At 37.9% G+C, this 140,716-nt stretch overlaps 1 protein-coding gene across 1 annotated transcript; it reads left to right on the top strand.

The window, feature by feature from the left end:
• The first annotated feature begins 51,223 nt into the window (after window positions 1-51,223).
• Window positions 51,224-139,600, top strand: HAPLN1 (hyaluronan and proteoglycan link protein 1). Its single transcript, XM_003408127.4, has 5 exons — window positions 51,224-51,757; window positions 106,911-107,036; window positions 128,304-128,675; window positions 135,432-135,734; window positions 138,322-139,600. The coding sequence occupies exons 2-5, from the start codon at window positions 106,937-106,939 to the stop codon at window positions 138,609-138,611; spliced, it is 1,065 nt and encodes a 354-aa protein (XP_003408175.1). The 5' UTR covers window positions 51,224-51,757; window positions 106,911-106,936; the 3' UTR covers window positions 138,612-139,600.
• The last annotated feature ends 1,116 nt before the right edge of the window (window positions 139,601-140,716 follow it).

Genomic DNA, 140,716 nt, shown 5'->3' with positions numbered 1-140,716 from the left:
GCCTATGTGTTTCAATGGAGACTGGTCATTCTTTGAAGATTCTTCCTGGGGGTTCCTTGTCTTCTCTCTTATGTTGGATGTCTTTCTTGGGTCCTGTGTCTTTCTCATTCTTGGTTTATTTCCTCATTTTAACCATAAACTTCAATGACATCCTTAGAAAGAGAAGGAAAATATGAGTAGTAAAATTTTTATGATCTTACCTTTTTGAAAATGTGTTTATTCCAAACTTGAGTGATAGTTTGGCTGGATACAGGTTTTTTGGTTTGAAACTATTTTCCCTCGAATCTCTTTGAAATTTGTGTTTGTATGTTTTCTTTTTCTGGTCTTCCTGTTATTAAGAAGTCCAAAGCTTTTTTATTCATAAGTCTTTGTATGAATTTTATTGTATGACACTCATTTTTTTTTTCTCTGCAAGTTTCTAACTTATTCTCTTTGTACCTAATGTTCTGAAATTACAAAATAATGTGCCTGGGTATGAGTCCTGTTTCTTCCCCCCATTCCTTATGTCAGGAACACCATTCACCAGTTGTCATCCAGTCCAGCTCATGTGTGTCAGAGTAGAACTGGGCTCCACAGGGTTTTCAATGGCTGACTTTTTTGGAAGTAGGTCTCCAGGCCTTTCTTCTAAGGTACCACTGGGTGAACTCAAACCATCAACCTTTCAGGTAGCAGACAAGCACATTAGCCATTTATGCTACCCAGGAACTCCAGTGGAATATTACTCAGCCATAGACAGAAATGAAGTCCTGCCATATGCTACAACATGGATGAGTACACAAATCTTCACTTCATTCCCTGTTTACAGTGGGACATTCTGCTCTTGATGTTTTTCATGCATCTCAGGACAGAGACTGTATTCAGACAAAAGCCTAGAGGAGGAATAGTTCCTAATTGCACAGAGAAGAGGTAAGAACTACTCATGTTTTCTTTCTCTTTCTAAGGATGTCATTGAAGTATATGATTAAAATCAGGAAATAAACCAAGAATGAGAAAGATACGGGATCCAAGAAAGACATCCAATATAAGAGAGAAGATAAGGAGCCCCCAGGAAGAATCTCCAAAGAATGACCAGTCTTCATTGAAACACATCGACAGGCTTCAAGAGAAGTGTTTTTCTGGAGGATGAATTTGAACACTTAACATGTTTGAATTAATTTAGAGGAGACTTATGTAATGAGTGGAGGGATGGTTTAGGAATAAACAAATAATAAGTGATTAGGAAATGAATCATGTAAAAACAGGATGTTTATTAACAACACAGACAACAAAATATTGTGGAGAAAAGGAAAAAGAGTCATGGTATATTACATAGTGTTCTACAGGTGAAACATGAACACTGATCTAACAAATATGACTCGATTGTATGGAGCAGGTGGGAGATGGGAAGGAAGTGTGAAGGTATGTGAGTCTTGTGTTCAGAGTGGAAAGTCAATACAGCTCAAAACTGACAAGTCAAGAAGATGTAATTTAAGTAAATTATCCAGGTTAATGGAAATTAATAGAAAAAAGTTTTGAAAGTGGTTGCCTTTGGAAACAGGAAGTGGTGGCATATGGCAAGGTCAGAGGCATGCTGTCTTTTAAAACAAGAACTAGTGTCAGCAATTCCCGAGCCTTTCAGAGATCCAATTGTGTAAATCCGTTTGCTTCTTTGCTTTCCCCATTGTCTGATTAGGACTCAGCTTTCTAGGATCTGCTACTTAGCCAGTTTTCACTTTTCCATCTGTTCTCCACCTTCCAACATTTCCTTACCGATGCCTCCGTTTCTGCCCTCTCTGTCCTTGTTATTTATAACTTTAAAAAAGGCCCTCACCGTCATTTTAGTGGAGTTTCAGGATGGAACAGATTGAGTCTAATGCATTTTTGACCTGCTAGGTTAATTTTCCAATTTGTATTTTATAATATGCTTTTAGTTTTTTTTTTTCAATCCTTTAGAAATTGATGTAAGCTAGCCATGGCTTCTTATTTATTGTCATTCTGAAACACTAGATTTCCTAATGACGGAGAGAGCATTCATAAAAAGAAAGAAGGAAAGAAAGAAAATCAGATAGAAGGCAGTACAAATCCACTTTAAAATAATTCTGATAAGCAATTTATCTTGACCCCTGCCCTGAAACTTGGGTAAACTGAGTTTAAAATGTCTTCTCCAGTAGATACTGAATAATTGTTGTTGTTGTTAATTGTTGTTGAGTTGATTTTAGGCTCATAGTGACCACATGTAACAGAATAGAACTGCCTCATAGGGTTTTCTAGGCTGTAATCTTTAAGGGAGAGGATGTCAGGTTCTTTATTCTATGGAGCTGTTGAGTAGGTTTGAGACGCCAACCTTTTGTTAGCAGTCAAGCGTTTAACTGTTGTACCACCAGGGCTCCTTATTGAATCATTGGATCCTGATTTTTGGAATCAATGTACTGAAAGGTTTTCTTTCTGCTTTGAAGTAAACAAAATAAAAGAGTACATAGTTCAGTTGTGAATCTACCATTCACAAGTTCACTAAGTGAGACATTGATAAAATTATTGAATAGCTGCAATCCTACCCCTACAAATTATTATTAAGAGACTTAAATTTCAGGAAAAAATAAAATGATTCTGCTTACAACGAAGAACTGCATCATATATCTCAACACTGTAACTTCTTTTCAACATATTAGTTTGAGAACATTTTTAGAACATGTTTTGGAATCTCCTTGCTTGAAAAGAATTCATATAATCATTTTTATCTCACCCAAAAACAATATATTTAAAGATCCATAAATATTTACCAAACTACAAGTCTTCACTAAACGTTTCAGACATCAAAGAAGCAGCTTTCCAATGCTACAGTTCTCTATGCCATCCAACTGGGACCTCTTACCAATTGGGTCATCAAAACACAGTGGGGGCTAGAGAGGGAAGACAACCCCCTACTTAGCCAGGGAAAATGCATGTATGCCAGGAAGGTCCATCTCAGTAGAGAAAGCTACTCAAAATCCAGGGACTTTCATAGATGTTCTCGTCGATTGGTATTAGGCGATACTGACTATACAACAGTAAACATCAGGATTTACAACCAGTGCAAGCCAAAGCTGATAGAGGTAAAAAAAAAAAAAAAAGGCAATTTCTACAAAACATTCTCACTCATCAAGTTAAGATAGCAAACACTCTTTAAGATGTCTTAACAAAAACTGATGAAATATGCTAGAACTTGCCAGGTTACATCCTGCCTTCAAAAAATATTACATTTCAGAGACACGCAAAAGCCTCTTAGGAGGAAAATGGTTTATACAGTTGCGAATTAGAGTGCAAACCATCTTGATATTTAGATAACTAACGGTCACAAGATTTTTCAAGTTACTCTAAGAGACATTGTACGACTGTGGCTCTGGAATCAGAGAGATCTGTGTTCAAATTCTGGGCCTACTACCTACTAGCTATGTTTATCTGGGGAAGTCTGGTAGCCTCTTGTGTGTAAAATGGAAAAGGAATATTAGTTGAAATTATTTTCATTGTAAATATCAGAATCCCTACTACAAATGGCTTAAGCAAAAAAGAATAATTTAGTGTCTAACATAATTTATAGACTCTGCTTTCCTCTGAATCAGCTTCATTTGCAGGGAGATTATTCTCATGTAGTACCAAAGCTGATCCTTTGCAGGGATTTAAAAACAACTACAACAAAAAACAGTTAACATCCAGTCAAATCCAACTCATGGAGACCTCATACTCCTCAAAGTGAACTGTACTCCATAGAATTTTCAATGACTCATTTTTCTGAAGTAGTTGACCTGACCTTTCTTCTAAGGCATATCTACGTGGACAAAAAGCTCCAACCTTTCTGTTAGCAGCCAAGCCAGTTAACCATTTACAGGTATACATCTTCTCCGTATTAGCAAGTCCAAATAAAGTGCCATGGGGTCTCTCCCCCAAGAGCCTATCACATACCCAAATAATACAAACCTGTTGCTGTCAAATCAATTCAACTCATAACAACACTGTAGGACAGAGTATAACTGCCCCATTGGGTCTCCACGTAGCAGCTGGAGAATTCGAGCTACCAACTTTTGGTTAGCAACCCAGCTCTTAACCACTGCGCCACCAGGGCTCTAAGAGCCACATTAAAAGAAGAAAAAAGTTGCCGTTGAGTTGATTCCGAGTCATAGCAACCTACGTAAACAGTAGAGCTGCCCCATAGGGCTACCAAGGAGCATCTGGTGTACTCAAACTGCTAACCTTTTGGGTAGTGGCCATAGCTCTTAAGCACTGTGCTACCAGGGCTTCAAGAGCCACATAAACCAAAAAACAAACTCTGTTGCTGTCAAGTCGATTCCAGCTCATAATGACCCTATAGGACAGAGTTGAACTGCCCCATAGAGTTTCCAAGGAGCGCCTGGTGGATTCAAACTGCTGGCTTTTGTTTAACAGCTGTGGCACTTAACCACTATACCAGCAGGGTTTCCAAGAACCATATAGCGAGTATAAAAAGTGGGTGTAAAAACTACCCTTATAATTCTAATTATGACCTTAGGAAAAATACCACTTTCTCTGATTTTTGGATCCTAAGGTATTTGTTGAAAAAACAAGAATGTATAGTTTTTGACATTTAGATTTCATTTTCAGAGGTCTTCCTATGGCATTTTTATAATGCGCCAAATCTGAAATCATTTCTATGGCAGTTTATGACCACTATCTCAGCCAGTTCAAGGGGAGGTTAAAGTTGACTGTGTCTATGTACCTCCCAGTCTGAAGTGGGCAATTTTCAAAACACAAAACCATTTGTATGCAGATATTTCATCGATTTACTAGAGAGTTACATTTTTACCTTTTGCTTAGCAATATCTCCCTTCTGAATGGCTTTGCTTGAGTCCTGATCCCACTCTTGGAACAATAAAATCGGCCCCGTGGAATAGGGACAGCTTGGCAGATCTGTGTCATATGGAAGTGAAGGCCCAATAACAGAAGGCATCACCAGAATTATATGGAATGGTTGTTTTAGAAAGAAAAAGATGAAGGCAAATCAAAAAGTCACAGACACCCATGCCTTGATTTATTCATACCTATTTTAAAGAGTCACTGTGACAAATATGGAAACCCTGGTGGAGCAGTGGTTAAGAGCTACGGCTGCTAAACAAAAGGTCAGCAGCTTAAATCCACAAGCTGCTCCTTGAAAACCCTATGGGGCAGGTCTACTCTGGTCTATAGGGTCACTATGAGTCAGAATCGACTTGATGGAAACAAGTTTTTGGGGTTTTTTTGTGTGTGACAAATACACAATATAACTTCAGTAAAGTCTACCACCCATCTGTCAGTTTGCCGTACTGTGGTCACTTGCATGTTGCTATGATGCTAGAAGCTATGCCACCAATACTTCAAATATCAGCAGGATCATCCAGGTTTCAGCAGAGCTTCCAGAAGGAGACAGGCTAGGAAGAAAGGTCTGGTGACCTACTTCCAAAAATTAGCCAATACAAACCTTATGGATCACAACAAAGCAGTGTCCCACTCGCTTGCTTTGGACATGTCGTCAGAAGGAATCAATTGCTGGAGGAGGACATCATGATTGATGAAGTAGAGGGCCAGTGAGAGCGAGAAAGGCTATCGGTGAGAAGATCGACTCAATGGCCAAAACAATGGACTTGAACATGCCAGAGATCCTGAGGATGAAGCAGGACTGGGCACCACTTTGTTGTGTTGTACATAAAGTCACCAGGAGACGGAGCGGACTCCATGGCAGTTATCTATCTATCTCTCAGTAAGGCATCTGACACAAAGACTCTCCAATTATTTTTCTCGGATGCTTTAAGTAAGCCATTTGTATACAGACATTTCATCTACTTATTTGAAAGTTACATTTTTGCCTTTTGCTCAGCAATATCTCAAGCGTTTCATCAAGCGCTGTTTCTTTAATTTCTAGGCACATGATAAACATGATTGGTTAAAGCTAGAACTTTCAAAGAAATAATCAAAAGTTTTTACCTCACAAACAAAGTCTGAAAATCTTAGCAATCAAAACACAGATTGCAGGCAATACACTGAAGTGCTTACAAAGTTGAACACTGCTGAAGAAGAGAAAATTGCCCCACTTCAGACCGGGAGCTACTTTCGCCTTCACTTGAACTGGCTGAGGCAGCGGTCATAAACAGCCACAGAAATTATTTCAGATTTGGTGTGTTAGAAAAACACCATAGGGAGATCTGAAAATGAAATCTAGATGTTAAAAACTATATGCTCTTGCTCTTTTAGCAAATATCTTAAAATCCACAAATTCAAGAAAGTGATATTTTTCCTAAGGTCACTGAGAATTGTAAGGGTAGTTTTTACACTCACTATTGTAACCCAAGGAGCCCTGGTGGCACAGTGGTTAAGTGCTCAGCTGCTAAGCAAAAGGATGGTGGTTAGAACCCACCAGCTGTTCCACAGGAGAAAGATGTGGCAGTCAGCTTCCATAAAGACGACAGCCTTGGAAACCCTGCGGCGCAGTCCTGTTCTGCCCTATAGGCTTGCTATGAGTCAGAATTGGCAACAGGTTTGTTTTTGTTTGTTTTAAACCAAATACTTTAAGGGGTCCTTTAGAGAGCGCCCTTTTGCTATTTATAACATGATGTTTATCAAGTAGCCAAAATTAAGTATGTGCTAGAAGACTGTGATATATTTTAAGGCCTAACGTGAATCCCTATTTGTCTGCTACAGGCAGAGTGTGGTTCCTTGTGTCTTATGTCTCTGTACTGAAATCCCCTGGGAAGAGATAGGGAAGAAGAGCATTTCTGACAGAAAGACAATGGGAGCAGAGGTTCAGTTGTGGGGAATTGTACAAAGTGAACACTCAGTAGCTCTGTTTAGCTGGAAAGGAGAATGCAAAAAAAGGATATGGGAAATATGCATGGAGTATTTTCATGAATACCTGATGAAAGCCGTTTATAGAAAATTAGATTCTAATATTTCTGTTTATGGATTAATCAATAGAAATTATTTTAAAGGGAAGATTCTAGAGATCTTTACAACTCCACTGTGACTGTAACTCAATGCTGCTTTCAATATATGAAAAGATGAAAATTACTTTGTGTTTGAGAATAAAGGGCTTTCTCTGTCAGCAACTGCATCATTTGCTGGTCACGCTCTCCTGTACGTCTGCAGAACAATAGAGTAGGTACTGCAAATTATGTGGGCTGCTTTTTAGAACATGGATTTCATGTATTTTAAAAGAAAAATTGATTTCACACTGAAATGTAAGCAATGTGATTTTTAATTTCTTTTTTTTTTTTTTAATTAAGTAGTTGCTTTCATTGGCCTTTTTCTTTTTTTTTTACTGCTTGTTTCCAGTACTTACCTTTGAAATGAATCTGCTGTTAGCTTAGTTGTCAACACACATCATTTCCTAGGCCAAAGGCGACTATACTTTCTTTCAGTGAAAAGTCTTTTCCTTAGTTTGACTGGAAATTGACTTGACTATGTGTTACTTTTAGCCTTGGAAACTTCTTTAAAATTTTATCAGTTATAACAGAATAACCTTCATATGGGGCAGATCCTGTCCTCAGATATAGTTTAAATCTGGCAGTTTCTAATGTGTTTATACAATGAGGAGATTTGTTTGGCTGATTTCCTGAGACTGACTTTTTTGTATATGATGATATCATTTACCAAAGGTAAATACAGCCCTAGAACTACAGAGATCTCCAGACCCCCAGAGAGAATAAAAGTAATAGACTAAACCCCACATTGACATCTCAAGTGGGGAAAAAACTAAGTACGTATATCATTAAGAAAAATTCAGTCCCTACTATTACTTTGAATAACTTCCAGAATCACTCATCGCTCATGGAGAGAAGGGAGGTAAAAAGCTTCATAAGACATGACAGACTCTCCAGGTAACAGTCAGTCAAATGATATGTTGAATCTTCCCATTAACTGTGAAAAATACAATTTAACTCCTTGCTTTCAAGTAGCTTATAATACAGGGACAAAACATATTAAAGATATAAACCATAAAATTAATAAATATCAGAGTTATTAAAACTCATTGTTGAGTTTAAAAGGTAGAATATGTATCATTTCAAGTTGAGAGAAGCTTATGAAAGGGGGTGAAATTTAATTTGGACATTAAAGACGGGTTAAGATTTTGATAATGTGTGAAGCACCCTTTGGTAGGAGGAACCTAGTAAGGTAGACATGGAGGAAAAACAACGTTAAAGAACATTGATTTGTTAAGTTGGAATGGAATGGAAGGTTTGTAGGAGAAAAGTAGTTTAGCTCCAAAGGCATATATAAGAAAAATTGTGTGAGGCCTCAAGTACGGTACAAAGGGATTTAATCCTAAAGGCGAGGGAGATTAACCTTAAAGAGGATTGGTATATGCAGGGTGAACGGAAGAGGCAGAGGCTGAAAGCAAGGCGTCCATAAACTAATCTTTGTGTGGCCCTTTCATACTCAGTGCAATAGATCTCACAGTGGATGGAGCTGGCATGCTATCTGTGGGAAAGGAAAAGAAAGGGGGATGCAGGAGACATGGCAAAGGAATGTCTGATTAGAGGAGAGGGTATCAGACTTTCTGCGTCTGGGTGACTGGAAAAGTGGTGATACAGTAACAAAAATATGGACTTCAAAGACTTGCTTTGTTTAAGGGGAAAGAGCACAAGTTTGGTTTTTAAAATGAGTTTTAGTACTGATGTCCAGCCAGTAGCCTAGGAGCCAGAAGTGGAGAAATCTATCTGGTGTCTGCCTTCATAGAGTTAATCAGTGAAACCATGAGAGAAAGTGAGGCCCCTGAGGGAGTGGGGTAAAGAAGAAACTGACCCTCAGGAAAACGTACATCTCAGGATGGTATGCTAGAGGAAGACCCAAACCACTGCCATTGAGTCAATTCCTACTCATAGCGACCCTATAGGATGGAGTAGAACTGTCCCACAGAGTTTCCAAGGAGCACCCGGCGGATTCAAACTGCCAAACTCTTGGTTAGCAGCAGTAGCACTTAACCACTACACCACCAGGGTTTCTACTAGAGGAAGAGGAAGCAGCAACTCAGAGAAGAGTCTGATGGGGAAGAGGTGTAGGGAGTGGGGAAAGGAACTGGAGAGTGAGCTGTCACAGAAATCAAGGACCCAGGGAGTTTTCAGGAGGGCAAAGCTCTCTTTTGTAGCCACCATGTCTTAACACTTAGGCACTTTCTGCTCCTCGCCTCCTGGTAACTTTACAGGTACAGACTCTGCTCTGCAGGTCCATCTCTGCCAGCATCTAGGTGGCTACATTCATCCTGGGAGAGTATTTTAGATCCATTCAGCTGCTGAAATACAGCCACGATATACAAGTGTATTTATCTATATTAATACTAGCATTTTGATCTTCATAACTAAGAGGGAAACCAGAGAAAGATGAAAAGAAGGGAAAGAAAGAGGGAGAGAGGGACGAAGGCAGACAAGGGAGGGAGGAAAGGAAGAAGGGAGAATGAGAAAAGGAGAGGAAAGGAGGAAGAAGGGAAGGAAAAGTATTAATAATATAAGATCCTATATAAAGAGCCAACATGAGGATTATCACTTGCAAGACAAAAAACAAAGTGTTCTAAGAGGGGAACTGAGGAAGAAGAGAAACACTGTATCCTTCAGTTACAGTTATTTTAATAATTAAGAGGTCAGCCTCCCTCCTATAATAACATCAAAAAGGGAAGAAATTTTAAGATTTCCTACAGTCCAACTGGCTGAATTTAACTTGACTTTGCAGATTTTAATAACTGGTATGGAGGCATTTTGTTTATATCACAAAATATGCGACCATAGTAGACTAGCTAAAAATGTTACATCTTTTTTTATAGCATCCTTTTTGTTTGAGTGAAAACTAAGGGAATAGTAACCACTATTTAAAAGAAAATTTTGTCTTTTTTTAATTTGGAAGTACTATAATGACTTGAGTGGGCAAATTTTGCTCAGTGAAAACAAAGAAGGAAACCAACAAACAAACACAAAACAAACAAACTTGTTGCAAGAGAGTCAATTCCGATTCATAGCAACACTAAAGGGCAGAGTAGCACTGCTCCACAGTTTCCAGGGAGTGACTGGTGGACTTGAACTCCTGACCTTGTGGTTTACAGCGGAGCTATTAACCACAGCACCACCAGGGCTGCAACAAACATTAAGAGTTTCCTAATTGCATAGGCACACTGTTGTATTTTTAAATGTTCACCGAAAATTACATGGGCTTGAAATAGAGCTATTCAGTGCCTCTTTCCCCCGTATGTCCTGTTATAATTAAAATCTCAATTCCTCTTTGAGGAACAGTTAACACCATCTTTCTCTCTTTCTTCAAATAATAAATGTAGCTGCTAAATCAACCATAGGCTCATAAAGCAAAAAGAAATCTCAGGATTATCAAGTCTTACCATCAGAATAAGAGATCTTACCTCAGCCTGTTTAGTCAGAGACATACACCTCAGTACGTTTTCAATGTGTGTTGGTTTTGTGACGGCCTACCACGTCAGTCATTACCTTGTAGACTGATTTCTACTATTCCCATAACAATAGTGTTTGTTTGCTTACAATAAAGGACTGAGAAGTTTCCTAAAACATCATTTCTAAATAGCAAGAAAGCCTACCTGTGAGATATGGCTGTACCAACAGAGTCCCCAAAGAATAGTGCCTTATGCAAGCATTTTATTTAAATATTCATGGAAATTTTTAGGAGAGTGTAAAACTTAAAAAAAAAAAAAAAACAGTAGCTGAGGAGTCAACTCCCCAGGACGTGGTGGCCTATGTGTCAGAGTAGAGCTGTATTGCACGAGGTTTTCGATGACTGATTTTTCAAGTAGATTGCCAGGTCTTTCTTCCGAGTTGTCTCTGAGTGGGCTTAACCTGCAATCTTTCAGTTAGCAGCCTAGCACATTAGCCTTTTTTATCACCCAGGGACACCCAGACAATTAGGGCAGTTCTGCTTTCAGGCTTTTTCCATCTTGTTTCATCTGTGGGATCTCCATTTCTAAGGCCTCCTCATGTTCCAAGGTTGTTGTTGTGTTGTTACTTGCTATGGAGCCCATTCTAACTCATGGCGACCACATGTGTGAGGGGTAGAACTGCTCCATAGGGTTTTCACCTTCAATATTTCACATGTAATATTTCACTTGATGTGAACAATAATCCTGAAAGTAGAAAGGGAAGACATTCTTATTAACAAGGCATTAATGGCCTCTCATATTTATTGAACATCTTAGAATATGCAAAGTATTTTCACATAATTTTCCATCCTCAAACAAAATATCAAAGCATCAGGACAATTTGCAGGGGAAGAAATACGAATAGTCAGTATTCACAAATTTGTTCAAGGTCACTTATGACCCAAGAAGTACAAATTAAAATTATGAGAAAACATTTTCACCTATAGGATAATTTAGAGAAGGATGGACTCCATTTTGTCAAGGGCATGTGATGGTGAGAGGGTACAACTGTATGTAACCTTTTGGAAGCAGATCATCAGGCCTGTCTTCCGAGGCACCTCTGGATGGGTTCCAGCTGCCAAACCTTTGGCTAGTAGTTGATCACGTAACGGTTTGTACAGCACAAGAAGCCCATGTTCTAAGATGACTGCCTGAAATTACATTTGCCCAAATAGATGTTGTATCTAATATTCCATATTACAAAGAATTCTGAGTTCATTTACATATACACCTTCGTTTATATCTCCCACCTTTCCTCAGAATAAATTCCTAGTGCCAAAATGTCATTCGGACATAATGAATTAAACCTTCACCAACCGCATGCAGTTGTACCCTCTCACCAACACATGCCCTTGACAAAATGGAGTATGTCATTCTCTAAATTATCTTATAGGTGAAAATGTCTTCTCATAATTTTAATTTGTACTTCTTGGGTCATAAGTGACCTTGAACAACTTTTGTGAATACTGACTACTCATATTTCTTCCCCTGCAAATTGTTCTGATGCTTTGATATTTTGTTTGAGGATGGAAAATTATGTGAAAACACTTTGCATATTCTAAGATGTTCAATAAATATGAGAGGCCATTAATGCCTTATTAATAAGAATGTCTTCCCTTTCTACTTTCAGGATTATTGCTCATGTCAAGTGAAATATTATATGTGAAAGCACTCTAAACACTAAGGATACTTTATGTCTAGAATGCAGTATTATTTTTGGAGATATCTAAAAGTTGCTTAATTTGTTGGTTAATTGACACAGATGGAAAATGAGGAAAAAGGGAGGTGTGAAATCAGTTATTCCTACTGTCATCACTTCACTCATGTCCCTTCACATTGACACAGGCATATGGCAAAATTAAGGTTTTCTACGAAGGTCAAAAAAATCACCATTAATAGGAAAAAAAACAGATTTGAAAAAACTAAGATTTAAGGAAGAAATGGAACTTATTTTCTAGACTTCAAAGAAAACACTATCATTATGAATTTTGAAACTGACCTCATCTTTCTCATAAAAGAAAACAGAAGCTATGAACAAGAGTTCTTTGAATTTCTTTCCCCTCCCTTCAAGTTATCCAAATCTAAACACATCACTATCTGCTTTCTCTTCGCTTAAGCTATGAAATGTTCTATACGTTCATAGCCACCACTGCAACTAATCCACGTGCTGTTGTCGCTCCAATAGATACCTGCAGCTAAATCTCTCTACGAGAAGCTCTGGGGGTGTAACGACTCAACTGCTAACTGCTGCTACCCAGTGGCTCTGCAGGAAAAAGGCCTGGCAATCTGCTCCTGTAAAGATGACAGCCTAGGAAACCCTATAGGGAAGTTCTACTCTGTCACATGGTGCCACAATGAGTCAAAAACTGACTCAAAAACCACGAACCTCAATACAGACTAGATAATGAATATTCACCTCAAATTCACTAATATTTTTCTGCAGTTCAGTGTCCCTTAAGCAAAAACATATACTAACCCTTTACCAAAAACAAAACACTTTTTTTGTCTTTTTCTTTGTCAATAACCATTTCAAGTGCATAAAATCTATATTAACAGAACATGCAGATTTGGAATACAAAGAAGAGGCAATAGTAACATTATCTTACTCTGTCTTATTTAGAAATTTTAATATATTCTGATTATACTGGTTATTTCAAAGTAGTATAAAGTATGTTCATTCTAATTATATGTGATTCTATCAGAATTTGAATTAATCTATTGGTCTTATGCTATTATTTTTATACATGGCTTATTTTTTTGTATTACTTGATTTGACTTGGTTACTACTGGTATCTTTTGGGCTTGTTGACCTTAACACAAAAGAAATTAGAGGGAAAAAAAGAAGACGTTTACTAAGCAATCCCAATATTAAATATCTTTACAGGAATTTAAATGAATAAATGTTTCCAAAGTGAATATTCTTAAATAAATCATAATTATTTTCCTAGAGAAGAGTCCAATATAATTAATTTAGCCCTTGGCTCCTGAAAGTTATGTATTCTTGTCCAGGAACAATGAAATGTTTCCTAAATAGCTTTAATACCACAGACTGCAGAGCATTATCTGCAGGGAAGGGTGATTCTTTTATGCAATTGGGAAAAACAAGCATCATGATTCAAGTGCCATCTATAGGAATTGTTAAAGCATGGTAAGAAACTCTGCAGAATTGATTGATAAGCAACCTTTAGCTAATATATTTCCAATGCAAAATCAGTTTCGCCTTTGGGGTTTAATTCTGAAATGATTGAAAACTCCTCGTGCAAAGCCAGCCATGGACCTTTATTTCTGACCTCTTCTTCTGTCAGTGTTGTTTCCACCTGTAGACTGTCTCCAAATCTGGGTTCATCACAGTGACTGAGCGTGGCTGAACATGTTACGCATTAGTTGCCATCTTCTCATGCTGAGGGTGTGTTTTGAGTGCTGCCGCTAACAGCTGTGATTGTTGTTTGTAATTATCTCTATTTTCCTCGTAGGTGGTCTCTTTGCTTCTACAGCTTCTAAACAATCATCTGCAATGTTGCTTTCTCTTAAAGCTTGATACTCAGGGCTGAACTTCTTCCCACGTTACTCTTTTCCTTTAGAAAAAATTAATAAATTATATATGTTTTATGTATATAATATAAAAACCAAAACCAAACCATTGCCATGAGTCAATTCCAACTCATAGCAACCCTATAGGACAGGGTAGAGCTGCCCCATAGAGTTTACAAGGAGCACCTGGTGGACTGGAACTGCCAATCTTTTGATTAGCAATCGTAGCTCTTAACCACTACTCCACTATATATATATTTTACTAACCACTGGTGGCACAGTGGTTAAGAGCTATGGCGTGCTATGGCTGCTAGCCAAAAGGTCGGCAGTTCAAATCTACCAACTGCTCCTTGGAAACCCTATGGGGCAATTCTACTCTGTCCTATAGGGTCACTATGAGTTGGAATCCACTTGACAGCAATGGGTTTGTTTACAAATATATATATATATATATATATATATATATATATATATGCTTAATGACTGCAAATGTCAAATGCATATGTGCCTGAGGCTGCTGCCATACAACACATGAAATGGAGAATGATGGTTATTATCTAGCTGTTAAAATAAATGTTTTCATATTAAACTGAGAAAGGACTCAGGCTGGAATGACAAGCTCAGTCTTCACCGAAAATTGTAATTGGTAGGTGCTGCCTATAAGTCAGAATCGACTTGACAGCAATGGGTTTCAATTTAGCCTTTACTGCTGAAGATTATGAATCGATATCTAATCCTAGCAGAAACCAAAAAACCAAACCCACTGCCGGCGAGTCGATTCCGACTCATAGCGAGCCTATAGGACAGAGTAGAACTGCCCCGTAGAGTTTCCAAGGAGTGCCTGGCAGATTCGAACTGCTGACCTTTTGTTTAGCAGCCGTAGCACTTAACCACTACACCACCAGGGTTTTTTTTTTTTTAATCCTAGCAGAGATGCAGCTAATTACCCATTAGCAATGTCAAGAGTCACTAGGTGGCACAGTCAATGTGCTTAGTTGCTAACCTAAATGTTGGCAGTTCGAATCCAGCCAGAGGCTCCTAAGAAGAGAGACTTGGTGATCTACTTCCAAAAAATCAGCCATTGAAAACCCTATGAAGCACAATTCCACTCTGACACACGTGGGGTCGCCATGAGTTGGAATTTGCTCAATGCCACTGGCAACTTGTTTCTCTTTTGGCTCTCAGTGCTTGGGTTGGTGATAGTGAAAAACCACTCATCTGGGCCAAGGGATTCTAAATAAATCTGATGTGATTGTATTATATCGTGTAATTTTTTTTTTAATGCATCAGTATGCAAAGTAATGTAAACAGGTATAGTTTAACCTTAACCTGCACTGCAAAGTATTTAGTTAATATTTGAAGTAGATTAAAGAAGAATCCACACTCCTGAAGTATGTTTCTTATTGTTGCCGTTGGGTGCCATTGAGGTGATTCTCACTTATATCCACCCCATGTGACAGAATAGAACTGCCTCATAGGGCTTTCTCCTGGTGGCGTAGTGGTTAAGAGCTACCACTGCTAACCAAAAGGTCGGCAGTTCGAATCCACCTTGGAAACTCTATGGGGCAGTTCTACTCTGCCCTTATAGGGTCCCTGTGAATTGGAATCAACTCAACGGCAACATGTTTGTTTTTATTTTGTTTTGTTTGAATAGGGCTTCCTAGGCTGTAATCTTTATGGGAACAGATAGCCAGGTCTTTCTGCCAAAGAACTGCTAGGTTTGAAAGGCCAGGCTTTCAGTTAGCAGCCAAACACTTAAGCATTGCACAACCAGTGCTCACTGAAATATGCTTAAGCATGCCTATAGAGCGTCATTATCAAAATCTTTACAAGAAGTTTTGTTAATCACATAGGAAATGTTAATATTTTTTTTTTATTATTATTACTGAAATGAATGACTTTTGAGATATATGAGTGGCTGGAAAGAATATGTGAGCATAAAAATTCAATAAATCCAAACTGGAGATCACTCAAGATTTAAGCTCCCAAAGGTCCTTGGCTACTCCATTTCAAGGATGACTCTGTCATCTGACCCACCTAAATGTTGACTGATCCTCCATCAAATTATTGTTGTATTGGCCTCAGGGTAAATATTTCATGTAAGGTGCCACCAAAGGGGCTTAGGACAGAGAGATGGATGCCTCAGAGGTTACAAGAACAGATTCGATGACTTCATTTGTGATGTTTGTACCTTAGGCAGAGCTGGGGCCTAGATAGAGACTTGCTTTCATAATAAAATATTATCTGACAGCACAAAGGTAGAAAGGGACATACAGCTCCTCACCTATCTCTATTCACCTGAACAGTTCATTAAAGGAGTTACTATTGCATCTCTCTATTTTTCCTTTTGCCTTTTCTCAGACACATTTTGTGTTTAGTGTTTTGTTGAAAGTTACCATCTCCTCCACCATCCTTCTGTGCCCTTGTTCCTCCCTACTTTTACCTAAAGCATTTAATGAGGCATTTTAATGTAATATACGCTTCAAATGAAGTAATAACAAATTCTGCTATAGGCTTAAATAATAGAATTTATAGTTAGTTAAAGTCTGCGTATGAAGCAAGTGAAAATACCAAGGCTTGGATTAGGCATACTTAGTCCTCAAGGTGACATATTTGCTTTTTAACCATTTTAAAGAGGTCTCTTGCAGCAGATTTGCCCAATGCCGTATATTGTTTGATTTCTTGACTGCTGCTTCCATGGGCGTTGACTGTGGATCCAAGTAAAATGAAATCCTTGAAAAATTCCATATTTTCTCCATTTATCATGATGTTGCTTATTGGCCCAGTTGTGAGGTTTTTGTTTTCTTTATGTTGAGGTGTAATCCATACTGAAGTCTGTAGTCTTTGATCTTCTTCAATAAGTGCTTCAAGTCCTCTTCACTTTCAGCAAGCAAGGCTGTGTCATCAGCATACCGCAGGTTGTTAATGAGCCTTCCAATCTTGATGCCTTGTTTTTCTTGATGCCATGTAGTCTAGCTTCTTGGATTATTTGCTCAACATACAGAATGGAATAAGCATACAGATTGAATAAGGTACATACAGATTGATTAAGGTACACCTGACCCAAGCCATGGTATTTTCAATTGCCTCATATGTATGTGAAAGCTGAACAATGAATAATTAAGACCGAAGAAGAAATGATGCCTTTAAATTATGGTGTCGGCAAAGAATATTGAGTATACCATGGAATGCCAGAAGAACAACCAAAACTATCTTGGGAGAAGTACAGCCAAAATGCTCCTTTGGGAAGAAAGAATGGCAAGACTTTGTCATATGTACTTGGACATGTTATCAGGAAGGACCAGTCCCTAGAGAAGGACATCACACTTGATAAAGTAGAGGGCCAGACACTCAATGAAACTGATTGACACAGGGGTTGGAACAGTGGGTCCACACTTTGTAATGATAGCGCAGGAGTGAGCACTGCTTCTTTCTGTTGTTCAAAGGGTTGATATGAATCAGAACCAGCTCTATATTACCTGTTATGGATTGAATTATGTCCCTCAAAAATGTGTGTCAACTTGGCTAGGCCATTGTCTTATTTATCTAGTGCTGCTATAATAGAAATATCACAAGTCTTTCTTTGGCTTTGACAAACAGAAATTTATTCTCTCACAGTCTAGGGGGCTAGAAGTCAGAATTCAGAGCACAAATTCCCAGAGAAGGCTTTCCTTCTCTATTGGCTCAGGGGGAAGACCCTTGTCATCCATCTTTCCCTGGTCTAGGAGCTTCTCAGCACAGGGACCCCAGTGTCCAAAGGATGCACTCTGCTCCCAGTGCATCTTTGTTGGTGGCATGAGGTCTCTCTCCTCTTTGCTCAATTCTCTCTTTTATATCTCAAAAGAGATTGACTCAAGATACAACCTAAATGAATAATTTCTTTTACAAGGATCAGCACAAATACGGTTCCTATGAGACATAGGTTAAAGATGTTCCAGGTGTCCAACTTTTCCGAACTCGTGCACCACTCGGTCAACTCTAACATCCTCCTCTCAGTACTCTCCTGCCCATCTTTGGGTTCCCTAATTCACTGGAACTTCTTGCAGAGCTCACGAACTGTATCAAGGAAATAGCTCACGTGGGGGTGGAGGCCAGCAATTCCCAAATCCGTGGGTCATGTGTAGGTTTCTCTGACTCACATGGCTACAGGGACTGACAAACCCAAACTGGCAGTTCAGACCAAAGACTGCTGGCTCACAAGGCTGCAGAAGCTGGAGAATCAGGTCAGATGATAGGCCACTGGCCCACGGGCCTGCAAGGCCAGCAAATCCCAGGATCAGCAGGTCAGACAGCAGGCTCCTGGCTCAAGTCCCAAGAAATGGAGGTTAGATAATCATGAACCATTTGTGGGATCCAGAGGCAGAGAGCAACAGCCCTCCCAGGGCATCTACACATATACCTTAGATGCAGGCCACACCCCAGGAAAGGGTGTAACTTGAGTAAGGGTGGGACTTCAATCATGCCCTCCTGCATGGCAGCAACACAAGACACACCCCACACCAATCCTGCCTCATCAATATGTAGAGCTCAGGATCCACAACACATAAAATGGAGGACAATCACACAATACTGGGCATCATAGCCTACCCAAGTTGTCCCACAACCCCAACCCTCACAGCTGCCATATACCTTATTTATTTGCGTAATTCCACTCAATCATTGTGTGCTATGCTATGGCTAGAAGGACCACATTAAGTAATTCATTGCACCATACAACCTAATACTGTAGAATGAGTCCTGCCTCATTAACATAACTGTCTCTAATCCTGCCTCATTAACATCATAGAGGTTAGGATTTACAAAATATAGGATTATCACTTCAGCTTTCACAATGGTGGACAGCACCACAATACTGGAGATCATGGCCCAGCCAAGTTGACACAATTTTGGGAGACACAATTCAATCCATAATAGCCAGGATTCCCAGTATTGTGTTATTGTCCACCATTGTGTGATCTGAAGTGATTATCCTATGTTTTGTAAATCCTAACCTCTATGATGTTAATGAGGCAGGATTAGAGACAGTTATGTTAATGAGACAAGACATGATCTACAGAATTAGATTGTATTTTGAGGCAGTTTCTTTTGAAACATAAAAGAGAGAAGTGAGCAGAGAGAAGAGGGACCTCCTACCATCAAGAAAGAAGAGCTGAGAGTGGAGCGCATCCTTTGACCTGGGGTTCTTGTGCTGAGAAACTCCTAGACCCAGGGAATGATTGATAATAAGGACCTCCCTCAGAGCCAACAGGGAGACAAAGCCTTCCCCTAGAGCCGGCACCCTGAATTTGGACTTCTAGCCTTCCAAACTATGAGACAGTAAATTTCTGTTTATTAAAGACTTCCACTTGTGCTATTTCTATTATAGCAGCACTAGATAATTAAGACAGCACCTAACAACAAAGTTTGCATAAGTATTCCAATATCTTAAAGGCATATCCATTTTTCCCCCCAGGCTAAAAGTCAAGTACTCTGTCATTTGTTAAGTATCAGGGCCATTAGAGAAAGAATAAAACTAAATATCTGTCCTAGGGCACAGTTTTGAAAAATTAACTTCTGGCATCTGCCAGCTCAAAGAGCTCTGCTGGCCACACAAATAAAAAAACATCCTCTCTTTTGGTGCCAACGTTGCCTTGCTAGTAGCCCGCTAGCTTTGCTGCTAACAAAATAGTGTTTCGAACATTTTATTGGTATAATACAAGTATTGATTCTGCATTTCAATTTTCCACCTTTGGTTCTGAAAGAAAGTATTATTCGTTATAAGGGCATTGTCTGTGAAATCTTTATTTTCCCAGTCTTCACTGTATACTCATTGAACAGGTTAACACATTAAGTGCCTCTGGCTCAAGAGGTCCAGTTTCAGTAAGGACAACATAGCTGATAGTAGAGTAACCCTCCCACAGAAAACAGTTAAAAAATTTGGACAAATTATAAAAAAACCAACCATCCGGAAGTACTGGGGAGGAACCAAAAGCAGGCAGAAAATGAAAAAGAGAACTGCAGTGGGTGACATCCCTATTATATGGCTGTTCCCTAAGAGACCATCTCAAGTAACACAGGGACCACTGGATTGAACACAACCAGAAAGTTGCAGTTTTTTGGAATGAGTTATCAGAGGAGAGAGTTTGATTGAAGTTATACTATTTTATGTAAATATTAAGAATATTTAAAGAAAAAAGTTTATCATATTAATTGGAACTATTTAGTACTCAGGAAGATGATCTTTTTATTTTGGACATTTTTTTCCTTTAAAAATATTTAGGGAGAATATTGAACATATTTAATTAATAAAAACAGTTAAAAATATTCAAGGGGGCTTACTAATTAACTACATTTGAAATGCAACCAAATATTATTCCAAAGGCACTTAAATGTGATGGTGAAACAATGCTAGACTAAAAGAATACAACAGTAAGATTTGTAAGCTAAAAGTAAGTGCTTAAGGAAGAACTAAGTGTGAACTTATTGTTAGGTGACATCGAATTGGTTCTGAATCACAGTGACCCTATGTATAACAGAACAAAACATTGCCCTGCCCTGCACCATCCTTACAATCATTGTTATGTTTCAGCTCATTGTTGCAGCCACTGTGTCAACCCATCTCGTTGAGGGTCTTCCTCTTTTTCACTGACCCTCTACTTTACCAAGCATGATGTCCTTCTCCAGGGACAGGTCCTCCTGATAACATGTCCAAAGTACATGAGATGAGGTTTTGCCATCCTTGCTTATAAGGGGCATTCTGAAGAATCCTCAAAGACACTAAAGATCTTGCACTGTCAGAGACAAGAGCACGAGTACTACAAGGTGGGTACAGTATGAGAGGTTCAAAGTTCAAGCAAGGGGCAAGTCAGGGGATTTGAAGGAGCTGAGGAGCCAGAGGAAAGAATGCAGGAAGAGACTCAACATAGCAACAACAGGAAGGATCTTGATAACCACCAAAGTAATCATTTGTTTTAGCCAGAAAATTAAAAAAAAAAAAAAAATTACATGTACATACACACACACAAACACACACATATTTTTTTTTTTAATGTGGGGGATATCGCAACCACCTAATTGCAGGGAAAAGTGAGGGACCTCAGGAAAAACATCACAGGATTAAATTGATGAAATTCTACAGATACATCATCACTCATTCTTAGAAATCAACAGTATCTGCTTCACAGTAGAATGTTAACCAGAGTTTGGACAGTGAGACGTACTACAAAGTGATAAAGTGCATAATACCAACAAGGATATCCATGCCCGCTACTAGATTACTCTTTGCTTGAAACACCAGGGCTCCCAGGGCCAATGTGTACTTCTGTGAACCATCTCACCACTGGTGAGCAGTACAACTACTTTCCCGTTACCGTGTGATTTCTGACTTCACCTTTTTATCTCTAATGCTCTTGCACATAGAAATACACACAAGAACCTATTGCAATTATGCATACGTTTGTTTTAAAAGCCCACTTAAATTGTTTTGGAAGAGTAAAATTTATATTTAAAATAAAATAATGCAGATAGTTGTACAGTAGGGTTCTGCATTAAATTATTTCCATTTCAATCCCGAAATATATTTTCTTTAATTTTGAATTTAAATGTTCTCACTAACTATGAAGGAAAATCAGCGAAGACAGATTTTTATTTACTTTTTTGAATTCACTCACACCACCTGGTGATGTTGGGCACTGAAGAAACATTGGCTTGTTAAATAATAATGTTTCTGCTGATTCTCAAACCCTTGCCATCATGCAAGCAGAACTTCTGGGCTAGAGTTTCATTAAGGTCTCTCATTATTGATAAAAATCTAATGATATTAACTAATGGTTCTCAAACATTTCTCTTTCCCTGCACCCTTGGGATATGTAGCACATTCTATCAGTAGTAGGGGCTCATATGGAGGAGTTGGTGATGGGGTTGAAGAGGGATGGATTTCGAAGAAGTCTAGGTGTGTTTCTAATATCCCCCTTTACCTCCACCCTTTTGGATAGCAAATAAAATGATAACTTAATGAAAAAGGATGGTTTTATAGAGTGAATTTTGCCCAAAAAAATATGTGTTGTAAATCCTAGCTTCTATACCTGTGGTTATAATCTCATTTGGGAATGGGTTGTCTTTGTTGTAGTAATAAAACAGGATTAGTGTAGGGTGTATTTTGACTCAATCTCTTTTGAGATATAAGAGATTAAACAAGCAAGTGTGTTGCTCTAACAGATGCCTAAAATGTGGAAGTGGTTTTGGAATTGATAGGGGCTGGAAAAGTATTAAGTTGCCTAATAGTAAAAGCCTAGATTGCCTTGAAGAGACTGTTGGTAGAATTACGGACATCAAAGGCAATTCTGGTTAGGGCTTAGAAGGAAGTGAGGAGAGCTATAGAGAAAATCTCTATCATCTCAGAGAATACATATGGCCTGAGCAATAGAATTTTGCTAGAAATGTGGACATTAAATGTGCTTCTAGTGAGGCTTTAAAAGAAAATGATGGACACATGATTAGACAATGGAGGAATGGCAGTATTTTCACACAGTGGCAAAGAACTTGTCTGCATTATGTTCAGATGTTTGGTGGAAGGTAGAACTTGTAAGTGATGAACTTGGATATCTGGCTGAGGAGTTTTCTAAGCAAGATCTTAAAAGGGCCGTGTGGTTTCCCCTTGCTACTTATAGTAAAATGCAAGAGGAAAGAGATTCACTTAAAAATGAACTGTGCAAAATGAAAACAGAACTTAAATATTTGGAAAATTCTGTTGTACAAACTAAGGACAAACTAGAATGCTCACCAAGGACTTGGCCACACAGTCTTTTGATAAAGAGATTAAACCTGTGACTGATGCATCAGCAGGAAACCTGTCAGTTTAGACTGAAAGAGACAGAGAGAGAACAAAAAGAGATATTGCTGTCTGCCTCTTGGAATTCTAGAGGCAGGAAACAGGCCAAAAGAACTATATCTGTTGTTCTTCAAAAAAAGAAAAGAACCAACCCTGGAGCACCTCAGAGATCAACAGAACTTAGTTGAAGGAATAAGGGAAGCAGGCCTTCTTGGTTTCAAGGAGTGGGGCCACAGTCTCCTGGAACTCAAAAGGTGAGGCCACAGCCTCCTAGATTTCAAAGAGCCAGGTCTTCACCAACTCGGTTCCAGTGTGTGGGGCTGCAATTAAAGTGTGTCAGGGGTATGAGGCCACCACTCAGAGATGAGGGAACAGGGCTGCTATGTCCAAGGGGAAGAAGAATGGGGCTTGCTGGGGCCTGGAGGGTGGGGTCACCACTCAGATAGACTAGGAGAATGGGGTCAGCCAAGCCAAGGGAGTAGACTTGCATGCTGAGGGTCTGGAAGGCAGGGCTGAAGCCCAGGACCAAGGGTCCTTCACCCAGAAGCAAAGGGCATGGCCAACACCCAGAGTCTGGAGGTAGGGCCATTGCCCAGATGGTCTCAGAGAAGAGAGGATTATTTTCAAACCTTGGGAGCTAATGTGCTTTGCTGTGTTGGATTTTGGACTTGTTTGGTGCCTGTCATCCCTTTCTTCCCTCCAGTTTCTACCGTTTGTAATGGAAGTGTTTACCTTGTATCTGTTCCATCACTGTATTTCGGAAACAGATCACTTGTAGTCTAGATTTCACAGCTTCACAGATAAAGAGGAACTTTGCCCCAGGATGGAATATGCCTAAAGTCTCACCCATAATGATTTAGATGATTCAGAAGATGAGATTTTGGCCTTGGAGGTGATTTTAGACTTTTGCAATGATGTGATGCAATGAATGTGTTTTGCAGGTGGGAAGTACATGAATTTTGGGCGGCCAAAGGGTGGAATGTTACGGATTGAGTTGTGTCCCCCCAAAATACATGTTGTAAATCCTAACCTCTATGCCTGTGTTTATAATCCCATTTTGGAATGTGTTGTCTTTGTTATGTTAATCAGACAGGATTAGTGTAGGGTGTATCTTTTGAGTTATAAAAGAGGTTAAACAAGTAAGAGAAGCAGAGATGAGGTACGAGAAATGCCAAGCCATATGAAGATCATACAGGAGTATAAGAAGAGACAAGGACTTTCCTCCAGAGCTGAAAGAAAGAGAAAGCCTTCCCTAGAGTCTGCACTCTGAATTCAGACATCCAGCCTCCTAAACTGTGAGAAAATAAACTTCTGTTTGTTAAACCATCCACTTGTGGTATTTCTGTTATAGCAGCACTAGATAGCTAAGACAGATGGCATAACAATTTAGGAGAGTGATTTTCTTTCAGGCAGAAAAAAAAAACTCCTATAGAAACGCACAGTATTTTTCACTTACGAATTATTATTACAGCATTGTAAGAGGCTTGGGCTCTTGAGTCAATAACAGATTCAAAATCCAGGTGCAACTAATTACTTGGTGTATGACACTGGTCAAATTCCTGAACTTCTTCTGCCTCCATTTCCTCTCCACAGGAAAAACATCAATGGTATCAATTTAATAGCCTTGCATGGGTTATATGGGTCAATAAGAGCAGAATAAGTTGAGACCATGTCTGAAAACCAAATAAATATAAAGAATAATTCAGTAAGTGTAATTTATTATTGTTATAGTGGTAGTTAAAATAGTACTGGGCCTATTTTTAATTATTGTATATGCTAGAAAGTGATAAAAATGTATACTTAGCATTTATTCTATAACCTAAATGTTTAGCATTTTCAACCAATTTCACCACATAATCTCTCCCCACCACAATATCTCTTAGCCCACATTAGTTGAGTTGAATTACTGACTAGAAGAACAATTGAACAGCAGTTTGAAAAAATTAAATTCCTAATTCTGAACTTCCTCTAAAAATAGCATTTTCAGGTGGACTCAAATTAACCATAACTCTAATAAGTGTCCTGCCTAATTCTTACCAGAGTGCTTCTCAGGGGAGCGTGAGATGGGCAGAGACAGTGGCAGAGGTCAGGGAAGGGCAGTCCAGAGATAGTTAGACGATAATTAAATCAGAATTGTCGTGATGAGTTTTCAAACAATATGCCTATCTCTCCCTCTAAACTCTTCAACTCAGAAAAAGCGTATGGGGTAACTTTGGGTACTATTGAAAAATAATCTCAGATGATTCTGAAATATGATTTCTCCTATGTCCTTCTGTTCTTTTCAGGAAATCATACAACATATATTTCCCTTCCAGGTCTATTGGCTGACAGAGAGCCTTCTTTTCCTGATAACTATCAATCACACTTATTTAGAGTTTGCTAGCAGTTGAGCTGGATACCTTATTTCCAAGTCTATGAACCAAGTTATTTTGCAAAAGCAAAATTATTTTATAAACAAGTCAGATATTTCCTTTTGTAGTGATGGTTGCACAACATGAGAAAAGTACCTAATATCGCTCAATTATACATGTAGAAATGTTGAAATGGCAAGCTTTTTTATTATATATTTATAATAACTGTAATAAAGATAACGAATAAGTTTTTTTAAAAAATCAATGTTATATTATCACCATTTTGTTTTAGAAATAATTCCTAAAAATAACTTATTCCACCTTGTTGATGCAGCCAGTGTTCCACTAGTATTGTAAGGTTTCTTTGTTGGTTTTAAAAAAATTACAGCACTTTAAGAATGTGTAATTCTGGAAAAAAAAAATTCAGCAAAAAGCATACCAGCCATATTAACATATTAGAAATTATAATGATTCAGAAAGGAGTAGCAAAGGGCAAAAAAAAAAAAAAGCATGAATATATGATTGCTGGCTGGGACAAAGAGGGGAAACTGTATACTGGTCAATAACAAAGTTAATTTTAAGAAAATAAATATCAATATCATAGTTTATACATAGAATCAGTGGAGCTGAATGGTACCAGTTCACAAGAACTGATTTATTAAATTTTTAGAAAATTTGCTACTGTGTTGTTAAATCATTGGTAGCCTGAAATTGACACTGTGGAAGTATTTACACCAAAGAACTCAGTAAACTCTACAAATCACAACTTTTTCCCAGAGAAAAAAAGAGAGATAGTTATTAAACACTTACCGGCACAATGAAATTTACTTATTCACATTTATGGCTTTAATTATAAACAAGCAACTATGTGAACACTCTTTTCTTCCCTTCCCACTCACCTTTCTACTCCAAGTTCATCCCAGTTCAAACATATAGAATGTTTTGTCTAAAAAAAAGGTGAAAAAAGGAGGTTATGGCAACCTAAATGAAAAGCATATTAACCTACTAGGTATACTCTTATTCTGAAGTAGCAATATATCACCGTAATTCTCCCAAGAAGAGATACACACATACCATGAGATCTCTGTATCTTACCGTCTACACCTGTAGCTTCTTTACATAAAGTCCTGTGTGTTTGCATGCCAGCAAAGGATATAATACAATATTGTTCTATAAATCAATGATTCTTAATGGTAACAGACCTAGAAATTACTCAGATGGATTATAAAAACAGTTAGATCATCGAGTCTCACTCTCAGAGATTTTGAGAGTGAAACCCGGGAATCTGACACATTATAATACTGCAGGTGATTCAGATACAAGTGGTCCTCATCCTACGTCTTTGAAGCATTGCACTAAGGTGATGTACAGGGTGGTGACTGAGTGTCTATAGGCATTTGGCTACTTTGCGAAAAATTACTTTGAACCTTCCTCTCCTAGAGCAGCATTTGTTCAGTCTCTCTAGTTTAAGCTGGGTCTCAATACCCACCTCTTCCAGGAGCTCTGATCAAATTAACTCACCCTCCAATTTGTCCAGATAATTCTATCCCAGAACTCTTCCTCTCAACAACAAGTATATTAATTACCAGTTGATAGTGGGTGAACAACCACTGCTGGCTTTCTTGGCTAAAGATCAGAATTTTGTGTCCAACTTTTAAGTAAAATCAAGACTTTGTTGGACACTTCCCAAATATCACACAACTTCTGTTTAAAGTCGTGATTCCCAGTCCGCAAAATTTTCTAGGAACTTCTCTGAAATATCCAACCAGAAACTTAAATGCTTTTGAATATACTTAGGGACCTCCTCAAATATTCCCCAAGGAGGAGAGAAAGAATTTAAACTACTTAAATTAATCCTTTCTTACCTACTGGGTTAACATTTGCCTGGGCTCCTAAGAACTATTAGGATAATGGCTGACCGAGCTAATCTCTTTGCTTATTTGAGTTCTGATATTAGACTGGGACTCTGCCTATCATCAGTCCTAGATCAACATTTCTCAGATGCTTGTTGTTGTTGTTGTTAGGTGCCGTCAAATCGGTTCCTACTTATAGCGACCCTATGCACAACAGAACAAAACAATGCCCGGTCCTGCATCATCTTATAATCGTTGTTATGCTTCAGCCCATTGTTGCAGCCACTGTGTCAATCCACCTCGTCGAGGGTCTTCCTCTTATCCGCTGACCCTGTACTTTGCCAAGCACGATATCCTTCTCCAGAGACTGATCCCTCCTGACAACATGTCCAAAGTATGTAAGATGCAGTCTCGGCATCCTTGCTTCTAAGGGGCATTCTGGTTGTATTTTTTCCAAGACAGATTTGTTAGTTCTTCTGGCAGACCATGGTATATTCATTATTCTTCACCAATGCCACAATTCAAAGGCATCAACTCTTCTTTGGTCTTCCTTATTCACTGTCCAGCTTTCACATGCATATGATGCTATTGAAAATATCATGGCTTGGGTCAGGTGCACCTGAGTCTTCAGGGTGACATCTTTGCTCTTCAACACTTTGAAGAGGTCCTTTGCAGCAGATTTACCCAGTGCAGTGCATCTTATGATTTCTTGACTGCTGCTTTCATTGATTGTGGATCCAAGTAAAATGATATCCTTGACAGCATCAATCTTTTCTCTGTTTATCATGATGTTGCTCATTGGTCCAGTTGTGAGTATTTTTGTTTTCTTTATGTTGAGGTGCAATCCATACTGAAGGCTGTGGTCTTTGATCTTCATTAGTAAGTGCTTTAAGTCCTCTTCACTTTCAGCAAGCAAGGTTGTGTCATCTGCATAACGCAGGTTGTTAATGAGTCTTGCACCAACCTGATGCCCTGTTCGTCATATAGTCCAGCTTCTCGTATTATTTGCTCAGCATACAGATTGAATAGCAATGAAGAAAGAATACAACCCTGACACACACCTTTCCTGACTTTTAACCAATCAGTATCCCCTTGTTCTGTCTGAACAACTGCCTCTTGATCTATGTACGGGTTCCTCATGAGCACAATTAAGTGTTCTGGAATTTCCGTTCTTCCCATTCCAGGTTCCAAATATTAATGGATGTTTGCAGCTATTTATTCTCATTTTGAGTCGTGCCACATCACCAAATGAAGGTCCCAAAAGCTTTACTCCATCCACGTCATTAAGGTCGACTCTATTTGAAGGAGGCAGCTCTTCCCCAGTCATCTTTTGAGTGCCTTCCAACCTGGGGGGCTCATCTTCCAGCACTATATCAGACAGTGTTCCACTGCTATTCATAAGGTTTTCACTGGCTAATGCTTTTCAGAAGTAGACTGCCGGGTCTTTCTTCCTAGTCTGTCTTAGTCTGGAAGTTCAGCTGAAACCTGTCCTCCATGGGTGACCCTGCTGGTATCTGAATACTGGTGGCATAGCTCCCAGCATCACAGCAACATGCAAGCCCCCACAGTATGACAAACTGACAGACAAGTGGGGGCTCAGATGTTTTTTATATATGAATCCTTCATTCAATTAAAATGTGACTATATGTACTGGCCACTATCCTACATATTCCCAAAAATGTTCTTTTGCAAGTGATTTCCAGCATACATACAAGTGCCCCAGGGGATCTCTTCCCTCTCCCAAGCCTGCACAGGCACAAGTAGATGTGAATCACCTACTGCGGAAATGTAAAGCCTAACAACAATGCAAATAGAGTGGTAGGAGGCTTATGGCAGAGGAAATATTTTCACTGGCAGAGTCTAGAAGCAGCTGGCTGGGGAAATGTGTGAAAGAGATGGGAAGGGACCATGTGAAAGGAGAAGGTGGTGGAGAAACCACAAGCCGTTGAATGTTAATTGAGTGTGTGGTTGTTCACTTTTGAGGACCCCCCTTTTGAGTGATCAGCTGGTTGTCCATGTTTCTTTTGATTTGTATTGACTCTGATCTAGACCACAAAGAGACAGCCTAGTGGACACACCTAGCTCTCACCATTCACTTCTCAATCTGCTACCTGTTGACAATCCACAGACAGAATGTCCAGGATACTTGGAAACTTCCAGAATAAAGAGAAAGAGTCTTAGGAAACTTTTGTTAGATTATGTGAAGAGAAAGCTTCACTTGCTGACCAAAAGTACAAGGCAAAAAATACAGAAACTTTGCACAAATTCCAAAAAAGTACCCACTCTGAATGAACAAATATAAAAAGGGACCACTCTCAATGGAGAAATTAAAGAAAGGTGCCCCCTCTGGGTAGTTGAATTACAAAAAGGCATAAGAATGCAAAGCAAAATAGTATGGGTTGGATTTCAAAGGCCAACCTGCATGACCGCACTCAGCGCACTCGCATTCGGTGTACCTGCCAAGTGGGACTAGATAGAACCAGGCTGAGATTGCTCCCATCTTTCCAACTGCTTAGACTGCCCTGTGAATGGCTTTTATCTTTTAAGACTCAGTTCAGGCATTACCTTATCTTAAGAGGCTGGGCGAGTAACCTTCAGTGCTTCTGCCCTAACTCCAACTTAAAACTATTATATTGAAATGACCAGTTTTTGTGTCTATTTCTCTCTCTGAACCTTAAGTTCTTCAAGACAGAAACCACATCACGTTGATCTTGGGTCCCCTAGCACCTAACATGCAAAAGCTGAACAGTGAAAAAAGAAGACAGAAAAATCAGTGCTTTTGAATTGTGGTGTTAGCAAAGAATATTGAATATACATACCATGGACTGCCAGAAGATCAAACAAATCAGGTCTTAGAAGAAAGACAACTGGAATGCTCCTTTAGAAGCAAGGATGGCAAGGCTTTGTCTTGCTTCCTTTGGACATGTCATCAGGAAAGACCATACACTAGGAAATGACATCATGTTTTGTAAAGTAGATGGTCTGCAAAAATGAGGAAAGCTATCCTTGAGATGAATCGACACAATAGCCCCAACAATGGGCTCAGACATACCAAAGATTATGGAGATGGTACAGGACTGGGCAATTTTTCATTCTGTTATATGTAAGGTTTTCATGAGTTAGAGCCAACTTGACGGCAGCTAATAACAAGTACCTAGCACAGTGCCCACCGCATATTAGGATCTTAATAAATGTTTGTTTAACTGTTTATTCCTTGCAAAGTCATGGCATATTTACAATAACATTTGCTTCTCTGTTAAACACACTAAGTAGAAGAGGAAAGCTAATGGTGCGGAGACTTTAGTAGCACACAGACACTTCACTCGATAGATTCGGTGAAGAGCCTTTTTTAATTAGGCAAGTATAAACGGTAGCATTTGAATTATTAATGCACACTGCCTCTCCTTTAACTTATGCATATATTCAGGTAGATTCCTCAAAACAAATTCTTCCAACCTTAACTCAATTTGTGAAGTCATGTGTTTTAGCATATTATTTGGAAATATTATGAAAGGTGCTAGCTAACCAGCTAACAGTGATTATTTGAACATCTGTATATACAATGAACACACAGAGTCTCTGACAATTTTCTTTAGTACACAAAGTGCTATCAGTATAATTATTGGGTGATATCAGTGTTTTATCAGCAATGATAGCAAGTGTATCTGCATATTAAATTTTTAGATTTATAATTTAGGATACAATAGTCAGTAAGTGAAATACTTGAGAAAGTCCTTATCATTTGTTGTTCTGAAAAGATATGTGTTAAGAATTCCTAACGCTAACATGCTTTGAAACCTCAAGATCTGCTACAGTCTATAAAGCCAGGGATGTGTGGACCCTAGCACCATTCTGACATTTTCATAGTGTTTTCAGTTTTTGTAAGTAGTCATTTGCGTCAAAAGGTAATAAAGCATAAACGCTGTGCCGTGGTGGCCGTGGTTTCATAAAACTGCCTCAACAGTGAAATTAGGAATATACTATCCTGTTTGATAGCATGTCTTTTTCAGACGTTTTCTAAATGCAACTTTCAAAACCCTGGGGAAAAAGACATTACATTTTAATTCTATGGGTGAACTACAATAGGTTCAGTATATATTAATTGAAATTCCTGTGTGCTTGATCAACATGATAGCCAATGAAATGTTTTAAACTTGTTTTTTTTTCCCCCCCTTCATAAGCTTAGGGAAGAAAGAAAGAAAAAAATAAGTACGTGAGTAAAACCTGACCTGTAAGCTTGATCGTTGGGATATAGACTTACACAGGAAAAATCACAGGTCCTATAACAGGACGTAAACTAATTACCATCGAGTTGATTCCAACTCATGGCAACACGATATGTGTCAGAATAGAACTATGCCATAGGGTATTTGATTTTTCAGAATTAGATTGCCAGGCATTTCTTCTGAGTTCTCTAGGTGGTTAGCAGTGAGTGTGTTAACCATTTGCACCACCCAGGGACTCCACAATAGAACATAGGCTACATAAATCATGATACAACCATATGATAGGGTATACTATGCATACATAAAACAAATATTGCAAAATATATTTATCATCTTAATGGGATACTGATATTTTATTGCCATTTTAAAAAGCCAGTTTAAGAATTTATACTTTATAAACCTTGAAAATGTAAAAAACAGTAATAAATCTAACAAAACAGGGAGACATTGATCTATAAGAAGTGGAAGAATGTGTATGGATCGATTTCCTAACCTTCATAGCAGGTGATCAGTAGATACTGTCTGAAGTGAACATTTTCCGAATGGCATTGTCTAAAAGCTAATTCACTTTTATTTTAGAAGCTGTGGGCAAGATTATGCAGAGAAGAAACTTCATAAAAACTTCTTTTATTAATCCTGCTTTGAAATATTGCTTTTCAAACTTTTTAAAATTGTATTTTCTTCTGATGTTTGTGATTCAACACAAGGTAACATTGTAGTGATATGCTGCTCTGTAAGCCTTGCTAAAGCATTGGGCATAAAGCAGTTAAACAGACCAAGAGAGAAAACAATTATATACATTTACCGTAATTTCATGTAGAAATAAACAGAGGTTCAAACTGGGTATGACTGAAGAGTTTCAGGAGGAGGTGGGACTTGAGGTACCGAAAGAAGGGTAGTATGAAGGCAGAGAGAAGTTTGAAGGCTATTTAAATAAGGATATGGGGGAGCCAGAAATAGCTCTGCTAACAGAAGTCAAATGTTTCTGCCTTTCATTAAAGTAGAAGTGCTTCAATTCATTGATTCTCCTCTGGTTTGGTGCTGTGGAGAAAAAAAAGCCCACAGAGTACCCATGAGAAAGCAAAGATGAAGGGAAGGAAAATTCAAAAAATAAGTAGATAAATATGTGGAAACAAAACCTTACTCCATTTCTAATCCAAGGAAAAGTGAGTGAAACAGCTTCGCTGAAGCTAAGAATTAACGCCAGATAGTAAGGAGGGCTATAAATGGAAAGGTAAATTGGGGTTAGATTATGGAGGCCACTGAAACTAAGTAGAATGATACCAAAAAAAAATCAAACCAAACCAAACCTGTTGCGATCAAGCCAATACTGACTCATAGTGACCCTATAGGACAGAGTAGAACTTCCTCTTAGGATTTTCAAGGAGTAGCTGGTGGATTCCAACTGCCAACATTTTTTGTGAGTAGCCAAGCTCTTAACCACTGCACTACCACAGCTCCAAGTAGAATAATAGACTTGACTAAGTATGAATGATTACTGATGGTTTCTAAACTAAGTTTTGGAAAGATTTAAATGACATAAAATGAACTAGAAATACAAAAGAAGGAAGGAGAGTGCAACCTCTTTAAACATCCTACTAAAGTTGTAGCATAGTACTCAGTAATTTTTCGTCTAATATTCAAAACAATCCAATGAGGCATGTATTATACTTTAAATTTTACAAATGAGAAAACTAGGGCTCATAGATGTGAAGTAATATATCTACAGAAGGTCTGGAAGAAAGGAAATCGTTAAAAGACTCTTCAAGAGCCAAAATTCCAGAATGGTGAAGTTGGAACCTCTAAAAACCTACACCACTATAAAAGCAATAAGAATACTGGCAAAAACTGTTAAAATCAAGTTTTCAAGAAAGCTCTCAATATTAACTAATGGGTTATAACAACCCAAGAAACATTTGTTCAAGGAAAATGGCTAAATCTTGGTAAGAATAGCTTTGTGATGTTTTAACTTGCTGTCTTCCCAGACCCCTGCCCCCAGTTCTACAGAAGCCTTGAAAAAAATAGCAGCCTTGCAACCACAGTAACTGTGAAAACCAGCAGACTACCAGCCACTGGAGGGGACAAACTGGGTTTGGAGCTCCTCAAAAAAACACAGCCCTAGAGAATTGTCACTATTTGTCCTGTCTGTCACCTCCCTAGAAAATCCCCATTCACAGGGCTTGTCATTACTAGACCTAACCCAAAGTTCACTCAGTGAGCAAACCCTATCCTCAGAACATTTGTCATAAAAAATTAGTCAGGATTGTTTAGCATTGCAATGCCTGAAGTGGCAATATCAGTTGGGACAAACAAGAGGCAGGCCAAGAAACTCAAAAGGAAGATCTTGGAAATGAATTGTTCACAAGGGGCTTTGAAACCCCCCAACATATTCCTGAGAATTTAAAGGGCCATGTGTATGTGCACAGCTACGTAAATGCCAAAAAAAGACCTGGAAAGGCCCTTATTTTTCATCTCTGGCAGACTTTGAGATCCTAAAGAAGTAGGAAGTAAAGACTAAGGCAAGGTCATCAATGTTACAGGATTCAAGATTAATATGCAAAAATCAATTCTATTTCTATGCGCTAGCAATAAACCATCCAAAAGTGAAATTAATAAAGTAATTCAAATTGTAATAGCACCAATAAGAGTAAAATACTTAGGAAAGAGAGAAAGAAGGATTTATCTCAAGGAAATGGTTCATGGGGTTGTGGATGCTGGTAAGTTCCAAAGCCTGTGGGTCAGGCCTAAGCTGGAGGCTTCTCCTGACTCACGTGGTTGCAGGGGCTGATGAACCCAGAATCAACAGGCCACGTGGCAGACTGCTGACTCACAGGGCTGCAGAGCTAGTGAATCCTGATGTCAGCAGGTCAGACAACAAGCTGCTGTCTCAAGTCCCAAGAACCGGAGGTCAGGTGATGGCGAGCTGGAAACAGGATCCAGAGCAAGCGAGTTTTGCCAGAACTCCGTATACATATTGGGTGCAGGCCACACCTCTGAGGAAACTCCCCTTACAACTGATTGGCTGATCACATCACATCAGATCACATCATGGAGATGATTACATTATATTAATTATGGAAGATCACAAAATAAAGGATAATTACATAATACTGAGAATCATGGTCTAGCCAAGTTGATAAAAAAAAGTTGATACATAACATTAATCATAACAGGTATATACCCAAAACATACGCTTATCCAAAAACTTGTACAGAGATGTTCATAGCAGCATTATTAATGGTAGCCCAAACGTGAAAACAACCCAAATGTCCAACATCTAGTGAACTGATAAATAAAATGTGGTATATCCATAAAATTGAATATTATTCAGCATTAAAAAAAAATGAAGTTCTGGTACATGCTACAACATGGATGAATCATGAATACCTTATGCTAAATGAAAGAAGCCAGACAAAAAGACCACGTATTGTATGAGCTTATTTCTATGAAAGACCCAGAATAGGCAAATCCATAGAGACAGAAAGTCAATTAGTGGTTGTCGAGAGCTGGGGGGACAAAAAGGCAAATGACTGCTAATGAGCATAGAGTGTTTTCATGTGATGAAAATGTTCTAAAATAGATAGTGACAGTGGTTGAGCAATTCTGTGAATATACTAAAAACTACTGCACTGGACACTTTAAAAGAGTGAATTTTATGTTCTGTGATTTATATCTAAATAAGTCTCTTAGAAAGAAAAAAAGAATGGCCACTCACAGTAACCTGGCAAGGCCTGGATTGCATAAATTTGGTAGTAGCAGAAATGGAAAGGAAAGGAGACTGAAGAACTTGCACTTGCTGGATGACTAAATATGGATGTAGAATTAAGAATTGCTCGGAAAAGGAAAATCTGAGTTAATTGCAAAATTAAGAAAATTCATATAGTCTGTTGGAGAGTGAATCTAGAGAAAAGTTTAATGATGTTTTTCAAACATTGAGTATTCATTTTACTGCATTTGTACAGCACTAACCACTAGGGTCTAAATAACACTGAAAACACGTAAGGGAAAAGAAGGGATGTTAAAGAAGGAGTGGCATAAGACGAAGAAGAACATGAGCCTATGTTCTTTCAACAAATACCTATTACCCCAACTACTATATATTAAGCATGGTGTTGGAGACACAGGAGTGAAAAAGAGAAACAGATACCAGGCTTTCAGGGAGCTTAAATGCTAGCAGGGGGCAAAGATGATAAAACAAATAAATATGCAAAATTACTTAATTACAGGTATGAAGAGAATCTTTTTTAATGTTATTGTGTCTTAGGTGCAAAATTTATAGTGCAAATTAGTTTTTCATTCAAAAAAAATTTATACACAAATTGTTTTGTGACATTGGTTCCAATACCTGCAAAACGTATCAGCACTCTCCACCTTTCCCTTTCCACCCTGGGTTCTCCGTGCTCATTCTTCCAGTTTTCCTGTCTCTTCCTTCCTTCTCATCTTTGCTTTTGGGTGGGTGTAGCCCATTTGGTCTCACATACTTGATTGAACTGAAAATCAATTTCCTCACATGTGTTATTTATAGGCCTGTCTAATTTTTGGCTGAAAGGTGGACTTCAGGAGTGGCTTCATTTCTGAGTTAGCACAGTGTCCAGGGGCTGTAGTCTCAGGGGTTCCTCCAGTTTCTGTCAGACCAGTAAGTCTGGTCTTTTTTTCATGAATTTTAATTTTGTTCTACATTTTTCTCCCACGCTGTCCAGTACTCTCTGTTGTGATCGCCATCAGAGCAGTAGGTGGTGGCAGCCAGGCACCATCTAGTTCTGGGCTCAGGCTGGTGGAGGTTATGGTTCATGTGGTCTATTAGTCTTTTGGACTAATATTTTCCTTGTGACTTTGGTTTTCTTCAAGCTTTTAAAACCCTAGATGCTACTTACCATATTAGGATATAGAACACTTTCTTTATGAACTACGTTATGCCAATTGACCTAGATGTCCCCTGAGACTATGGTCCCCAGCCCTTAGCCCCAGTAACTCGGTCCTTTAAGGTGTTCGAATGTGTCTAGGAAGCTTCTGTGACTTTGTCTTGATCAAGTTATGCTGCCTTCCCCTATATTGTGTGTTGTCTTTCTAGTCACCAAAGTTAACACTTGTCTACTATCTAGTGATCCCCCCTCCACCCACTCCATGTATGAAGGAAATTTGAAGAAAAATTTCAAGGAGAATTACAGGATATATGAGAAGATACAATGGAGTTAAGGTGGTAGGCTGCTAACTGAAAATTTGGAGGCTCAAGTCCACCTAGGGTTGCCTCAAAAGAAAGACCTAGTGATCTACTTCTGAAAAATCAGCCACTGAAAACCCTGTGGATCACAGTCTACTCTGACATACTTGGAATAACCATGAGGCAGAAGTGACTTGATGGCAAGTGGTTTGTTTGATTATTTTGAGAATACACAGTGAATCTGGCATTTTAAAACCTTTCTAGGCTCTAGCACTCTTATTTTGGAAGTCTCCTCCCTCATCATTATATCAAACATTTTTAACAACCCTCTTTAAATACGAGGAGACCCTTGTGGTGCAGTGGTTACTTAGTGCTACGGCTGCTAACCAAAAGATCGGCAGTTGAAATCCACCAGGCACTGCTTGGAAACACTATGGGGCAGTTCTACGCTGTCTTATAGGGTCACTATGAGTCAAAATCGACTCAATGGCAACAGGTTTGGTTTTGGCTTTTTAAATATGATGTGTACTTTTGCTGTGTGTAATTTTCATATTTGGAGACAATATATTTTTTCTAAGCCCCAAAACTTTCCTTGGCTCTTGAGAAGCCCAGAGGCCCTTGGGACTGTACAATATTGCTTATTAAACAGCCCAGATAACAGTGGAGGGACCTAACCTAACCTGGGGGATGATTTTGTCTTTTTTTTTTTTTTAAGTAACACTTAAACTGAGACTTGTAGAATGAAGGGATTTTGCCAGGCGAGCAACAGGTGGAGTGGAGGTGGAGAGTGGAAGACGAGTATTCTACGCTGAGGAGGAGATGACATGGATAAAGGCCTGAGGCATGAAGTACATAGTAAAGGGAAGGCAGGAAAGGAGAAGCCTGCAAAACAGACAAAGAAGTGGCCGGGGATTCACGAGAACAAGGAGAGAATGTTATCACAAAAACCAAGGGAGCAGGTAATTTTATGTAATGTGAGAAACAATATCAAAAATAGCAAATAAGAACTAAATGGTATCAACTGGTTTTAGAGCTGATGCTATTGATGTCATTAGTATCCCCAATGAAAACAATAAATTGCATGAGGGAGAGGCAGATCACAGTGGTTGAGCAGTGAAGTGGGACTGCCAAGTAAAGAAGCTACTGTCAGAAGAGTCCAGAACAAAATTTTGAAACAGTGAAAGTTTAGGCAAAAAAAAAAAAGCATTCTGTCTTAAAATAATGTGCAAGACAAAAGTTCAAAAGGTCAGTATTTAATTAATCTGCCTCGCATGACTTGTTAAGTAAATTTTTCAGCATGTGGTACTTAAAATTTTTTCTCTATAGTTACAACTCAAAGCATTTTTGCAATAACTCAGTTAGCATTAACTTCTAACTTTTGAAGATTTCTAACTTTAAGACATAAATCACACACAATCAAATCTTCTAGGAGGAAAACAAGCTCCATGAAATATTACTTCTGTCAGAGATCAAAGGTTTCCTTTTCCACCATATTTGTGGAATATCTCCTAACACAACCCAGAACCCTTCAGGAGTTTTCTTTATGTAATTACTCATATTTTAATACTTAGAAAGGTGTCAGGACTGTTATCACCAAGTACATACATTTCAAGAATTTCTGGTCATCTTTAACTACAAAGTTTTTCCAGTCTGATCAAGCTTAGATGCCTGTTCCCCTGAGGAATAAAAGCTGACATTTATTGAGCACACTTTGTGAGCATGGTACCAGGCGAGGCTTTCTTTGAGCATTAGCTTATTTAACCCTCACATATCCTGACAGTCAGGAAGTATTATTACCCTCACTTTGAAGCAGATAAAATTGAGATATAAAAAACCTATTGCTGCCATGTCAGTTGCAACCAGTAGTGATCCTAGAGGACAGAATAGAACTGCTCCAGAGGGTTTCTAAGGAGCAGCTGTGGAACTGAACTGCCAACATTTTGGTTAGCAGCTGTGTCACTTAACCACTGTGCCACCTTAAATAACCTGCCCAAGGACACAACTAGGAAGGGGTAGTGCCTAGACCTGAATATAAATAGTCACAATCTATACACCACTGCTGTTTGACTCTGGATTCTCCACCACATGCATACATACCATTTATGCAGTAGAGGAAACATTTTGGTTAACAAGTAGACGTTGACTTAAATTTTTGATAATGCAGGATCCTAAATATCCTCATCTATTATTTTCCTTTCTTCTTTCCTGTTTCTTGCTTTCTAGCCATTGCAGAACATGCTATCACCTTTTTCAAAGAGAAGTCAGGAAACAGAAAAGGTGAACTTAAAACAAGAAAGCTGGCATTAAGTAAAATTATGAAACAAGTGAAATCTGTGTCCACCTCCTTCCCCCACCTCTCCTGTGTCGTATTTCTCTGACAAGCTCATATTGCTTCGATGGCCTTTAGGTTGCCCAGCAACTCCTCTTCCTTACCCTGTGTCTGTCCTGCCCATCACTGAGACCAAACCTACCCTGCCATCCTACTCATTCCATGATCAAGATGCATCTGTTGGATTCCTTGTTCCCAAAGATTCTTCTATGCTTTAGGAATATTTCAGTTTTCTCTGTTCTCAAAAAAAAAAAAAAACTTTGCACAAATATTCTAATAAATGGTATAGTTTAATTTCTTATTCCCTGCAAAGTGAGGGGAGTGCCTTCTAACCCTTACCTGAAGACCTTTTTGGAGACTTTTCTCTTGCAAATTTTCAGGTTGGAAATCTCTTCCGTTGAACAAGAGGATAGTATACCATGTGTTGTTTACTGATTAGAAGGTTATCTTTCTTTCATATGTTGTTGTTATTAGTTGCCATCAGATCAATTCCCACTGATGGTGACCCCACGTCTGCAGAGTAGAACTGTTCCATAGGGTTTTCAAGGCTGTGATCTTTCAAAAGCAGATGGCCAGGCCTGTCTTTCGAGGTACCTCTGGGTAGGTTCGAACCACCAACGTTTTGGCTAGTAGTCAAGGGCATAAAAAAAAAAATATATAGCAACCTCTAATTATAAATATTGCCCCACTATGGGAGGTAGGAAATGAGCCTTGATGGCACAGTGGTTAAGCACTTGGCTGCTAACAAAAAGATTGTCAGTTCAAACCCAGGGAAACCCTATGGGGCAGTTCTACTCTGTCCTATAGCGTTGCTATGAGTAGAAATCGACTTGATGGCAACGGGTTTATGGAAGGTAGTATGTCGTTTTGCTTCTACAACTACCAGCATAAATAAGTTTAAAAATGGCTTCTAAGAGTCACTTTCAACTGCAACAGAAACAACAACAAAAAACTCCAATCGAAGGGATGCCAAATACTGTGGCAGGCAGGTGGGAGCTATTCTGGAACACTCAGTCTTCTCTCAGTCCCTCAAATTACAGCACTGATGTTTCCTCCCACTCTGTTTATATGCTGGATTGTCCCAACTCAAACTAATTCAATACCATTTCTCACTAATAGGCTGGGGTGAAGATTTGTGAGGAGGAATGTGTAAATTAGGGTGGGAAAACATTTTTCTCTCAAATTTCAATGGCATCCAAAGAGTCAATTAAAGACACATGGACATAAAATCCAACTTTAATTACAAGTTTTTAGTCATGTAGTTATATATATTTTTTTAATTTTTACTTTAGAAGAATATTTTGGTGAAAGTAAACACCATTTTTACTTTTAAGATGTCTTTTTTTTTTTTTTTTTTGTCAAATACTTGTCAAGCATTACTACATGCCAAGCTCTGAGGATAAAGCGGTAAATAAAGTAGAATTAGTTCCTGCCTTAAAAAAACCTTAAGATAGGTTAAACTCTACCAAGAAAACAAATATCAAATGACTAATAAAAACATGATATAAAACCGTGCAGGGTGCTTAAAAAAACCCTTTGCCATTGAGTGGATTCCAACTCATAGGACCCTATAGGACAGAGTAGATGACCCTATAGGACAGAGTAGAACTGTCCCATAGGGTTTCCTAGGAGAGGCTGGTGGATTGCTACTGCTGACCTCTTTGGTTAACAGCCCAGCTGACTATAGCTCTTAACCACTGCTCCACAAGGGGTCCACAGGATGCTTAGGGGTCATAAAAGAGGGAAATTAAAGCTATAATCCCTTAGAGGAAAAATTTAGATCTCATATACTTTCAAGTCTGTTAGAGTCTCTGTGTATCTCTCTCCTCCAATGACAAATGCTCTAAGAAAATGAGTGGGAAATAAAGAGGACTTAATTGAGAACCTTTACTTATTCTTGTTTATACATACCTATGGAGCCCTGGTGGCGCAGTGATTAAGAGCTTGGCTGCTAACCAAAAAGTCAGCAGTTCTAATCCACTAGCTACTCCTTGGAAACCCTCTGGGGAAGTTCTTCTCTGTCCTATAGGGCCACTATGAGTCAGAATTGACTTGATGGCAACAGGTTTATGTTACTATTCGGAATCCTGGTTGTGCAGTGGTTAAGAACTACAGCTGCTAACCAATAGGTCAGCAGGTCGAATCCACCAGGCACTCCTTAGAAACTCTATGGGGCAGCTGTACTCCATCCTATAGGGTCACTATGAGTCAGGATCCACTTGATGGCAAGGGGTTTGGTTTGGTTTTATACCTTCAATTACTTAAAATTGTTAGAACTTGATTGGTAGCAATTTTATAAATATGAAAGCTTAGTCTAGATTAAAAAATATATATTTTTTGAGAATGGAAATTTAAATACAGCATAAACAAAAGTCTTTCAACATCTTGACAGATCAAGTAGATAGTTTTTCTCAAAAGCTATTCCGAGCACAAATAGAAACAGAAATGATTATAGCTTCTTTACCAATGTGCTAGCAAACCCTTCCTGGAAGGAGAGGAACAGCTGATGTCTCTGAGAAAAGCCAATAATACTTTATCTGGCAAGGCTATGAACATTCTAAAATTATTACCCTATTGTAACTTTTCCAAGAATCAAAGATTCACAGGTATAAGCCTTTTGCTTCAAAGAACATGCATTAAATATTGAACACCAGGTCACAAAGAGCTCTATAGAGAAGGATTTCATCAAAATATGAAAGTTCATCTAATTGCGTGGCTTTCAAACGGTATAGAAAACAAAACAACAACAACAACAAAAATCCAAATCCACTGCTGTTGTGTCAATTCTGCCTCATAACAACCCTACAGGACACAGTAGAACTGCCCCAAAGGGTTTCCAAGACTGAATCTTTATGGAAGCAGACTGCCACATCTTCCTCCTGCAGAGCAACTGGTGGGTTCTAACCATTGATCTCTCAGCTAGTAGCTGCACACTTAACCACTGCACCACCAGGGCTCCAAACAATGTAGAGATATTGTAATTCACTCTTTTGCAGTTCCTGTCGTGGAATAAAAGCATCTATATGTTTTCGATATAGTACCAATTATTTACATAGACTCCAAAGCATGGCAAGTGTAAATAGTCTCCCTAATTGCTGATAAATATTTTGATACAGAAGCACAAGCTAGGTTACTTGTTATAGCATTAAAATGATATTATTACTTCATGTTATTGACCATCCGGCTGTGGCTGCCCAATCCATGGTTTGGGATAAACTATTCTTTCCTTTTGGAATGAAACAACAAAAACCTTAACCAAGACAGCCATCTACATAAATCAATAAACATGGATTGTATCAAATCACTCTCTTTCCATTAAGAAAAAGAAGGAAAAGTGTATACGTGAGTCAACTATTTTTCTTATTCTTTGATAATATCAGCATGCAAAAAGACTTCAGATATGAAAATTATTTTATCATTTAAAAATCTCCTTTTTTTCTTTAAACCCTAGGCTAAAAAGATATCTTTTTACAGCCTTAACGTTGAAGAATCAGTGTGGCTAAATATGCTTCAAGTTTGATTGTTAAAAAAATGGTGGTGAAAAGAACTCATTATCATAGTTAACTTTTAAAAAGGATAATCACAATATGACATGTATTTTACATTGAAATGAATATTAATAATGGTATGAATCTTAAAATAACTTTAAATTATGATGCTTATTAAAAAACAGTTCATAAATTTAATAGCAAAATTATAAAATAGAACATAATACCACCACTGATAAATATGAGAGGAAGGTTAATTACTGAGTATCAGTACAACCACTCACTTTTCGACTTTCTCATTATCCGACATTTCACATTTATGACAATAGTAAAAAACTACTACCCAACTATTTTGTGCAGTAACAAGGTATGTCTAACATTAACTGTTTCATGACCAGTGGGACATATAGCACCCACCTACATTTTACGCCTCTAGGGCCCATAGGGACATAGCTGTCCCACATAATATTTTTGGATCTGATGCGGTCATCCTCCGTTATTGCATAATTCCTGTTTTCGAATAATGATTCAGTTTTTGGAACCTAGCTATGTCAATAAGTGAGGAGTGCACGTTGTAGTGAAGCAGCAGGCATTATTATTCGCTGAACAGAAATGAAACTTGCTCTTATCAAAGGACAGGAATATATTCCTAATACACTGAATTATTTTACCTTAAAACTTTTATTTATTGCCTTTCTCCTGAGCTATATATAAGCTAGGTAACAGATTAGGATATATTTGAACTAGACAATATGTATTAAATGCTCCCAGATTTTGGGTTTTTGTATGTTTTCTAAGTGGTTGCTAGGACAGTAAATGTTCATTCAGGGCCAGATCTCACAGAAACTAATGATTAAAAAAAAAAAAAAATTATCTAGTAGCATTAAAAATGGAAACTCAATAAGGCAATCCCCACATTCTGGGTTTTTCTCCAAGACGTTCCAGTTGTGATAAGGGGCTCTCAACTCTCTGCATGTCTCTCTAACAAAGGCATTTTGCCAGTTTTTTTCTTTAAATATCACTAAGCCTAATTTAAAAAAAATACATATATATATAAGAAAATCCACAAAGTGATCACATCATAATGCAAAATCAAGTCTATTTTTTGCACTACAAATATTCGTCTATATTTTATGAGCCCAGATGTACAAGAATGAAGCATAGTAACTATCTATGAAACTGGAGTACAAAATTTCTTTTTGCAGAGATCTATTTGTTTAAGAACTTTCCAAGAATACTAATTTAGGTAATAAAAAATACATTTTAGGAGTTTCCAGGTTGTGATGAACAACTGTATTCAATCAACTTGATCCAAAAGTAGTTTCTACTGTCTCCAAACAACATAATTAATTCAAAGAATAAAGAACATCACTCTAAGTCCAAGTATACTAAAGGTATGTCAATTTTAACAACTAGTTCACAAAAACAAATAGTGAACATCTCAGGTTTCTAGAGCTCAGCTATCCAGAAAGTATTGTCCAAAAAGTTTCTGATGAAGAAGATTGAAGGGTCAGGAAACCAATCAAGATAATACTGAAAAAGAGTGGGGTTCAAATAAGAAAGAGACATTCAAAACTAAAAAGAAGAGACAGGTATGAGAAGTATTTTGGGCCTTTTCTTAGAGTCAACAGAACTCTGACAGTAATTTCTAACCAGTAGGAAAGAGCAAAAGAGTCCTGGTGGCCCAATGGTAAGGGATTTGGCCACTAACTGAAAGTTGGCAGTTCGAACCCACCAGTGGCTCCATGAGAGAAAAACCTGGAGTTCTGCTTCCACAAAGATTACAGCCTAGAAAACAATTCTGCTCTGTCCTATAGGGTCGCTATGAGTTGAAATCAACTCAATGGCACCTAACAACAAGAGAGAGAGCAAGTATTTGTATGGTGAGGCATTAAGATGCTGAAAAGAGAAACTAAGAAGAAAGTTGAGGATACCTGAAGGATGAACAGCCATAAACATGAATCAAGACAGGTCTCAAATTAAAACATAATGTTATTTTTTATAGACGATAAGCCTGAAAAGTCTGACTAGAAGTCACTTTCCAATTCCTTCTTCCCTCTAACATACTTCTTTGGGATGAGGTGGTGACAAGGTTGAAATATTTAAGAATGAATTAGACATGAACCAGCAATGTACTCATAATATAATGAGAGAGGCAGGTATATACTAGCTAATGAGTTGAACTGTGCTAAGGTCTATAATGGAGATACATGGCAGTGAACACAGAAGAAAAAATAAATAATTCGTATTTCATTTCTAGAAAAATAAAATTACAACTGTATCCTAAGACTCCAAGACACAGCTGGAAAAATTCACAGATTTATGTTAGGATACCCTTAAACTCACTAAACAGCAGCCTTCTTAAACAGAAAATTAAGGATTAAATTAGGTCATTTTTAGCTTACTTTAAATTCTAAATATTTTTTACTTCTATTTAAGTGTTGTTGGAAGGGGAATAATGAGATCTGAGAGTAGAGGACATTCACAGAGATAGCCAAATTCCAAAGTTACTCATAATTCTTTTGATATACAAACTGAGAAATAGTCATGCCAACTTTGTAACATTTTGGAATTTTTCATATTCCCAATCACCTCCCCTTAAGTTTAAAAGAAATATAATAACAGGTATTTGTACCAGCAAGCATCTGCAGCTGAAATGCAGGGCAGTGTTAATGAACAATTAGTGTGTATTCAGCAATGAGGGTAGCAGCAATTAGACACAAAATGGAGAAATTCTTATTTTTCTTTTCTTTGTTTATTGATATGCTCTTCCTTACAGTTTAGTCTTTTGTGTCTTAATTTAGCCAGCCATATATTGGGACCACTGGATTGTGGTTAGGGAAGACCCTACAGACTTCCTATGTACAGTAGAAGCAATCGGTTGGACAAGTCAGTGAAAGGAAGTGTTCAGGATAAATGCATGTCAGGCTGCTTCCACATGCCACTGTTCAAAGTCTCCTTCCAAAATCCTTTTACTTCCTCAGTGCTTAAAATAAACCATAAGTGAGCTTTCTGACAACCTCAGTACCAAAAAAATAAACAAGCGTATATAAATATAGGCTTGGATGTAGGGAGAGATTTAATTATGTATTTCTGGAGATATTAGGAAAAACAGTTTTTACCTGTCAAGTTCAGCATAGTCTTATAAGCAAAATTTCAAGAATATCCAGACTTTTATTCCAAACCACTCAAATTATAATTTACTAAGAGGCATGCTTCTTCTAAGTATTTATGGTAATATTCTCTTCCAGTTTTCTGGTAGAACTGTCCAGAAGCTTGGCACTTGACTAATCTCTTCCTTTTGAACTTCTTCATTGGCTTATGATGCAGTAAATATCTGTCCTTCTCTCTGCCCTTCTGGCAACCTAGACTATTTTCTTTTGCCTCCAAATAATTAAAACCCTACTTTTCAGGATTTCCTGAGTAGCCTTGCCTTATGCCAACCGTGATACATTAGCTAATTCACCCATTTACCCTAGGAAGAATGATATATTAATCATTCCAGCCCAGTTAGTCTTGATATTTTTTCTTTTGAAGATAACAAGAATAAAGAGCAACAAGAAAATACAGTAAGAACTACGTTTACTGATAGTTATAATTTGGTTAAATTTAAAAGAACTATATAAATGCATACAAAAAATCAATATTCATATGGCCCATATTGTAATTCTACGACAACAACCCTATTTTGTCACTAACCTCAAGCTAGTTTCTTAAAAGAGTAAAACATTTTACTTTCTTCGATTATCATTTATCCAATTACACATCAGCCAAGCTTGGAAGAAAAATGTGTATTATGTTTCTTTTAATTCTATGAGATCAGTAACAATGATACAAATTACTAATCAACCTTTGATGATTTATTACCTATGTCATTGGCTATTATTACAAAATACTCAGAACTAGCTCATTCAGTAGCTAGCTTTTCTCATTTGTTTTTATTTTCTCTTCCCAATATAAAGAATCTCATCGTCACCTTCAACAATAGCAATAAACATTTTTGATCAGCTTCTAAAAGCAAGGCTGTGTGCTGGAAACTGAAGATGCAAAGATATAATATCTGGCCTCAGAGAGTTTCGTCCTTGTTTTTAAGTGCCATCAAGTCTGCTCCAATTTATAGCGATAACAGAACAAAACATTGCTTGGACCCGCATCATCCTCACAGTAGTTGCTATGTCTGAGCACATTGTTGCAGCCACTGTGTCAATCTGTTTCACTGAGAACTAAATACATGAAAATACAAATAAAAATACAAAGTGGTATAAAAGTGACAAATGAGTGCTTTTGACAGTAATAAGGAATTGTGAGGAAGAATTCCTAATACAGCATTAGGGCAATCAAAGACGGCATGACAAAGGAAATGGGACTGAATCTGAGCCCTATAGCAAGATGAGTAGAATCTAGTTAATGATGAAATACATATCGATTTACTGAAAAAGTGAAGGAAGAGATTGGCTATTCCAGACAAAAGAAAAGCACAGAGAGAACAATAGATGATAAGAAAAATAATGGATGATGCTGTGAAACCCAAACCAATCCAACAGAAAAGCAGGGGAACATGCAGGAACTTACTTATCAGGAGGTGAGGCTATTCATCACTCCGTGTGATATTCATATGGCCTCAATATTTTCTGGAACAGCTCTGCTCTTAACATTTGAACAATTTATTGCCTAATTATTTAATTTGCCCTTTTGAAGAGATTGTCTTCAGGACACTTTCTGAGAGTGACAGTACAAAAAGTGGGCTTTTGTGAAGTCACCTCCCCTCGATTGCATTAAAAGCAAAATAACCTTTTTAGCAAATGCTTTGTGACCATTTAGAATACTGAATTTGTATTTTAATCATCGAGTTCAACAGGAATATAGCCAGTGGCAAGGAATTAATCACAAATGATGTCTTCCTCCTGGTCATGCCCGAAATCCCAAGGGATGTTTTAATGAAGCTCTGTGCCCTCAGACAGGAAAGGTCAAATGACTTTCCTCCCCTCTGGTACCTCGAAGTGCATATAGCTGCTTCTCCTCCTAGCAGATGTTCAACCAGGTATAATACTAGCCTGAGGCAAAAATTCCAGGAAACAAGAGCTCCGAGAGCAATAGTTCTCTGGAATTCAGTGGATAACAGAGTAACCTCTTTCCGAGTTTGAAGAGGAGATGAGTTTTAGATAATCCTCAATTGAATATAAATGTATATTTCATTAGAGGTGTAATTCTTCCAGGAGGAATGCCATTCTACTGGGAATTTACTATGTATTAAAGATTCATGGTATTATAGATCCATATTTTTAAAATGTTGGAAATGTTCTTGCTATGTTTATACTATGCACACATTTAAGTTCATATTAGGTTACGCATTGCTGTCGAGTTGATTCCAACTCATAACAACCCTAAACGACAGAATAGAACTGCTCCACAGGGTTTCCAAGGAGCACCTGATGGATTTAAACTGCCGACCTTTTGGTTAGCAGCCATAGCTCTTAACACTGCACCACCAGGGTTTCCCATATTAGGTTAAACCTGATGAAATTGCCTCTTTTGTATGTCAGCAAAGGTTGAATATTAGCATTTTGTGTGATTCAACTTAATACTTAAATTGTCTCTTTACAATTAGTAAAAGAATGCAAAGTGACATTTTATAACACCATTTTGACCTATTTTTCCTTCTTAAAAAGTACTTTGGCATTACGCTAAATAAGGCCTTGTCAAAATGTGCTGCTTGCTAGGTGTATGTTTGTGTGAAACCATTAGCTCCAAGTCCGGGTCTGCTTTTCCAGAACTGGCCTTGGTTTTCAACCTTGATTTTGAGGGCTTTGCATTTCTACCACTAGCCAAGCAGTTTAAAGTAAAATCTGACACGAATTTTAAGCACATAAGAAATATAGAAAAAAATGTTTGGTTTTTCTTGAAGCTTCAAACAACTGACCTTCTGGCTTTCACCAAATTGAAAAAAAAAAAAAAACTGAAAAATATGCAATGGAAAATATGGGTTTCTGCATGAATGGCTAATATTAATAATTAGAAGAAATCTTTATGTACAGATTTCTTTTTTTGATATGGTTGCACACTATGTGTGTGATCCTTTCCTTGAAAAGATATTTGTCAATTTTATAAAAACCCATTGCTGTAATAGCAACCCCACAGGACAGAGTAGAACTGCCCTATAGGGTTTCCAAGGAGTGGCTGGTGGATATGAACTGCCCACCTTTTGGTTAGTGGCCGAGCTCTTAACCACTTCGGCTTCTTGTATATATCTATATTTTAACAATTTGCACCTTTGTGCCAGGTAACATTTTGTTCTGTTACAACATAAGGCTGCTAGGGGTTGGAGTTCAGTCTATGGCACCTAACAACAACTAATACCTTTGTTAAACATTTAAAGCCATGAAAATGGATCCATATTTTTAATTTGCTTACATGATTTGTTTATTTTTATCACAGTTTATTAGAACGCCTGTGCCCTGTTGCAAAATTTTAAATGACCAAAGTAATGCATACCTCTATAAAGCACCATTTAGCTGAACACTGATTAACTAAACAAGAAAATCTTTTTTAAAAGACTCTTAAAGCTAATTCCAATGTAAATTTAAGTAATTAGAAAACAACGGGAACCCACAAATGATGGATATGTATATAATGTCAATTATATTAAGTCCGAAAACACTTAGAGCTCACGCTATTGACAGGCCAAATTCCTGGGATTAAAAATCACAAGATTTTGTGGCTCTTTTAACAGAGACTAGTAACTTTTTTTTTTTTTTTTTTAGTAACTAGGCATCTGGGAAGAGGAGGTGGGAGGTGGGGGTGGGGAAGGACTGACAGGACAAGTCTTGTCAGGAGCAGCAGGGATAAGCAGCTGTCATTATTTTTGGAAGCCTATCTCAATTTCAGGGGGTTATACCCGAAAAAAAAAAAAAAACCTAATGTAACTCACTGTCATGTGACTACCTTGCAAAACAGATTCTCTTGGTTGGCTACTAAACAATTTCTGAAGAGAATGCATTAAAAATATGTTTCAAACTACAAAATAAGGGAACAAGTGCCTTCCAGAGGCCGGCTGCTATGATTTACTCCCCAGGCAGCCCCTAAAAATTCAGTTTTTAAGCTGCGGAAACAAAAATCAGCATTTAAAGAGTCTTTGTATAATTCGATAGCCACACATCAACAGCCTCACCATCTTTACGGCGCTTTAGTATAAAAATTGCACTATAAAAAAAAATTGCACTGTATTTAAGTTTAATTTCTTATATGTTCCTTGAAATGCATACCACTCAGAGCATTTACAAGAAATAGCATAAAAACTCTTTTCATAGTTGAAAAGCAGAGATGTATCTTATTTTCATTGGCAGTTAGTGTGCGGGCCTACGTAACAGCTGTCTCAATAGCCACTAAATTAACGACATAAAATTGCAAAACTTCGGCGACTGTTCCCTGTGTGGAGAAACAGAAAAAAAACATGAAGACAGGCGCCTTGTCTAGGAATTGGAATTCCAAAATAGGCGTTTGATTGCCTGTTGGAGAATTCGTTTTTAATTATTTCATTTCAAACGTAACTGTCTTCCTTGAATGAGCGGTTGTATTTGGTTTGTCTTTGGAATACAATTTTTCCTCAAGATTCACGTGATACTTTACAAAGGCGCGAATGGCAAGGGAGAGCCTTGTGGTAGGAAAGGGTGAAATAAATCAGGGTAAATCAGGAAGAAGCGGATTTTTTTTTTTTTTCCTTGAGATCTCTTTCCCGCCTCTCCTCAGAGCCAGAGGAAGCCGAGGTGGCAGCGGTTTAGGCTTTATATCTAAGACAATAGCGCCGCTCGCCGCCACCCGCGCGGCTCAGAGCGCGCGCTCCTTCCCCACCCGAGCCTCTGTCTCATCTACCTCCTGCCACACCAATTCTCCTGCTCCACACGTTCCCCTGCCTCATCCGACACCCTGCTTAACGGTCCCTTTACCCCACCTGTGCCCCGCCCTACGCCACGGATGCCCCTGTCACACGAGTCCCCTTCCCACCTGCGCCCCTTCCCCTTCAGTCCCCCTGTCTCACTAGCTTCTCTGTTCCACGAATTGCCCCTGCCCTATCAGTCCCCTGCCCCTCCGGTTCTCTGACCCTCCAGTCTCCCTACCCTGCGGGTTCCCCTGCCCTACTAGCGCCCCTGCGGGAGTCGCGGCGACGGCGGTGGTGAAGAGCCGGCAGTTCAGCCTGAGCCTCCCGGGGCCAGCGGGCGAAAGCCGGGAGCGCTGCTGCCAGCCTTTGGACGCATCCCAGTGCCCTGCGCCCACTGTGCCCTGCACCCCCGGCTCTCAGGCCGGCCTGCCCCGGTCTCGCCTTCTCCCTGGCTGCGGCCCCCTCAGGCCTGTTTGCTTGTCCTCAGTCCCTGAGCCAGCCCCGCTCCCTCCTCCCGGCTGCTTCAACTGCCGTTTGCTTCCTGCGGTGTGTTTCTTTTTTTCCCCTCCTAAGGCTCCATCAAAGGTGGCTCTGTTATTGAAATATGAAGCCATTTCCTCTCCAAAATCCTTGGTTACTCAAGGCGGGAATCAATGGACCTATATACTCTCCCCGGAGTTATAAATAAATGTCTATTTGTTCAGGAGGCGTTTTCCCGTGTGTCCCAGCATCTTCCTCAGTGGTTATTTTCGGGGGGGGGGGGGGGATGTGTGTGTGTGTGTCTGCGAGAGCGCGTGCGCGCACCCTTTGACCATCTGGTTCTAATCCCGGGTATGGATCCATAACCCAACCCCACCCATCTTCTCTCCCCCTCGCATTCCTCACTCTATAAATAAATCCAGGTTCTTTGAGGTCTGTCATACAATAGCAGTTGTTTCTTAAGGAAGATTTAAACCTAATACTGATACTGAATCCAGTAAGCGGGGAAAATAGGCTTCTGGCAGTTGGGGTGGTAGGGCATCTCCAATTTTGGAAACTTTATCTGTTGTCATAACTGTCTCTCTACCTTGTTATCTTCAATCATCTTAGAGGCTGGCGGAAAGGCGGGAAAGAGAGGACCTCTTCTACCCTTGAATTTTCCTTTTAAGCACAGGCTTAAAAAAAAAAAAAAAAAAAACTAGGCGAAAATTGTCCTGGAGAGTCTGCCTCACACCGCTGCCCCACAGATCATCTCACTGAACCCCTTTACCCACCCACTCTGGACAGACTTAAGAGTGGTGAGAGTGCAGGAGGTGTGGTGTGGGTGGAGGGCTTGTGGTTGCAGCTGCCGCTTTTCCTGAACCCCAGAGCGGGACAGTCGGGGATCTGAGCAGAAAGGAAAGTCATCTAAGAGGCTGCTGTTTTACAAGGTCTGGGCACAGCGCTGCCCCTCCCTTCCTCCCTGAAGTTTGCATGAAGTGCACGTTAGGCTGTAATTAGGGGATCTGGTAGGAGAACTTGCCTGGTGACGCTTTGCTTTTCTTCTGCTCTTGGTGAGAAAGTGCCTCCTTCTTCCCAGGATCAGGACCTCTGCCATCCAGAGCCACAAAGAGACATTCTGCACACACACACACTCACACACGCGCACACACACTCTCCCAGAGACAAACTTAAGGTGAGGGGAAAGAGCGCTAGCTTCACTTGATCTCCAGGTTCCAACATCAGCAGGACTTGAGAGCATCTGCGCTTTCTGGATTTCAGGAAAAGGTAAAACTTCCATAATTTTGTTTTCCTCTTTGGGTCAAACTTTGGTGCCATAAAGCTTTCAGAAAACAATACATATCATTGTATATGTATACATTAAACTTTTTTTTAATTTTGGGGGGGTTTAGCATGACATCACAACATTTTCTTTTTAATTTTTAAGGTTCATTTTGTCAGATAAAGTACTGCATTGCAATAAACAGGCTTAGTCTAAATTTATGAAAAACATTAGCTCTAGTATCCAGGCTTTTTGCTAGTGCTACTGTGAATATGGTTGGTTCCTGGTTTCCAAGTGGTGACTTTTCCATCTGTATTTCAGCATTTTTATAGCACCTGAGATCAAAAAGAATAGTATAGGCTAAAGGAAGAGATGAGGACTGAAAATGTCCCCAGTCCAGATTTATGAGTTTTGTTTTAGGGGCTGTATTAGTTTATATGGGAAAAAAAGTTACTGCCGTCATATGTAATACCTGTTAGATTAACAGTCTTTGAGATGTTACCATTTTTGGTCCAGGTTTCTCTAGCTAATTATGAAATTAAAACCATAGAGTTCTGATGCATTTCTATGTATAACGATGTTGATGGATAATCTTCACGTGCTGAAAATTTGTTCAAAATCATAGTTGTTAAGATTACTTTTAAACATGGCTTAAAGGAATTATTTATATGTTGAGGCCGTTCACCACCCAAAGGAGACCTGAACTCTTTTGAACTTAGATGGAAGTTGTTTTCTTTCATTGAATATGACTGCTGTGTTCAAAATAAGACATTTTATTATTTGGAAAATAAGTTGTTTTATTTTCATTTATCACTGGAAAAATACATGAAGTGGTCAGTACATTTGGGAATTTTTAGGATGGAAAGTGTTCCTGTACATGTTCCAGTGTGATGTCATAAAATCAAACATACCGGCTGCCTTCTTGGAAGCTAACGGTTCTTAAGAGATGAAGCCTGTGAATTAATTTCTAAGTGAAATATAATATTTATTCATTACAAATGCAGTTTCTGGTAACCATTTCTATTTGATTATTTCAGTGCACTAAATTCACAGCAATTTTATACACACTTCAGTGACTTTAATATTTTAATGGAATCATGAAATAAGAATATTGTTCTACCAAAAATATATCACAGTTGCTCTCTGGATAACTTTTAGTGTGATACTTCATAATCTTCGCATCAGTTCTTAACTTTAGTTCTGTTTATTCAAATAAAAGCCGTTTTTTCCTCCCATTTAGTGAAACAGAATGTATGCCAAAGAACCATTGAGCCTTAAGTCTCTAATTAGTTTCGTGGAAACCCTGGTGGCGTAGTGGTTAAGTGCTATGGCTGCTAACCAACAGGTCAGCAGTTCAAATCTGCCAGGCGCTCCTCAGAAACTCAATGGAGCAGCTCTACTTTGTCCTATAGGATTGCAATGAGTTGAAATCTACTCAATGGCAATGGGTAATCAGTTTTGTACTATCTGTTCTTAATAATTTAATTGTTTCAGCAAAGAGAATGAGTCTACATATTTGGGTAATCTCTTCACCAAATTGCAAACAGTTTAAACATAGGAAAACTAGGTAAAGAGAGCTAATATTGCTTAAAGCTTACTAAGTGAGCAAGAGAAAACCAACAACTTCCAGAGATCACTGGGCCACAGGGGAATGTACCCAGAGGCTGGTACTTCTCACAAGAGTGCCCAGTAAACCTGGGCTTTCTATAAGGGACAGGAGAGGAACACCATGTTCTTATAAAGTGAGCCATTTATTTTCAGGAAAGCCCTGTCTCTCAGAGGAATGACTGACACTGTAATTTAGAAGTACTGAAGAGACTTTCACACAGAAGAATCAATTCATTATATCCCTAGTGGTTTCACTTCCTTTCCTTCCTTTGGGAGCAAGTAACACATCCAGGATAAATAGGCTCAGAGCCTGAAGAAGATACTTTATGAGTAAATGGTCTACTAAACAGTCCTGTCTTTTAGATTCTTGGGGTGTGGAATACTGGTATTTTCTGAGCAGTTGAAGAGGTCTTTAGAATCTTCAGGTAGAACTACACTTCATCTTTATAAAAATGAACAAGAGTCATATTCAGAAAACTGCCTTCTTCAGAAAACACAAGTTTTCTTTTGCCCATGGGTGCTTTATTTTCCATATTACATTTTTAAGATAATGGTATTCCCATCCATTAAAATTTCAACCGGATGCAAAGCAAATTTGAAAATCACTTTTATATGATGATCTTCTGTTGCTTCTAATTAATTTATGGACACCTTGCCCCCATTATTGGTAACCAAAGTACTTGGTCTACGTCGTCCGATAGGCTTAGCCTGTCGTTTAAAGATAACAAAACGAACTTGGGGAAATGTGGGGAGGGGTGAGGACCTGAACATACTTAGGATTTTAATCAATAATGTTTAAGGAGGATTAGAGGAAACAGCTGGTTAAACAAATATTAGGTGTAGAGTGGACGACGCGATGGTGTAAATTAATAATGCAGCTCTTTATTTACTCTAAGAATAGGAGGGTCTGTGGGCGTTTAATGCGTGAAACATGGTCCCTGTGTGCCACCTAGTGGATGCTTCAAAGGGTTTCTCACCAGCCTCATATTAAAAAATTCTGAGCCTTTCATTCAATTGGCATTTTTTGAACACTAATTATATGCCAGACTTTGTGGTAGGTGCTCAGAGTAGAAAATGTAGCAAAAGACTTTTATATAATTTAAAAATCAAAGCACCACGTATAGGTTTATTAAATACTCAATGCATTTAAAATCAGTCTACTCTTGAATTGCGCAGTTTACGGTCAGCTTTCTGTTTCCATGAGGGTACAGTTTAATAACCACACCTCAGTGTTAATACAGTATTCATTTTTTTACAGCGATGTCTTGACATAGTTCAAGGAAGGGTGGGGAGAGTTTGGCCATCTTGAATCACTGTTTGTAAAACTGGGACAAATTTTCTTAGAGTTTATTGTTACTGATTTTAAATGGATAATTACTAGCTTTAGAGGTTAGCAAACAGATATTAGTACATATTCTTTAGATTTTTTTATTATTAAATGGAAAAGAATAGTAGTAAAGATTGCTTTTCACACTCGGCTGCTAATCAAAAGGTAGGTGATTTGAGTACACCCAGTGGCAATGCAGAAGAAAGGCCTGGTGATCTGCTTCCAAAAAATCAGCCACTGAAAATCCTATGGAGCGCAGTTCTACTCTGACACACATTGGGTTGCCATGAGTTGATGCTGACTTGATGAGCTGGTTTAGTGAGGTATATTTTACAAACTATTCTCTCCAACACTAATAATGAGCATTAGAACAACATCTTCTATACCTATGGTGCAGTTTTGAAGCAGGAATCTTGCTTCCATTAAATTGATGTAATAGAAAAAATCCTAGACCAGGGCAATTACAAGGAAGACCAGTGTATGAGAAAAGCATTAGGGTATCACAGAAGATTAATTTATTTGAATATTGTGCTGGGAGTTTTGAAGAGCTGTTCTCTAGGAGATATATGAATTGTTACTCCAACTGGCTCTTTGCAAGGTATATGACTTAGTGGCATCCGTGTTAGCAAACCTGTATTAATTAAGACAAGTTCTGAAGATTGGGTTGTAAGATAAAATGTCTCAGTAAAAGGAAGAAAAAAAAGTTTGTTACTTGCTGAGCTCTAGAGGTGCAATCCACACATGGAGTTAGGTCTGTTGGCTCCGGATGGACATTTCCTATTCAGGGGACATTGGTTTTCCATGTGGCAGTGAGATCTACACTGTGAAAGACCTACATTGTGAAAGCTGTCCGCTATGTCCGTTTTCATTAACGCCACAAAATTATACTGATCAGAATTAATGGCTGGCATCAACACCATCAATTGTGTAACATCAGCATCCTATCTTAATTCTTATTTGCAATAGGTCATTATCCACCAGAAACAAGCCATTCTGTTAACAATTTCTTCCGATTATTCGGTCACTTAATCATTCTAGTGAGGGATTACCTAAAAATCAGAGGTCCTAAATGTAGATAATTAGTCATGTATTGGAAAACTATGTTACAAGAAGCTTTGATGGTTTCCAGTGATTTAATGATACTAGAACTCCACAGAAAGAACTAGTTAAACTCTCTGAAATGGCCCGATGCTAGTGAGTTCTTGGTTTTACTGTCATAGTTCCAAATGACAGCATCTCCCGGTTATGGACACACGGAAGATTGCTGGTATTGAAGAGTTTTGGGTATGTTCCTCAGATAACCCCAGGATTTTTTATACATATCAAGTGTTGCTGGACTATATTTAGTTTCTGCTCATTATTTAGCTTAACAGAGGGACATCTGAGATGAAGGTATTGCTAGACAGCCAGGAGGATAACCCCCCCCAAAAAAATCTCACAAACTAAGGTAGAAGGTCAGCAAAAAAGAGGAAGACCCTCAACAAGATGGATTGACACAGTGGGTGCAACAATGGGCTCAAACATAGCAACGATTGTGAGGATGGTGCAGGACCAGTCAGTGTTTCATTCTCTTGTACATAGGGTCTCTGTAAGTCGGAATTGACTTGATGGAACCTAACAACAACATCAAAAATAACTTAGAACATTTATTCAAGTTCAAGGGCTGGTTTTCAGTCTTATCAAGGTAACAGAAATGTCCACTTCTGTTCAACCTAACTTCATTCAAAGAGGACACAATCTACTTGATTGGTTACTGAATTCTAACTGTAGTGAATAATACCCAATTAAATAATATTTCAAATTATTATTGTGGTAAATCAGGGTTTTCCTAAAATGTTCACAAAGTTTAATGGATAATTCCTTGGCTAAGTTTCAACCATACTAGGTGAATTTTTCTCTTGGACTCTCTTATTTTGAATTTTGGGGGGTCGCCTAATTTGCTCATCAGTAAAAATCTATTGGGCATCTGCTATTTGCCAGGCACCATGCTAGCACTGTGTGCTGGTCTCTTCACTGTATACCATGGAAATCCATTCTAAAAAAAATCAGAAAGTCAACCCAGTGAAAATGAACCTGAAATATTGCAAGATCCTGAAGTGCACTTGGAATGACAACCAAAAGGGGCTCATCTCATGGTTTAAATATTAAGTGTATTTTGAGCATGCATCTTTTAAAATCATTGCCCCATGTTTGCTGTCTCCCTAGCTAGACGGACAAGAGCTGGTTTCTTGGTTGTGTGGGCTCAGTTAGGCCTGGGAGGGCAGCCCTGATATCCCAAAACCCTAGGAGGGCAAGAGTTCCAAAAATCTATTTGGATGGATAAGAAAAGGAAAATTTTCTTTGCACACAGTTGTTTTCCGTCAGTTTGCAACTAAAATTCAGATTGAACAAGAATGATTTAGTGCTAACCATTTGCACCAGGCACCGTGCTAGGTGTCACAGAGTAATTGTACTCAAGCAGTTCACAAGCTAGTGGAGGAGACGGATGAACACACATCATGAATCACTAGCAGAATTTGCCAGGTAGGTGAAGTTTGCCTTTCTAGTGTCCTGGGTCTCCTTCCTTTGCCCTTACCCAGCTTTTCCACCCTTCTCTACTTAACAAACTGAGACCCCTCCTGCTCTCACCCCTCACCCCGGAGCATCTGATACTTCTCTGGTTTATCCATTGCTTGAATGACTGACTACACTTCAGTGTGAATGAGTTTCACTCAGTGCATTTATGTTCTCAGCCTTTTATTTCTTTAGAATAAATGTTTTGTTCTCTGCTAAAAGAATTTGAAACATCTGCAAGCCTTCCCATCCTTACACCAAGGGGCGTGATTAAACCTGACTTAGTCCTCTATGGTTTTCAGTCTTGCAGTTATCCCCACTGTGAGAAGAGGGGTTCCCTTAAGGCCTGTTTCCAGAGACTTACAGGACTTTGGGTCTTGTTAACCACTGGCTTACTTTAGCTGAGCTTAATCAACCTGTCTTTCCATTCTTTCCCCCTCAATTCCTCAGGGTTTTACCCAGGTCACTTTTCAATTCTCTTTGCCTCTGGGGAAATCAAACCTGATCATTTGGAAGACCCCTGTACTGGTCTGTATGTATGAGTCATGATCAACTCAACGGCAATAGGTTTGGTTTTTTTGGTTTTCTTCAGTTGCTCTAATCTATGCTTCAAGTTTCTCTCATTCCTTCATTACAGTGCTTAGACCCTTGCCCCTGGTCAGGGAGAGCATTCGTAACTTCTTATATTCTACTCTTTTGAGCCCTCATGCTATCCCAAAGGTCCAGGTCTAGAGGGAGGGAACAGTGAGAATCCACTTATTTAGTCCAAAAACTCCTCATAGTGAAGGGGCTGAAAGTAGAAGACTGGGATATGTATGGGGGAAGGACAGGAATTAAACATTATGTTGAAAGTATGAGACAAAGACAACACCTTTTAAAAATATATGTTCAGGTATTTATGCGCAATTGATTTCAAAGAAATTTGGACATGGATGCTGATTATAGATACTGGACAACTAACTTTGAAAAAAAATTTGCTTTGCCTTTATAAAAGTAACACTAATAAGTGTCATTTGGTTAAACCCCTTCCCATTTTACACTTAATTAACATGCAGCTTCATGACTTAAAAACCAAACCAGTTGCCCTGGAGTCAATTTCAACTCATGGCCACCCCTAGTGTTTCGGAGTAGAACTGCACACCATAGGGTTTTCATTGGCTGTAATCTTGTAATGCCGTGAAAACCGTTTGCACCACCCAGGGACCTTTAGCGTAACGACTGTCATGTTTTATCAGGTGTTTCAAATTAATTTATATATTAATTTGATTAAGCCAATATAGTTTGGTGCTCTTGTAGGATACCAATACGGTGTTATAAAGATGTGCTTACCACTTTTTAATTGCTAGGACTGATGACCCTGATTTAGAGAGTTGGTTTCCTTCCCTGCTACCCACTCCTCCCTGCAGCCTTAAAGAAAGAGATCATTAGCCTACATCATTCACTGAGCTGGGGAATACGAATGTCTGACACTCAATAGGTGCCCTATAAATGATTACATAAAGAGGGGACAACTGACTAAGACTGGAAATATAGGAAGAAAAAAAGGTTATGGGTGAAAATGATAAGCCTAATTTTGGAAGTACCCATGGGACAGCCAAGTACTCATGGGAGTTAAATGTACATATGTAGAATAAAAATTTTAACTTTACCCAATGTAATTTGATCTTTTCCCTTGTTTTTTTGAGAGATAACATAAAATCCTTGGAATTTCCTGAGTAATTGAATTACTTTTGTTATCTAGCCTCCAAACCAGACCTGAGGGTTTGTATTAGAGTGAAGGCTGGCCTGATCAGAAAGACCACAGCATGGCCTGATATCAGCTGGCCTCAGGAGGGGTGTGGGTGTGGTACAATTCAGCCAATCATGCCTAGGCAATGAGGCCCCAATCGTGGTTACATGATGAAGCCAGTATAAACTCTGGACACAGAAACTCCATAGGCTTCCTGGTTGGTAAAAGGCATAGGTGCTTGTAGGAGAGTGGGGCACCCTTTTTGTGACACAGAAGCACCATGCTGGGGCCTTCCCAGGCCTGATCCTATGAATATTTTCATTTATATGTTTTTAGCTGTAATAAAACTCTAATCGTAAGTATAGCACTTTCTGTGAGTTGTTCCAGTGAATTATCGAACCCGAGAGAATAGTGGGAGGAAACGAGTCAGAAGTCAGGGGGGCTGGGAACCCCTGAGCTTATAGCTGGTATCCTGAAGGAAGAGTGAGAAAATCTTGAATCTGTAGCCATCAGATCAGAAGTGTGGGTGTCAAATGGGCTCCCAAGCTTTGTGGCTGCCCTCTGGAGTCTTAGGTCTACTTGACATTTTGGAGGACTGTGTCCCTTAACTTGTGAGCCCTGACCTAGCTCCAGGTGGTTGGGGCCAGAGGAAGAAGTGCTGCATGCTGCAGCCAGTGTCAAAATTGAACAGAAAAATGAAAAGAGAGGAGTTTGATTTATGTTGATTTAATTTTGATCCTCTCAGCATATTTGAAGCATAAGAGAGGAGCCATACTTGGAGACATAGTCTATGGCATTAAAATGGTATTTGAAAACATATGGAATAGGGAAGGAGATCATCCCAGGGAAAAACAAAGAGCAAAATAGTTGACCAAGAACCAAGGGAACCCTGGGAAAAATAGGTAAGAATGAATTCTGGCATTATTTAGACATGATATTAACCTTTATTTTATCACCTATAAGTGTTCACTGAACTGAATAACAGCAATGTTTTATTAATCCTTACATTTCACAGTACTAATCAGCCCTCTGCATATAGAAGGTGCCGGGCATGTTTGTTGAACTAAATAAAATCAAAAATGGCATTTCCGATCCTTACTTCTCTAATGACAGATTTTCATAATGATAGCCCTGAGGTTGGGTAAGACCCCAATATGTCTGAATTGTAGTTATTCATTCAACTTTGTCCAATACTGAGCTAACTTTAAATATATGTTGCTGCATTTTGTTGTTTAAAACTCAGTAATCAATGTGTGGTATAGATGGTAATTCACCAGAGTACTTGATTAACCATAGTCCGTGTTGTTTAGCTTAGCACATAAATGAGTTTGCCACAGAATGCAGCCTAGTTATAGTCCATTTGTAATTAGTTCCTTGATCCTGAAGACTTCTAAATCTTAGGTCAGATTTGGAGTCCATAATCTTGGATTTCTCTGGTTTCCTCAGCAACTTACTTTTTTTTAGGGCCCCTTCCCCTGGCCGTCCCACTAGGGTTGCCAGATAAAATACAGGTCGCCCAGTTAAACCTGATTCAGATAAATATTAAATACTCGAATAATGTTTTGTACAAATATGCCTCAAATATTCCATGGGACATATTTATCCTAAAAAAAAAAAAAAAAAGAAAGAAACTACTTGTTGTTTATCAGAAATTCAAATTTAACTGGGTGTCCTGTGCTCTTTTTTTGCTAAATCTGGCAACTCTACTCTCCTCCTCAAAGTTACTGTACCTAGACAATGCCAAATAAAAATTTCTCCATGAGACTTCTCAACATTTCCCTTTTAAAATCCAACAAATGAAGTTACTGAATTTATTCTCGTGAGATAAATAAAATTGCCTAACTAAAATACATCAATCAAGATGCAAATTTATAGAACATTTTTAGCTGTGGTTTTGTATACCCGCAACAATGGACTCAAACACATCAAAGATCGTGGAGATGGCACAGGACAGGACAACAATTTTTAAGGTCGCCACGAGTAGGAGGCAACTGTACAGCAACTAACAACATAAAAAAAAAAAACATAATATACTGATAATTATCCTAAGACTGCCATAAAATGTGTATCCATTAGTGGCTATGGTTTTATTTTATCTAAGATATTTTTCAATAATTTACATGTCAAAAAATTAAACTTTTTAATTTTCAGTTTTTCATTTGGCCGTAATGGTAGGATAGAAATATTTTTTAAATGAAAGCATATACATATAGAAAAAAAGTATATATGTATTTATATATATATATACAAAAAAAATTTTTTTTTCTTTTTAATACACAGCAGGTATAAACTCATTCTAGCTGCAGAATACCTACAAGGGATCGTTTTTTTCCCTTGATAATTACATCTTATAATGTAGGTGTGCTGCCACCTTGTGACATTTTGAGATATTACTCCATTTAAGTCAGTTCATTAACATACTCTTCCAAATTCACCAGATTGACAGTTTGGCCAATGTTAAAATTATTTCTCATACGCTTAATATTTTGCATTTTACCCCCAAATTCCACATATTTTAATACTGAGAAAGTCTTGTCAATTATGAAAGTATTTAATGCAAATATTTTCTAAGAACCCAACAAGCCATTGCTGTTGAGTTGATTCCGACTCATAGCAACCCTATAGGACAGAATAGAACTGCCCCGTAGGGTTTCCAAAGAGTGGCTGGTGGATTCGAACTGCCTGCTTTTTGGTTAGCAGCTGAACGCTTAACCAGTTCACCACCAGGGGCCCATTTGCAGCCGTGGTGGCACAGTGGTTAAGAGCTTGTCTGCTAACCAAAAGGTCTGCAGTTTAAATCCAACAGCAGCTACTTGGAAACCCCATGAGGCAGTTGTACTCTGTCCTGTAGGGTCGCCGTGAGTTGGAATTGACTCGGCGGCATCGGGTTTATTTTCTAAGAAGCATGCCTATTAAAAAGATTTTCTAGATGCGTACTCAACAGTCGTTGCTTATGGTGAACAAGAACTAAATCACATTGTCAAGGAGTCTGGAGAGATGAATATTTTTAACTGGTGTTTTTGTACCTTGAGCAAATCACCATCTTTATGTTAAATTTTTCCCTTCCTTAGGAGACAGTATTACCTGTACCAGAATAAAACCCATTGCTTCCCAGTTGATTCCGACTCGTAACTATCCTATAGGACATTGTAGCATTGTCCCATAGGGTTTCAAATGCTGTAATCTTTATGGAAGCAGACTGCCACATATTTTGTCCGTGGAGCAGCTGGTGGGTTCCAAACTCTGACATTTTGGTTAGTACCTGAGCACTTAACCACTGCACCACTAGGGCTTCCTTATACTATAATAAAAAAACCCATGCTGTCGAGTCAGTTCTGACTCATAGTGACCCTATAGGACAAAGTAGAACTGCTCCATAGGATTTCCAAGGAGTGGCTGATGAATTCAAACTGTTGACCTTTTTTTGATTAACAGCTGTAGTTCTTAACCACTGATCTACCAGGGATCCTTGTACCATAATAAAAAAAAAAAAAAAAAATAGGTAATAAAAATACATATTCAATTAGCCAAACGAATGAATGACTAAATACAGTTTTTTAGCCAAATAGTCTTCAACCACAATAAGTTTATCTTTTTTGACTCTTTTATGACTGTTTCATTGCATTTTTTTTATATATATAATTTTGTTTTGGTAAAAGATTTTATATTAACACTAGTGTTTGTATAACAATCATCTGGAGTTCATGTAAAAACAACATTGAATGTTATTTTATGATAACAGCACAAACTATGACTATTGTTTGAAATTCAATGTTTTTGGATAAAGTTTCCAACTAGGTTTTTTCCCCTCCACAGAATTTCTCTCATAAAACGTTATGTCTATGTTGAAAGCAGCCATTCAAAAATAAAGTGGGGCCTAAAAATGAAGGCTTAAAAAGTAAAATTCACACTAAAATAAATCAACTTTAGAAATTAAAGATATAATGAAAATCTGTAAGTCTGTGCTTCCTTGAGGACAAGGGATATATCTTTACACAATTCTCTTTCAATCACTTAGCATAAAGCCAGGCTTGGAGATAAGGGAAAGAATGTCAGGGAGATTTGTCAGATGGCAAAAAGAAATGCACAAAAAAATGAGTGCATGGAGAGCTGAGAGTTAAAAAAAAAAAAAAAAAGCTCACCTCTGAGAAAAACTGATTTAAACATTGTATTTTATGGAATATGATCTTGAATACTCTCTTTCATTTCAAGTTCATGTCCATTATAGCTTCAATAAACACCAGTTTTTAATATGGTTGTAATTTCTTGTTGTAGTCAGAAAAATGTCAATAATTATTAATGGTCTTTGGACCACAGAAAAGTATAAGCATATCAGTAAGAATGCTTTAGGCTGCAAGTGAGAATATTAATTAAAAGTAGCTTTTAAAATAAAGGTTTTTTGACAACACATCTCGAGGAAGGTAGATTCAGTTTGATTATTTCAACAGCACAATTATGTCAAGGATCATGTTGTAAAATTCAACTCTCTTGGCCTTTCCCTTAAGACTTCAAGATGACTGTCATAACTTCAAAAATTATATTCTCCCTGACAAAGTCCAAAGGCATAAAGGAGTGGGAGAATTTTCTCCTCAAGCAGCTTTGTTTTGTATTCAATGAAGAAAGCCTTGCCAAAGCCCCTAATATACTTATTCATGTATCTTATTTGCCAGGTCACATATTCATATCTAAATCAATCACTGGCAAACTAAATGTGATACTGTAGCTTATATCAATTTTTTAGGCGCCCCATATCTGAATAAAATCAAGTTCTGTTAGCAAGGAAGAGATAGAAGTTGCTGCTAGATAGACAACCAACAATATTTGCCATGGGAGTTTCTGGTATGTGTAACAGCTTGCTGCAAATCTATCCTTCTGAAACAGGCAATTAGAAAAAACAGACAACTGTTAATTATGGAAAAGCACATTGAGGTGAGCCCAACCTTGAGTACAGATAGCTTTTTCCCCAAGGGCATGATTGATTCTGAAGTGTAGACTGAGGTCTAATATTACTGAAGGGACAAAAATCAGAGTTCAGGTTCTGCCAAGTAGGAAGGGCTCTGAAAAATACCCCCAGCCACATCATAAAAATAAGTGCACCAGAAAACACATATACACACACACACAGAGTCCTCAAAAGACAGATTACCAGCTTCCAATTAGCTTAATTATTGATTAGATTAAGGTTATTTCTTAAATGCCTTCCAGAAGTCAAATTAATCTTTTTTGGGAGACAATAACACTGTCTAGAACCTCAAAATGTCTCCTCTACACTTTTTTTTCATATACAATATCTGGCATTCTGTCTAAAATTATCCAGCATACCTAGAGACAGGAAGAAATGAACAAGAACAAACAAAACCCAAGAAAACAGAAACAGACCAATATAAGATCCAAATATTAGCATTATCGGATGCAGACTTTATGCTATTACTATGCCTAAGAAATTAGATGCTAAGATAATTTCAGTAGAGAACTGGAAACTACCAAAAAAAAAAAAAGAAAGAAAGAAAGAAAAGATCCAAGTGAAAATTCTAGATCTGAAAAAAAATAATAACTGAAATTAAGAAACTCTCAGTACTTGAGTTTAAGAAAACCGTAGACATACCAAGAAGATAACTGGAAGATAGTTTAAAAAGTAAAAACTGAGATAAAGGATGAAAAATAGTAAAAAAAAAAAAATTTCAAAGACATGCGGGATATATATATATTGGCATCCCAGAAGGAGAAAAAAGAGCAAATGGGGCAGAAATAATATTTGAAGAAATAATGGTCCATGACTTCCCATAATGTCATCAAGCCGCAGATTCAAGTAGCACAAAGTCCAAATAGGATAAATTAAAACACATGCACACAGGCACATCATAGTGAAACTGCTAACAAGAAAACAAAGAGAAATAATTAAAAGTATCCAAAATTAAAAGATTGCAGAACAACTAACAAGGAGCAAAACTTTCTAGTTGGAAAGTTTACTTTTCTCCCTACTTTAGAAAATGCCAAAAATCAGTAGGTGGGGTTGACTATGTTCTGGGTGGCTCTTAGCTGCTTGGCTTGCTTTCTCTGAGAGCCAAGTCTACAAGCCTAGAGGGATATGGTTGCACTCAGTTCCCTGAAGGGACTCAGCTGAGACAATCTTTACTGGTGATTCAGTTCCTGCAGTCTGTTTTCAGATGCTATATAGTCCTATTGCTATCTGGAAAAAAACCTGGAAACATTTTAAGATATTCAGACCCCTCATTAACATTTTCTAGTGTTATTTTAAATTACAAACAGGAAATAAACATAATGATTGGGAAGTTTCCGATTTCTACAGGATATTTTACAATGTTACAACTATTTATTAAAGGCACTGAAAGGCAGGCCTTGATAGCCAAAGTAAACACAAATTTATGACATGGCTTCAGATAATTAAAATCTCCAGAATATCTGTCTTCTCGTACCAAGCATACGTGCAGTTCTATGCCTTGAATTCTTTGCTCATGCATTACTCTCATTCGGAAATCCCTTTCCACTTTATGCCTGCCACCTGAAATATGGCTTATGCTAGCGTCACTAATATAACGTCTTGTCTAGGCAACCTCGAGTTGTACCCCTAGCTGGAATTAGTCACTTTTTTTCCAGTTTACTCTTACTTTTTATTTGCACCACCATTACTTATTATACTTTTCTATATGTTAAACCAAAAAATCAAACCCACTGCCGTCGAGTCGATTCCGACTCATAGCGACCCTATAGGACAGAGTAGAAAACTGCACCATAGAGTTCCCAAGGAGTGCCTGGCGGATTTGAACTGCTGCCCTCTTGATTAGCAGGCGTAGCACTTAACCACTACAGTACCATGGTTTCCTTCTATATGTTAGACTGTAATTAATTGTTAAATGTATTTATTTCACTAATTTATAGCCTCCCTGTTAGTAGATTTTTTGATCCATCGTTATGTCCCTTAGAGTTCTGAGCTGAATGGTTTGATTTGGAATCATAGAGTTCAAAGAAACCCAGCATGTTCCAACATCCCACCCACCATAGGAATCTCTTGTGAACCATAATTAGCTGATGTTTGTTGATCTGCTTCAACACCTGCGGTGGCAGAAAGCGCTGTGTATTTCACAGGGCAATTCATTTCACTTTTACATGACTTATCAGGAAGTTCTTCCTGATGTTGTGCAAAATAGCTTCCTATAACTTCTTTCCATTTGTCCTAGTTTTGCCCTGTGATGCTTTATGGAATAAATTGAAAATCTTCCCAAGGTCATATTTAGGCAATTTATTTCTAAATGCAAGACATTGTATTTTTTTTTTGTTTTGGATTGAATTGTGCCCCCAGAAAATACATGTTAAAGTCCTAACCCCTGGTACCTATCGTTGTCACCTTATTTGGAAATAAGGTCTTTGCAGATGTAATCAAGTTAAGATGAGGGCATACTGAACTAAGGTGGGCCCTCATCAAGTAGGAAAAAAAAAAAAACCTGTTGCCGTTAAGTCGATTCCGACTCATAGCAACCCAGTATGACTAGCGTCCTTGAAAGAAGAGAACAGACACAGATGGAAGATGACCCTGGGAAGCCGAAGGTAGAGATTGGAGTGATGCTGCCTCAAGCCAAGGAAACCAGGGGCTATCAGAGCTGAAAAAGGCAAGGAAGGACTCTCCTCTAGAGTCTTCAGAGAGAGCACGGTCCTGCCAACACATGATTTTGGACTTCTAGTCTTTAGACCTGTGAGAGAATAAATTTTTGCTATCTCAAGCCACCTAGTTTGTGGTATTTTGTTACAGCAGCCCTGAGAAACTAATACGATTTTGTTCTGTAAAATTTTATTTTGGACACATCGTTACAAATACTGCACAGCATTTTTATTTCTTTTAGCTTCTGAGCCACATTGCAATTACTCATAGGACTAACTTTATAGCCCATGTACAGACTTTGAGCCTTGAAGCTCTAAGACCAAAAGGAAAACCTCATTTGCATTAACATGACTTGAAAGTAAGCTTCCTGACTGATAGCGCTAACAGAATTATAGGAATGAATAAGATAATGTCCTTGTCACAGGGAAGGTCTTCTTTTATTAAACAAATAGCTAGTACACCAGAGAAATGGAAGATAAATGTCAACGCAGAGTTGGAAACTAATTCTGAAAACAGAAAGCATTGATCATCTTATAGTGACTTTATTTCATTATGTATTGTTGCAATTTCAAATCAATCTTCAGAGAGCAGAATGAGAAAAGTACTGTACCATCATTAAATATCTGTGTCTTAAAACTGTTAGATCATACCCAAATTTGAAACCTAGCTTTGTCTAATAGTTGTTATTAATGGTGATGCATTAGCTATACAAAAGGTAAAACAAAATCATTTAAAGATGTCAAGGTCTAAACGTTAAATGAAAATACCAGCTTACTGTAATTGGTAGAAACAAAATATAATCTTGATTTGCATTATTGTGGATTCTTTACAAAAATGTTTTTTCCCCTCTCTCTCCATCCCTGCATGCCCTGCACCAGGGTGACAATATCCCTACTAAAGATGACAGGTGAAAAATCTGTGACTCCTGCATAATCTAAATTCGGAATGGTGACGGATTTTAAATGTGCAATAGCTGTCACCTCAAACTGATGGATGGGAAGAGGTCATTGAGGGATGAGACATCTGCATTACCTGTGATGCTCTGTTCCCCATTTTGTAAAAAAACCTTTTGGTTTCTACACTGTACAGTAGTAGATAAGCGTAGTTTTAAATAAAGCATTTGTTTTGACCTATCATAAGGAGGGATTCCAATATTCTGCTCTGAAAGTAGAAGTGTAGCTTGATTTATGTTCTTGCTGTGGCTGATGTTTTTGCTGTTAGCAGCCATCGAACTGGCCCCCAACTCGTGGGGGCCCCATGTGTCACAGAGTACAACTATTCCATAGAATTTTCTTGTCTGTAATCTTTACAGAAGCAGATGACCAGGGCTTTTATTTCCCTGGAGCTGCTGGGTGGATTTGAACTGCTAACATTTTGGTTAGCAACCAATTGTAAACCGCTTATGCAACCCAGGCTCCATCTTAATTGGTTATTTATTGAACCTATTTTCCTAAATTATGGAGTGGGCTTGATTTAATATTAAGTATATCAGAAATTAGTTATTTGTTTTACACATTTCATTTATGTAACAGAATGTTCCCGTAACTCACAAATCTGAGTTTTTGTGTATAAGTAAACAGTACCGGAAGTTTAAGTTTGAATCTGATAAGACCATCTTCCTTCCTCTGTGTCCTGGTATACAGCTGAGAAATTTAAGCACATATAACATGATTAACAGTGTATTGACTGCCTGTGAAGTTTAGATATAGGCATAGTTGCATTAGAGTTCTTCCGAGTGCTTATCAATCTTTGGCTCTAAAAGATTGCCCATGAGCACAGTAACTCTCTACACAACCCATAGGATTTCTCCTGAGAGTAGAACAAAGCTTCCTGGGCCATGGTGGGAGTGAGAATTGAGGTGAACTTTCTGAAGAACAATTTAGCAATACGTATCAAATACATTTTTAATTTATGTATTTTTAACTCAGTAATCTCGCTTCGTAGAATTTAGACTAAGAGAAGAATTAGAGATTTTTACAGATTTGCCTACAGTGATATAAAAATGTTGTTTCATTATTGGTAAGACCGTATACTTATCCAAAAATAAGTCATTGTTTAAAACAATTTTGGTATACACATTCAATAGTGTAATGTGCAGGCATTAAAAATGATGTGGAAGAGGACTCAATGAAATAGAAGGATGCCCATCACATATTCAATTAAAAAAATCAGTTTTCAGAAGAGCATACAATTTTGTTCCATTTTGGTGAAAAGTATAAAACCATTTATATTTAACTGAAATGTTTGGAGTATATACAAAAAAATGCAAAAAAAAAAAAAGACAGTAATTTGATTGGAGGCCTTATAGATGGTTGTATTTTTTTAAATATTTTTATTGAAATATAATTGACATATAATAAACTGTGTATGTTCAAAGTATACAAATGATCAATTTTGTATATGTGGACACTTGTGAAATCACCACCACAGCCAAAAAGCGTCCTAGCATCCCTTTGTGATCCTTTCCACTGCCCCCTCTCTCTTCCCCAGGGTGACACTGATCTGCTTTTTCTATAGATTAGTTTGAACTTTCTAGAAATGTATGAATAAAATCATTAGTATGCATTTTTTAACCTGGTTTCTTTCACGCAGCATGGTTATTTTGAGATTCATCCATGTTGTTGTATGTATCAATAATGCGTTCTTTTAAATGCGAATAATACTCCGGTTTGTGGATATACCAAATTTGTTTATCATTCACCTGTCGATGGACATTTGGCCTATTTCCAGCTTGAGACAATTACAAATGAAGCTGCTATCAACATTCGTGTACAAGTCTTTATATGGCCGTAGACTTTCATTTCTCTTTAGTAAAAACATTAGAGTAGAATGGCTGAGTGATTCGGTAGGTGTTGTTTAATTTTTTATTTAACAGCCATACAGATTCCAAAGAGATTTTACCATGTTACAATCTCCCCAGCGGTAATGAGAGCTTCAGTTGCTCCGCATTCTCCCCAGCACCTGGTATGACTCACCTTTTTAGTTGTTGGCATTCTATTAGGCATGTAGTGATATCTCATTGTGCTTTAATGCTCATTTCTCTAATAACTAAGCATATTTAGCATTTTTTCATCTCCGTCTTTGTACCCTTCTTTGGTTACATGTCTATTCAAATATTTTGTGCACTTTTTAAGTAGCTTTTTTGTTCTCTTACTGCTTTTGAACTGTTCTCTATACATTCTGGATGCAAGTTCTTTGTCAGAGATGTGCTTTAGAAATTTTTTCTCCCAGTCTGCAGATTGTCTTTTCATGCTCTTCTTATCAGTGGACTTTTGAAGAGTACAAGCTGCTAATTACAATAAAATCTATTTCTCATTTTATGTATTTATTTTTTAATGGATCATGCTTTTGGTATTGTAACCTGGAAATCCTTCCATATCCCAAGGGGACAGAAATTTTCTCCTTTGATTTTTTTCTGGAAGTTTTAGATTTTAAATTTAGGTCAGTGATCCATTTTGGGTTAATTTGTTGTATATGGGTGCAAGGTATGGATTGAAGTTCATATTTTTGGATATGGATATTCCATTTTCCCAGTACCATTTGTGGAAAACTATCCTTTCTCCACTTAACTGCCTTTGCATCTTTGTTAAAAATCAACTGACCATGTATGTGTGATTTTATTTTTGGACTCTGTATTCTGTTCCAATGATCTATTTGTCTATCTCAACGCAAATACCACACTGTCTTGATTATCGTAACTTTATAGCGAGTCTTGAAGTCAAGTAGCATAAGTCTTCCAACTGTGTGTTCATTTTCTAAATTGTTTTGTCTATTCTTGGTTATTTACATTCCCATGTTAATTTTAGAATCACCTTGGCAATTTCTGCAAAAGGATTTGCCAAGATTTTGATTAGGAATACGTTGAATCCAGAGATCAAATCGGAGAGAATTGATGTCTTAACAATACTGGGGTTTCATCTATGAACACACCATGTTGTTGTTGTTGTTACGTATCAGCCAGTCAGTTCTGATTCATAGCAACCTGGTTAGAGGCCGAGTGCTTAACAGTTGTACCACCAGGGCTCAGAACACACCGTTTCTCTCCTTTTGTTTATGTGTCCTTTAATTTACGTTAGGAATATTTTGTAATTTTCAGTGTACAAATTTTCCATATCTTTTGTCTGATTTCTCCTTCAGTATTTCATAGTTGATGCTATTGTAAGTGGACTTGCTTAAATTTGAATTTCTGGTTATTCAATACCAGTGTATAGAAATGAAATTGATGTTTGCACATTGATCTTGTAACCAACAACCTTGCTAAACTCTGTTATTTGGTAAAACGGCTTTTTGTAAACTTCATATGATGTTCTGTGTAGACAATCATGTTGTCTGTGAATAGAGTTTTAAATCTTCCTTTGCAGTTTGGAAGCCTTCTATTTCTTTTTCTTGTCTCTAGGCACTATCTGGAAACCCCAGTATAATGTTGAATATAAGTGGTAAGAGCAGATATGCTTTCTATGTTTCCGATCTCAGAAGGAAAGAATCCAGTGTATTTACCATTAAATATGATGTTAGTTGTGCACTAGACATAAAAAAAATAGATGCCTTTTATTGGACTGAGTAAATTGTCTTCTATTCCTATTTCATTGTTAGTGTTTATTAGGAAAGGATATTGGATTTTGTCAAATGCTTTTCCTACATCTATTGAGATGGTTATATATCTACACACTTATATATCTGGATTTATATATGGAGTCCCTGAATGGTGTGAATGGTTAACGTGCTCAGCCGCCAACTGAAATATTAGAGATTCCAGTCCATCCAGAGGTGCCTCAGAAGAAAATCCTGGCCCCAGCAATTTGGTGACTCAGGGAGTTTGGATGTGTGCTGGGTGAGGGCTGTGGGGACCATGGTCTCAGGAAACATCTAGCTCAACTGGCATTTGTTTATGCAAATATAGTTAACTACAAATTCAATTTCTTTAATAGATATCAGGCTATTTGAGTTGCTTATTTTATGTGTGTGAGCTTGGGTAATTTGTGTCTTTTATAAAATTTGACCATTTCATTTAATTCATTGAATTTATTAACGTTTTCATATTATTTTCTTATTGTTTACATCTTTAGAATTCGTAGTGATCTTACCTTTTTCATTGATGGTATTGATAATTGGAGTCTTCTTTGGATATTTTTCTTCTTTTCTAATATGAGTGTTTAAACTGTAAATTTTCCCCTAAGTACTGCCTCAAAGCCATCCCAGAAATTTAATATGTTGTGTTTTCATTTTCATTTAGCTCAAAATAGCTTTTAATGTTCCTTTTGATTTCTTTTTTTGATCTTTGGCTTATTTAGAAGTTCATAGTTTAGTTTTCAAATATACAGAGATTTTCCATATATCTTTTTGGTTTTGATTTCTAATATAATTCTATCATGTTCAGACAATACCCTTTGCATGACTTAAATCCTTTTACATTTTTGAGACTTGTTTTTTGGCCTGGAATATAGTTTTTCTTGGTAAATGGTCAGTATACACTTGAAAAGAATGTGAACTCTGGTGTTGTTAAGTACAGTGTCCTATAAATATCAATTAGATTAGGTTGGTTTATTGTGTTCAAGTCTTCTATACACTTACCGATTTTGCTGTCTACTCATTCTGTCAATTATTCATAGAGGGTTCTTCGAATATTTCCTTACAGTTTTATCAGGTTTTACTTTGTGTATTTTAAAACTCTGTTACTATGAGCACAGAATTTTAAGATTGTAATGTTCCTCTTAATAATTTGTCCCTTTCTCATTGTGAAATGAACTTTTCTGTCAGTATTTTTTATTCCCAAATCTACTCTGTTTGATTTTAGTATAGCCTCTCCAGTTTCCTTTTGATTAGTCTTAGCATATCTTTTTCCATCCTTTTACCTTTAATCTAGTCATTTCTCTTTTATTTAAGCTCAGTGTCTTATAGGCACCATATAGTTGGATCTTTCTCTCTAATCTGTCAATCTCTACCTTTTAATTAGGAGTGGTGGACCATTTACACTTTTTTTTTCTTTTAATTGTGCTTTAAGTGAAAGCTTACAAATCAAGTTACTTTCTCATACAAAAACTTATATACACCTTGCCATATACTCCTAGTTGCTCTCTCCCTAATGAGACAGCACACTCCTTCTCTCCATCCTGTATTTCCGTGGCCATTCAGCTAGCTTCTGTGCCCTTGGCCTTCACATCTCCTGTCCAGACAGGAGCTGCCCACTTAGTCTCTACTTGATCAAAGAAGCACACTCCTCACCAGTATCATTTTCTATCTTATAGTCCTGTCCAAGCCCTGTCCGAAGAGTTGGCTTTGGGAATGGTTCCTGTCTTGGGCTAACAGAAGGTATGGAGACCATAACCTCTGGGGTCCTTCTAGTCTAGTCAGACCATTAAGTCTGGTCTTTTTATGAGAATTTGAGATCTGCATCCCACTGTTCTCCTGCCCCTTCAGGGATTCCCTGTTGTGTTCCGTCAGGGCAGTCGTCAGTTGTAGCCAGGCACCATCTAGTTCTTCTGGTCTCAGAATGATGTAGTCTCTGGTTTATGTGGCCCTTTCTGTTTCTTGGGTTCATAATTACCTTGTGTCTTTGGTCATCTTCATTCATCTTTGCTCCAGGTGGGTTGAGACCAATTGATGTATCTTAGATGGCCACTCTCCAAAATGGAATGCAGAATATTCTCTTTATAGATTTTATTATGCCAGTTGACCTAGATGTCCCCTGAAACTACTGTTGCCAAAACCCCACCCCTGCTATGCTGGCCTTTGAAGCATTTGGTTTATTCAGGAAACTGCTTTGCTTTGGTTTAGTCCAGTCGTGCTGGCCTCTCCTGTATTGTGAGTTGTGTTGCCCTTCACCTAAATTAGTTCTTGCCTACTATCTAATTAGTGAATCCCCCCGTCCCTCCTTCCCTCCCTCCCTCCCTACTTCCCCCTTCTTGTAACCATCGAAGAATATTTTCTTCTTTGTTTAATCTATTTCTTGAGTTCTTATAATAGTGGTCTCATACAATACTTGTCCTTTTGCAACTGACTAATTTCACTCAGCATATGTCTTCCAGACTCCTCCATGTTATGAAATGTTTCACAGGTACATCGATGCACAATTCCATTGTGTGAATCCGTTGATGTGCACCTTGATTGCTTCAATCTTTTTGCTGTTGTAAACAGTGCTGCAATGAACATGGGTGTGCATATATCTGTTCATGTGATGGCTCTTACTTCTCTAGGATATATGCCAAGGAGTGGGATTGCTGGATCATATGGTAGTTCTATTTCTAGCTTTTTAAGAAAGTGCCAAATTGATTTCCAAAGTGGTTGTACTATTTTACATTTGCACCAGCAGTGTATAAGTGTTCCAGTCTCTCCACAACCTCTCCAACATTTATTATTTTGTGTTTTTTGGATTAATGGGTGCCTTGTTGGAGTGAGATGGAGTCTTATTGTAGTTTTGATTTCCATTTCTCTAAGGCTAATGATTGTGAGCATTTCCTCATGTATCTGTTAGCTACCTGAAAGTCTTTTTTAGTGAAGTGCCTATTCATATCCTTTGCACATTTTTTAATTGAGTTATTTGTCTTTTTGTAGTTGAGTTCCATCATCTTTACCATTTTAGATTTTATATTTAGGTCTTTGATACATTTTGAGTTAGCTTTTGTGCATGGTGTGAGGTATGGGCCTTGTTTCATTTTTTTGCAAATGGGTATACAGTTACGCCAGCACCATTTCTGAAACAGACTGTCTTTTCCCCATTTAACAGCCTTGGGCCCTTTGTCAAATATCAGCTGCTCATATGTGGATGGATTTATGTCTGGATTGTCAATTCTGTTCCATTGGTCTATGAATCTGTTGTCATACCACTACCAGGCTGTTTTGACTGCTGTAGCGGTATAATATGTTCTAAAATCAGGCAGTATGAGGCCTCTCACTTTGTTCTTCTTTTTCAGTAATGCTTTACTTATCCAGGGCCTCTTTTCCTTCCATATGAAGTTGGTGATTTGTTTCTCCATCTCATTAAAAAATGTAGGTCTCTTTTGGTTTCTTGCAGTAGAGTCTTGTAGTTTTCTTTATATAGGTCTTCTACTTCTCTGGTTAGATTTATTCCTAAGTATTTTATCTTCTTAGGGACTATTGTAAATGCCATTGTTTTGGTGATTTCCTCTTTGATGCTCTCTTTGTTGGTGTAGAGGAATCCAACTGATTTATGTATGTTTATCTTGTATCTTGATACTCTGCTAAACTCTTCTATTAGTTTCAGTAGTTTTCTTGAGGATTCTTTAGGTTTTTTTGTATATAAGATCATGTCATCTGCAAACAGAGATGCCTTTACTTCTTCTTTACCAATTTGGATGCCCTTTATTTCTTTATCTAGCCTAATAGCTCTGGCTAGGACTTCCAGCACAATGTTGAATAAGAGTGGTGATAAAAGGGCATCCTTGTCTAGCTCCTGTTCTCAGGGGAATGCTTTCAGTCTCTCTCCACTTAGGATGATGTTGGCTGTTGGCTTTGTATAAATACCCTTTTTTATGCTGAGGAATTTTCCTTCTGTTCCTATTTTGCTGAGAGTTTTATCATGAATGAGTGTTGGACTTTGTCAAATGCCTTTTCTGCATCAATTGATGAGATCACGTGGTTCTTGTCCTTTGTTTTATTTATGTGATGGATTACATTGATTGTTTTTCTAATGCTGAACCATCCCTGCATACCTGGTTTGAATACCACTTGGTCGTAGTGCATTATTTTTTTGATATGTTGTTGAATTCTATTGGCTAGTATTTTGTTGAGGATTTTTGTGTCTAAGTTCCTGAGGGACATTGGTCTGTAATTTTCTTTTTTTGTGGAGTCTTTACCTGGTTTTGTCATCAGGGTTATGCTGCCTTCATAGAATGAGTTTGGAAGTATTCCATCCTTTTCTATGCTCTGAAATACCTTTAGCAGTAGTGGTGTTAACTCTTCTCTGAAAGTTTGGTAGAATTCTCCAGTGAAGCTGTCAGGGCCAGGGCTTTTCTTTGTTGGAAGTTTTTTAATTACTTTTTCTATCTCTTCTTTTGTTATGGGTTTATTTAGTTGTTCTGCCCCTGTTTATATTAGTTTAGGTAGGTAGTGTGTTTCTTGGAAATTTGTCCATTTCCTCTAGGTTTTCAAATTTGTTAGAATACAACTTTTCATAGTACTCTATTATGATTCTTTTAATTTTAGCTGGGTCTGTTATGATATCGCCCATCTCATTTCTTATTCGGGTTATTTGCTTTGTCTCCTGTTTTTCTTTTGTCAGCCTGGCCAATGGTTTATTGGTTTTGTTAATCTTTTCAAAGAACCAGCTTTTGTTCTCGTTAACTCTTTTAATTGTTTTTCTGTTTTCTGTTTCATTTAATTCTGCTCTAGTTTTTATTATTTGCTTTCTTCTGGTGCCTGAAGGTTTCTTTTGTTGCTCTCTTGCTATTTGTTCAAGTTGTAGGGATAATTCTTTGATTTTAGTCCTTTCTTTTTTTTGTATGTGTGCATTTATTGATATAAATTGACCTCTGAGCACTGCTTCCCCTGTGTCCCAAAGGTTCTGATAGGAAGTGCTTTCATTCTCTTTGGATTGTATGAATTTCTTTATCCCTTCCTTAATTTGTTCTATAATCCAATCATTTTTGAGCAAAGTGTTGTTCAATTTCCATGTGTTTGAGTTCTTTTCCCTGATTTTTCTGTTATTGACTTCTAGTTTTATGGGTTTATGGCCAGAGAAAATGATTTGTAATATTTCAATGTTTTGGATTATGTTAAGGCTTATTTATGACCTAATATGTGGTCTATTCTAGAGAATGCTCCATCTGTGTCAGAAAAGAAAGTATACTTGGATGCTGTTGGGTGGAGTGTTCTGTATATGTCTATGAGGTCAAGTTGGTTAATTGTGGCATTTAGCTCTTCCGTGTCTTTATTGAGCTTCTTTCTGGATGCTCTGTTCTTCACTGAAAGTGGTGTGTTGAACTCTCCTACTATTATTGTGGAGCTATCTATTTCACTTTTCAATGCTGCTAGAGTTTGTTTTATGTATCTTGAAGCATTTTCGTTGGGTGCATGAGTATTTAATATGGTAATATCCTCCTGGTATATTGTCCCTTTAATCAATGTATAGTGTCCTTCCTTATACTTTGTGGGAGATTTAAGTTTAAGTCTCTTTTGTCAGAAATTAGCATAGCCACTCCTGCTCTTTTTTGATTGTTGTTTGCTTAATATATTTTTTTCCAACCTTTGAGTTTTAGTTTGATTGTGTCTCTAAATCTAAGGTGTGTCTCTTGTAGGCAGCATATAGATGGGTCTTTTTTTTTTTTTTTTTTTTAATCCATTCTACGACTCCATCTCTTTATTGGTGCATTTAGTCCATTTACATTCAGTGGTGATTATAGACAGGTATGAGTTTTGTACTGTCATTTTGATACCTTTTTTTGTGTGTTGTTGACAGTTTCATTTTTCCACTTTTTTTATGCAGAGTAGTTTTTCCTTGTAAATTATGTGTTCCTCTTTTTCATTGTAGTTGATTTTGTTTTTGCTGAGTCTTTATGTTTTTCTTGTTTTTTATTTTGATATGTAGGGTTCTTAGTCTTCTTTGTGGTTTACCTTAATATTTATCCCTATTTTTCTAAGTTTTAACCTAACTTTTATCTCCCTATATTGCCTTGATTTCCTCTCCATATGGAAGATCCATGCCTGCTTTATTGAGTCCCGCTTTACTGATTTAATGTTTTTATCTTTTACATACTAACTTCACTGATTCTCTGTTCTGAGCATTTGTTTTTTTAATCTTGAGTCATTTTTGTGATTTCCCTATCTGGGTTGATATCTGGTTGCTCTCTTCTGTGTTCTAATGTTGGGTTGTTATCTGATATTATTGATTTTCTAACCAGAGGACTCCCTTTTGTAAGTCTTGTAGTTTTGGTATGGTTTTTGCAAATTCTCTAAGCTTCTGTTTATCTGGAAATGTCTTAATTTCACCTTTATATTTGAGAAACAGTTTTGCTGAATATATGATTCTTGGCTGGCAATTTTTATCCTTCAATGCTTTATATATGTCATCCCATTGCCTTCTTGCCTGTGTGGTTTCTGCTGAGTAGTCTGAACTTATTCTTATTGATTCTCCTTTGTAGGTGTTTTCCCTGCCCTCTCTTAAAATTTTCTGTTTATCTTTGGTTTTGGCAAGTTTGATTATAATATGCCTTGGTGACTTTCATTTGGAATCTACCTTGTATGGGGTTTGATGAGCATCTTGGATAGATATCCTTTCATCTTTCACGATGTCAAGGAAGCTTTCTGTCAACAAATCTTCAGCAATTCTCTCTCTATTTTCTGTTATCCCTCCCTGTTCTGGTATTCCAATCACTCATGAGTTATTCTTCTTGATAGAGTCCTACATGATTCTCAGGTTTTCTTCATTTTTTCTTTAATTCTTTTATCTGATTTTTCTTCAGATATATTGTTGCCAAGTGTTTTATCTTCGATCTCTCTAATTCTGCCTTCCATTTCCTCAGTTCTTCTTCTCTGACTTTTTACTGAGTTGTTTAATTCTGTAATTTTATTGTTAATCTTTGAATTTCTGATTGCTGTCTCTCTATGGATTCTTGCAGCTTATTAAATTTTTTATTAAGTTCTTGAATAACCTTTTTAATTTTTTCAGCTGCTTTATCTGTGCGTTTCTTGGCTTGATCTGTGTTTTGCATGATGTTGTTCCTGATGTCTTGAAGAGTTTTGTATATTAATCTTTTGTATTCTACATCTGGTAATTCCAGGAATACATCTTCATCTGGAAGAGTCCCTGATTCTTTGTTTTGGGAGTTTGTTGAAGCAATCTGCTTCTTTATGTGATTTGATATCGACTGTTGTCTCTTTTTTCGTTGTCTCTGAGCCATCTATTAGTTATTATATTAATTTTTTTTTAACTCACTGTGTCCTAGTTTCTTGGTTTATTTTGTTTTGATATACCCAAATAGGCTACTCGAGTGAGCTAACTTGATTATTGGAGCCTTTGAAACATTAATGTCCTGTTACCAGATGGCTAGAACTGTTACCAGGTATATGAGCCTAGGAGTCCATTCACTATTGTTGCATACATTCAGCTCAGGTGTCCTGATAGTTGGTCACCTAGTGTGTGGTGTAGGCCCTCACCTACTGTCTTAGAAGAGCAGTGGTGATTAGTACATGCACACGTTTCTGGTAGCAACGGGTGGGTCACACTCTGAGGAAGGCAGGGGCTGACAACCTTCCCCCAGGTGTCTGTGAGGAAGGTATGTCCCTGTTTTCTAGAGCACTCTGGTGGGTGGGCTCTGCAGCCATAACATAGGCACCAAATGCTTTTACCCATAAGGACTGGTAAGCACCACTTATTCTTGGAGCCCTTTCACGGATGGCTAGGTGGCATGGTTGGAGCCTCCAGTACTCAGGCCCCTGCTGTGGGTAGGCAAAGGCCCTGTTTAATAGGCAGAGTGTGGACCACTTATACTTAATATGAATTTTGATATGGTTGGTTCTAAATCTACCATCCTGCTGAATTTTTTTTTTTTTCTCTATTTGCCTTTGTGTCCTTCATTCCCCTTTTTCCCTCCTTTTCTCATCTTTTGGATTACTTTGAGCATTTTTTTTATTTCATTTTATCTCCATTGTTGGTTTATTACCTATAACCTTTTGTTTTGTAATTTTACTGATTGCTTATAGGGTTTCTATGAGTTGGAATTGCCTGAATGGCTATGGACTCGGTTTTGATTTTTAGGGCTTATAATATATATCTTTAATTTATTGCAGCCTACTTTCATTACTTCATGTAAAATAAAAGAACCTTATAATGGTATGTTTCCAGGTCCCCCATACCCAGTCTTTGTGCAGATGTCATATATTTTATTTTAAATGTGTTATAAACTCCATAATACATTGATATCATTTTTATTTAAGCTTTCAATTATCTTTTAAAGAGGTTTGAAAATATTTTTTTTTTAAAATCCTCTTTGTATTACCCATTAGTTAGCTTATTCAGTGCCCTTCATTATATGTGTAGATCTAGATTTTCATCTGATATCATTTTCCTGCTGCATAATGGACTTCCTTAAATATTTATTGTAGTGCAGGATGATGAGGAAGTTTTTTCAGCTTTTATATATCTGAGTCTTCATTTTGCCTCTGTTTTTGAAGATATAATTACTAGGTAAAATCTTGGTTAAATTTTTTTCTTTCAGTACTTTAAAAATGTTGTCCCATTATCTTCTTGCTTGCATTGTCTAAGCAGAAGTGAGAAATCTGCTTTCATCCTTACCTTTGTTTCTCTGTGCATAATGTGTCTCCCCCCACTCTGGCATACTTTAAGATTTTCTTGTTATCACTGGTTTATTCAACCTGATTATTATGTCACTGGCCTTAATTTTCTTCATGTCTGGTGCTTGGAGTTTGTTGAGATTCTTGCATCTATGGGTTTATAATTTTCATGAAATTAAAAAATTCCTGTCATTATTCTTTCTTTTTTTCTTCCCTCTCTCTTCTTTGGAGACAACAATTACATATTTATTTGGCCACTTAAAGTTGTTTTCCAGGTGGTTCATGGTGTTTTCCATTTTATTTTTATGTCCTTTTATCTCTCTGTATTTTATTTGGGGTAGTTTTATTGCAATGTCTTTAAATTCACTTATCTTTTATTCTGTACTATTTAACAGGACATTAATCCCATCTGGTGAATTTTTTCCTTCCAGACATTGTAATAGTCACCTGTAGATGTTTTATCCACCACTCATCTGTCACTTAGTCATACTGTGGTGGCTTGTGTGTTGCTGTGATGTTGGAAGCTATGCCACTGGTATTTCAAATACCAGCAGGGCCACCCATAGTGGGCAGGCTTTGGAGGAGCTTCTAGGCTAAGAGAGACTAAGAAGAAAGACCTGGTGATGTACTTCTGAAAAAATTGGCCAGTGAAAACCTTATGAATAGCAGCAGAACATTGTCTGATATAGTGCCAGAAGATGAGAGTCTCAGGTGGAAGGCACTATAAAAACAACTGAGGAAAAGATTCCTCCTCAAAGTAGAGTTGACCTTAAGGACGTGGATGGACTCAAGCTTTCGGGACTTTCATCTGCTGAGGTGGCATGACTCAAAATGAGAAGAAACAGCTGCAAACATCTATTAATAATCATAATGTAGAATCATGAAGCACAGATCAGGAATAATTGGAAGTTGTCAGAATGAAATGGAATACTTAAAGATTGATATTCTAGGTATCAGTGAGTCGAAATGGACTGATGTGTAGCCATTTTTAATTGGAAAATCTTAAGGTCTATTATGTTGGGAATGACAAAATGAAAAGGAACAGCATTGCACTCATCATCAAAAAGAACATTTCAAGATCAATCCTGAAAAAGAGTGCTGTCTATGATAGGATAATATCCATATGCCTACAAGGAAAACCAGTTTATACAACTGTATTCAAATTTATGCAACCACCGCTACTGCCAAAGATGAAGAAATTGAAGATTTTTACCAACTTCCACACTCTCAAATAATCAAATATGCAATCAAGATGCATTGACAATTACTGATGATTAGAATACAAAAGTTGGAAAAAAAGAAAAAGGATGAGTAATTGGAAAATATAGCCATATAAAGAATGCTGGAGATTGCATACATGATAGAATTAACAAATACCTTTTTTCTAACAACATAAATGATGACTATACAGTTGGACTTCACCGAGTGGAATACACAGGAAATAAATCAACTACATCTGCAGAAAGAGACAATGGAAAAGCTCAATATCATCAGTCAGAACAAGGGTAAGGGACAACTACAGAAGAGACCATCAATTGCTCACATGCAAGTTCAGGTTGAAGCTAAGAAAAAAATTAAAACAAGCCCACGAGAGCCAAAGTATGACTTTGTATGTATCCCACCTGAATTTAGAGACCATCTCAGGTATAGATTAGACGCATCAAAAGCTAATGACTGGAGACCAGAAGAGTTGTGGGATGACATCGAAGGCATCATATATAAAGGAAGCAAAAGGTCATTAAAAAGACAGAAAATAAAGACCAAAATGGATGTCAGAAGAGACTCTGAAACTTGCTCTTGAACATATAGAGTAGCTAAGGTAAAAGGAAGAAATGAAGTAAGAGAGCTGAATGGAAGATTTCAAAGCGTAGCTCAAGAAAACAAAATAAAATATTATAATGAAATGTGTAAAGACCTGAAGTTTGAAAACCAAAAGAGAAGAACTCAGAGTTTTTCAAGCAGAAAAAACTGAAGAAAAAATTCATACCAAGAGTTGCAATATTGAAGGACTCTATGGACAAAAATTGACTGACTCAGGAAACATCAAAAAAAGATGGGAAGAATACGCAGAGTCATTGTACCAAAAGTGATTGGTCAATGTTCAACCATTTCAGGAAGTAGCATATAATCAAGAACAGATGATACTGAAGGAAGGAGTCCAAGCTGCGCTGAAGGCATTGGCGAAAAATAAGTCTCCAGGATCTGATGAAATACCAGGTGAGATGTTTCAACAAATGGGTGCAATGTTAGAAAAGCTCACTTGTCTATGCCAAAAATTTGGAAGACAGCTAGCTGGCCAACTGTCATTCACAATAAAGATGATCCAATGGAATTTGGAAATTATCTAAAATATCATTAATACCACAAGCAAGTAAAATTATGCTGAAGATAATTCCAAAACGGTTGCAGCAGTACATGGACATGGAACTGCCAGAAATTCAAGCTCAATACAGAAGAGGACAAGGAACAAGAAATAGGATTGCTAATGTCAGATGGATCTTGGCTGAAAGCAGTGAATATCAGAAAGATGTTTACCTGTGTTTTATTGACTATGCAAAGGCATTTGACAGTGTGGATCATAATAAATTATGGATAACATTTCAAAGAATGTGAATTCCAGAACACTCAACTGTGCTCATGAGGAACCTGTACTTAGACGGAGAGGCAGCCATTTGAACACAATGAGGGGATACTACGTGGTTTTAAGTCAGAAAATGTGTGTGTCACCATACCTATTCAATCTGTATGCTGAGCATATAATCCGAGATGCTGGACTCTGTGAAGAAAAATGGGGCATCAGGATTGGAGGAAGACTTATTAACAACTGCATTATGCAGATGACACAACCTTGCTTGCTGAAAGTGAAGAGGACTTGAGGCACTTACTGATCAAGACCAAAGACCACAGCCTTCAGTATGGATTACACCTCAACATAAAGAAAACAAAAATACTCACAACTGGACCAGTAAGCAACATTATGATAAACTGAGAAAAGATTGAGGTCAAGGATTTCATTTTACTTGGATCCACAATCAACACCCATGGAAGCAACAGTCAAAAAATCAAAAGACGCATTGCATTGGGCAAATCTGCTGCAAAAGACCTCTTTAAAGTGTTGTAAAGCAAAAATGTCACCTTGAGGGCTAAAATGTGCCTGACCCAAGCCTTGGTGTTTGCAGTCACCTTATACAAAAGCTGGACAATGAGTAAGGAAGACCAAAGAAGAAATGACTCTTTTGAATTGTGGTGTTGGTGAAGAATATTGAATATACCATGGACTGCCAAAAGAACCAACAAATCAGTCTTGGAAGAAATACAATCAGAATGCTCCTTAGAAACAAGAATGGAGAGACTATGTGTCACGTACATTGGACATGTTATCAGGAGAGATCAGTCCCTGGAGAACGACATCATACTTGGTAAAGCAGAGGGTCAGTGAAAAAGAGGAAGACCCTTGATGAGATGGATTGCCACAGTGACTGCAATGCTGGGCTTAAACAACAATTGTGAGGATGGCACAGGACCAGGCAGTGTTTCGTTCTGTTGTACATAGAGTTGCTACAAGTCGGAACCAACTTAATGACATCTAACCACAACTGGTGTTTTATTTGTGCCTTTGTAAATGTCTTTTCTATGTTTCTATTTAAAATATTCAATAATTCTTCTAGCTTCTTGAACATTAGAAATATAGTTATAGTAGTGTTTTATTGTTTTTATCTACTAATTTTGTCATCTTTATCTACTAATTTATCATCTGTATCATTCCTGGGTCAGTAGCTGTGGGGTTTGCATTAACTGTACCCAAAGAATTTAGAATTTAGATGAACTCTAAAAATACCTTTGAAATTAAGTAACTGCAATAAGGACCCCAGACCACACCTAACTAATAGGTTATGTTGGTGAGGTTATAAAGCGACTGTGGGGTGGGGGCTGGCCAGACCAGAGAGACCCACCATAACACTTCATTACCACCTCATATTATTTGAAAACTCAGGGGCTAGAGTTTACCTTACATAACCCATTGCTGTCGAGTTGATTCCAACTCATAGCAGCCTTATAGGACAGAGTGCAACTGCCCCACAGGGCTTCCAAGGAGCTGCTGTTGGATTTGAACTGCTGACCTTTTGGTTAGCAGCCGAGCTCTTAATCACTGTCCCACCAGGGCTCCATTACATAATTAGGTCCCCAATAAAAACTCCAAACATGGAATCCCGACAGGCTTCCTGGTTGGTTGAAGACATCCATGCATGTGGGAGGGTAGTGTGCCCTTTGGGACATGAAATCTCCGTATTCGAAGCCCTTCCAGACTTCATTCTGTGCATCTCCTCTTTATGTTACTACTGCTTTGTATCGATCATAATATAGCTATATTTGTAAGTATAATGCTTTTTGTGAGTTCTGTGAGTCGTTCTAGGGAATTATTGAACCTGAGACTATAGTGAAAACCAGCAGATCAGAAGTGAGAGGCACTGGGACCCTATGAGTTTATGACTAAAAAAAAACCAGCAGATCAGAAGTGAGAGGCACTGGGACCCTATGAGTTTATGACTAGTATCATTAAAAAAAAACTAATTTTTTTTTTTTTTTTATCATTAGGGGGCAGAAAAAAACAAACCAAATCCATTGCTGTTGAGTCGATTCTGACTCATAGCGACCCCATAGGACAGAGTAGAACTGCCACATAGAGTTTCCAGTGAGCGACTGGTGGGTGGATTTGAACTGCTGACCTTTTGGTTAGCAGCCATAGCTCTTAGCCACCACACCACCAGGGTTTCCTAGAGGGTAGAGAGAACCCCCAAATTTGTAGGCAGCAGGTCAGAAGTAAGGGAGCCTTGGTGGGTGGCAGACTGAGCATGCAGCTGGCATCCTGAAGGGGTAGTGGGAAAACTCTGGATTTTTCACCAGCAGATCAGAAGCAAGAGGAGCCCTAGGTACTCCCAAGTTTGTAGATGGCACCTTGGCACCTGAAGTCTTGAGCTAACTTGGCAGTCTGAAAGACAGTGGCCTTTTAACTTGTGAGATCTAACTTAGTTCTGGTTGACTAGGTCAGAAAAAGAAGTGCTAATTGGCAGCTGGTGTCAAAATCGAACAGAGAGATGAAAAGATTTTTTATATCCTCATAATTGGTCTGAAGAAAAAGTGGATTTTGATTTGTGTTTATTTTATTTTGATTTTATCCACATAGTATTTACTGGTTAATATTTATCTTCATTGTTTATTATATTTCCCTGCTTCATTGCATACCTGGTAACTTTTTCCTGGATGCCGTAAAGCTTGAATTTTACCTTATTTAGTGCTGGATATTTTTTATTCCTATCGCTTTTTTTTTTTTTTTTATCGATATTGCTGTGCGTTGTTCAGGGATTTGGTCAAGAACTTAGAAATATTTTATTTTTTCAGGTCTTTTTTAAAACTTTGTTAGATGGTACCAAAGCTTCATTTAGTTTAGCATCACTTTTTCTCCCACTATTGAGTAAAGGTTCTTCTTTGGACGCTATCTTAGTTATCTAGTGTTGCTATAACAGAAATGCCACGAGTGGGTGGTTTAACAAACAGAAATGTATTTTCTACAGTTAGGAGGCTGGAAGTCTGAATTCAGGGTGCCAGCTCTAGGGGAAGGCTTTTTCTATTGGCTCTGGAGAAAGGTCCTTATCTTTTCAGCTTCTATTCCTTGGCTTCTTGGTGACCCTCATGTGGCATGACGTCTATCTTCCCCCAGCTCTACTCGCTTGTTTAATCTCTTTTATATCTGAAAAGAGGTTAATTTTAGACACACACTACACTAATATTGTCTCATAAATACAACAAAGAAATGGAATTATAAAAAAAAAATTAAGCACAGGTATATTTAAAAAAAAAAAACTCACTGCCATCAAGCCGATTCTGCCTCATAGCTACCCCTATAGGTTTTCAAAGGCTATAAATCTCTATGGAAGCAGACTGCCACATCTTTCTCCCACAGAACACTGGTGGTTTCCAATCACTGACCTTTTGGTTAGCAGTTGATCACTTTAACCACTGCATCACCAGGGCTCCTTCCACAGATTTGTTAGGTGCTGTCGAGTCAGTTCCAACTCACAGCGACTGTATGTACAACAGACCAAAACACTGCCTGGTCCTGCACCATCCTCACAATCATTGTTGTGCTTGAGTCCATTGTTGCAGCCACCGTGTCAGTCCATCTCATTGACGGTCTTCCTCTTTTTCACTGACCCTCTAGTTTACCAGGCATGATGTCCTTCTCCAGGGAATGATCTCTCTGGACAACAAGTCCAAAGTATGTGAGATGTAATCTTTCCATCCTTGCTTCTAAGGAGCATTCTAGTTGTGCTCCTTCTAAGACAGACTTGTTGTTCTATATAAATATATAATATAATGTATATATTATATTTTTATGTTTGTAAGTATGTATGTATTTTTAAGAATTAGCTCCCACGTATGTGGGGTCTGGCATGTCTAAAATCTGTAGGGCAGGCTAGCAGGCTGGAAACAGCAGGAGCTGATGCTGCAGACTTAAGGAGAGAATTTCTTCTTCTCAGTTAGTCCTCAGTTTTTGTTCTTAAGGCCTTCAACTGGCAGGATGAGGCCCATCCCCATTATGAGGGTTAATCTTCTTTTCTTCAAGTCAACTGATTGTAAATGTAAACCACATCTACAAATGTCTTCATAGCAGCACCTAGATTATTATTCGATTAAATAGTCTAGCCAAGATGGCACGTAAAATTTGCCATTACAGAATCAAAGGGCTATGTTTGATGATTAATCTAATAATATGTGGGTATCTAATATTTATATAAATAGTTTCAACTTCTTTATAGGCATCCAAACTATATCAGATATTTTTCCATATGAAAGAAAAAATCAGAGGCACACAAATACCTAATTTAGAAGAGAAAATTTGAATCACATATTTTGAAAAGATGAATGACTATTTAGATACATAAAAGCCAAAATAATAAATCCTAAATTGTTACAATAGCATCTATGCAAACTATCACTAATTTGACTCATAATATAGATTTTTTTCCTTATTCTTTTTGTATTTCAGTATATTCCTCAAAGATTTTTTAATAAAGGTCTTTAGTTTTCACTTACAGATGCTTCTCCCACAGTCAAACAGCTAATTAGAATTCCGTGGTTTAAATGCTCTACTTCGAATACCATGTTACACTTTCCCCAAACTCAGAAATTCATCACACCACTAAAAACCTGTTTCTACATCTGTAACTTTGGCTTTTATGATCTCCTTGGGTGGCTCATTTTTTTCCTGGAGTTTCCAAAGCTCATATTATGAAACAATCTTTCTGAAAAAAAGGTATCAGAGATTATTAACTATTCTTTCGCTTTGGTCCTTCTAGAGGCAAAAAAGAAAAGATGAGGGTAGTTTGAAAACTTAAAGCTTGTCCCTTGCGTTATATCCAGCACAAACACGTATAACAGAGTACCGATGCCAGGAATGTGTCCCATGCAGCTTTTCTTTTTAAATAAGTTGAAGATTGCTTCCTCAATTAGTTGAAACTTCTGGGTGGTCTTTTAAAAAATAGCTCTTTGAAGAAAGCAATGAACTAATAATACTGAAAATGTAAAAGAACATTAGGTCTTTAGCTTTGAAGCTACGAAGGAATGAAGAGCAATTCAGTTTTTTTTTCTTCCTTTGTTCATAGAGAATTTCCTATATCTCATTTTTAACATGGAAAAATTCTACATAAAGCCAATACAAAAAAAATCAAACTCATTGCCATCAAGTCGATTCTAACTCATAGTGACCCTATAGGACAGAGTAGAACTTCCCCATAGAGTTTCCAAGGCTGTAAATCTTTAGGGAAGCAGACTGCCACATCTTCTCCCATGGAGTGGCTGGTGGATTTGAACTGCCAATGTTTCAATTAGTAGCCAAGTGATTAACCACTATGCTGTCAAGGCCCCTTTTTATAAAGCCAATAGAAGAATTTAAATAAATAAATAAAATATTTGTATGGATTTGAGTTTAGAATTAATCAAGTTCAATTAACTGAGAGTGTGTATCTGTATGTGTTTGTGTAAATTTTCTGATTTATTTTTGTGTAAATAGATCCATATGCATACTACCTTCTATGCTGAAATCTGAATAATAAATTTAAAATATCTGGGGATGTGTAGTAAATAAAGAACTCTGTCTACTTCTGAGAAAATTGGCCATTACTTAGCCTTGGTTTTCACATTTGATTCCACTTTCAGGTCTGAAATTACCCCTACGTGTTACCAAAATTATATCCCCTCATCATAGCTAGCCCTAGGCTAAATAGCAAAATAGTTAAGGTTGGCTGTGTGAGCACATCACTCTCTTTCAGAACCAACATTTTCCCGTTCACTCTGTTTGACTGGACAGTGAGGAAAAATATCGACTGCAGTTCTGAGGCCTTCTGTTCCCCCGAACACTGGGCGTTTAGACAGCTACCCACTCTAGGAAAACAGGACAGGCTGGCAATATTAGTAACCTTCATCATACAAGTGTTCATAAGAGTTATTTTCATTACTGCACTGGCTATGTCTAAGTGATAGTTTGAAGGTGAAAGCAGTCACCATTTAGGTGCTTTTGTTATTGTTATTAGGTGCTGTCGAGTCAGTTGCAACTCATATTGACTGTATGCACAACAGAATGAAACACCACCCAATCCTGTGCCATCCTCACAGCTGCTGTTATATTTGAGTCCAGTGTTGAAGCCACTATGTCAATTCATCTTGTTAAGGGTCTTTCTCTTTTTCACTGACCTTCTATTTGATGTTCTTCTCCAGAGACTGATCCCTCCTGATAACATGCCCACCCTTGCTTCTAAGGAGCATTCTGGCTGTACTTCTTCCAAGACAGATTTGTTCATTCCTCTGGCAGTCCATGGTATATTTAATATTCTTTGCCAGCACTGTAATTCAAATGCATCAATTTTTCTTCAGTCTTCCTTATTCATTGTCAGCTTTTGTCTGCCTGCGAGGTGATTAAAAACACCATGGCTTGGGTGAGGCACACCAGTTCTCAAAATGACGTGTTTGCTTTTTAACACTTTAAAGAAGCTTTTTGCAGCAGATTTGCCCAATGCAGTATGTCATTTGATTTCTTGACTGCTGCTTCCAAGGGCTTTGATTTAGGCCCTTAGAATATTCAATTTTGATTTTGGCTAAATGCTCTGACCTCATTGACTGCCCTCCCTATAGAAAAAAAGGATAGTAAAATTAATTTTGTCATAAAAAAAAAATCTCCTACAAACAGGTACCTATTAATTGGGATTAATTGGCCAATGGACTGAGCAAATTTAAATAAGGTAGTCTTTTGCAGACTTTACAAAGCCTCCAGGCAAGCTCACCGTAAATATTTTTGGCTTGTACTCAGAACTTAAGCCTGAACACAGAACACTGAATTTAAGTTCCCCATGGTGCTTCTCAGCTTCATCAGATTTTGGCCAAATGGGTACTGGTTGGCAAATAAATATTGTCCATGGCCTTCAGTTTAGTTTTCTTGGATTACTGCTTTATTTGTGGAATTATTAGTAGCCATTTTTCACTGTGCATCCACAGAGGATGGGTGATGGAAGAACTTTCCTGCTTCAATCCGCCGTTGCATTGAATACGCCATTTTCTAGTGTTACAGTCTTCCTAGACTATATTAATGTTTCCCGTTTAATGTAAAGCTTTCCTCAAATGCCTATTCTTCAAACTAAAGAAAAAAATAATAGACTCAAAATTTGCATTTGGAAATATCAGCCCAAGAAACCATCCAAAACCATGGGTGCCCACAAAAGAGGTCAATATCCACTTGCTTTTCATGCACGTTTAATTATTGGAGAGAATTTGATTTGGCAGTCATGTTAGTATTTTGAAGCAACTTCATTTCAAAATTGAGAGTGAGGATTTCTTAAAGTGGGGACTGTGCCAGTGAGCTCATGCCAGATCCATTGTGGGTATTGAAAAGTTCAACTTGTGAAGGGAACTAAATAAAGAATGGTAGGAACCATGCTGCTGCATGGGACTAACCGTAGCCTGGTGCCTCAGAAGACGTAGCCAAAGAGGATGAAGTGATTTAAGGGTCACTAGGATGAATTTTTGGACAAATTATTTCTCCCGTTTCCTGCAATATTCACTATGAAAGGTAAATCTTTGAATTAAAGTGTTTTTAGAGAAGCAAGAGATTATCCAAAGACTAAAGGCAAAGAAAGTGTTAGTTTTAATGGGAGGCAGGATCAGAAAGGGGCTGACAGGTCTGAGGAGAGGGCCTGAAAGTATAGATCCATGGGTAGCTAGACTGTCTCAGACACTAGAGCGTTATAAAGAGCGGAAGAAAAGGAGAATGGAGAAAAAGGAAGGAATGAGGGTTATGAAAGCAAATTTACTTCATCCCGCTTAGTCTGCCTCGTGACTTAGAAATTATTTTCAATCCAATGTCTGTATCCTATGAAAAACAAGAGAAAAAAAAAAAAAGATGTTTAAGTAGAAAACCAATAGTTGGCAATGTTCTGGATAAATGTACTTTCAGAGTTTAGATATTATAACAAAAGAATGTAAGTGAAATTATCAATTCATCTTCTTAATGCTTTCTTTCTCTCTCTCCTCCCCTTTCTTTCTTCTTTCCTTCCTTCTTTTCTTTTTTCCATTATATAGTTTAATGAATATGTAAATAAAAAGTTTTTTTTTTTTTTTTAGAACATGCCAAAACATTAAAATTGACAGCTATAACTTGCAAAATACTCATGAAGACACTCTTCCAGCCCAGGTGCTAGAGATATAAGGATTAATAATACATTGCAAACATTACGCTGAGCAAGCCAGTTGCATTGTAGTTGTTAAAGTTGAATATCTAATCTCATTAGTATGACATAATTTGGGTTACATAATGGTGAGAGATATTTGGGGACATGGATTGCATTTTATATACTTACTCCTGAAATATTGTTGAATGATTTGAACATGATGTCAGCAAGTAGCTATTTATTCTGCCCATGCAAAGGGCTAAGCAGAAATTCACACTTCTGTTGAGAGGGTTATTTTGCAATGATCCTCCTAAACTAGGAAACGCAAATTGTAATAAGAGGTTCCTACCAAGGGCCATGTTATTCTTCTCAACGGGAGGATGGCAGATGCGTCTTTAGGCCATTCACTACATACTGATGTAATATTTCCCATTTGTGCAGTTTTTAAAAAAATAGATTTTGACTAGGCGAGATGATTGAAGTTAATGGTTGACAGGATATTATTTTCCTCTTTTCCTGTGTTTTTTGCTTTATAACCACAAGTTACCTTTTTTATACCAATTTTATTTTACACATTTCATTATGTTTTTAGTACATTTTCTGTTTTGCTTTATATTCCAAAACAACTGTCATCTTAATTTTCAAACATCCAAATTTTACCTGTTAACTTTCCTTTTTGTTTCTTTTTAGCAATGACATTTTTACAGAATGGAATTCCTCTATTCAGACTCAGGAACGAAAAACACAACACACCCTTCCAGATGTGGAGAAAATAAACATTTATCCTTCTCTTGAGCTCCTTGAAATTGAAATGACCTGCTTTTGTTTTCTGTCACTTTGTATCCCAGATGCTTTTTTATCTACTCCCACAACTTGGCGCAGCAGTGCAGATGGGGGAACTTTCCTAAATTCACTTTCTGATTGTCTCCAAAATGGCGGGAAGGGGCTGCTATAGGGGATGGAGCATATGCTTGTGTTTGAGTTGGATTTGATGCATTACATTTTCAATCAGCATTAGCAGAATGGAGAGGTCGCATGGTTGCCTCTGAATTAGTTTGTTGCTAGAAATTACCATCTAAAGGCCAACAGCATCCAGTCTTTCTACTTTGTTGCTGCTGTTGCTATTGCCAACTCAGATAAAAATTAAAGTAGGTAGGCTTCATTATCTTTACTCTCAACCAAGCCAAGGGAGGTTTCCACAAGCCTGGCAAGGAGGGAGAAGCAGAATTCAGTAAGGATCACTAAAGGTGACTATATTTTGACAGGCTGGTCTTGCTTCCTTGCTTACCTTTTCACTGCTAGCAACAGCTGCTTCTTTTTGTACTGTCATACCTTTCCCTACATAAGGCAGAGGCCAGAGAATCATGCAAGAAGTGGGCCAAAAGGCACAACCATTAAGCAAATGTTAAATTAATGAGTAGGAAGGGGTGAAACAATCTCCAGCAGGCCAGGGTAGAAAAAAGAAATAGCGAATACTGATAAAAAACCAATCCCACTCACACTAAGTCACCAATAGCTTATACTGTTTATTTTCCATCAGTGTGAAAATATTCCATCCAGATAAGCTGGAGATTGGAGGTAGAGATAGAGGTGATAGTTGGACGTTTATTAGAGACCAAAGCCCAAGTAAATATCTTAAAAGCTTACATGATTTATGTTCTCCTATAAGTGGACTTCAGGAACTTGTGTGGAATACTTGCAGGAAAATATAGATATTCATATGATCTTGGTCCTATAGATGGTCATATGCTCCAAAAATGGTCCTTTTCTATCAGGGTAGATTATATTCTTCAAATAAGCAAGAAGTCTTGGAAGATTTGCTCATAACAGGTTAAGGTTTAGGCACTGACAGGCCAGAAATGGTCATCCCAATCAGCATAAAAAACAGACTGAGTTAATCTGGTAACTATTTAATTCTAGTCAGCTCTAGTTCGCCCTCACATGCTACTGTGTTTAAAACTGCAGAAATACCAACTTTCTGTATGCATTCATTAAACACTCACTAAAAACTGACTAGCTGCGAGAAGTAGAAACCAAAACCAAGAAACTAAACCCGTTGCTATCAAGTTGATTCAGACTCATGGCAACACTATTGGACAGTAGAACTGCCCCATATCGTTTCCAAGGAGCAGGTGGTGGGTTAGAACTGCCTACTTTTTGGTTACCAGCTGGGTTCTTAACTACTGCACCACCAGGACTCCAGAAGTTAAAAAAAAAAAAAAAAACTAACGAAATATGGTCCTTGTCCTCAGAGGGTTTACGCTTTTGTAACAGTATGGAATCAAACCATTTTAGGTACTTCATTAGTAGTTTGATAATTATATGATTATTTTCTACATGTACTTGGATTGTGAACATTTTTCCTTAAATAAGTTGTGTGTGAGATATAACATCTAATATAATAATTAGATATTATATCTAATTGTTATAATTCCTAACATAATAGATATTGTAGATTAGATATTATAACTAATATTGATAGGGCCACAGCAAGCATATGGTTGTTCAGGTTGTGTACTATTCAATGCTGGGAGCACTATTCATCCTGCAGTGTGCAGTGTAAAACCAGCACAGCCACCTATGGCTCCCTGAGCTCCTACTGTGTGCCAGAGGATATCGTGGTGAACATAGCTTTTAACCTCTTGGAGCTTGCATTCTAGTAGTTATGCAACCAGGCAATAGGCTGGATTCTGTCCTCCAATCCCATAAAATATTTCTGTAACCACTTCAAAGTCAGCAGCTCAATAGTTTATTGATATAACCCAATATGAAAATTTTTAAATATTTGATGTATTCCATGTTTATACTGATCATTGGGTTTATAGCAATACTTACGTTAATCCAGCCTTACTGAAGAGTGAGTGAAAATCCAATAACTAAAGGATAACCCATTACATTTTGAAATCTTTACATGTTACTTCTGTAAAAAATTGGAAATCCTTTTAAAATGTGTTACACATGCATCTTCCTTAGGAACAATTTACACAGGGCGTGTGTCTTAGTTATCTACTGCTGCTATGACAGAAACACCACAGATGCGTGCCTTTAAAAAACAGAAATTTATACTCTTACAGTCTAGGAGGCTAGAAGTCCAAATTCAAGGTGCCAGCTCCAAGGGAAGGCTTTCTGTCTCTGTCAGCTCTGGGGAACGGTGCTTGTCATTAATCTTCCCCTGGGTCTAGGAGTTTCTCAGCACACACTGTGCTCCCAGCTCTTCATTCTTGGTGGTAGGAGATCCCTCTGCTTTCTGCTCGATTTTCTCTTTTATATCTCAAAAGAGATTAACTCAAGGTGCAACTTAATCCTGTAGATTGAGTCCTACCTCATTAACATAACAGCTTCTAATTCTGCCTCATTAAAATCATAGAGGTTAGAATTTACAACACATAGAATAATCACATCAGATCATGAAATGATGAAATGGTGGACAACCACACAATGCTAAGAATCATGGCCTAACCAAGTTGACACATATTGTTGGGGGACACAATTCAATCTGTAATATTGTGATTATGAAAATCTCTCTTTGTAATTTGCTATACTAACACAGTTATGTTTTTAGAGTCATATTATGATATATGTAAGGATGAGTAACCCACAGTGGTGGTGACACTTTGTTTAGAATATCCACTTAACATCAAGAGAAATTTAAGTTAGCATGGCATGCAAGATCTTGCTGTCCCTGCCCTTGACTGCCTGTTCAGCCTCAACTCTATCAAAAAAAAAAAAAAAAAAAAAAACTGGTTGCTATAGAGTTGATTTGAATTCATGGCAACCCCATTTCGACAGCTGATTTTTCAAAAGTAGATCACAAGACTTTTCTTCTGAGGCACCGCTGAGTGAACTAGAACTTCCAACCTTTTGGTTAGCAGCCAAGCATTTTAGCCGTTTGTACCATTCAGGGGCGATAGCCAGTCCATGGCCAGTCTATTGTGATTACCCTACTGTCCAGCCACTCAGCTACATGCAGTCACCCAGAAGGCTAAGCTCTCCAACAGCTCATTTCCTTTTCATATGATTTTCTAACAGACAGCAAGATCCATTCCCCTCTTCTCTAGCTCCTTCTTATCTTCTGGATAACCTACCCATCTTCTTGCTGAAAGCTTTCCTATCCCCTCTCATGCTGTGAATTAAATGTCATTTAAATGTCATTTTCCTGTGATCTTTATATTTCCTGTTGTTCTCACAGTATTTGCAGTATTGTGTGCACTAAAAATTGTTTTTAGGTGTGCAGTTATTACCAACACTTGAAGGTGGTGACTAATAACTGTATATGAAGTTTTTCTACAATTTTTGGATTGTTGCTTTTGTTAGTTGCCATCAAGTTGATTCTGACTCATGGTGACCCCATGTGTGCAGAGTAGAACTGCTCCATAGAGTTTTCAAGGCTGTGACCTCTTGAAAGTAGATCGCCAGGCCTGTCTTCTGAGGTCCCTCTGGGTGGATTCCAACTACCAACTATTTGGCTAGTAGTTGAGCACTTAACTATTTGCACCACCCAGGTACTTCTCAATTTTTGGACAGCAGTTCCTCACATACTTTGTACATGTTACTGTGGGGTCCAGTCCCTGGAGAAGGACATCATGTTTGGTAAAGTAGAGGGTTATTGAAAAAGAGGAAGACCCTGGATGAGATGTATTGACATAGTGGCTGCAACAGTGGGCTCCAGCATAACAATGATTGTGAGGATGGTGCAGGACCAGTGTTTCATTAGGTTGTGCATATGGTTGCTATGAGTCGGAACCAATTGACAGCATCTAACAACAACAACAGTTTCTTTTTAAAGAGTTGTTCAATGTTACTATTTCTCTTGTCTTTTGCTAGTACCCTTGCTTTCTAGTTACTATATTCTCAGGATTGTGTTGCATCATCTAGATAAAAAAATATTCATGCCTGTTAAAGTTAACAAGACACAAGAAATCATTCAACATTATTACACAAATAATCCTCAACTGTCATTTGTTCAGAATTGATGAGAACTTAGGTCTTGTATGTAATTGTTCATAGAATGAGCATTTCTTTCTATGAAAATATGGAAGACAGAAGCTTAGTTTTTTGAGGTTGCTCCTTTCCTCTTAACTTTGGTAGTACTCACCCAGGCACTCTGTCACCTCTGCATTACTCTCCTTAGCATATTTCACAAAACCATGATCCAGTTTGAAAGGAAAGAGAACTTGGAAAACTTCTTATTGGTGACTTTAATGGTGGAAACTTGAAGCCAGGTCAATGGGAATGGTCTACTGGGGAGATATTTTTGTGGTGTTTAGGACACTGAAAATTCTTTAATATTTAGGCATACCTACTTTTCCTTTTTCTTGGGACAGTACTTTATGAAAGAACATTATAAATCATGCAGAAAATTTTGCATGAATTCTAAAATAGTCGGCTCTAACTTATTGAGTAAACTCCAATGCCTGTAAAGAAGGTTGGTTAAATGATTCTAGTTCTGTTTTCAAAATGAATGAATTTCTCTAAGAAGATGTAAATGAGAATTATTTCATTTTAAAGGCTTATAAAACACTTTCAAAGATCACTATTACTTAAAAACCTATTAAGATGAATTTTTAGATTATATCTTGTGTCTTAGTCATCTAGTGCTGCTATAATAGAAATACCACAAGTGGATGGCTTTAACACGGAGAAATTTATTTCCTCACAATAAATAGGCTAAAAGTCCAAATTCAGGGTGTGAGTTCCAGGGGAAGACATAGTCTCTCTGTGGGCCTTCTCATCAATATTACCCTGGACTAGGGGATTTTCAATGTGGGGATCCTGGGACCAAAGGATTCACTCTGCTCCCGGTGCTTCTTTCTTGGTGGTATGAGATCCCCCTGTCTCTCTTCTCTCTTCTTTCTTTCATATCTCAAGAGAGTGCCTCAAGACACAATCCAGTCTTGTAGATTGAGTCCTGCCTTACTAACACAAGTGCCGCCCATCGTCCCTTATTTACATCATAAAGAGGCAGAATTTACAACATATAAGAAAATCACACAATACCAGGAATCATGCCCCAGCCAAGTTGATACACACATTTTTGGAGGGACATATTTCAATCCATGACATCTTGTATCACAAACCAATTTCGAAAATTAATTTAATGAGCTTAGTTGTGAATATTTGCCAGGTTAATTGGAGAATATTGTACTTACCTTTTTGTGCTCCGAATTTTTTTTTTTTTTTATAGACATAGCCTTTGTAACTGGAATAGGCTTTGTTACTCATAAGCCAATAAACTGAATTCTGATGAAATCATGTTTTGATGTAGAATGTGGACCAATGGCAAGTCTGCTACAGGGACTTGGAAGCTGTCTTAAAAGGGACAGCCAAAAGAGGTGGGACTATATAAAGAGGAGAAGTTTCTGCTGCTAAAGATCATTATTTTAACAGAGTGATTCTTGTTTTTATTATGACTTAGTGTAATCAATCAGTTAACTCAGTAAATCATTAATCAAAGCACTCCTAGTTGTATGTAGTCAAAAATCAGAACTGGCATATATTTTAAATTTTTCTACACCTTCTCAGACTCTTATCACCATTTAAAATATATGTGAGTTGCCTGATTCTTACTGTTTGTCAACTAATTTAGAATTACATGTGGGATGCATTGGTGAGTTTAGCCTTGGATTTTGCCTTACATAGAAAACTTGTTACTATTTGACCTGTGATGCCACCAAAGCTGTCTTGTAGATGATTTGCAGCTGTATTTTTAAATCCAGTGTTAATGTAGTGTTTAACTAACGTTTGCTGAAATTCCGAACTTTTCCAGAGATGTTATTGTTTTAAATTTAATATCCATCTATACCATCTTCTTATTCACTACTCCTTTCCTACCCACTTTTCACCCTTTGACAACAAGCCTATAAAGGCAACCACATGGCTTCGGAGAGGAACAATGAGGCCAGAAGTGATGCTTTGAGGGAATGTATCACCAGATGGGCTGAAAGTGCCAAAAGTCCAGAGTTAGTCTCAGAAAGTGCCAAAGACTATTTCAGTAAAATGACAGTCGTCTCAAACTTCCCAAAAATACAACATAGCAAATAATCCTTTTTAATGCCAAATATATTTTTAAGTTGTTAACCGTTTTTTGATGGGAATTCTTTCCAAACTGATGACATATTGTTCTGCCTTGTTAATTTTTATAAATATAGCACCATTACAAAAAAACAAAGAGTGCATAAATTAAGAGGAAAAAGCACATCTATCTGCCTACTGTTTTAACAAAATAACTAAGATGTTTACACACATTCTTTTCCAGTGTTTTTTTAAAATAACACTTTTCTTAAAAAAAGAAAAAAGTGCGCTGCAGAAAAATGAAAAAGAGTAGAAAGAAGAAAATGAATGTATTACAGCATTATTCCCAAGAGTTTGTCGACTCCAACCCCAATCTCAGACACAAGATAAAGAAGACCTGGAACACCTGATAATCTTAAAAGTGTAGAGGAGAGGTTTTCAAATTTGAGCTTCCATCAGAATCAAGGCAGGCAACAGGGAACTGTTAAAATACTGCTGGCTGGGCCCCATCCCCAGCCCCCAAGTTTTGAATTCAGTAGATCTGTGATGGGGCCAGAGAATTTGCATTTCTAACCAGTTCTCAGGGGGTGCTGATTCTGCTGCTCTGGAGATCACACTTTGGATTGACTCCTGAAGTCATTTGAAATAACAGACTTACAGAAGGGTTCACATTCCCTTTAGATGGAGATATCTTTGGTTTTGTCTTTTGTTTTAACATTTATCCATAAAATTGATCAAGTTTGAAGTGAGCCATAACAGCTTAGTAACAATACTTCAGGTTGTATAGTTAATACACTTTTTTAAAAACACTTCTCACCCTGGGAGAGGTTGTCATTTTTCCTATTTTGTAGGTAAAGTAATTGAGACCTGACCTATCAGTTATGATGCCCAGGGTAGAACTCATGGTTTCTTCCTTCTGTCCACAATTTTTTCAGGTTTATCAAGCTGCCAAAGTATTATGGCAAGGCCAAGGAAGCAACAGTGTGACTAGGGCCAGATTGGAGGGTCACCATGATGAGAAGGTCTATGGCCAACCCAATTCAGGGAATCAAAAAAGCTAATTAGCTGCTTCAGTAGCTTGTACTTTCAGAGAACAATGGAAGAAGACCTGGGAAAGGCTGTTTACCTTGAAGCTTATACAGACTTGCTCCCTGAGGGAACTTAGCATTGCAGAGTTGAACAGAGGTTTTTGTTTTGTTTTGTTTGTTAATCATGGCTTCTCTCTCAGCCTTGGATGTATTCCAGTCATTTTGCATTCTCTCCAGGTATTCAAAATAAATCCTATGGCTTCGATAGATCACCTTATACACTCCACGCAAGAGTGAACAATTCAAATGCATCTTTAGTCTGACTCTTTTAGTCATCATCTGGGCAAGTGGTCTGACTTCTGGCTTTCACATCCCTGCAAAGCCAACAGAAAACAAAACCAATCAGCCACCAAAACAAAACAGTTTAGGTTAGGAATCAGTATAAGGTTGCTTTTTTTTTTTTTTTTTTGCTAAGCAAGGATGAAAATTATAATTTTGAAAGTCTGTAATTTATAATTCCATGAAGTAAAGGCCATTTAGCAGCAAAAAAAGGTAAGAAAAATTACTTCAGAAAAAAATAGAAGTTCTTTAAAATGAATTAATTTAGCCTACTGAAAAATACACTTTCACAGTCCTTATGTATTTTTTTCCCCTGAATCACTGACCAACATTTGTGAAGCACTCATGGTGGCCACTCTTCTGCCTTTAACTAGTTAAACTTAAATGATATCAAGGAGGAGAAGATCCCATCTATTTTAAAATAATTCTATCAAACCAGACTCTGGTTTCTCTGCTCATTCAATTTCTAGTAGCCTTTGCATTGATTCCCATAATTTTTAAACCAAATTTGAAGTTCAAAATTGAAATCTGATTTCTTTCATTATGTCCTCAGTGGAGGAAAAGAATAACTCTTCATCATCCTCCTTATCATGACACATTTGTGCTTGAAAGCACTTTTAAACCTCCTCTCAGTCTTGGCTCCTACAGTGTTTTTACCTGTTTCTCGAAGGTCCAATTGTCTGTCCATTCATTCTTCCTTTCAGCACTCAGATGCAGTTCTGGGTGATGGGCACACAGAGAGGAAATCATCCAGTCTTTGGACTCAAACATCTCATGTGCTAACGCGTGTGGGGCAGTGCTATACCTGTAACCCAGCATGACATGGGTGAAGGGAGGCATTCCAGTTGGCAGGAAACCTTAAAGAGTTGTAAAAGCTGTCTAGGACAGAATGGTTTGCACTTCTCAGCACGTATAACCCGTTGCTGTCGAGTCAATTCCGACTCATAGCAACCCTACAGGACAGAGTAGAACTGCCCCGTAGAGTTTCCAAGGAGCACCTGGCGGATTCAAACTGCTGACCTCTTGGTTAACAGCCATAGCACCTAACCACTACACCACCAGGGTTTCCCTCAGCATGTATAGGACCTTAATAATGGTGGTTGAGAATGCAAGCTCTGGGGTCAGTCTGCCCGGACACCTCCCTTCTGGATTTACATGCTGAGAACCCTTGGGAAAGTTAGTTCACCACACTACGACTTCATTTCCTAAATCATAAAATCTGAATAGTAACATGCCATTGCTGTTGTTAGGTGCCATGGAGTCAGTTCTGCCTCATAGCACCCCTATGCACAACAGAACAAAACACTACCTGGTCCTGCGCCATCCTCACAATCGTTGTTATGCTTAAGCCCATTGTTGCAGCTGCTGTATCAATCCACTTCATTGAGGGTCTTCCTCTTTTTCACTGACCCTCTACTTTACCAAGCATGATGTCCTTCTCCAGGGACCGATCCCTCCTAACAACATGTCTGAAACATGTGAGATGTAGTCTCACCATCCTTACTTCTAAGGAGCATTCTGGTTGTAGTTCTTCCAAGACAGATTTGTTCATTCTTTTGGCAGTCCATGGTATCAGTATTCTTCTCCAACACCACAATTCAAAGGCATCAATTCTTCTTTAGTCCTTGTTCAACTTTCACATGCATAGGAGACAATTGAAAACACTATGGCTTGGGTCAGGTGCACCTTAGTCTTCAAGGTGACATATTTGCTCTTCAACACTTTAAAGAGGTCCTTTGCAGCAGATTTACCCAATGCAATGCGTCTTTTGATTTCATGACTGCTGCTTCCATGGCTGTTGATTGTGGCTCCAAGTAAAATGAAATTGTTTACAACCTCAATCTTTTCTCAGTTTATCATGTTGTTGCTTATTGGTCCAGCTGTGAAGATTTTTTCTTTCTTCATGGTGAGTTGTAATCCTTACTGAAGGCTGTGGTCTTTGATCTTCATCAGTAAGGTCTTCAAGTCCTCTTCACTTTCAGCAATCAAGGTTGTGTCATCTGCATAACGCAGGTTGTTAATGAGTCTTCCTCCAATCCCGATGTCCCATTCTTCTTAATATAGTTCACCTTCTCGGATTATTTGTTCAGCATACAGATTGAATAAGTATGGTGGAAAGATAGAACCCTTATGCACACTTTTCCTGACTTTAAACCAGTCAGTATCCCCTTGTTCTCTTCGAACAATTGCCTCTTGATCTATATACAGGTTCCTCATGAGCACAATTAAGTGTTCTGGAATTCCCATTCTTCGCAATGTTATCCATAATTTGTTTTTAATGACCTCTTGTTTTCTTCAGGAAACCCTGGTGGCGTAGTGGTTAAGTACTATGGCTGCTAACCAAGAGGTTAGCAGTTTGAATCTGCCAGGCAGTCTTTGGAAACTCTATGGGGCAGTTCTACTCTGTCCTATAGGATCACTATGAATCAGAATTGACTTGATAGTAGTGGGTTGGGTTTTTGTTTTCTTTATGTATGATATCCTTGATGTCATTCCACAACTCGTCTGGTCTTGGGTCATCAGTGTTCAACCCATCAAATCTATTCTTGACACAGTCTCTAAATCCGGGTGGGATATATTCAAGGTCGTACTTTGGCTCTTATTGACTTGTTCTAATTTTTCTTCAGTTTCAACTTGAACTTGCTATATGAGCAATTGATGGTCTGTTCTGCAGTTGGTCCCTGACCTTGTTCTGACTGATGATACTGAGTTTTTCCATCGCCTCTTTCCACAGATGTAGTAGATTTGATTCTTGTGTATTCTATCTGGTGAGGTCCACGTGTGTAGTCACCGTTTATGTTGGCAAAAAAAGGTGTTTGCCATGAAGAAGTCGTTGGTCGTGCAAAATTCTATCATGTGATCTCCGGTATCGTTTCTGTTACCAAGGCCATATTTTCCAACTACTGATCCTTCTTGTCTCCAAGTTTCCCGTTCCAATCTCCAGCAATCATCAATGCATCCTAATTGCGTGTTCAATCAATTTCAGACTGCAGAGGTTTGTAAAAATCTCCAATTTCTTCATCTTTGACCTTAGTGGTTGGTGTGTAAATTTGAATAATAGTCCTATTAACTGGCCTTCCTTGTGGGCATACGAATATTATCCTATCACTGACAGGTTGTACTTCAGGGTATATCTTGAAATATTCTTTTTGGTGATGAATGCAATGCCATTCCTCTTAATTTGTCATACCCGGCATAGTAGACCATATGATTGTCTAATTCAAAATGGCCAATACCAGTCCATTTCAGCTCATTAATGCCTAGGATATCAATGTTTATGCATCCCATTTCATGTTTGACGGCTTCCAATTTTCCTAGCTTCATACTTCATACATTCCACATTTCAATCATTAATGGATGTTTGCAGCTGTTTCTTCTCATTTTGAGTCATGCCACCTCAGCAAATGAAGGTCTTGAAAGCTTGACTCCATCCACGTCATTAAGGTTGACTCTACTTTTGAGTGCCTTCCAACCTGAGGGCTCATCTTCTGGCACTATACCAAACAATGTTTCACTGCTATTTGCAAGGTTTTCACTGGTTAAATCTTTTCAGAAGTAGACTGCTGAGTCCTTCTTCCTAGTCTGTCTTAGTCTGGAAGCTCAGCTGAAATCTGTCCACCATGGGTGACCCTGCTGGTATTTGAATACTGTTGGTATAGTTTCCAGCATCACAGCAACAGGCAAGCCCCCACAGTACAACAAACTGACAGACATGTGGGTAACATACGTAACCTCAATTGAATTGTTCTGAGAAATAACAATTAAATGGGTGAAGCTATAAGGACAGAACCTGGCATATAAGAGTAGTTCAGAAAATACATGGTGTTAGTTTCCAGGGCATGCATGTCTTCCACTTTCCCATTCAAACTCGTTGCCATCAAGTCGATTCCGACGCCTAGCAAACCTATGGGACAGAGTGCAACTTCCCTATAGGGTTTCCAGGGAGCAGCTGGTAGATTTGAACAGCTGACCTTTTGGTTAGCAGCCATAGCTCTTAACAACTTCTCCACAGGGTTCCATGTCCCCAGTACCCAATAAAATAATTTTAACGTAGTGGACATTTAAGGAATAGCAGTTGGTTAACTTGGTATTAAAAAAAAAAAATACAGTTGTTGTTGAGTCAGTTCAGACTCATGGCGTTGCCATGAGTGTCAGAGCAGAACTGTGCTCCATAGGGTTTTCAGTGGCTGATTTTTCAGAAGTAGATCACTAGTCATTTCTTCCAGGGCACCTCTGAGTGAACTTGAACCACCAACCTTTATTTTAGCAGCCAAGCGTGCTAGCCCTTTGTATCACCCAGAGACACTAAGTTAATGTCAGACTGTTGGTATTAGTATAGCTGTATTTCTATTATACTTTTACCTTGGATAGTGTCTTGCTTCCAAAGAGAGGTTCAATTGTCACCAGGGGAAAATTGTAAAATTACATTCCTATCATATGTCTTTGACTACTAACATAGAATTTTCAGTTTGGACTTGTCTTGAAGCTGGCTGCAGCTTAATGGCAGCAAGCCTGGGTAAGCTGTAGAATCAATGTGTAAGCTGCAAGTGAATTAAGAATGCCATTTCAGGAGCTGGCAATAGCTTGCTTTATAAAAGTCCCCCAAACTCCCAAACTTTTACTCATATCAAAAATTGAAATTTTTTACTAACATACCTAAACCCGTTGCCGTTGAGTCAATTCTAACTCATAGCAAACCTATATATACCTAGATATTCAAAAAACACACCATTACAAATGAAAATAACTCAGACTCGGATTTATTCACTCAACACATATTTGTTGACCATCTACTGCCATGTCTGAGGCACCCTTCTCTAGTGGAGATACTAAGGCACTGACACAGCCCTTGCCCTCAAGGAGCAGTCTGATGTGAGCATCTCAAGTTGTCCTTACAGTTTACTCAAATGCCTGAAGATTATGTTTCTTTAAAGATCACTGTTCTACTTTCATATCTGTTGGTGAGACAGCAAGGGTAGCAAAGATAATGTCCACTCTCTCCTACCTGGATTACATTCATGACAGTGTGGTGTGCCCAGGAAGTGTCCACTGATACATGCGTCTTTTCACATCACAAATTTCTGAAAATGTGTAATATCCTTGGCTTTTCTAAGTTAAAGATATATGTGTATGTGTGTACACTCATACAGACATGTACACATGTGTGTTACCAGGGCAGTGTTCACGACAAGGGTGGTATTATATGTAAGCTAGGGCACAACCATGCTAAAAAAAATTCTATCTGATTAATTTCTCATAAAAAAAAATTGTGTTTATATTTGCATATACCATGAGACAGGGTTTTAATCTCATTGGGTGTTCAGGTTAAAGATCCTACATAATGAAATATAACAAAACAACTAACAGGCTAAGTTTTTCATTCAGAAAAATAAGCCCAACTCAAATTAAGTGTTGCTTTTGGTTGACATCAAATTCGAATTTTACCACTTACTAAATGTGTGACCTTCAGCAAGGTAATGATTGGTGCCAGTAAAAAATGGAAATATTTGCCCCACAGTAGATTCATAAGACTGCATGAGCCATTGTATTATGCGAAATGCTTGGCATACTACTTGGCAAATACTAGAAACTCAGTTACAAGGAATGCCGTTGTTATTATCAATTCCTCCTCTCAGCGATGTTTACATTTTAAAATTGGGCCCATGGATGGTTTAATATCGTAACTCAACAGATTGAACTGATCTAATTTTGAATACTATGGTATGGACTTAAAGGAGACATAAAAATTTGTCAGGAGATATGCATATGTGTAATATGTTTTGAAGTTCCTGGATGGCAGACTGCTAAGCGCTCAGCGGCACCTCAGGAGGACGTCCTGGCGATTTGATTCTGAAAGGTCACAACCGTGACGAGCCTACGAAGCATAGTTCTACTCTGACACACTGGCACACATGGGGTCACCATGTGTCAGACTGGACTCGATGATTACTGGTTTGGTTTTTAGTATATTTTGGATAGAGATAAATGGAAATCAGACTGGCTACGGTGGTAAGATACACACCTGTAACCTAGCGTGTGTGTGTATAAATTACGTTTTAGACGACCACTTTAAAGTGAAAAATTAATCTGGCAAGTTCTCTGCTTTGCTCATCTTGATTCCTTACCTAAAATGTCTCCTTTCTTTCACATTTAAAATTGCATGCTTTCCTAATACTCTTTTTCCACAACTTCTCCCCCCCTCTGGCTCCTAGGGCACTCAGAGAACATGTTTGCCTCCTGCTGGTTTGCCTGTCACCTTCCGTTTCATGTTTGTCTCATGCCTGTTCATGCTTGTATATGTAATGGTCCCCATTATATTCCAAATTCCTTTTTATTTGATTTTTTTTCACCCACGGCACAGCACTGGGCCCAAAGTAGGTAATATTTGTTAATAGTAACCTGTATACACAGATCAGTGGCTACAAAAAGTAGTAATTTCAGAAAACTCCTCAGAGGAGTAAGCAAGTAAGCTTCTGAAAATAAGATTTAAAGAAATCAGGTAGAATTTTGAAGGTGGCACTCTTGGTTTCCTGGAAAAGTAAGTCTTACAATTTGCTCATGGGCAACCATCTTCTTCCCATGACATATGAAAGAAGAAAAAAAAAAAAATTAAAGCAAGCATAAAAGACCGAAAGGCAGTTTTTTATAGGGCAAATGCAGAGAGGTGTTCCTGTCCCATGAGACCTGGGGAATTTCTGTGAGTACACGCATTAGGCGCTGGAGTAGAGGCTCGCCGGGAAGGACCTCCAGGAACAGACTGAAAACTCCTTCATACGTATTCTTGGGAGATAGACTTTCTTAGAAAAAACAAATTAGTTCGAGGAGCCAGTATTGTGCAATTTTCAGTTTTAAAAATAGCCAAGTATTGTTAACACTGCTGTGTGCATGAGAGAAAAAGAAAGCCCTTGTTAACATGTGCCTCAACTTCCACATTAAAACAGAGGTGCTACACTGAAACTCTTGCCTGGCAAATATTGCAGAGGTCATAAGGTTTATATCACTTGGGATTGGTTTTTGGCTCATCCTAGATCTTACAGTGACAAACTTTAGGGGATGTATCTCCTTTTTTCAAGTTGATTTTGCAATAAAGGACAGTCAGTGATGACTCTGCCTCAGGACCAGGACTTGCCACTCTGTCTGTTTCAGCTCTTCATTTGCCTAATTGCCCTGCGAGGCTGCAGGGACCTTGCCTGCAGCCAGGGCTCTGCTGACTGCAGAGACCCTACCTGGCATTCCAAATTGGTGCGTCAGCATTTAGGTAGAGATGAATGAAAAATCAATCAGGGCAACTGCAGTGGTAGCATGCACAACTGGAACCTAGTTTGTGCATAATTTTCACCTCTTCACCACGGACCCAAGCAGTGTTTAAGATGGTAAGTGAACCTGTAACAAATGTGCTAATTCTGCTTCATCAGGATTTTTTTTTTTTTTTTTTTTTTTTTTGTCCTCTTTTCTATTTAGAACAAGGAAAACTAACCTGCTTAGGAAGCCACATGTAAAATGAATGATGATGTCAAGTTTCATGCCAATATTCTTTATTTGCTCTGGGTTGGAGATGCAGCTCCTAATTAGACCTGGTGATGAATATTCATCTATTGACACACTGGATTGTTGTTTAATATTCCGTATTCAGAAGGCTTAACTTTTTTTTTTAAGTCTATTTAATTCCTTCTCACGTATCTTTGTAATATACTCTATCTCCAAACTACAGTGCTTTAAATTTCTAAATTTCCAATTCTGCAAAGATAGAGTTAAACACTATTTGTCCTCTGGCTACTTCTACTACAGAAAGGGAACTGGAATTATTCAAAGCTGCAGTCTTCAGCTCTCAAAGACAGCTACAGTAACTTTCTGAACAGATTGGGTTAAACGTTTTTACAGACCCATTATCTGATGATAAGGCGGCAATAAGTTGTGCAGTGCCACATTCCAAAGGGTTCCAAATCTCACAAGCCTCTTTGTATGTGATGGTCTCGCAGTGAAGAAGATTCTTTGGGCTACAAAGATGAAGAGCCTACTTCTTCTGGTGCTGATTTCAGTGTGCTGGGCTGATGATCGTTCGAACAACTATACTATGGATCATAACGGAGTTATTCACATCCAAGGTAAGAAAACAGACTCTCTTATGAAAGTCAAATTAATTTCAAGTTACGTAGAGTTGAGATGCTGGGTTAGTATTCCTTGATTTTAGTTCTGCTGCATTGACTTTTTCTTTCCCTCTCTGCTAATTTGTGAACATGTTCCCCCAGGCTTTTGAATGCTGTTGCATTACTGTGGGCTTCTGAATTGGGGACAATTAAAGTTGAATGGCTTAAGAATGTCCAACTGCTGTATGTTGATGTAATTGTTCAAGGCTTTTTAGTGCAGTTGCTACCTTCCAAGTATAATGGAGTGCATAAAGTTTATTTAAATGCATTTTGGGAGAGAGGAGAAATAGGAAATAAAACTTAAGATGTAAGTCATTCCATCAGAGTGACTGTTTAATTGTTTAAGAGAAACAATGTAAATAAAATGAAAGGCAGACAAGCACCCCTTACAGTCTCCTTCAGGAAAGCTTTAGTTCCCATAGACCAGTATATTGCTCCCTGCATATTTCTGTTCAAGCTCAGCTGAGTCCAAAATCTGAAAGCTGTAGCAGGATTTGAGGCTGCAGTACAATGCAGCTATTTCCTCAGTCCCAGCTTCAGATGGGGGACATTTTGCGTTAAGAAAACTAAGGGACCTCTGCAGAAAGAAGGAAGAGTTCTAAAGGAGCTGGAGCTTCCCTCCTTGCCCTTCTATGCTGAATAATTAAAATAAGAATGACATAATTTAACCATTTAAACACGTGATGATATTAATATTAGATGAGCTCTGTTTGAGGGCCAGGGCATTCTAAGTTTTCTAAGAGAAGTAAAACCCCAAGTTATATCCCCAAGGTCAAAAGTGTAGTCTCAGAATACTGCATTCACGATTAAAAAGTCTGACTTGTGAAGGTCAAAGGACTGTGTAAATCTGGCTGCAAGTATTTTGCTGTGTGCATTTTGACTATCAAAATAGAATTCTGGATTTGACTATGTCTAGCTATTTCAGACACGTCTCCTTCATTTCTGATTGTTTCCAAAAGCTTCATTTTCTTCACTGTTGAACGGTGAAAAAGAATTATATAATCATAAATTTTTACTCTGCAAGCTGCTGACTCAGCTGTTTCCTTTAATGACTGTAGTAGCATCAAAGCTGTTTCCCAAAGAGTCTAAGATATTTACATATAGAGATTTCTAATCCAGATTAACATCCTTTTAAATTCTAGTCACAGAATTCAATTCCACCAAACTGTTAATACCTAGTCGTTGTTAACAATAGCAATTTTAGGTCAGCTGTAAAATAAACATTTGCTGTGATTTCAAGTTATTAGTAGACAGGTACCCAAGTAATATCATACACTACACACAAACTGTTTAGTCCACATTGTACCCAGAGTACATTATTTCAAAATTTCACGAACATTTTAAAAATAGCTTCTGGTGAGCTCCTAAGTCAGACTCAAGTTTTTTCAGCAGGAAAACTGTTGCACTGTTCTCCCCATTCCCATATAAAAAAAAAAAAATTTCAGCAGGAAAACTGTTGCACTGTTCTCCCTATTCCTGTATACTCTGTTCAAATTTAGGGCAAGGTATCAGGATTATCCAGGTTGTTTGCATACACTGCCTCTTTTTTTTTTTTTTAATGCCTTGATAGTTCTATTCATTTTAATTGTAAATTCATATTCTTAGAAAGTGCAGACTTGCCCTGAAGAGGTGCTCAGAGCTTTCAAGTAATAGAACTACAAGGCCTATATTTGGCTTGTGAAAGTTAATATTGAAATGCAATTTGGGTCATAGGATTATGGTATTATGTCCAGAAAAAAAAAAAAAAATTATTTTTTTAAGGGGGATTTATTGTAAAATTGTCCCAAATACCTGTCTTCACTGCTTTTTTTCAATGAAAAAAAAAAGTTTTCTTTTCCTTTATGATTTAACTCAGATTGAATTTTCATATTCCCCAGCTTTTCAGAGAAACCACTCCAAGTGACCTATCATAATTTCAGTAGTCATCTACAAAAATAAACCATATAGTAAAATAGGTAATCAATAAAATAGATAATGTTCATTACTTACTTGAAATGCTGAATGATCTTCTTACATTTAAGAGAGTTATTTATGAAACATGGCCCAGAAGGAATTTAAGGGAGCCAAAATCATTACATGATTTTATAAGAATTTTGCAGTCAGATGGTTAAGTAGCAATCTGAATTTCAGATTTCTAAATTGTGCTGATGAGCGGCAGGAGCTTCTCTCAATGACAGAGGCTGGCTTAAAACTCATGCTACTTATGAAAACATCTTTTCTCTCTCCCATTTTACATTAAATGTGTGTTTTTGTACTCTAAGTTCCCCAACTCTAATTAATCCCATGGAAATAGTGCATGTCATCCTCAAATTCTCCTTGGCTACTTTGATATGGGTGCTCAACATTTTGAGAAATTCATTCTTGAGTCTCATGCATAAGAGTTACCTAATTATTTTTCTAAAGGCCTCCTCATAATATTGGTAGGTAGGAGGTTCTATAGAGATACAGACACAAAAGATTTAATCTGGCTAAAATAAAATATTGAAAAAAAAGCAGGTGACCAGGAAAGAAAATAGCCAGGGTCAATCCCAGTGCAAGTGTTTTTAGTAAAGAACATTTTTCTGGTGGTAAAAAAGGAAAACTTCACCAGCTTCCCATGGAGAAAGATATAGCTTTAGATAAAATAGCGTATGTACTAATTCATTACTTTTAATTATTTTATTGAATTAATTGAGTAACATGAGAATGAAAGCTTCACTTTTCTGTGGAGACTGCTAAAAACTTGCAATCGAGATATTAGTATGTATATCATATCCTGTCTTCAATGTTGTTGCTGTTAGGTGCAGCCGAGTCAGTTCCAACTCCCAGCGATCCTATGTACAACAGAAGGAAACACTGCCTGGTCCTGAGCCATCCTCACAATGGTTGCTATGCTTGAGCCCATTGTTGCAGCCACTGTGTCAATCCATCTCACTGAGGGTCTTCTTCTCTTTTGCTGACCCTCTACTTTACCAAGCATGGTGTCCTTCTCTAGGCACTGATCCTTCCTGATAACATGTCCAAGGCATGCGAGACATAGTCTCACCGTCCTTGCTTCTAAAGAAACTTCTGGTTGTACTTCTTCCAAGATCTCTTTTTCAGTGTAGGGGATAATAATTTGCTCAAGCACTTCTACAGGAAGAGAGACTGCTGTTAATACCTTCTCTGTAACACTCTCAACTAATGGATTGTATTCCTCATGCCATGAAATGCCCAGCCAAACAACTTCTAAATCATTTGAAACTAAGACCATTAGGAAGAATTTTACACCAAGTACCAAATTACACACAAGCACAATTTTTTAAATATTTGAATTAATTCCAAAAACTCTTTGGGTATACTTTTAATTACCAGTAGAATTTCTGTGATGATGGTTATACACTTTTTAAAAAGACATTTGACACAGACGGCAGAGAAATTTTGAAACTATTGAGATAATAACGAACTTAAAGATCAAAATAGGTATACTAAACATGAAACTGCTTGTCCTTACCAAAATCATTGAGCCCGTGCTTTCTGCATCTGAGGCTCTAGCACAAGCCTTCGAATGACAAGCTTAAGAGTCTCTCCTCTAATGCTGTTTACTACCTTTTGACCTTGGACAATTTCTTTGATCTCTTTACATCTTAGTTTGTTTGTTGTTAGGTGTCAGGGAGTTGCTTACTTCATCTATAAAATTGGGGCAAATCACTGTTTATTCCAAAGGGCTTTGTGATAATCAAATGAGATAATATGTGGAAAACTTCTTAGCACTTGTAGATGTTCCAATAATGATAGCTGTTATTGTTATACTTATTTCCTCACAATCATGATAAACTTATTTGTAAATAGAAAAGGGAGTACAAATACCGACGGAAAAAGCTCATACTATTCAAAGAACAATTTTTAGAAGAACCGTGGCATTACCTTAGTTCTAATGAAATAAGCATTTTATAAATCTCCTTCTTTGTCCTCTTTAAATTCACAATTTAAAATTTCCCCAGAAGATTAAACATGGTCTGATCACTTTTTCTTTCTTTGTAGAAACTGGTTTTTAAAAACTTAAGTAATATTTTCCCTTTATATACTTACTATGTAAACATAGATGGCCAGTGTCTGTTCAGTCGATTCTGACTCATAGTAACCCCATGTGCGTCAGAATAGAAAAGTGCTCTATAGAGTTTTCAGTGGCTGATATTTTGCAAGTAGATCTCCAGACGTTTCTTCTGAGGTACCTCTGGGTGGATTTGAACCTCCAACTTTTTAGTTTGCAGCCAACTGTTTGCTCCACCCAGGAACTCTACCTGACACAAACTAGGTGCTTAGTATAGGTTTGCTGAATAAATGAATGGCTAAGTGAATGAGCAAAATGAGATTCTTTCAAATTAGCACAATCATAATGCACATTTCTTAAATGCTTGTGGCATCCATGGCATTTAACAGCCTACAACCCATTGTGTGAACTTAATGGACATTAACTGCATGACTGCTTTCATTTTATAATGTTGGTGTAAGCTAAATCATACTTCACAAAATTTAAGAACTAAAAAGGACTTGAGTTGATATCATCTACATCAATCTCCCATGGTACAAATGAGAAAATCTAGACTCAGAGATTTTAAGTCACTCGACCCAGGTGATATGGTTGATGACTAGCAGTTTCTGTTGTCTAATTCTCTCCCCTCCTTCAAATCTGGGCTCGTTTCTCACTTCTTAATGAGCCTTCCCAGACTACTGCCTTCTGTCCCCTCTCACCATTGTTTTCCTTTTCTCCTTAGCTTGGCCTATCTACTTATTTTTATGTAAGTTTTTGTTGTCTGTGTCTACTGTAAAAATGTACATCAGTTCTGTAAGTGTCTGAGGTACAGTAGTCACCTGGACCAGTGCCTGGCACATAGTTAGGTGGTTGATATACATTTGCTGAATAAACCCAGGACCCAAACCTAGGCATTTTCCTTAATCAAGTCCTAATCAAGTGCTATCCCATGTCCTGGTCTTCTTTGCCTTTGTGTGTTCCCAAATTTCAAAGAGATCTTTTCAATTTGTGAGATAAGGAGTGACAGATGAGGGAAAGGATCATGTGTTTGGATAGCACATCTTGTTTGGCCGTACGTGTGGCTCCCACACTGCTACATAGCACCTTATATTCCATGAGAGACTATGAGAGGCAGGCTGCAGCAGAGTTTCCAATGTGCGTACATGGCTCTGAAGAGTATTGGATTTATATTTGGTCACTGAAATGCTATCCTGCTCCTTTTGTAATAGCTGCAGAGTCGGGATCTGGTTGTGCAGAGTGGATCAAATCAAAGAGTGGAGCGAGTTTAACAATGTGTGATCAACTGTCTACAGAGCCAAAGGTTAAGGGGAGAACTAGAGAAGAGTTACTCCAGTTAACTTTTCTTAAAACTCATTTGAACTCCCTGAGTCTGTTGTTAATAGTTATGTCAATTTACTTCTGTCTTTTTGAGGCAGAGTATATTGTTTGCATCCTCAAAGTCAAAATCGACAAATATCAAGGAGTGAATTTTCCAGATTGCATTGAGGTAAATACATAATCTGTCAATAATTCTACCCAAAAATTAGTAACTATAAAATATCAGAGAATTTAATCATGGAATCAAAAAATTAAGATCATTATAATTAGATGATTAAAGTTTTCTATAGGGCATGAAGCCAAATGTGATATTAAGAAACTATTGCCTTATATACAGGCTTGCTATTTGATAAAACTAAGAATATCACCACATGAATATGATAAATGAGCCCCAAGGAAAATGTATATACAAATATATATACAAAACCCACCCACTGCCTTTGAGTCGATTCCGACTCACAGCGACCCTATAGGACAGAGTAGAACTGCCCCATAGAGTTTCCAAGGAGCACCTGGCGGATTTGAACTGCCTACCTCTTGGTTAGCAGCTGTAGCACTTAACCACTATGCCACCAGGGTTTCCACAAATATATGCATATATAAAAATATTCATATACTGCACACATACATATATGTACTCATAGATAACTCATTTATTCAACAAATATATTGAGTACTTAATATGTACAGGCAATGGGTATACACTGATGAACAAAACACCTGACTCCTGGCTTCATTGAGCTTATAACCTAGTGAGAGAGACGGGCATTACTGTGAATATAGAACTATTGACTATGATAACTGCTGTGAAGGAAAAAATATGAGATGCTATAGAGAGAAGATAGCATTATGTGCTTTACTTTTAAACAGAAGCACTAGAAAAAGCAGTTTCCTTAAAATACAGGTATAAACTAAACAGGGCGGTATCTTTCCTCAACTGTAGACTTGCTGTACTAGATTCACACGCACACACACATACACCAAAACCAAACCCATTGCCGTCGAGTCAATTCTGACTCATAGCGACCCTATAAGTCAGAGTAGAACTGCCCCATAGAGTTTCCAAGGAGCACCTGGTGGATTTGAACTGCCGACCTTATGGTTAGCAGCCGTAGCACTTAACCACTACGCCACCAGGGTTTCCCACATATACACAATGGTTAGAAATATAGAAAGCAAGGTATGAAATAGTTATAGATTGGTATACAGTTTCTATAACTCCCTTAATCTGTATTCAAATATATATATATGTATATATATATATATCACCTTTGCTTCTGTCAAGATGTATAATTGCTATCCTATCTCCTAGACTTCTTTGCGTTCATTTGTTCTTTTGGGAAAATTTACTCATTTAGGCATTTGTGGAACACTGGTCTCTTTTGTGCCAAATACTGTGTTATTCTCTGTGGAAGAACAGACAATTTTCTCAGTGAAGTTACTAACAATTTCATCTGGGCAAGAAGAATAAGAAAGCATCAAATATGTGCTAAAAAAAGGTGGAAATAGAGAGAAAAGGTAATTAGTTACCAAACAAAAAAATCTTACTATTTAGAATTTTGTACCTACATGCACTAAAGCTTTTTTTTTTTTTTTACTCACTTAGTAGGTTTAAATCCATAAAATATATCTTAAGAATATTTACCAACTTGATATTGAATAATCTGGAATGCTGAATCCAATGATATTCTGTAAAGCATCTGTTAAAACAATACAGTTTTAGGATATTTTCAGGTATAAAAACCTATATATAAAATAATCATTTTAGGTAGCAACAAACTCACACTGAACTGCTTTCTCTATTCCAATCTGGGCGCTGAGATCATCAAATTGTATCAAAAGCCGATGATTATTTGGGAATGCTCCCAAATACCCAGAAAAATCCATTAACTAGTAAAGCCTTTCCCTTTGGTTGCAACTCTGCAAGAATCGATGTTGACCCAGCTGAAGCGCATGACTTAATGACTTCATGTTAACGTAGCTGTAACACACTGCATTTCTCTGATTATACCAAATTAAGAAAGAATAGATTTAGGTTTCTTTATTGGTTCAACTCTTTAGTTTAGTTTAAATGTAAAGTAGAAAAATTACCCATTTAGGAAGTCTTTTGGAATACAGATGTCTACTGAATATGCTAAGAAGTTAAAATAGTCAATTCAGAGATTATCAGACTATTCCTGTCTAGGAAAAAAAACTAATATTTTTTATAAAAAATATTTTTATTTCAAAAGGAAGACATTGAATGCGTAAGAAATCTAAAAGTTCTTTTAAGTTACTTCAGAAATATTTTGTCTGTTTTATATTGCCCCTTGTAGTAGCATCAGTGTTTATCCATATAGTCAATCCAAATGGTAGCCATTTTAACTTTAATTTAATAAAGTATGTTGGTTACTTGACTTCCTTCCTGAAGCAGTGACTAATCACCATATGTATACGCTCTAAGTAATGTGCATTTATGTGCTCAGGTATTGTGCTGTTAAGTTTGTTGAACAAATTAAGTTAAACATGAATTCTCCCTATCTTTTCTGAATACTGTTCACCATAAAGGACACCAACTTTACGGATAAAAACACAGAGAGAGCGTACGTCATCAAGCAGAAAACCAACAAAGTGTGTTAGAAAAAGGAGCATTTATTGTAGGCAAGTATGTTGATTATTAGGTGAAGGAGGTAGAAAAAAGGAGGGTATCACCTTGATTCTGAATAGTGATTGAATGTTTAAAATAAAAACGCCATTAAAAACACTCCTTGAAGTGATATTTCCACTTCTATGTGATTCTGTTTGTAATGGTGCTTGCTCTGCCTCCTTGCTTTGGCTTATTCCTGGAAAGCATTGAAAAGATATTTAGCTAGAGTTATTGAATGGTAGAGATAGAATAGGTGGAAGGAAAGATAAGTTAAAGATTTGTGTGGTTCCTTATAAATTACAGTATACATTATATACATTTCTTATTTTCTTAGTTCTATGACTTTATTTGTGCAAAGTGATTATATTATTATCTGTAAATAGTAATGTTGCTAGCAAAAAATAACGAATACTTCACACAAAGGTTTTTGTTGTTTTGCTTATTTAAGTATCTAGAGGTTCATTTTAAAGTTTTCTAGTATTATAGGGGCTATGAACAATTGCTTCTTTGTCTTGAGACAAATTATACTGACAGATTTGAAATCTCCAATAATCTGCATATGATTATCTTTATGTTCTCACTTTGCTTTGTCTCTTCTCACACAATCACTAGCTTAAAATACTAAAAAGCTGATTCAGCGGTTAGTACTTCATTTAGATGCTTCCATGTAAACAGATTACATTATTTTAAATGATGCATAAAAGTTTTTATTTTTCATGTTTATAGAGTGCCCACAGTACATTAAATACAAAGTAGGTTCTAAAACCAAGCATCTTTCCTTATAATAAGGTTTCTGACCTGCACGAATAAATGAAAGTAAATGAACATATAAATAATAAACACCACAATATTTTTAAGGAAAAAAAACCTATGCAAAGCAAGTACCCAGGGGGACATGGAAAGTACTGCCTTCCCCAAAAGGGAATCAGGGAAGGGCTCTCTAAGCAGCTGAAAATGAAGCTAAGACCTAAATCAGGAACTGGATCCTGGGCAGAACATTCCAAGTAGAAGGAATGGAAAATGCAGTCTAGTTTGGTGTCTTCAAACTAGAAAGAAGCCAAAGGGGCTGCAACACTACAGTGGAGGGGTGTGGTTTAAGATGAAGCTGGAGGAGTAGGCCGGAGCCAGACCATAATACTTGATAGGTGGGACAGAGTACAGAGTTTGGATTTTATTCTGAAAGCATCTGAAAATCATTAAAAGATTTTGAGCTGGGAGTTACATAATATGATTTACATTTATGAAAGACCATAAGAATAGTGGATTATAATAGACCAAGAGTAAAGGTGAGGAAACCCCTTAGGAAGCACTTGCAGTAGTTTAGGTGAAAAATCGTGGTACCATTAGACTAGGATCACAGCAGTAGAGATGGATGGAATTGAACCAACTTGGAAAAACGTAGAGATGGCTTCACTTGTTGGCAGATCAGATGTAAAGATTAAGAGAAAGAAACTCATCAAGTATATAGCTCCTAGACTTTGGCTTGAACAAATGGGTGAATAATGATGGAGGCATAAACTAAATTGAGGGATACTGAGGGAAGAATAGGTTTTGGTAAGGGAGAGGAGACTCAAGTTATCTATTTGACACCTAAGATATGACCAGTAGGTAGTTGGATTTACTTATTTAGAGTTCAGGAAAAAGTACAGTGCTGAAAAAATTTTAAATCATCAACACATAGTGTTATTTATAGCCATGGCACTGGAAGAGATCATCTGGGGAGTTAGGGGTATGCAGATAGACGTTAGAAGATGGCCCTGGTCTAAGCTTTGAAGACTTCATTACTGAAAAGTGTTGTAAAGTAGGATGCAAAGGTCACGTATTCACTTCCCAGAAACAGAATCCTGATCTCTGATGTGTGGGGAAAAAAAAAATTTTTTTTTTTTTTTTTGCTTATATATATTTTATATATTTTTTAATGTAAATTAGTTGCTAGCATTTAAAGGTGTAAAGATAGGAAGTTTTGGCATTAAAACCTGCATTTCTAGCTTCTGTTGAAAAATCCGAAGACCTGCTGTCTTTCAGCCTGCATTCTCATAGGACAGGATCAGTGAGAAGCAGTATCTGCTGACCCTTTATAATGTTGCATGTGCTCCCCAGCAATGGGCACAGACCTTTCTGCTCTCTATTGTTCCCATGCCCATAGTGCTCCCTTTGCTTCACTCACCCATGCATACCCAGGTGTTTGTGTTTGACTTACCTTTCTTTTTTTTCAGTGCTAAACTTAATACCAAACACGTTATGGGGGCTTTCAATTCATGTTTATTTATTTAGTAAAGATTCCAAAGGTCTCTTTTAATTCCTTCTTTGATTCTAGGACTAACTCTGTGATTGTATTATCTTGATGGCTTCCAAACTGAGAAAAGACATTAGCCATATCAATGTATAAAACCAGTGATGTACCCTCTACAGTGTTCTTTCTGCAAATTACTTGACCTTAGGAAAAAAAAAAAAATTTTTTTTTTCTTACCCTTTACCACAAAGTGGAAGTGGTCTGAGCAGAGACAAGTAGACTTGAGCTCTACTCCTTTACCCGATAAAGGCATATTTCCAATAATTAAGGACTGTGTGGTTAATTACAGCCTAATGAAGAAGAATGCCTCATACTAATGCATTGGTTTCTCGATATCCTTTGAAACAAGTCTCTATTACAGTTAAAATTCAGGAAAGTATGTTTGAATTGTTTGTGTTTTTATGTTTGAATTAAGAATGCCATTCACCATATTAGCAAAATGTTCAAATTTCATTTTCCTGTAACGTTCCTTGCTCACTCTACATCTTTGATCATCTCAATTTTTTTTCCTAAACCTAAAATAATAGTAATTAAATGCTATTTCCTTATCCATAAATTTTTGATAACATGATAGACTTAATTTTGAAAATTACTGACCAGAGCAGAAAAACTCTAAATTGCCAAAGATATAAAGATTGTTTCTAATTCTGGAGCTGGTTGTGCCTGACTTAACATTGTCAGACAGTAATACTAATTTGGAACCCTGACCATGCAGTGGTTAAGTGTTTGGCTGCTAGCCAAAAGGTTAGCAATTCAAAATCATCAGCCACTCCTTGGAAACACTATGGGGCAGTTCTACTCTGCCCTATAGGGTCACTATGAATCAAAATTGACTCGGTGTCAATGAGTTTTGTTTTGGTTTTTGGCGAGCGGAATGGGGGAGAACAAAAGGCAGCTTTATTGGCCAACCAAGGAGGCAGTAGGGGCTAAGTGCCCTCTAAGACTTCTCACAGGCAGCTTGTTGAGGCTGATTTACATAGGCAAGATCAGCTACAAAATACAAGATGGCGCACTTGTGCTGACGCAGAGCATTCCAGAATAAGAAAGCATTTTCTAGGGCATGGGTTGGATTCCCCATGCAGGAGAAACTTAGCCATTTTTGTTCATTAACATGTCAGCTCCCCACACAGGGGCGGAGAATTTACCATGCACGAAGCAGTTAATGAGGCTAAGGTCATCTGGATTGCCAAGATGGAGGGCAGGACCTGTTTTACTCAGCTTTGGCCAGCCCATGGCTTTCTCTTCAAGGAGGTATTGAGGAGGAAAAGAAACAACTCCAGGAAATGGGCTGGGTGAGGGGTTGTCTTGAAGCTAAGAAAAAATGGCTCTATGGCTCTAAAAAAAAAAAAAACCAAACCCATTGCCGTCAAGTCGATTGCGACTTAGCCCTGTCTTATTCCCTCCTGTTCTTTTGACGCTAAGAGTTATTAGTTAGTGGCAAGACAATGAGCTGCAGGAAAGGGGAGACTAGGCAATGACTCTTTAAACTGCTTCCTGGTGAGAAAGGGCTGTGAGCTGGGATGGGGCAGCTCTAGAAGTTTAGGGTTCTCCCTCTCGAAACTGCTGGATAGCTTTCAGTCTCAGATCACAAGGTGAAGGTGGTTGTATGGTTTGAAAGCCTGGCGGTTGTGTCAGGACTATATTGACCTTGATAGACCTTAGTCCATTAGTAAGGAATTTAGCTAGGAAGTTCAGAAGGCAGAGTCCAAACATGCAAACAAGAAAGAGTACAGTTAGTCCTAAAGATGAAACAGGTTTTTGAGCTGCTTAAAAATTCTATTGCTCAGGCATAGGGTTTGGGTGTTGGATTAAGTGAAAGCAGGCTGCCCCGTGTCCAGGTGCCACAGCTTCATATTTACATGAAATAGGGTCTAGCTTATGAGGACTACTATTTTAAAACAGGTGAAATATGAACAGGAAGGAAAAAATCACAATTAACAGAATGCAAACATTGAAGAATAAACCATTACTGTATGGGTTGAGAAGCCCTGGTGGTCCATTGGTTGTGAGCTGGGCTGCTAACCAAAAGGTCAGCAGTGAATCCCACCAGCAGCTCCTTAGAAAAACCTATAGGCCAGTTCTACTCTGTTCTGTGGGGTCACTATGAGTTGAAATCAACTTAACAGCAACAGGTTTGGTTTTTTGGTTTTGCTATGGGTGAGAAGGAAACCCTGGTGGTGTAGTGATTAAGAGCTATGGCTGCTAACTAAAAGGTCAGCAGTTCGAATCTACCAGCTGCTCCTTGGAAACACTGTGGAGCAATTCGCTTCTGCCCTTTAGGGTCTCTATGAGTCAGAATCGACTCCACAGCAATTTTTGTTTGTTTGTTTTATGGGCTGGAAACTCAGAGTCTCTCAAACAGATGCTTTAGGTCTTGTAATGACTCACATTTCAAGTTTTTTGTTTTTGTTTTGGGTTTATTTGTTTGTTTTTAATACTAATACATTAATATTGGCTTTTCAAAATAAATTACTATGTGCATTAACCTGGGTTGTATCATTTAGTCCTCACCACAACACTGTATAAAGGTTTCCAACCCAAATCAAGTAGGTGAGGGCAGAGGTTAAGAATGAGGTTATCATTAAAGTTTATCTATCGCCCCCTTCAGGTTAGCCCTTCTTGAGGCGCTGAGCCATAGAGGGAAGGCTCAAAATTCTTTGCCTTCGGAGTAGCTGGGAGCAAGCTAAAGCTTTGTCTCTGAGCAACTGAAAGCCCACAGTTCTCAGAAAGAACAGCGAAGCCTGGATGGAGCGGGGACAGGGGAAGAGGACGCCCACAAAGGCTTCTAATGCAAACTTGACTAGACACATAGACACATTGGAGTCATAACCAAACAATAAGAATTTCTGATTCCAGATGAGCAGTTTCAGGAAAAATTAGATTCATATCAGCCTGACAGAAAGAAAATAATTATAAATAGTTAAAGGTTAATGAGCAAGGTATTATGTATCCTAGTCAAATGTAATGAGTAAGACACAGTGAGAGACAAGGCATCTAAATTATGTATTCTACTTAAATATTGTTTTTAATGTGTATGCTTAAATATTTTTATCAAGTTTTTAACTTTAGAGTTATAACCTGTTGTAAGGGAAGCTGAGCTATTCACTGCCATAGGGAAGCACAGGCTTTATGTACCATTAATATTTAGCTGAAATCCCTTGTTAGTGCAAACAGTTAAGGCACTCGGCTGCTAACCGAAAGATTGGTGGTTTGAATAAAACCAGAGGTGCCTTGGAAGAAAGGTCTGGTGATCTATTTCCAAAAATCAGCCATTAAAAACCTATGGATCACAGCTTTACTCTGACATGCATGAGGTCACCAGTAGTTGGAATTGACTTGAAGGCAACTAGTTTTGTTTTTCTAGTATCATTCACTCACCAGACACTTATGACATGTCAGGCACTATATTGATTCTGGAGAAACATAAATAAGACATGGTCTGGGGAGACAGATTGGTTTTTGTCAATAGACTATGGAAAGCACGGTGATAAGGATACAAATCCATCCTGGCTGCTCATCCACCTGCAGGCTTTGACTTCCCTAAGGGAAATCACAGTTTCCAGAGTGATAGTCTTACACATCCAAACCTAGCAAAGTGATAACAAATGTCGTCAAAATAAGGAAGTACTTTTAAAGCCTTGTGCAGCTTTTCAAATGACTCATCTTGTAGCTGACAACAGTCTATGCTTAACAGCTTGGAATGTCAGAGAGAAATTTTAAATAAGCACGCGTTTCACATATAGGATCTGTGATGAGTTTTCTCTGGTTCTTAGCAAAGGAAGAAGTATGGGGACGATGTGTGCTGTTAGTAAAGTTAAGTGTAGTTGTTATTTTTAATCCTGAAATTATGTCTCTCCTGTATATTTAGTTTCTAAATGCTCTTATAAAAATCCAAATAAAGGTTGTAGAGGTTTTTGTTTTTTAGGTGGAATGTATTGGTTTTTAGTGTCTTTACTTAGCATCTTGTTTAGCCATCTTAAATAGGCTACCCAAGTTTTAAAATGTTAGTTTAGGAAATCCGGAAGTCTGGGAGCTGCGCATCTGTTCTTCAGAAAAGAAAGTCACCAAGACTGGTTATTTTGCCCAATCCACAATTCACTTTAAAAAGACAAATTTTGAGCCGCAGCACCTTCTCTTTTCCTCTATCACCTGTGTCTTCATCTGTGAACCTCCAAAAATGATGATGCTTTTATTAAGCTGACAACAGTAGGTAATAGTCCAATACTGTGTTTTTAAACAGTTTTTTTTTTTTTTCTGTGATTATCTTTGCCCTATTATTTAAAAGTCTTGAGATTATCTCTAAATTCAGGTAGATTACACTCAAAGTCGTTTTTGGCTCTCGTAGACTTGCTCTGATTTTCCTCAGTTTCAACAACAGCATTGTTTAAAAGACTTCACCTAAATTATATAGCAAGTACAGAGTTTATCATTTGGTCACGGTGTTGCTTTTGTTATTTGATGAAACTGAATGATGTCCTCGGAATTTCACAGCCGAATTCTTAAAATAATCACTGTGGCCCCGTGTGGTTGAGTAAGTCCCCATCAGCGCTCTCACTAAGCCCTGCTGTTTTCCCTGGAGACAACCGCAGGCTTTGAAGGGCATCAGAGCTTTCAAGTCACTGTCATTGACCGTCACTAATAGGAATATGAAGTTGTGCATTAACAAATTGTGATTTAAAAAAATTCAGTCCCTCCCTGGACATGTTTAATTTCCTCCCAATTAGCTGTGTGTTTTGAATATACAGCCTTTTTCTTATGGAACCCATTACCAGGGCCTCAGCCACATTCTGTGTGCCCCATTTCACATTAAAAGGAAAAATGAAAACAGGTATGCTGCCAGATTTTATTTATTCTTTCACATATTTCTTAAGAAAAGGAAGAAAAGCAAGTAATACTCGTTCTGATCATTTATTTTTATTTTCTTTTTAACTGCCTGTTGATCAGTTTTTTGTTTCTTTGTTTGTTTTTAATTTAAACGAGCATTAAATCAATGGAGATTTCTAAATCCAGTGATAAGGTCAAGACTTGCTCTAGGCAAGACGGTGCAAAATTTGTCATCAGCACTCTCAGTTCCCCTTTCTGCTGTCTTTGTCCCTGCCCCTTCTCTGTGTTTCCTGGCTGATCCCTATGATGACTACCTGCAAGAACAAGCCTGGTAAGAATCTTTTTTTTTTTTTTTAATTGTGCTTTAAGTGTAAGTTTATAGTTCAAGTTAGTTTTCATACAAAAATTTATACACACATTGCTAGATGACCCTACTTGCTCTCCCTGCAATGTGACAGCACGCTCCTCCTCTCCACCCTAGATTTCCTGTGTCCATTCAGCCAGCTCCTGTCCCTTTCTGCCTTCTCATCTCACCTCCAGACAGGGGCTGCCCATTTATTCAAATGTATCTATTTGAACTAAGAAGCACACTCCTCACGAGTGTCATTTTATGTCTTATAGTCCAGGCTAGTCTTTGTCTGAAGGGTTGGTTTCGGGAATGGTTTTAGTTTTAGGCTAACGAAGAGTCTGGAGGCCATGTCTTCCAGGGTCCCTCCAGTCTCAGTCAGACCACTAAATCTGGTCTTTTCGCTAGAATTTGAGTTCTGCACCCCATTTTTCTCCCGCTCCATCAGGGACTCTATGTTTTGTTTCCTGTCAGGATGGTCACTGGTGGTAGCCCAGCACCATCTAGTTCTTCTGGTCTCAGGCTGATGGAGTGTCTGGTTTATATGGCCTTTTCTGTCTCTTGGGCTTATATTTTCCTTATGTCTTTGGTGTTCTTCATTCTCCTTTGCTCCATGAGGGTTGGGACCAATTGATCCATCTTAGATGACCACTTGCTAGCTTTTTAAGACCCCAGGCGCCACTCACCAAAGTGGGATGCAGAACATTTTCTTGGTAAACTTTGTTATGCCAATTGACCTGGATTTCCCCTGAAACCATGGTCCCCAGACCCCCAACCCTGCTACTCTGTCCCTGGAAGTGTTTGGTTGTATTCAGGGAACTTCTTAGCTTTCGGTTTAGTCCAACTGTGCTGACTTCCCCTATATTGTGTGTTGTCCTTCCGTTCACCTAATTATTGTGTACTATTTTTTTTTTTTATCTAGTTAGTGAGGAAATCCTGGTGGCGTAGTGGTTAAGTGCTACGGCTGCTAACCAAAGGGTCAGCAGTTCAAATCCACCAGGCACTCCTTGGAAACTCTATGGGGCAGTTCTACTCTGTCCTATAGGGTCACTATGAGTCAGAATCAACTCGACGGCACCAGGTTTGCTTTTGGTTGGTTTATCTAGTTAGTGAATACCCCTCTCCCTCCCACCCCATGTTTAAACCTTCTATGTTTAAACCTTTTCTTGCGTTCTGTGGTAGGAATCTTAAGCTCAGTTTTCTCATTAGGTAAACTTGCCAGAGTCAAGCAGCTAAGCCATGGTAGAGCTGCAGTGGAACAGAACTGCTAAATCATTGGCCAGTGCTGGTTCCTCCACATCTTACCTGTTCTGCAACAGACCACTCCTTCCAGTAGTGCTGCATGTTGTATAATCTGCAGTGTAGATCTTCTGAAAACAAGCAAAAAACGTTGTTCTCAAGGCCACCCTGGTGGTTTAGGTTAATGAACATTAAGGATCCAGAGTCACTAAATGTTACACATCTCGCTTAGAGTTCTTTGAATTCCAACCAGTGACTTCTGAAATGTATTACCTAATTTCCTCAGAAAGGAAATAATAATGCTTGAATTTTGGACATTCTGACAGTCTTGGGAGAAAAATTATTTTGTGAGAAGTCAGTGGATTTTTGGTGCCTGCTCAGTTCTCAATATTATACCACATAAATTGTCTTCTACCTCCAATGCTGGAGCTTAAGTAAATAGTACCTACAAAAGGCAGAACCCTACACTTGTAAAATACTACAACAAGACATTTTACAGTAAACCACAGGAGAAAAAAATTAGAAGCCTCAGTCCCTTATACAAGAGTTTTGATCTTTGCTTTAACTCTTTAATTTAGAAAACACTCAGACTTTTTTTTCATTCTGGAACACCTTATGATTACAGTAAACTACACAATAATTTCCAACTTTCCCATATAATGCAGGCCACATACTATGTATTCATTTTTTCACTCCACATGAGTCAATTTTATAAGTGTAAGTCAAACTATGGAGGTTAATATATACCAAAATTACACTTAATACAGGCACTGATACATTTAAGAAATGCTGTGGAAAATCTATGTGGTAGGGACAGTTAGCAATCAGCACACCCTTACTTTTGGTCAGCCATTTTTTAAAGCACATTATACGTGTTGTTGTTGTTAGTTGCTGTTGAGTCGGTTCCAACTCATGGAGACCCCATGTGTGCAAAATAGAACTGCTCCATAGAGTTTTCAAGGCTGTGATCTTTCAGAAACAGATGGCCAGGCCTGTCTTCCTAGAAGCCTCTGATTTGGTTTGAACCACAGTCTTTATGTTAATAGTCAAGGGCTATGTATTATAATCATTACATATATGTTGTCATTGTTAGGTGCCATCGAGTTGGTTCCTACTCATAGTGACCCTATGTACAGCAGAATGAAACACTACCTGGTCCTGTGCCCTTCCCACAATCGTTGTTATATTTGAGCCCACTGTTGCAGCCACTGGGTCAATCCATGTTGTTAAAGGTCTTCCTCTTTTTCAATGACCCTCTAAATTGTTGTTGTGTACTGTTGAGTCAATTCCAACAGAGTAGAACTGCCCCATAGGATTTCCATGGAGCAGCTAGTGGATTCGAACTGATGACCTTTTGGTTAGCAGCCTGAGCGCTTAACCACTTGCCACCAGGGCTCCTCTAAATCATATACGTGTGTGTGTGTGTGTGTGTGTGTGTGTGTCTATGTGTATATATATACATAGGTGATAGTGGTTAAAGTGATTGGCTGCTAACCGAAAGGTCGGCTATTTGAAACCACCAGAGGCTCCATGGCAGAAAGATGTGGCAGTCTGCTTCCATAGAGATTAATAGCCTCAGAAAACATATGAGGTCTCTATGAGTTGGAATGGACTCTACCGCAGTGGGTATATACATACACACACACACACATATATACATATATATATGTATGTATGTATGTTTATTATCCCCAATTCAAACATAAGGAAATTGGGGATTAAGGGTTGTACAACTTGCCAAAGGCTACAGAGCTAGTATATTAAAGAGGTAAAGTTGGACCCAGGTCTATACCACAGTAGAACCCTTGTTTGTCACCACTTACCCCAGTGTACTTGGGCATTAGTTTTGACTTAAAATTAAATGACTTGAATTATTGAACCGAGATCTCTTGTAGCTTTGCGTCATGTCTAAACTCATCTCCCAGCATGAGAAGGCCCAGCTCTCGGCTGGCTTTCCAAGGCACCAGGGTAAGATATTCCCCATGCCTTTCGGACATTGCTGAACAAAGTTAGCCAACAGCACCTTTTCCTCCTCTCAGAAAGAGGATACTAGAGACATTTATGTAGAACCTTGAAACAGTCATTGCAGATGTTAAAGGTGAAAAATTTTTTGTAGGGAAGAGTTGGATAGATTTACCCTTCATCTCTTCAGATTCTATGGTCCTAAATAAGAAGATAAAGAATAGGCTATAAAGGAAATGCTTAATGAGTTGGATTTGTGATTCATTTTAATTAAATACTTAATGAGGCTATTATACTCTCATTTCATCATCTATTCAAAGAGGAGGTTGATGGCTTTGTTAAACTCTTTGGGTTCCGAGGATTAGGGATGACTTATAAATGAAATGCTATGTTGATTTTTAAATATTAATTCTGATTGCTATATGATACAAATAGAACTGTTGTGTCTATTTTTGGACATTTAAAAAAAATCTGAATCCTATGTGTGCCATTACATAACTAAGTCTTGAGCTCTATCTGGAGGTGAGTGGTTACTCTTCCTGGTGATTTGTGTATCTTAAATGATTCATGGCCAAGGATTGTTCAGCAGTACCTAACAGCCTGTCAGGAAGGGCTGCAGAGTTATTCAAGAACATATCTGGCAGCTTTTAAGACACGCATGGGCAGGAGCTCTTATATTGCTTTCTCATTTTCACATTTTGTACATGTTCAAGAGACTTTGTCAAGGTCAAAAGCACAATGTGCTAACCAGGGGAAACCCCAGAGAAAGCCAAGAGCTGAAAATAACACCTGGCTCTCTAGAAAATGGCAGTCCTGCTGACTTGGCAGCCTGGGAACATCGTGGTGCTCTCTGGAAGGCAATAAAGTCCTAGGGTGAGGAAGGCAAGGAAACAAAAGGTAGAAGTGCTGAGTGTAACACAAGCCATAGCAAAAGGTAAAGAGAATAGAATGAGATTTATGGAAATGATGAAGCATATCATTCTTTGGTTAATCAGAAAGCAAGTATAGCTTTGGATATACTTTTTACATTCAAATTTTGAGGAATATATTTCAAAATTTTCTGGAGTTTATCGAGAATATTCGTTGGAAATAGCTTTCTGATGTTTAGCCTTCGTGTGAAAATAAAATACATACATGTTGTTTGAAATTCTTCAGAATGACATAGCACAGGTTTGTATTTGATTATAATCCATGCACGTGAGAATATCCTGAGTTCATTGACCAGAAAAGCACAATGGAAGTGAATCATATTTCTTGATACTTTTCCTATGAATATAATACAAACTTATTATATTAGAAAGCTCGCTGGGAAGAGAAATTTACCTATCAGAATATTTTAGTTTATTTTGATGAAATGGCCATGTAACTGTCACTTCTCTTACCTTGTTTCTATATTTTTGACATTAGAATAGAAGAAACATGTAACCAGAAAAACAAATAGAATTTATTATATCACCAGACTTTAGATGACTATGAAGTCTTGTATCCAATATTTCTTAGTATTACAACGTACATTCTTTTTTCAATGGTTTAAAAGACATGACTGCTTTATAAATGTTCTATACATAGTGTTGTTGTTGTTTGGTGCCATCAAGTTGATTTCGACTCATAGCCACCCTATGCACAACAGAACAAAACACTGCCTGGTTTGCACTGTATCAGACAATGATACCCTGCTATTCATAAGGTTTTCGCTGGCTAATATTTTCAGAAGTAGACTGCCAGGTCCTTCTTCCTAGTCTGTCTTCATCTGGAAACTCAGCTGAAACCTGTCCACCCCAAGTGATCCTGCTAGTATTTGAAATACCAGTGACATAGCTTCCAAGACCACAGCAACACCCAAGCCACCACAGTACGAAAAACTGACTAATAGTAGAGGTATATATAGTAGAGGTACATTTCTACATGGTTAAAAGTTGTTGTTAGGTGCCATGGAGTCAGTCCTGACTCATAGCAGGCCTATATACAACAGAACTGAAACACTGCCTAGTCCTGCGCCGTTCTCACAATCGTTGTTATGTGTGAGCCCATTGTTGCAGCAACTGTGTCAGTCCATCTTGTCCAGGGTCTTCCTCTTTTTCGCTGACGCTCTACCTTACTAAGCATGGTATCCTTCTCCAGGGACTGGTCTCTCCTGATAACACGACCAAAGCACCAGAGACAAAGTCTCACCACCCTAGCTTCCAAGAAGTACTTTTGTTGTACTTCTTCCAAGACAGACTTGTTCATTTGTCTGGCAACCTATGGTATATTCAGTATTCTTCACCATCACAATAATTCAAAGGCATTAATTCTTCTTCAGTCTTCCTTATTCATTATCCAGCCTTTGCATGCATATGAGGCAATTGAAAATATCATGGCTTGGGTCAGGCGTATCTTAGTCCTCAAAGAGACATCTCTGCTTTTCAACGCTTTAAAGAGGTCTTTTGCAGCAGATTTGCCCAATGGCAAATAGCTTTCATGTTTACAAGTAGAAAAGCTAATTACCCAGAGCTGTTCTTTGTCAGGTATTCTGGATAGGTAGCATACTTCATTTTGGAAAAAAAATAAATAAATACAAAAGCACACTAATGATTATTTTCTTTTTCTCTTTTTAATTATAGCAGAAAATGGCCCCCGTCTAATTGTGGAAGCAGAACAAGCCAAGGTGTTCTCACGCAGAGGTGGCAATGTTACACTGCCATGTAAATTTTATCGAGACCCTACAGCATTTGGCTCAGGAATCCACAAAATCCGAATTAAGTGGACCAAGCTAACTTCAGATTACCTCAAGGAAGTGGATGTGTTTGTTTCCATGGGATACCATAAGAAAACCTATGGAGGCTATCAGGGTAGAGTATCTTTGAAGGGAGACAGTGACAACGATGCTTCTCTGGTAATCACAGACCTCACCCTGGAGGATTATGGGAGATACAAGTGTGAGGTGATTGAAGGATTAGAAGATGATACTTCTGTGGTATCATTAGAGTTACAAGGTAGGTATATATAAATCATGTTAAACTTAGAACTGATAATTAATCATTACTCATATTTTTTTCATGAGGAGTAACGCCTAGTGGTTACCATAGTGATGATGTGAGGAAACCAAAAGTCCATGAATAGCATGCTTTACTATTCTTTTGTACTTCGCAGTCTGCCTGATTCCAGCTTTCATATTTGAAATGTACACACAATGGTTATGCACAAAACTGAAGCTGTTTGCAAATAGCAGAAACGTGCAGTGGAGCTGAATTAACAGCGCTCAGAAACTACGTTATTCAAAGTTTAAATCTCATTACATGGTTACTGAGAAATTCCGATTGGATGCTTTTTTATTATGCCTCTAAAATTATCTTAGTTCCAAAATAATGGCAAGTTTTTTTAAAGGACATCTGCTAACTAAAATACATCATTTTATTCAATAAAGTGATTGTGAAAATTTAACAAAAAAGTAACCTCTAGATTTAAACATTTTTAATAAAGGAGCAATTTTAAAAAATGGTTCAGAGTCTCTTAGACATTGAATACCAGGTGGTCAAGGCATTTTTGGGGGTGGGGGGATTTTATTTCTTAAATATATAAGACATTCACTGGGTTCAAAAACCAAAACGTGTACAAAGCTATTCAATAAAAAGTCTCCTTCCCATCCTTGCCTCCTGTCTGCCCCATCCCCACCCTCTGTGCCACGCCAGAAGGGAAACCCCTTTCCTTAGTTTCTCCTGTATCTCAAGCCATTTTATTTTCATTAATTTCAGCATTGCTTTTCACTAGTGTATCAATTTGTGCTGCACTGATAAAATGTTTTCCTTACACGTACATAAAACTTTAGATACATGTTTGCTAGCGGCTCCTTTACACTTTCGGGACGGATCTGTGGCTTTTTGAAAAGTATCTGTTTGGTCGACTAGCATATCACTGAAGATTTGCCCTCCTGAATCCGATAGAATCCCATTGCATGTATGGAGATTTGCTTTCTATATCTAATGAATCGCGCAATATTGTAAACTGCATTGTTGCGAGCTACTCTTGTGGCATAGTGGTTAAGTGCTACGACTACTAACCAAAAGGTCTGCAGTTCAGATCTACTAGGGGCTCCTTGGAAACTCTTTGGGGCAGTTCTACTCTGTCCTATAGGGTCACTATGAGTCGGAATCAACTCGACGGCAACTGGTTTGTTTTTGTTTTGTTTTGTTTTGGGTTTTGAGCTTCTCCTGTCTCCCTTATAGTTCTTAGCTCCTGATTGCATGCCACCAAGCGATCTCAGTTTTTATTGATTCTCATTAATATCCATGAACGGTTGGTATTATACATGATGGAAAAGTAGTTGGCTTAGAGAAAACAGCCAATCGTCAAATATTAATTGAGAAATGATTTCCTTTACCAAAGGGGCATGGGGCGATGGGCAGACCCTTGAGTTCTTAGTGTCAAGAGGCTTAGATTATTCCCAGCTCTGCCAGTGTAAGTTTTGTAACTTGGGCAGCTTACTTATCCTTATTGTACCTTCCTTTTCCCATCTATTAAATAAGAGGTTGAATTATATTATCTGTTACTTTTTCTTTTAAAATTATATTTATATATCACAGGATTGTGTAAAACTGAAGTAATTCACATGCCATATTTACTGTTTCTCTATATTTATTTTTAAATGAAGTTTTAAATAAATAGAAATTAGTATAACTTGCCAGAAATAGAAGGAAACCATAAAATAAACACAATGGAAATATTTTTAAATTCTAGCTGGATACCACTGTTTGCTGTGGCTTTGAGCATGCAACCTACTCTCCTTTTAGCATGTGTTAGGGGTATAATGCACTCCAAGGTCAAACAAATTTCCTCCAAGAACACAATTTGAAAAGCTGAAGGGGAAGTGTGAAGTAACTTTTCCTGACTAGGCCCTGCACAATCCCAAACTACCACTTTTCCCATACTTTGGGAACAGTTTTCCTACCATATAACACGTATGCATCTGAGCAGTATGTGGTCAAAGAAATCAATTTAATTGATGAATATTTTGACAAGTTTTGTTTTAAGTGCTATGAGAAACAATAACAACAACAAAAAATCTTAAGTCTTGGTTCTTTTCACTCAACAGTCTTAACCAATGACCAGTTTTTGTGAAGCGAATTTCAACTCATGGCCAGCTCATATGTGTCAGAGTAGAACTGTTCTCTCTAGGGCTTTCAATGGCTGCTTCTTTGGAATTATATTGCCAGGCCTTTCTTCCAAGGTGCCTCTGGCTGGACTCAAAACTTCAACGTTTCAGTTAGCATCTGAATGCATTAACTGTTTGCACCTCCCAGGGATTCCTCACTAATCTTACAGTCCATTAAAGATTCTAAGACACTTTAACAAAATAAGGCAAAATTCGGTAAAATACATGGTTACAAACAATTTGCTATAATCATGTGCACTGTTTATTTTGCTCATTTTCAGTTATGAGGCTTAGGGAAAGCACCTCTTCTAAGGTAACATGTCTAGGAAGAGGTGGAGCTAGAATGTCAGACCAAGGGCATCTAATGAAGCCTATGCTCTTATTTATCCACTATAATCTGGAGGCTCACAGGAAGGAGAAATGCTCTGTTGTGGGGAAGAAGGCAGGCTTCAGGAAAACAGCAGCATTTGGCAGTTGCAGGATTCAGAAGACTCTTCCAGGTTTATTTGGGAAATGACCTAGGGACTGTCCTTTGATTTTACGCATTAATTAGCATGCCCATGGTGGCTGTTAAATTCCCATCACTTCAGATGGTGCTTTTTCCATCTGTCTTGTGCGCTGTAGAGAGTAGACACGGTCATTAAACAGAGGACCTACTTTAAAATAACTGACATTCGAACTGAGAGATTTACACACATGAATCCACTTCTGAACAACTCAAGAAAATATATTCCTTCAAGAATAAGATCAAAGGTCAACTCTACCCTGTGCCCTCTCTTCCACCCCCAGCTATGATGTTCCCATAGCACCTCATGCAGACTTACATTATTACTCTAATCACATTGTTTTGTAAGTATTTGCAAACTTGTATACCCTGGTGACATAGCGGTTAAGAGCTCCGGCTGCTAACCAAAAGGTCTGCATTTCAAGTCCACCAGGCGCTCCTTGGAAACTATGGGGCTGGGCTGTTCTACTCTGTCCTATAGGGTCACAATGAGTTGGAATCAACTCAACAGCAACAGGTTTGGTTTGGTTTGGTTTCTGTCTCCACCCGCTAAATATGATCGACTTGGAGGCAGTCAAGTGCCCTGAACAAAGTTAGAGCTCAATAAATACTTTTACAAATGAACAATTTTTTTTTATTACTAGAAACATGTGCTTTATGGAATTATCAAAACTCCCTTTAATTTTTATGTGTACTAGGGGTTTAACAACTCTTCATATATCTAACAAATTGATATTTTCTGACAACTAGGATGACATGGGCTGTGCAATTATAAATCTTAAAGAATGTGTTCTGTAAACAGATTTCAGCTGACTAATAAGCTCACACTATCTGATACTATTCGTCTCTATGTGATGCATCATATGTAGTTATGCATACTAACCCTTCATAGAAACCTGAAGAGCTTTGAGTTATATTCTGACATAGAAGCGTAATGGAGAGATGAGCCAGAAGTTACTTAGAAAATAATCATAAGCCCTTCTTTCCCACCCATAAAAACTTCACTTTTCTTACTTTTGTAATGTTGGATGAAAACAACCATTTGCTCCATAAGTCAGTTGGAAGAATTGCAAGTTTTTCACAGAGCCAAGAGAGCTTCTGCAGTTATAGTCTTCTTAGATGTTGAAATCTTAACTAGCTGGAAGTAAAATAAATAAATAAAATACCGACAAACATGTAGTTCCAGGAATGCCCCTGTTTATTTATAAGAAGCATCGGATCGTTGAAATGTGTGCATCAGATGTGTAGAACACAGGGAAACTTTGGAAACTTGAGCAAGGAATAGATGCCAACCTTGAGCTACTTCGATTGTGTTCTTTCTGACATCATCAAACATTAATTAAAATTTGTTAAGTAAAATTTTGAGTAAATATAATGGTGTTCTTATGATTTAAAAAGACTAAATTTACTAAAATAGAAAATGATTTATGAGATGATATTAAACTTGAAAGGAATGCCAATAAAAAGGTATTATGCTGGACGATTTGGAACTGGATTGGTCATATTTCAGTAACATTCAATGGTTAATCAAAGATAAGTTACTAAAGAAAAGATTTTTCCTAATGCCCATGAAAATTCACAAAATTTCAGGTGAATTTAAACCTGAAAGGTCTTCCAGGTCTTAAAAATTATTGTAAATTATAATACCCTGCATTCTCCACTCTTACCATTCTCGAGCCATTTGGGAATTGGAAGTCAAACTCAAATGGTGTCTAACTTTCTCTCTCCAGATTCAGATATTTTGAGATTTTCTCTCATTTGAGGTCTAGCTACCAACAAAATCTTTACTGGGTAAATCAGATATTTTCCTTTTTATTGGCATGCCTGGATTTGCTGAGGAAAGAGGAAAAAGGTACAAGAACAGGAGCACTAGAGTAACTCCATCCCAGAGCTAATTGGGTTCTTAACTGGGTGCCTGGATGAGGTCCTTCTTACATAGAATCATCTTCAGGCTTTCCCTTTGCTTCACCACGGCAGGGGACAGTGGCAACCAAGAGAGTCTTTTCCTTCTTCTTTTTTTGGCTCTGATTCAGCTTATAGATCCCTCAGCCAAGAACCTGAGAAGACAGGATGAGATCAGGAAGCCTTCCTGGATCTCTGCCTGCAGTGGAGGGTGCCAGCTGGACTGCCCTAGAAGGACAAACATGTCCTACAGAGGCCTTTAGTGGACAAGACTTGATTTAAGGTTATTGAAATTTCTACTTGTAGCATCTCCAAGACAACTTAGAAAACATTTTCCTGTATACTGGTTATGCTATGAGTAAATTGTACATCCACCTTGAGCAGGATCTGCAGTCTCATAAAATAGCACATGTGATATAATCCACCAAATAACCCTATCAGTGGGACAATTTTTAGCATTTCACATGCTAAAAATACTAATTATTTCTAATTATATTCAAGAAATTCAAGGGAAGGCCTTGAATAATCACTGTAATCATCTTTTAGCAACTATGAAGGAGGCAACCAACAAATGGTACAACTTTGCTTTCCTATCAGGTAATTTAAAGAAATTAGGCAAAATTCTGTGAAACAACTCATTATTTGACCAATAGGATCAAATGTTGAATACAGTTGTAACTTAGATGGTGGATGTAGATTTGAAAAACAACTATATGTAAGAAATTTTAGTTCTTCTACTTGGGATGAAAGTTATGGGCTTTCCTCTCAAAATGGCTGTCATGTCACAAGATGCTGAGTCAGCAAACCACAAGTGAAAACACTGCATCTCAGAGCAATCTTTACTAGTTAAGAGAGAAACAAAAACATTTTAAGTGCTTTGTGAATACCATTGTGTCTCCCCAAACAAAACCAAGTACAGTGTCACTCTGTTTACCTTTTCCCATTAAAATATTTAACTAAAGTCTTCCACAATTAACTTAATCAATGAAGAGATATTGCTATTTGTAATAAAAATGTTTTTAAAAGTTCAGTTTCAGTTTGCAATATATGAATACAGAAGCTGAGAAACAGTAATGGAAATATTTTTATTTAATGGAAGTCCTTATTCTTGTTGTGCTATTCGAAGCTGGGGAAAAAAATTAGGGGATACACTGAAAGTTTAAGTAGGCACAAGATCCAGAATGCTTTTTATGGAGATGAGCTTCATTCTAAGAGAATTCACTCTTATTAATAGGAAATAAGACTGCTTATTTAGGTTTTTATTAGATATGCAAAATAATTCACTTTAGAAAAAATAGAGTTTCTTCAAATAAGAAACTTCCTAAGTGAAAATTACTTATCTGCAACTTTTTAGGAACACGTATGTTGTTGTTGTTGTTAGGTGCCACTGAGTTGGTTCCAACTCATAGCATCCTCATGTACGACAGAATGAAACACTCCCTGGTCCTGTGCCAATTTCACAATTGCTGTTATGCTTGAGCCCATCGTTGCAGCCACTGTGTCAATTCATCTCTCGGAGGGTCTCCTTCTTTTTCACTGACCCTCTTCTTTACCAAGCGTGATGTCCTTCTCCAGGGACTTATCCCTCCTAACGACATGTCCAAAGTAATGCAAGAAGAGGTATGTACCTACATTTGAACACATAGTTAACGTGTTTCTTTATACACTTAAAATGCTACATAAGACTAATTACTAAGCATATAAGAATAATTACAAAGAAAGACAATGTGAATTTTGACAAATACCTTCTCTCCAAGCACTATTTCTACATCCCCTACCACTCCTAGTACTCAATATTGACTTTTTCCCAGGTGAAAAGTGCTCAGGAATACTCTGTGACTGGGTTAGTAACCAGTTAGCAAAATATAAGTTCTCAGGGAGGGCAATTCAGAAACTATAATTGGCAAACAAGTCATTTTCAGAAAGGAGAATTTTAAGGCTTGAGTTGAACTCTTGAAAAAGAGGTAAATCACTGAAGTTATCAAACCAAAAATCTAACTGTGAGATGCTCAGAACTGAGAGGATGTTTCAAGGGTGAGGGCACCATGAGAAATCACTGCAAGTTAACCAGAAACTGCTACTTCAACTGATGGATAGTCTGTTATACATATTTTTTTCATTAGCCAAGAGGGATTTGCTCATGGTTGTTACTTTTTTGTGCCTCTCATGACCTCGGATTTCTCCCTTGGACAGGTGTGGTGTTCCCTTACTTTCCTCGACTGGGGCGCTACAATCTCAATTTTCATGAGGCGCAGCAGGCTTGTCTGGGCCAGGATGCCGTGATTGCCTCCTTCGACCAGCTGTATGATGCGTGGCGGGCTGGGCTGGACTGGTGCAATGCCGGCTGGCTCAGCGATGGGTCTGTGCAGTATCCCATCACAAAGCCCAGGGAGCCCTGTGGAGGACAGAACACAGTACCCGGCGTCAGGAACTACGGGTTTTGGGATAAAGATAAAAGCAGATATGATGTTTTCTGTTTTACATCCAACTTCAATGGTAAGATTAACTTCACTGCCTTCTTTCCCATCTCAGAGACCAGTATATACTAGGACACTACACTGCCTTTTAATCTTATTTGCTTATTTTCTAAAAGAATTTAATAGCTTTGAAGTATGTTCCAGTTTAAAAAGACTATAAAAAGATCTTTAATGAAATACAAAATTTAAATATCTATATAATCCAAGCAAAAATGCAAATTTTACTGCATCTTTTTTTTTTTTTTAATGAAATAGCTTAAGCTGTCACTTTGTATGGGGTGTGTTTCTTTTTGCCAAAAATGATGCTGCCACTCTGGGCCCTCCATGGGAATATGGATTTCTCAATTAGGTAAGGGCGGTTTCCATATTGCCCACATTCTTCTTCTCTAAATTACAATGTCAAAATTATTCACTGATCCCTGGCAAAACTCAGGATAAAGAGGGAAGACAGCAGTAAAAATAATGCAGAAATAATTTTGAGGTAATTGCTCTCAAGTAAGGAAGAAAGGGCAATCTGTAATTTACTAAGAAGTGAAACCAGAAGTAAAAAGATCCAGGTTGGATCAGTGTTGACAACTGATTTATTGTATTCGGCACAACTCCCAAACCTTATCTTGCCTCATTCAGAACCAGCTACATAATTTTGTGATTCTCAGAGCAAAAATGTAAATGTGGACCCCTGTAAAACTTTATTAAAAAATTTAAGATGGTGACAGCAAAGCCTTAAGCCAAGCACAGGGCCCTTTTAAGCAGGGAGCCCTGTACAACGGCACAGGTTGCTTCTCCATGTATTTTATTTCTGAGATGGAGACATTCTTTGGGGAAAATAAACCATTTGCTCTTGAGTCAATTCCAACTCATAGCAATCCTGTAGGACAAAACAGAACTTCCACATATGGTTTCCAAGGCTGTCGTCTTCACGGAGGGGCCCTGGTGGCTCAGTGATTGAAAGCTCTGCTGCTAACCAAAAGGTAGGCAGTTTGAATCTACCAGCTACTCCTTGGAAACCCTATGGGGCAGTTCTACTCTGTCCTACTCAATCACTATGAGTCGGAATTGACTGGAAGGCAGCAGGTCTGGGTCCATCTTTGGGGAAGCAGACTGCCACATCTTTCTCCAACACAGCTTAATGACTGTGCCACCAGGGGTCCTTTTGGGAATAATAATAATAATAAACCAATCCATTGCCTTTGAGTCAATTCCGACTCATAGTGACCCCACAGGACAGAGTAGAACTGCCCCACAGGGTTTTCAAGAAGGGGCTGGTGGATTGCAACTGCTGACAACTCCTTTAGCAGCCGAGCTCTTACCACTTATGTCACTGGGGTTCCTTGGGAAAAATAGCAAGCTGTAAATCAGGGATCAGCAAACTTTTTTCTGTAAAGTGCCAGATAGTAGGTATTTTTGACTTTGCAGGCCATGTGATTTCTGTCCCGGCTGTTCACCCCTGCTGTTGTAGGGTGAAAGCACCCATAGCTAATATGTAAATGAATGAGCAGGAATATGTTTCAATACAATTTTATTTATGAAAACAGGTAGGAGGCTAGATTTGACTTGTGCACCATAGTTTGCCAGTCTCTGGTATAAATGACAGAACAAGCCTCTAATTAATTTTCCAGTAGCCTTTATCCTTTCTTCAAATCTCATTGTCTCAATCTAGACAGAACTGGCCAGCATTAATTTATCCTACAATAATCGATATTTAATGTGGGGCCTGGAGATAGCATATCGCAATATGAAAACAGATGCCAGCCTGATTATCTTCTTTCTCCCTGAAACGAAGATCCTAGAGGAAACCTTCAGTCTGTGTGTCACCTCAGTTCATTGATGCCATCATATTTTATACATGCAAAGCTTCTCAGTAATTAACACTATTCAATAAGTGATTGAAACTAACTTGCCCTTTCTTCTGAAATCAAGAAATGGTTAGGTGTCAGGGCTCCAGACAGATGGAAATTGAGAAAACTAAATTCATCCTCCTTGCTAGTGAGCAGAAGCCAGGTTCATATTCTGAGTGTGTTTTATTTATGGCAAGTGACTTCCTGTATTTTTCTTTTTTTTTTGCATTTTCATACTGTAGTCTTTGAATAAGAATAATGTCTTATTGATACCTGTAATGAAAAGGACTTAAGGGGATTTGATTTTTTTTAAATGGACTTTTATGTCAGTAACGCTTTTTGATCCTTTCACATTCAAATTTTGCCTCTCCAGAAACTTGTGCTGGGGTTCAGTCTTGCTACAGCTAGAATTTAAATAGCTCTTGCTTTTTACATGGAATTCTGTCTTCTCTAGTGCTACAGAATGGCTCTTTTAGTCGCTAATTAGCTAACAGAAACTGCATCTGTCATTTCCCTTTTCTCTTTAAAGCTATAAAAGGGCAAGTCTTGAACACATATTAAGGGACAAGGGGGGGGAAACTAATTTAATGGTGAGCGACCTAGGGGTACTACATTTAATTGACAACCCTATGTTCCAAAAACTTCACAGACATTGCTCTGTATTCCCCCTCTCCATTGAGAAACACTTCCGTTTTTGGCTGGTTTCGTCTCTGTGTGACTCCATCACAGACAGGCACATTGACTCTCTCTCCTCCTCACCCGCCACAGGCCGTGTTTACTACCTGATCCACCCCACCAAGCTGACCTATGATGAAGCGGTGCAAGCTTGTCTCAATGATGGTGCTCAGATTGCGAAAGTGGGCCAGATATTCGCTGCCTGGAAACTTCTCGGCTATGACCGCTGCGATGCGGGCTGGTTGGCGGATGGCAGCGTCCGTTACCCCATCTCTAGGCCAAGAAGGCGCTGCAGTCCCACCGAGGCTGCTGTGCGTTTCGTGGGTTTCCCAGATAAAAAGCATAAGCTTTATGGTGTCTATTGCTTCAGAGCATACAACTGAGCGTGCCTGTAGAACACGTCAGTTTTAAAGTCAGAGAAACATGTGAACGGTTTTTTTTGTTGTTGTTGTTGTTTTCCAATATGAACTCATGCAAGTTACCAAAACTGTGATAACCCTTTTTTACTTACTGTAAAGAGTCATTTTCATAAAGTCCAATTCATTCATTTGTTTTTGTAAAGCTATCATTCAATATATATTATAAATTAATATAATTTAAGGGAAGCGCTACATAAGGAGGCTTTAGAACCAAACGGTTGAAGGTACAACATCCCAACAAAGCATTCTTTTGTGAAAGGGGCGTGCCATAGCTTGAGGATTGCTAGGGTTACACCGGGAAAATAAAGCTACTCAGAGCAGCAGCTTCCACAAGCACAAATTTTACATATTTGTACCATTTTGGAACGCACTACAATACATAAATTATAGCAACAGGTTTGAAAAATAGACTTCTTTACATAAACTCAGATGGAGAGGTTGCACAAAACTCAGTTTCACAAGGGAACAATCTACACTTTTCTAAAAGTTAGTATTTCAAGTCTCCAATAGCTAGAATGTCTTACTCTTTAAAATCTTGCCTTTTTGACCAAAAAAGATGAAATTTCATATGGAGTCCAACGCATAGTAATAATAAGCACAGTTAAACTCCTTAACGGTCCCATTTATATGAAATATGAAACTTAAATAAGCAGATATTTAACCAATGAGAGAATCCTACCTTCTAATTAAAATGACACTTGTCTGAGAAGAATTGTTTTATCTTTCGAGTAGCTTTACTGAGTTATATTTAAAATCTAAGGGCCGTTTGCTAAGCCGCATTTAGCATCTACTCAGGGCAGTTATATAGATAAACTGCTGGACAGAAAAATTGTAAAATTTAGCAGCTTGATTTTATGTTAGCTTATGAAATGTTAGTGTCCTAGAAAAATAACTTTATACTATTTAATATTTCTTTGCTATTTACATTACATAAAAAAATTAAATCATAAAAGGAATGAATAATTATATGTTTGCATAACCAAGAAATGAAGACCCACATTTCAAAATTACTATTCTTATACATACTAGCAAGCCCAACTGGTGCCTGTGTTTGGGGAAAAAAGTCCACAACGTACTTCTAAACCTTCATCCATTTAGAAAGTGCACTCTGTGATGGCACTTTCCCTGCTGGTCATCATTTGGCTTAAATGGAATCTGGAGCTGTCCTCAAAGAGTTTACACTAAAATCTTCAGGACTTTAAATGATAGGTTAAGTCCAGCTTCAGAGAAACAAAGTTCCACATTAGCACCTCCAGTCTTAAATAAAGCTGTTTTCTTAAAGTTTTTTTTTTTTTTTTTGACTGTTGAGACCCCATAGGGACCAATATTTGTATTCAAATTCCATTTCATGGTTTCCCATTGTTTGACAATGAGTCCTAATAAATGGGATTTAGTATAATAATCAAAGTATGACATAGCTGGAATGCTTTCATGAATGTTTTTATGTAGATTTTCTCCCATGAACATGAGTAAATAAATCTGTTTCCTGAACTGATTGTGGTTGCATTTAAAGCTCTGTAATAATTCTAATAAATTTACTCTATAAATGTAAAGCTATGTATGTGGAAGGTATAGAGCAATTGGAAGTCCATGAAAACTCTAATTATGTTCATATATTATCTAGACAAAGTATTGTAAATAAAAGTAGATCATTTCTTTCATCAAAAGTATATCTGGAAATTTGCAGATGCTTTAATATTAAAATACGACTATGTATGCATGCATATTTTTTAATTAGGATACATATGCAAATTTTGCAAAAATATAAATCCAAAGAGGTTGTGAAGTTTAATTCAAACACTGCTGGTATAAATAGAACTCACACTTACAAATTAAAAAGCTCTGAATGGGCTAGGATCAGATAAAAATACTATTTAAAGAGGAGACTATCTCCAAAACAGCAACTCTAACACCTCAAAGGTGGGGGTTAGCTCATTGAAGGAAGCCCATATTTGAAGAATTATTATGTATGTTACAAGAATTTTATTGGACATACAAGTGGGAAGAAATTTCTATTGAAGTAGTTGTATAATTTTCAGCTATTGCTGCAGAACTCTACCTTTATAATG

The sequence above is a fragment of the Loxodonta africana genome, chromosome 2 (assembly GCF_030014295.1).
Source record: "Loxodonta africana isolate mLoxAfr1 chromosome 2, mLoxAfr1.hap2, whole genome shotgun sequence".
Classification (NCBI taxonomy): Eukaryota; Metazoa; Chordata; class Mammalia; order Proboscidea; family Elephantidae; genus Loxodonta; species Loxodonta africana.
This window is presented reverse-complemented; position numbering and strand designations above follow the sequence as displayed.

Bases quoted from the DNA above. Each gene is read 5' to 3' on its own strand.
- HAPLN1 (XM_003408127.4), top strand. From the start codon at position 106,937: ATGAAGAGCCTACTTCTTCTGGTGCTGATTTCAGTGTGCTGGGCTGAT. The intron at 107,037-128,303 runs GTAAGAAAACAG...TTTTAATTATAG, and splicing joins CGGAGTTATTCACATCCAAG to CAGAAAATGGCCCCCGTCTA. The intron at 128,676-135,431 runs GTAGGTATATAT...TCCCTTGGACAG, and splicing joins GGTATCATTAGAGTTACAAG to GTGTGGTGTTCCCTTACTTT.